This window comes from Peromyscus californicus, unplaced genomic scaffold (assembly GCF_007827085.1).
Source record: "Peromyscus californicus insignis strain IS unplaced genomic scaffold, ASM782708v3 Scaffold_5__1_contigs__length_169319896, whole genome shotgun sequence".
NCBI classification, from domain to species: Eukaryota; Metazoa; Chordata; class Mammalia; order Rodentia; family Cricetidae; genus Peromyscus; species Peromyscus californicus.
In genome coordinates this window covers 162,416,971-162,561,149 of record NW_026294573.1, presented here as the reverse complement: position 1 = coordinate 162,561,149, position 144,179 = coordinate 162,416,971, and the positions used below count along the sequence as shown (strand labels likewise).

At 38.3% G+C, this 144,179-nt stretch overlaps 1 protein-coding gene across 3 annotated transcripts; it reads left to right on the top strand.

Annotated features, from left to right (window-relative positions):
* The first annotated feature begins 63,431 nt into the window (after positions 1–63,431).
* Positions 63,432–138,661, top strand: Pkia (cAMP-dependent protein kinase inhibitor alpha). Of its 3 annotated transcripts, XM_052716726.1 has the most exons (5): positions 63,466–63,581; positions 104,286–104,399; positions 112,574–112,696; positions 132,492–132,669; positions 135,297–138,661. In XM_052716726.1, exons 4-5 carry the CDS (start codon positions 132,519–132,521, stop codon positions 135,374–135,376), a joined length of 231 nt encoding a protein of 76 aa, XP_052572686.1. In that variant the 5' UTR covers positions 63,466–63,581; positions 104,286–104,399; positions 112,574–112,696; positions 132,492–132,518; the 3' UTR covers positions 135,377–138,661. The 3 variants fall into 3 exon arrangements, with proteins under 3 accessions (XP_052572684.1, XP_052572686.1, XP_052572685.1); XM_052716725.1 differs by lacking the exon at positions 112,574–112,696; XM_052716724.1 differs by lacking the exons at positions 104,286–104,399; positions 112,574–112,696 and having other exon boundaries at positions 63,432–63,581.
* The last annotated feature ends 5,518 nt before the right edge of the window (positions 138,662–144,179 follow it).

The following is a 144,179-nucleotide window of genomic DNA, read 5'->3' as shown; positions in this document are numbered from 1 at the left end:
GCCTAAAAACTATATGGAGGGCTTCATCACAGCAATGAAATCACTTCTTGGCACTGATTTCTGTCTTAGTTTCTTGTCCTGTTTCTATAATAAAATGTCACTACTAAACCTACTTAAGAAAGAAGGGTCTGATTTGAATCATAATCCCATGGTACAGACAATCACTGGGGAGAAGCAAGGCAGCAAGGAATGAAGCAGTTGGTCACATTACAGCCACAGTAGGGAGCAAAGTAGATAAATGAGTGAATGCGTGCCTACTAGTGCTCAGCTCGCTCTCTCCAAAAACTGCTCAGGGAATGGCGCTACCCACAATGAAGAGGGGTCCTCCCACACCGGCTCTTATTACCTGTCACATGTGGTTTCACGTCAGCATTTATTCTGAACCTCTCATCTGAACATCACCTTTCCATGAATGACAGTGGGCATTTGAGTAGTCCTATTTCTCAATTCTACATTAACACCTTTAGCTTGAATGTGTGGTCATATCTTAATGTCTCCATGCCTTGAACAAAGTAACAAAATAAATGAAATATAAAAACCTTGATATTTCACATACATCTTTCTTATTGCACATCTTCCACTGTTCTGTGTTATCCCATTTTACATCTTTGATTAAATATTAAGACTATTATTTGTTCATTTGTATCAATTCTTTTAAAATTATACCTTACTGGATTCTTTCTGCCTTACTGGACTGCATATATATATATATATATATATATATATATATATATATATATATATATATATATATATATATATATATATATGTGTGTGTGTGTGTGTGTGTGTGTGTGTGTGTGTGTGTGTGTGTGTGTGTGTGTGTGTGCTTTTTTCTTTTATTCTTTCTCATTAGAATCAGTTGCATTTGTGGAGTTTGATATTCATTTCAAAAGACTCATGGCCCCTTAGCTCATCCTCCCTTTTAGTGGGTCAAGCACTGGAACCAAATCTCTTGTGGTGGAAGCTTTAGAGATGATGCTACTTAAGTCAAATCATTTTATACAACTCTGGCTGGCTGGAAAGAGAAATGAAGCAGTTTCCTGGAATGAACTGTTTAGATAGGATAAGCTCTATGGCGTTCAATCTACTTCCTAATCCTATTAGTCCCAGGAAAAAGAGATAAAAGGACCATTAGAGTAGTGTGGATATGTTCTGGCCTGGTTATTGCAAGCCAGCCTCTGACAGTGGTGACTTCTTTGTGATCTGCAGAAAAGATGCTGGTGATGAGGGGTTACAACAAGGATGAAGTGTACCAGCAGCCACAAAGACAAAGGGAACAGAATTCTACTTCAGTATTTCTTAAACAGGACCAAAGATGGATGCATTGAAACATATTGGAAGGAGTTTAAAGAAATCTCTGCTATCCTAAAAAGGAGATAAGTGGGAACATGGGATTGTTGGAAGTTTTAAAGATCAAAATGAAAAATGAAAAAATACAGAATTATTATCATGTAATCATAATGTTAGTTCTATGTTCATGTCTCTGGGTTTCTGAATCTAGGAACTACTTGTATTCAAAGTGTGTGTGTGTGTTGTGTGTGTAAAAAGGAAAACAAAGGAACAGGCCTTTTATAACTGCAGGCATTAAACTTGGTTTCGAATTTCTTATTTTGCTAACAAGTTGGATTCAAGGCATACAGCTGCTTGTCCCCTTTAGTCTGCCTCTGCCACTTTGTATTACTCTTCCTCTAACAACCTCCATTTCTGTCTTGGCTCTTTCATCTTTCATTTTCTTCAGATGTGGATTAATTTACCTCATCATATATTACATCCCATGGTCATCATTCATGCCCTCCTTGAACTGACAAAAGGAAGCTAAATAAGGGAATATCCCATTTGTTATTCGGATGTATCATCAGAAAATGACAACAAAATTCTGAGATGACACATTTCTGTTATATATCTCACACTTTTCCAATCCTTTTCTATGTATTCCAAACTGAGTGTTAGTATTTCTCAGGCTTTTAACTAAAATAAAGTATATAATGTTAGAAAAGGAGAAAGAAGTTGTCACATGACCGTTCTTGATATGACAGGGCAATGACAAACAAGAGAAAGGATTCCATCCAAGTTCAACTCGAAATTCTAAGTAATTTATTAGAGTTACTTATAAGACTCTCTTGTTGCTGAATCACCAAATGCCCCACCTCCAGCATATATGACTCATGGATGGCCAAAATGTTGAACCAGTTCCCAATTAACCTTCTGTCTTCTGTATAACTTTAGCATCACCCAAGATTATGCGCAGTGAGAACAGGAGTTGTGCTTGGACTCTCAGGGGAAGGTCTAGGGGGCCTTGCTTCACACTCATTCCATAAAGAAATATTAACAGAGTTCCACACCATAGACCTCATCGTCTTTGTACTGTCTTGGCTCTTTTATCTTTCATTTTCTTGAAGAAGACAAGGTCTTCGCGCGAACAAACAGCTCTGTTTCATGATGGAGAGGTGTAATAGCTAGATTTCAATAGAAGTCATAAGCAATCAGTAAGAACTCTCCCACACCCATCCATGGATAACACACACCTACAAATAAGTATATAATCAAGTATGGATGATGTAAATTCATATATTTTCAGAAAACTAGGAATTAAAGATATAGGATAAAAGAAAGTGAGTAAGATATAGATATAGCTAAGCTGAGCTATAAACAGATTTGTTCTTTATAGTATTCTATTTGCAGCTGTAAGGATTCTTAGAACCTTTTTTCTTTTTTAATTACGAATTTTTATTCATTTTTCATACCAATTACAGATTCCCCCTCTTCCCTCCTCCCACCGCTCGAGCCTTCCCCCCACAACCCACCCCACATCCCCTCCTACAAGAAGGTAAGGTCTCCCATGGGGAGTCAGCAAAGCCTGGTACATTCAGTAGAGGCAGGTCCAAGCCCCTCTCCCTGTCTCCATGCTGTGATATGTGTCCCACGATAGGTAGTGTGCTCCAAAAAGCCAGGTCATACACCAGGGATGGATCCTGATCCTACTGCCAAGGGGTCCCTTGAGCAGATCAAGCTACACAACTGTCTCAGTTCCAGAGATTCATCCATGCTAATGAATGGACACAATGTTGAGTTTGGTTTCATCAAGTTCATATTGATTCATGTGGGGTTTGATGATAAACATTGATGGTGCTCAACAGCATCTTTCCAATGCATGGTTCATATTTCTATATTGTATACAAACCCTCTAGATCTGTCTTCATTTCTGATTAACTTGGATCTAGTTTCTTCTAATTTTATTTTCTTTTGGTGTCTACCACCTGCTCATCACTATGAATCCTATGGTGGATTCAAAATTGGTTTCTACAAATGCAGAGATCCTGAGCCAAGCACTTGGGCCAAGCTTTGGGCCTTTGAAGAGAGAGAGGAAGGACTGTATGGACTAGGAGAGTCAAAGTAATCACAAAGTTACCCACAAAAACAACTAATCTGGGCTCACAGGAGCTCACAGACTCTTGACCAATAGCTAGGGAGCCTGCATGGGACTCACCCTCTACACATGTGTGACAGTTGTATAGCTTGGTCTATTTGTGGGACTCTTAGCAGTGGGATCGGGGCCTGTCCCTGGTACTTGAGCTGGATTTTAGGAGCCTATTTGGTAACTGGGTTACTTTGCCTAGCCTTAAAACCAGCAGAGAAGCTTAGTCCTACCTCAACTTGATACACCATGCTTTGTTGACACCCATTGGAGGCCTGACCCTTTCTGAACAGAAACAGAGGAGGAGTAGATGAGGAGGTACCGAGGGGAGGTGGGAGAGGAAACAGGAGGAGAAAAGGGAGAGGAAACCCAGGTTGGGATATAAATAAATTTAATAAATAGATATAAATAAATAATTGGTTTCTAAAGGGGAGAGATTTGAGCTCATGTCTTAAAAAGTTTGTGTTCCCTTGGTCCCACTGCTCTGGGTGTATGGAGAGAGACAACATCATGGTAAGGAGCACATTCAAAGCAAAGTTTCTCACTTCCTCCTGCCCAGAAAGCATAGGAACAAGAGGGGAGACAAAATTTCAAAATCACCTCAGAGATCCTGACTCCAGTGACCTCACTTGCTCCAACTGTCCCTACCCTCTTTGATTTCTATGCCTTCCCAGGGATGCCACCAACTTAAGAAAACCCTTGAATATGTGCACTTTTCAAACAGTTAAGGTTCAAGTCATAAAACTCATACTCAATATCTATGACTGCTCTAAAATATTTTTAAAGATTTAGCCAACTCACTTTTCACAAACTAACTGCTAAGTTTTTAAACCAATGGTGCCCTCATTTCATGAATAATCTCTTAATAAATATAAAAGATTCAGTTCATCCTTGGGAAATGATTCTGTACTGTAGAGTTTTGAGTTATGGCTGAAAGACAAAGGCTATTTCTAGTAGAATATTTGTAGCAAGTAATCTTTCTGGATAGGCTTTGAAGTATAATGTTAGTTATAAATACTATGGGTCAGAATATTACTCTTGCTTGTACCTTCAGGGGAAACCCTTTCAACTTTCACCAATGAGTATGACAGTGACTATATTCTTGTCACATGGCTTTTATAACGCAATTCCTTATGTTGATTAATCATTGCACAAATTCAGTCACATTTTTAAAATTATCCTTGCCTACAGAATATCAATAATTTTACTATGGTGAATAGCATTCTGAATGTGCTTTTGAACTCAGTTTACTCTATTATATTATTAATAACTTCACGTGTCCATTCATCAACATGTCTTTTAGTTTTCTCTATTTTCTTCTGCTCCTCTTCTCTCCCCCCCCTTTCCTCCTCTCTTCTTTCTCTCCCCGTTCACCTTTGCTTTTCCAGGTCCTCTAGTCTGGCCACAGTGACTGAGAAATGTTAGGTTTGTCAAAGGAATTTGAAAATTTCTCCGCCTCTTCAATAATTTTTGGAAAAATTTGGCAGCAATCCCATGAATCTATGGTATAAATCTCCAGTGCATCAGTCAGTTCCTAAACACTCCTTTAAGAGATATCTTGAGTTAGTGGTTCACTCTCCATGTCAGTTAATAATTAATACATTCAGACTTTCTATTCATGATTTGGTGTTGGTACATAGTATGTTTCTAATAATGTATGAATTTCTTCAGATTATCTGATTAATTTTACTTATTTGTTAACTGTGATCTTCTATGATTTTTCTATCTCTGGGATATAAGTCACAGTATCTCCCTTTTATTTCTGATTTTGTCTTCTCTCCTTATGGTAGGCTATGTAAGGGCTTGTCAACTTCGTATTTTCAAAACAGCCACTCTTAGCATCCTTGACTCTTCCTAGAATCTTCCTAGTCTACATTTTACTTATGCTGTGAATTTTTATAATTTTCTTTCTTAATACAAATTTAGACTAGACCTGTTATTTTTTCTGTTTCTGTGTGGTACAAAGCCAGGGGTAAAGATCAATACTTTTGTTTTCTGTTCATGTAGGTGTGCACCACTGCAAACCATCCTATTCTCTCAGCTACAACTACACTTGTGGATATTATGTCCTTATTTAGCCTTAATTTATTTGTAAGTTCCACTTGTTATTTCCTCTTTAGCTCATTTGTGGTAGGTTTTGTGCTATTTATTTTAACATATTTGTGAGTTTTCCTACTTTCTTTCTTTTACTAATTTCTATGTGCATATCATTGTGGTAGTGTGAGATACTTGAATTTCAGTCTTCTTGAATTGTTTTAGTTTTATATGTGTAATGATTTTCCTAGAACAAATGATCTACTTTAGAAGATTCTATGCACACAAACTGGATGTATATTCTGACTCTCTTTCTTAGCTTATGCTCTCTCTCTCTCTCTCTCTCTCTCTCTCTCTATATATATATATATATATATATATATATATATATATATATATTATATATATATATGTTAGTCTACTTGGTCTATAGTGACGTTCAATCTGGTAATTTCTGTAGGTTCTCTGTCTGGATAAACAATCCATTGTAGAAAATGGAATATTGATGTTCCCTACAATTCTTCTATTGCTATTCTCTCCTTGAGTCTATTGTCATTTGCATTGTACATCTAGGTGCTCTGATGTTGGGAACATATACATATTGGTTTGGTAGTATGCTCTTAATAAGTTGCCCCTTTATCATTACATAAGAACCTTTTGTCTCTTATCACAGTTTTCACCTGAAGTCTATTTTAACTGATACAACACCTTTACGTCTACTCACTTTTGATCAGCATTTGTCTTTACCATTCTTTCACCCTAGCCCATGTATATCCTTTAACAAAAGGAGCCTCTTTTAGACAGGACATAGTGGGATCTATTTGGTGACAATGTCTTTTGTGTGAATATTGATCTCATTTACAAAAAAGTAATTATTGATAAATAGGAACTGTCCTTATCATTGTCTTTGTTGTTTTGCCCTCTTTTGCTGTCTTCCTTTGCAACTGATAATTTATAAAATATGATTTTTTTAAATTTTTGTATACAGCCTACTCTTGTGCTTTATTGTGGCCCTTATGTAAATATCTGTATTAAGCTGACAGTAACTGAACTTTAGCTATGTATAAAACTCTACCTTTAAGTATTTCTCACTCTACATTTTTGGCTACTGATGTCACAGTTGACATATTTTATATTATGTTTTCATGAATATATTATTAAGACATAGTTATTTTTACTATCCTTCTCTTAACATTAATATTTGAGTGGAAAGGCTTGACCATAACAGTATATTTAAAATGGAAGAAATTTTAATCTAACCAAGAGAAATATCCTTAATAAAATCTCTAGAATAGCACAGTATTAACAGCACTTTCTATATACACTTTTCCTCATGTCAGTTTCTATGCCTCATTCACTTTTACCTCAAGTCTTCATGAGCAGCAGTGAGCAAGGTGTCTTCCTACAAAATAAACCTTTAAAGATAAATAAATGTTAGATACAGGCAATGGAAAAATACAAACCAAAAGTGTACAATTCCCTATTTTTTCCCTATGAATAGAGAATGGAAAAATAATTTGGAGAACCAATTTATTTTCCTTAAAATAAATACCAGTGTGTTTCGTGTCTTTAATCCTGATGGTTTACATTATTTTAGAGTGAGACACTCAAACAAAACAAAACAAAAACCCTAATGGACACAATATTATTCATAGAGAAATTTGAAAGAAAGAAAATCTGAGGATTAATGTCCTTAATCTTCATTTCTGACAGGCACTGTTCACGTTTGGATTGTCTGGTCAACATTTGGGTCTGATTCGTAGTTTCCAAATCATGGTGTGTAGTGTTCTAAGTCAGTTCCCTGGGAGAGATTTAGGGGTAACTTTTCCACAGGTTTTCTCAATTAGATTTATCCAGCTCTTTGCCCACATCACCCACATCTGCTCATAAGAAATGAGTAATGGAACGCACATGTGCCGACTCACGAGCCATTTCAGCCTTTGCAGGTGCAAATGCAAGTTTTAAGGTGCAAAGTGGAGCCACAAACGTTGCAGGCTTGTCCAGCTGAAGCTCTAGGCTTTAATCACATCTAAATAACTCCTTAACGCCGCAATCACAGGATATTTCTCACGTGTCAGAAATGCTGCAGACTGAACTGGTACATATTAGCAAATGAGACGTTATTTACAGAAAATAAAATGTAACCGATTTTCTCCGTATCAGCTATTTGTTAAAGCATTCTTCTCATACATTAATCCAAAATTTATGTTAGTGGTTTTCAAGGCAAATTTTACTAAGTGAAATAGAAAACAAGATACTTTTATTTGTGTAAATCAATCTAGAGGAGTTACACTAATACTTCTACTATAATCAGGACATATTCTTGCTGCTGTATTTTATTTCTAGGGGAAAAATTAAGTGAACACTTGATTACAAGGAGTAATAGAGCCTCTTACAGTGCAATAATCCTAAGAAGCAGAAAATCTTCAGTTGCTTATTTCCTGTCTGGGTATGCATTTATAAGACCCCTTTTCAGCAGATGTGCATTCCTAATTTCATTTTTTAAATTAAGATTCTTTGAATTATACACCTTAGTAGTGATTAAGTCATTGTATCATTTTTCACTGACTAGGATAACTGTGTACAAGTGTCCTTTGTTTTCTAAGTTGCTACTAGTTCTGGGGTTCCGGGAAACTGGGTTGTGAGCTTTGTTTCCGTGGAGACACGTCTCTACAACCAGACTTCTTCCATGGAGTTGATTAAACATGATAGTCTCTTTGTCTTCTGGTGCCCAACTATGTTTTAATTTTGTTCATTTTTTCTTGCATAAGAAAAACACATTTGTCTCTACTCTGACAAAAGAATGCACAGCCGCCTGGTTGGTGACCTAGGGAAACTAGGTTGTACCAAACAGCACAATTCCCACATTAGAGAAGGACACATGCTTGCTTTCATTTCACACATCAAATAGGAGAGTTTAACAATCATAGGCATACATTATTTCCAAAGTGGTAGAAATGAATATACCTTTGACCTAGGGGTCATAATAAAAAGTAGAATTGTCCAGAGAGTTTTATTTTGGAAATTATTTTGTGATAATGTGGAGGTCCAAAGTCAAGGAACAAGAAAAAGAAGGATATTTCTCTTTATGTTTCAGGTTTGAATGTTTATCTCTGCTCCTCAAGCCCAAGGCAGAAAGAAAGACATGTTAAGCTGCCTTTACACTTCACTCCTGTTACAACACCTCGCGCCCAGCCTTCCTTGTTCTGATTACCCAAATCCTGCCCATTTTTCAAAGTGCAGTTCAAATCCTGCTTTCTTGTAAAACATTCTTTGACCATTTCATCTGGAAGCAATCTTTCTTTCTTTAAACTTCCACAAGCCTTATTTTCCATACCACTCATTTAAGACATATTATTTACTGTCCAGTAAATGTAATGTTTTCAGAAATGTTGAAGCCATAGTAGAGACATTTTATAACTTTGTACACAAAAGAAATTTTTATTTTTAAAATGAAATAGGCCTATGACTTTTTATTGTCCTTTATGGATCCCAAATCTAGTTTGTTAGATTACACACTACATCATTATAGCAAAATGAAACTCTGAGGTAATGCTTACTGTAGGCCAGAAATTGTTTTGAGGGCATTAAATTAAGTAAACGCCTAAATACTTTATAAATGTTATGTTTTTAATAATAGAGATTTCATGTATGTATGTAAATTTGTGCACCTTTCTAAGCATCCATGTATTTATGTATGTAGATATATGTATGCACTGCACATACACACATATATAGAAGTATAAATAAACTTACTTGATGAATTGAATGAAACAATGTTTATTCAAACATTTAATGTGAAGACATCCCTTAATTGGTAAGATTATATATATGTTACTGTATTTATGCTATATTTTTACTCTTGTAACGAGTAAAGGGGCTGGTTTATAAAAGGGAACTCAATAATATTTTAGTATTTTCCATCTTTGAGTAAGAAAGGAAAATTTAGGACACTTAAAATCTATACACTTATTAGAACACACAACTAAACTTTATGTCTCTGAATTTGGGACATTCTTCTTTTTAACCCAATAGGTACATACCAGTTTAATTTATTTTTGAAGAAAATAATTATGTGTGCCAGAAAACAAAACCCAAGACCACATTTGAGAATTACATCTAGATGTAAGTCCACACCAATCACCAGTTGACTCTAAGCAGCAAGCTCCACTAAGATTCAGCTTCTTCATCTGGAGATGAGGACTTCAAGCTTGATGGATGACAGTATTTCATTTGTGATTTTCAAAATTGTTGTTGTGATCTTGGTTATATAGAAGCTAACCCACTTAAATGAACTTAAAGAACCACATCTGTCATTAGCTTCCAAAACAGTGTTACTTGATTTTTAATAAAATGCTGTCAATTTATTCCATTCACTGGTAATTGATAAAGATAAAAAGAATTAAAATAAATTATAGGACCAATAATTACAAATATTTCAGCCTTATGTAGATACAGATTTTTCTTGAATTACTGTCATTGTAAACATACTAGAGTTTAACCGTGGAAACAAAAACCTGAATTCAATACATCCAATTTTTTGTAGCTTTATGACATTCAACATATGGAATTAACCTAAGTACTCAACAATATGACCATAATTGTAGAACACTACTCTAAGGGAAATAAGTCAAATATGGGTAAATATTTCATGTTCTCATTTACTTGTAGATTCTAAGCTAATTGAACTCACAGAGGCAGAAAATAAAATGGTGATTACTGGAATCCAGAGGAAGAAATGGGAAGTAAGGAGATACAAGTACAAATTGCAAAAACCTCAGTTGGGCCTGGCAGTGGTGGCACACAAAGAGGATCTTCAATTTTTTCATTATGATAAAATATTAAATGTATAAAGTGATGAACAGGTTTGTTGGCTTTATTTGGTCATGTCACACTATATTAAAAATCATAACAGCACTTTTCACGCCTTAAGTATATATAGAAATAATTTGTCAATACGTAATTCTAAATTGTAAGCAAATAAGTACAATTTAAATAAATAAGCAGAATAAATCCATGAATCTGTATTCTTAGAAAAATTCACAGCATTCTAAACACTGAGTAGTCTGCCTTCTCTTCATGTGCCTTTCAAATATCTGGTAGGTGTATTTCTTACTGTGTGACTCACTAAAGTCCAATCCTGTTTATGTCATTGTTACCCCATGTTGTTGGGTTGTCACTCCAATATTTCCATTCGCAGCAGAGGGCTTAGATTGACATCTACCTTTAAAAATGCATATTATCAAATGGAGGGGCAAGAACATAGCTGCACTCCTATGTCACTGACTACAAAAAAAGACTCATTTAAACTTCTTATTTTTTTCATGTTGAGGGGACCCAAGTAAAAGAAGATCACTTTTACTTTCATTTTAAAGTTTTCTCTGTTGTCTTATGTTCCCAGCGATCTGCAAGTTCTTATTATGTCTGAATGACCAAAAAATTCACAGCTTGAGTCTAAACAAGATGACTATACCAGAACCAATGTAATGGTGTAACTTATCTATCTATCTATCTGTCTGTCTGTCTATCTATCTACCTACCTACCTAACTATCCATCTATCCAACCATCTGTCATATGGGAATGCTGGCACAGCTAAGGATTGAACTTAATATACCTTTTAATATTTATGTACTTTATATGTTTACAAATGTTTTGCCTGCAAGTGTGTATGTGAACCACATTTATACAATGTCTGAAAAGGCCAGAAGAGGGCATTGGGTCCCCTGTAACTGGAGTTATTGGTTTCTGAGCTATCACATGGGTGCTGGGAACACAACCCAGGTCCTGCTCTTAATCACTGACTTGAATTGAAAGTGCAGGACTTGAAAGTAGAAGAAAATCATGATTCCCAAATTGACCTCCAGCTTCAGAGATAATTGAGGAATCTGAGTACTTAAACCAACAAGCCCAGGATTTCATAGGGGCTAAGAATAGAATCATCCTACAAGTTTCAGTGATGGGTGTTTTCTTTGCTGTGGGGACTACAGGAGCACGGAAAGCAGGAGTGATACACAGTACAATGAAGTAGCAAATAGTATCTTCCAAATTCATACACAGACTGAATTGGTATCACCAAGGATATTGATGGACATCATCTTGCTTAGATAGTAGTTGGGGGGTGGATGGGAGGTAAAAGAGGACAACACTGACTTTAACACATCATAGGGAAGTTGTCAAGAAAGCAATACACTTAGAAAGAAAAGACTGGATGGTGCATTATAAACCTTTTATGATGTTATGTATCAACCCAAAGGATTGAGAAACTGTAAAAACTATACACACAAAAATCTTTATATTTCACAGACTGGAAAACCCAAATGCAGTTTAGGAAGGCCATTTAGCCAAACATATTCTACTCATGGATTTATACTTGTGGGGGATCAGAAACCCTCATACAGCATTTTGTGATTTTTATTCTAGTCCCAAAGCATCTTTTGACATTTTATTTACTAACATTTAAGGATTTTAAAGAGTCATTAGCTTATTACTGTTTCTAGATATTTTTCTAACTATTTCTAAATATTTGTGAAAAATTCATTTTATATTTATTTAAGTCCCTGTAAATTTGCCATAGACACGTAGGCATTTAGTGCTTGGAGATTCCTATATAACAGTGAATCATTGATCTCAAACATTATATTCCATTTACCAATGAGAAATACAGGACTATAGCTGAGATGACTGCCACTGACCTTAAGCAAGATTTATTATGTTGTCAAATTAGATTCTAAAACTTATACTCTATAAAACACTAGAACATTTTTGAGACTTGACATCAAAGGACATTTTTTTAGTATTTCTATGACATTTCCTTTTTATAAAGTTTTCTTATTAACCATCTGCTAAACCCATGTCTTTCGAAGTTATTCAGAAGCAATTTAATTGTTCCAGTTAGATATTTTCCTTGCTGTAAAAAAGGGAGATGAATTAGTAGTTGGGTATTGGGAAGGTGGCACAGTAAATGAATAAGAAGAGACAGAAAGTGTTTCCTATAGAGAAAGCTTAGAGAACTGTTACCAAAGGGACCTTCAAACACAGCATCCACTCTCTCTTGCTTTCTATAAAAGACATACATATTCAACTGCCTTTGCTGGATGCTTTATTGTTTTAAATATAATTCAGGGAGTAAATGAGAATTCGAATAAGAATTATTTCCTACCCTTTAGTGCCATCATGAGGCCAAAACAACAAAGTACTAAGAAAGTCAAATCTGCAGGTTAACCTACAGTTATGGTATTTTCTTTCAGAATATTATTACTCAGATAATGGGAATTTATTTCAGAAACATAATTTCCTGATCTGTTAACTTAAATCTTCCAACCAACAATTTATAATGCATATGTCAACATATAAAACGTACCTTGAAATTTTATGCAACTGTGAAATGAGAGGTTTGTGAATTTGTGATCAATACAAAACTTACGTTTTGAAGTTACCAGGTCATACACCTGAAGCTTTTCAGAAATAAAATGTTTAGAGTATTTTAAACCAACAATGTTTTACCTTTATATATCTACCCATTCATATTTTCACTGTATTGTATCAAATTATAACAAACAACACAGTATGACATAGTGCCTCTGAGGCTTCTAAGAGTAGTAATACCACACTGGAAAATGTGCCAATGGGGAAGGAAATAGAGTACCAGAGGAAGGCTGTCAATCAAAATGACTGATTGTCAGGTAAGAACTTTAGACTTAGGTGAACTCAAAGCATTAGAGTAAACCAAGTGACTACATATTGTTTGGAAATCATCACCACAAACCATATCCAAAAAGTTTACATGTTTTATTTAAAAAATCTCAACCAAATGTCCATGGTTCCATTAGCCCTGCCTTTATCAGTATACAAGCAGGTTCTTCCCACTCCTGGTCCTCCTTTACAAGTATATCAATTAAGTTGAAAATGTTCATTATTTGTCTATTTTTTTCAGTTCACTTAATTTTAAATGAGTTGATAGAATTTGCTCATGTGCAGAAAAATGTAACTCTAAAATGATCTTTTTATTGTTTCCTAAATCTGACTTCTCCTCACGGGCTTTCAAATTCTGTGTACTCACCTCTCACTTTGCCCTCCCAGCACTCAGAAACTAAATATTCTGGCAGTTTTCATCCATAAAATAAGAGCTTTTCTACAAGGCATGAAAAGTTCAACTATGCATACTTCTTGCTTGACTTGGCTTTTCTTGAAAGGCCACAGAGGGTAGACAGAATAAAACTCTTGAACAAATTTTTATCTGCCTTTGTTCTTACTCTTTTCTAGTCTTATTAGTGTCTTAACATTTCCACATATTCTTGTGTTCCAGAGTTATCCATAACAGACACCATCAATTGCAGTTATAACCAAGGCAGCACAAACTGTGTTCTTTTCTCCTCTTATCTCACAGACAGACTTGAAGTAGAGAACTGGTGATAACCTGCTCACAGTTAGTGACATGTGATCTCTTTCTGGGACTTGGCTTCCAGCACTCTCAATAGAATCACAGTACTCTTCAGGGTGCAGCTGTGAACACATATTGCTATATTTGGTCCCTGTAACACTGCTCAAGGAGATGGATCATCTCCTTCAACATCTATCCCAGGGAAGTAAGAGCAGAAGTTATATATTCATTGAGAAGACAAGTATCAAAGCCCCTTTCACCAGTGGGAGTGGGAGTTACAAAAAAAATGAGATTGTTTCTGCCCTGAAAAAAAAAATGCTCTCAGGTTTGAAACAAGCACTACTAATGGAAGCTTATAAGCCTCATAAAGAGAGCCAATTGGTCACCTATAACTTCTTTCTAGCAAGGCAATACTATTCTGATATCATATAGTACTGTTAATTCAAATATTCACATATCATCTCATAATTCTACTCATCTCACATGACAAGATTTCTTTCTGTTGTAGCATGGTGTCTTGCTTCATTGTATTAGTTATGGTTGTACAGAAAAATATAAGCAGTAGGATGGATATATATGTATATATATATGGGTGGAGATATAAATCTAGATATATATATCTAGATATATATCTCCAGTGTGTGTGTGTGTGTGTGTGTGTGTGTGTGTGTGTGTGTGTGCAGCCAATATCTGTGTATGAATGTCATGATTATGCTTTTGGCTATACTTTGTCTACACCTAAATTATAAAATGGCTATAAACCTATTTTCTATAAATTTATAATTCAGCTAGTGGGATTATGGAGGCAAAAGTACCTCATGATCTACAAGACAGAGACTGGGGGAAAGCAGTGGAGGAATTTAGCTTGATTTTGAAGACTTGAGACCCAGAGGCAGAGATGGTGTAAGTCACAGGCTGAGTCTGAAGTCTAAGAACCAGTAACAGTAACGCCAATGGAAAAAGACAGAAAACCCTGGATGATTGATAGCCCAGTTCAGAAATAAACAGCCAATTTGCCTTTCTTCCAGGTTTTAGTTCTACTTTAGCCCTGAGTAGCTTGGATGAGAATAATCTGTATAAGGTCTAAAAACTCCAATGTTAATCTCTTTTAAAAACATCCCCAGAAGCTCCATACTGTATTCCAGCACTATAATTATAGCATTTTGAAGGCTGAACCAAGGAGACTATATGTTTTGGACGTCTACACTATACAGAGAGAGTCTGTCCCCAAACAAACAAAAGTTTCACAAATGAATACAGAAACAGTGTTACATTAGATAATGCCACATCTCTTATCACAGATGAGTTGATACATAAAATTAGCCATGGCTTTTATGAGATAGTTTTGGAAATAGAATGAATCTTAGGAGACAACTAAGTGTGTAGTCATCTGATAGTGTTGCAATCTAAAAAGAAGAGTTTAATTTATAACAGAAAGTAATGCATATAGCATTATACAGATTATGGAAATAAATAATGTAGAATCCTGAAAACTGCCCGAAGGAAACCACCACTAAGGTCTGGACTTTGGAGAACTGGGTGTGTCACCGTAGAAGAAACCCAGGAGCCAGAGTCACACGGTAGAGGGTGGAACCATGACACTCTTGGAGCTGGGACTGCACAGGCTGAAGTCACCGGTAGGATATCTGCAACCTCTCCCGCTTTCCCATTGTCTTCAGTCTCAGGCCAATAGTTCATCTCACGCAGACTCACCTGAGACCCTCAGTAAGGAAACTTGAGCAGAATACAGCTCCCTGGCAGTCAAATCAGGTCAGGTGTAGAGGCAGACATCGGGCTTAGTGCACGGAACCATGGGCTTTGGAAAGAAATGATCCTGAATATCTGGTGTACAGACAAAATCAAAATAGGAAAAGCTGTAAATGCCTAATAAAATGCCTTCTCTAAGTCATAGATTGACCTGTTGTGTTTGAAATTATTGTTTAAAATTGGTGATGCTTTAATTCCAAATCAAAAAGCCTTCGCTCATCATGTGCCTGCATGAGCGTGTGCACACACATGCCCCCCACCCCAAACACAGGTGTGGTGTTTTTTTTTTATTTACTGACAAGCTGCAATCAAGAAATCATAGTTTAAATAATCCTAAATTTGCCTTATAAAAGCTGAAGTATTCTTTCTTTTGGCTCAAAAATGGAGTTTCTGGGGAAATAGCCTTCATTTAAATTAGTTTTTCATTTTATTCTCTGCTGCTAGTAAGGAAAGCTCATCTCCCAGTGGAGACAGAAGTATCATTACTAATGGACATGAGGAAGAGTTCTCACTTTTAGTCAGGTATTGTCCAAAACTAACTGCAGCACTGAGGTCACTTTAGGTAAATACATCTATAAATTATATCATAGGACCTTTTCCTCAATCATTATAATTTTTGAATTTTAATTATGAATTGAAAATTTTTCATATTAAGAAAAATTATTCATGCTTGAAGGACTATTTATATAATCTATTAACTAAATCATAAAATACTATATTATTTCCCTTATCAAAGTAATCATTGACTTTTACTCTTATTATGACAGATTCAAGTAATGTATTATGAAGCTCACATAAAGACATAAATACAGATATTTTCGAAATATGGCCAATTTATTGTAACATGTTGTTTTGTAACTTTTTTGCTTAACATCTGTAAATTTTGAACAATCTAAAGATTCTGTGGGTTTGATGATAAACTCTCTGAAAATATATAAATTAAGAACAAACACCAATCTGACCATATAGACTATCAATTCCCTAAATGAAAACCATAAGCCATACTTATTCTTTGCATATCTAACTTACGTCTAACTACACCTGAGGATAATAAAGGAAGCATGCTAAGTGCTTTTGGAGTGTCAGCCAGTGCAGTCAGCATTTTAGTGGTAATAGGAAATTTATATTTACCTGCTCTGACCTGAGCACATGGAAGTTAGAACCCTTTTTTTTTTTTTTTTTTTTTTTGAGTCAGTATCACTCATTTGTACCCAGGGGTACTTTTAGAAGTTCTTTAATAGTTCTACAGTTGTTCAGCCTTTATGTTCTTTATTGTGAAAACTCAATGATAATGAAAGCTTAAGTAATCTGTTGGAGCATCATGCCCTGAGACAAGTTTAATCTCATTAAAATTGCATACAAAGCTCTTGACGATCTTCCCTGCTCACATTCATCTCTCACTGTTCCTTCTTTCCCAGTTTTACTGATTCATTATCAAATTACACACAGATCTCAAAACATGCCATGTTAATTACTTAGAACATGTTGTTCCTTCTAGCCGGAATGGCCTCATCTGAACTAGTTCTTCTGCATCAGTTCTTCTCACTCTTTGACACCTGTGGGAATTATTGATTCCTTCAGGAAGTCCTCTGTGTATAGATGTCATCCCTCCATAGATCATCGTGCAGTAGGATTACTCATTAATGCATAACACTGTCCAGTGAGTGTCTTAAGGCACATACTGCAGATGCACCACTGTTTGCACATGATAGGTGCTGACAATGTGGAATGGGTATTTCTCACTCCCAAAACAGTGCATTTGAGCTGAAAAATAGATGATACATCATAAATGCCACTTTGATGGTTGGCTACAGGTACAATATTCAAATTTGTAAAATAAGAAAATTATTTGTTGGTGGCTTAGAAAGAAAGTAAGGTTACAAATCCTCAGATTCTGGCATTAACACCTTAGGCAAACAAAAGCTGGTGAGTTTTATCATGTTATTGTGGCCTGTTTTTTTTTTTTTTGATGAAATTTTAAGCAGGTACTGTTTTAACAGATCAGTAACTATATGTGGAGTCACTAACCAACCTGTCTCTGAAATCCGAAAGTAGAGAGGTGAGAATCTGCAACACATGCATTCCTCCGAATCAAGAAATCTTCATTGTTCAATAGACCTTCCTGTATCTTTACTAACACTTCCTAAAGCTAACAGTCAATTCTTTCAGTGGTCACTTTCCACTATTGAAAGCATTTCTTCTTTTCTTATACCTACACTTTAACTGTATAAAATCTCACAGCTGTTTTGTCTCACTCTGAAAGTGTATAGGTCTATAATTCTCTGCTTTCCCTATCTTCAATACTCACTGAGTATTGAAGATAGGGAAAGCAGTATTCTTGTTGCCAGAATAGTACCCTATTTTGTACCCTTTGGCTGCCATGATGACAAGTACTATAATCCCTGGTACACAGATGGCAAAGAGAGAACCATTGATTAAGCCAAGGCAATAAAAGCAACCTGAGTAACACAGTGACATGCCCATGACAGTGAGCAACTTAAGGATACAAAAATAAAATCTAGTCACTGCTCCGTAGGCAAATTTATGTCTGGAATCCAACCAAAGTTTACCAGGGAAACAAACATGTAGAAAAATGCAAAGAGATCCATACTTATCACCCTGCACGGAACTCAACTACAAGTGAGTCAAAGACTTCAACATAAAACCAGATGCACTGAACCTATAGAAGAGAAAGTAAATAATAGCCTTGAACTCATTGGCACAGGAACTAAGATCAACAATTAATAAATGGGACCTCATGAAACTGAAAAGCTTCAGTAAGGCAAAGGACATGTCAATAGGACAATATGTCGGCCTATAGATTGGAAAAAGATTTTCACCAACTCCATAGCCAGTAGCAGGCTACTATCCAAAATATATAAAGAACTCAAGAAACTAAACATCTACAAACCAAATAATCCAATTAAAATTGGGGTACAGGTCTAAACAGAGAATTCTGAACAGAAGAATCTCAAATGGCTGAGAAACACTTAAAGAAATGTTCAACATCCTTAGCCATCAGGAAAATGTCTATGAGATTCCATCTTATACCTGTCAGAATGGCTAAGATCAAAAACACAAATGATAGCTTATGCTGGAGAGGATGTGGAGCAAGGGGAGCACTCCTCTATTGCTAGTAGAAGTGCAAACTCATTTAGCCACTATAGAAATGAATATGGTGGTCCCTCAGAAAATTGGAAAATTTTCTACCTCAAAACCCAGCTATATAACTCTTGGGCATATACCCAAAGGACATGCCATCCTACCACAGAGACACTTGCTCTATCATGTTCATTGCAGCTTTATCCATAACAGCCAGAAACTGGAAACAACATAGATGGCCCTCAATCTAAGAATGGATAAAGAAAATGTGGTATGTTTGCACAAGAGAGTAGAGTGAGCTGTCAAAAAAACAATGATGGAATAGTCCCCAACTGACCAGCTCACCTGCCATGCAGGCCCAGATCCGCTGCTTTGAGTTGGTCTACCCCAACATCTATGATTGACTGGAGTGTGTGGAAGAAGTGGTCCTGCATAACCAGATGTCATTACTGAATAGGGCCAGTCCTAATCCTACCAAAGGGTCCCCAGTAAGCAGCTGCTGTGGCTGTAGCCCACATTGCTAGCCCTGCTGGGACGCTAGGCAGTGGTGGTGCCTGCAGGTTACAAGCACAAAGGTTGAGCTCTGAAAGTCTCAGATGGCAACACTGAGGGCAAGGGAGGTATGCGTCACCCTGGAGCTCACACAGAACCTGCTCCCTCATGCCCTATCTAACCAAAAGATCACCGTTATTCTGGGCAATAGAAGAATATCCAAAACAAGTCACAGCAATGGTCTAGTATTTATAATGTATCAGAATCCAGAAACCCTGAACCAGACTAAGTACTCATTGCAATGAAATGGCATGTAAAGATATATATATATATATATATTTGCTGTGTGACATACAATGCTGCTATGATGAATGAGTCTGCAGGGTGATATGCAGCAGCCTGGAGCTTGCACAGACTCAGCCTCCCAAACATGATGCCCAGCCACACAATCACCCTGGCTCTGAGCAATGGCAGGATGTCCTAAATGAAGAACAGGTCATTTTCTGGATTGGAGTCCCTTGAAAGACCTCTATGGTCCCTTCCACCCCTGGAGGCCATGTTGGTATCCATGATCACTGCCCTAGGCTGTGTTGAAGACCAAGGATCATGTGGGTGTTCATGGTCTGAGCTGCCACTGGTGGCCAGGTGGATGTCCAAGGCCCCTGCTACCCAAGTAGATATCAGTAGTCCATGCTACCACAGGAGGCCATATTAGTGTCCATGGTCCTGGTTGCCAAAGGAAGCCATGTTGATGTGAGTGGGCTGGAATACTGCCCAAGGTCATGTTGATGTCTGTGGTCTATGTTGCCACCAAGGGTCATGCCTGGGTCTGCAGCCAGGTACTGTGTTGATGTTAACGACCTGTGTTACCACCAAAGGCCACTCAGATGTCTGTCATCTGCACTGCCTATCCTTGGGCAGTGCTGTCATCAGAAAACATGTGGAAATCCATGAAAAGTAAATGTCAAGGAAGCTACTTTTGTAATGGTATGGATGACCTCAGACTCACAGTTGAGAAAGAGGAATATAGAAGGCTTTTGTGACAAGCTCTACCCCACACCCCCATCCCCCAGAAAGTAACAACCTAGACAGAAAGTCATGGAAGAGAACTCTTAAATTGTTATAAGAATGCTGAAGTATAGCTATACACAACCAATGGATCCTGGAGGGATGGGGTGGGGGAGGACTCAATTTTCTTTAAGGGGCTGGCCACTGGGAGTTTGGCCATGCTCCAATGAGTATATGCAACACACAAATTGGACAAGTTTTCTCCTTCTCCTTCTCCTTCTCCTTCTCCTTCTCCTTCTCCTTCTCCTTCTCCTTCTCCTTCTCCTTCTTCTTCTTCTCCTTCAGTGGCAAAGTCACAAGGTGGGGGAAGACTTGGAAGGACTGGGAAATGAGTGTGATCAAGGTATATGATGTGAAATTCCCAAATAATCAATGAAAACATTAAGTAGGAAAAAATGACATTATGAAATTTTAGGCAAATGGATGAAACTAAAAAGGATCTTTCTTAATGAGGTAACTTGGACTCAGAAAGACAAACATAGTATGTGCTCGCTTATAAGTGAACATTAGCTGGTAAGTAAAGGATAATCATGCTACAATCCACAGACCCAGAGAGGCTAAGTAAAAAGGAGGTCTCAAGGGTGGATACATGGATCTCACTGGGAAGGGGAAATAGAATAGATTTTGTGGGTAGACTGGGAGAAAGTGGAGATGGGAACAGGAGGGATCAGGTGAGGATGGGAGGTACAGAAGAAGAGAGTACTGGAAGAGACTACTGGAACTGGGGAGCTTTTGAGGGGTGATGTAGAAACCTAGTGCAATGGAAACTTGCTGGAATCTATGAGAGTGACCCTAGTGAATTCTCTCAGTAATGGTGATACGGAGGCCAAACTAGTCATCTTCTATAACTAGGAAAGGCTCCCCTTGTAGTGGACTTAGACATCAACCCAGCCACAAAACCTTCAATCTACAATCTGTTTCAGCCTACAAGATGTTCTGGGGTAATAGTGGCACAGAACTTGTGGGAATGGCCAAGCAATGACTGGTCCAACTTGAGGCATACACCTGGTATTGCCTGGATGGCCAGGAACCAGAGGAAGGACAGCCAAGAAACCCAGAATAGAACCAAACATGACTGGGGAAAAAAAATCAATGAAATGATTCCTAATGATATTCAGTGTCTAGCCCAAGTGTCATCAGAGGGGCTTCATCCAGCAACTGATGGGAGCAGATGCAGAGACCCACAGCGAAACCCTAGGTGGAGCCAGGAGAACCCTGAAGAAGAGGGCGAGGATTGTAGGACCAGAGAGACAGAGAACTCCATAAAAACACAGCTCACAGAATCAACTCAGTAGGGCTCATAGGGGCTCATAGAGACTGAAGCAACAAACACAGACCCTGTATGGGTCTGAGCTAGTTTCTCTACATATACTTTATGGTTGTATAGCTTGGTGTTCTTGTAGGACTCCTAAAGTGGGAGAGGGGAGTGTCTCTGAGTCTTTAGCCTGAGCTTGGGACTTTTTTCTTCTTACTGGGCTGCCTAGTCCAGCCTTGATACGAGGGTTTGTGCCTAGTCTATTGTAACTTGTAAGGCCATGTTTGGTGTATATCAGGGAAACGGAGATAAAGCCTACTTCATTATGCTGGATGATCTTTTTGATGTGTTCTTGGACTCAGTTTGCAAGTGTCTTATTGAGTATTCTGCATCTACATTCCTAAGGGAAATTGGTCTATAATTCTTTCTTTGTTGGGATTTTATGTGGTTTGCATATCAGGATAACTTTGGCCTCATAAAATATTTCTTCTGTTTCCATTTGTAGAATAATTTGAGGAGTATTTGCATTAACTATTCTTTGAAAGAAAAACACTAAATAACACTAAAACCATCTGACTCTTTTGTTTTGTTTTGTTTTTGTGGGTTTTTTTGCAGGGATGGGGGGCTTTTAATGACTGCTTCTATTTCATTACTAGTTGTAGGCCTGTTTATATTGCTTATATGATTTTGATTTAACTTTGGAAAGTGGTATGCATGAAGAAATTATCCATTTCTTTTAGGTTTTCCAATTTGTTGGAGTTGGTTTTTAAAGGATGTCCTTAGGATTCTCTGGTTTTCCTCAGTATCCGTTCTTTTTTCTCCTTTTTCATTTCTACTTTTGTTAATTTGGATATTCTTTCTCCACATTTAAATTAAGTTGGATAAGGGTTTGTCAATCTTATTACTTTTCTCAAAAAAAAAAACAACCAGCTGTTTCATTTATTTTTGCATTGTTTTTGTTGTATATTTCTTTGTTTGTTTCTCTTTTATTTATTTCAGCCCTGAGATTGATTCTTTGTTGCCATCTACTCCTTTCAGATGTCGTTTTCTCTTTTTACTCTAGAGCTTTCAGGTGTGCTGCCAAGTTGCTATTATGAAATCTCGCCAGTTTTTTTTTTTTTTTTTTTTTTTTTTTTTGGTTTTTTGAGAAAGGGTTTCTCTGTGTAGCTTTGTGTCTTTCCTGGATCTCACTCTGTAGACCAGGCTGGCCTCAAACTCACAAAGATCCACCTGTCTCTGCCTCCCGAGTGCTGGGATTAAAGGCGTGCGCCACCACCGCCCGGCCAGTTTTTTTTAATGTAGAAAAAAAAAAGTGCTATGAACTTACCTGTTAGAATAAGCTTCACAGCATCCCATAAATTTGGGTATGTTTTGTGTTCGTTTTCACTCAATTCTAGAAAGTCTTTAATTTCATTTTCAATTCTTTTCTCTAATTTCTGTCTTGACTCATTTGCTGTGGGATGTTCTGTATGGCAAATGTGTTGCTCTGATTGGTCAATAAATAAAACACTGATTGGCCAGTGGCTAGGCAGGAAGTATCGGCGGGACTAACAGAGAGGAGAAAAGAAAGAACAGGAAGGCAGAAGGAGTCACTGCCAGCCGCCACCAGGACAAGCAGCATGTGAAGATGCCGGTAAGCCACAAGCCGCGTGGCAGGGTATAGATTTGTGGAAATGGATTAATTTAAGCTATAAGAACAGTTAGCAAGAAGCCTGCCACGGCCATACAGTTTGTAAGCAATATAAGTCTCTGTGTTTACTTGGTTGGGTCTGATGGCTGTGGGACTGGTGGGTGACAAAGATTTGTCCTGACTGTGGGTCAGGCAGGAAAACTCTAGCTACACTCATTTTTCTTTTTCTTTTATATATTTTATTTAAAAAAATAACTTAATTTCACATATCAGTCACGGATTCCACCATCCTCCCTCCTACCCCCCAGCCCTCCCCCGCAACCCACCCCCCATTCCCACCACCTCCAAGGCAAGGTCTCCCCTGGGGAGTCAAACCAGCCTGGTAGACTCAGCCAAGGCAGGTCCAGTCCCCTCCTCCCTACACCAAGGCTAAGCAAAGTGTCCCAGCATAGGCCCCAGGCTCCAAAAAGCCAGCCCATGCACCAAGAACAGGTCCCGGCTCCACTGCCTGGGGACCTCCCAAACAGTTCAAGCTAATCAATTGTCCCACTTATCCAGAGGGCCCAGTCCAGTTCCATGGGGGCTCCTCAGCTATTGGTTCATAGTTCATGTGTTTCCACTAGTTTGGCTATTTGTCCCTGTGCTTTTTCCAATCATGGTCTTAATATTTGATGCTCATATAATCCCTCCTCTCTCTAGCCCATTGGGCTCCCGGAGCTCCACCTCGGGCTCGGCCATGGATCTCTGCATCTACTTCCATCAGACACTGGATGAGAGTTCTATGATGACAGGCAGGGTGTTTGGCCATCTGATCACCAGAGCAGGTCAGCTCAGGCACTCTCTCGACCATTGCCAGTAGTCTACAGTGGAGGTATCTTTGTGGATTTCTGGAGACCTCTCTAGCACTCTGTTTCTTCCTATTCCCCTGGGGTCTTCATTCATCATGGTATCTCCCTCCCCATTCTCCCACTCTGTTCCTGATTCAGCTGGTACCTCCAGCTCCCCTAAGCTCTCTTTCCCCGACCCTTGCCCTATCCCTCCCACACACACACACACCATTTTTCATTAGGTAGAGAGCTGTTGAGTTTCCACAAGTTTTTAAGATTTCTCTTGTTGATAATATGCAACTTTGATCTGTGGTAGTCAGATAGGGTGCAGGCTGTTATTTCAGTTTTCCTGTACTTTTGAGACTTGCTTTGGGTCTGACTCCGTGGTGGATTTTATAGAAAATTCCAGAGAGTGCTGAGAAGAAGGTATAGTATTTTGTGTTTGGGTGAACTGTTCTGTAAATATCTGTTAAGTCCATTTGGCTTATACCTCCAGCATTTCTCTTTTTAGTTTTTGTCCAGATGACTTGTAATACAGGCCAAGTTAAGGTCACAGCAAAGGAAAGTTCAGGGATAAAGGGTGTTATTTCAATATGAGAAACAGGGCAATCTGCCAGTCAGAAAAATACTATTGTCAAGTATTTATACTCTTAGAAAGAATACAAAATACTGGAGGAAGAACCAAGTAGAATGTGATATAAAATGGAAAATCTGCAATGACAGATTTTCTGTCCTTCTTATGACAATGGAGCAAGAACATGATTCCAGGTGTAGAGAATCTTATCAGGCTTATTGAAAATCATATTCTTTTTAAAATTGGTAGACAACCCTGCCAACAGCAAAAACCATAAAAGTACACACAGAAAATTCATTGAGATTAATTGCATCCTATGCTACAAGCTTTCCTCAACCAAACAACAATATAAATCATGCAAAGTGCATTCTCTAGTCACAGTGGAATACAATCAGGAGTCAGTAATAGAAAGATATAAGCAAAGACATCTGGAACTCAGTTATCACACTTCCAAAAAATCAAAGCTGGAATTTAAGCCTTTTTACATGAGTGAAAATAAAATATAGTACGTTAAAATTTTGTAGAGTTCTGTTAATGTTGTGGTTATAAGGAAGTACAGTCATGAAAACCTTTCAGCCAGAAGTTGTAAACTAAAAGACCTTTTCCCATTCTGTAGGCTGTCACTTTGTCTTGTTGACCATGTCCTTTGCTCTATAAAAGCTTCTCAGTTTCAAGAGGTACCATTTATTAATTGTTTCTCCCAGTGTCTGTGATACTGTTGTTATATTTAGGAAGTGATCTCCTATGCCAATGGGTTCAAGACTACTTACTACTTTCTCTTCTATTAGGTTCAGAGTAACTGGATTTATGTTGAGGTCTTTGATCCACGTGGACTTAAGTTTTGTGCACAGTGATAGATATGGATCTATTTGCAGCCTTCTACATGTTGACATCCAGTTATGCCAGCACCATTTGCTGAAGATGCTTTCTTTTTTCCATTGTGCAATTTTGGCTTCTTTGTCAAAAAATTATATGTTCATAGGTGTGCGGATTAATGTCAGCGTCTTCAATTCGATTCCATTGGTCCACATGTTGGTTTTTATGCCAGTACCAAGCTGTTTTTATTACTGTAGCTCTATAGTAGAGCTTGAGGTCAGGGATCGTGATGCCTCCAGAGGTTGTTTTTATTGTACAGGATTCTTTTAGCTATCCTGTTTTTTTTTTTTCCATATGAAGTTGAGTATTGTTCTTTCCAGGTCTGTGAAGAATTGTGCTGGGGTTTTGATGGGAATTGCATTGAATCTGTAGATAGCTTTTGGTAAGATTGCCATTTTTTACTATGTTAATCCTGCCTATCCATGGGCATAGGAGATCTGTACATTTTCTGACATCTTCTTCAATTTGGCGCTTTCTTAGAAAATTGGGAATCAATTTCCCCCAAGATCCAGCTATACCACTCTTAGGCATATACCCACGGAATGCTCAATCATACCACAAGGGCACATGCTCAGCTATATTCATAGCAGCATTGTTTGTAACTGCCAGAACCTGGAAACAACCTAGATGACCTTCAACTGAAGAATGGATAAATGAAATGTGGTACATATACACAATGGAGTACTACTCAGCAGAGAAAAACAATGACATCATGAGGTTTGCAGGCAAACGGATGGATCTAGAAAAAATCATCCTGAGTGAGGTAACCCAGACTCAGAAAGACAAACATGGTATGTACTCACTCATAGGAGGATACTAGATGTAAAACAAAGATGACTAGACTGCTACTCACAACTCCAGGGAGGCTACCTAGAAAACAGGACCCTAAGAAAGACACAGGGATTGCCCAATGACAGAGAAATGGATGAGATCTACATGAACAACATGGACGTGAGTGGGGGTAATGAAGGGCAAGGGTAGGGGGAAAGAAAGCTTAGGGGAGCGGGAGATCCCAGCTGGATCAACAACAGAGAGGGAGAACAAGGAAAGAGATACCATGATAAATGAAGAGCACATGGGAATAGGAAGAAGCAAAGTGCTAGAGAGGTCCCCAGAAATCCACAAAGATACCTCCACTGTAGACTACTGGCAATGGTCAAGAGAGTGCCTGAACTAACCTACTCTGGTGATAGGCTGGCCGAACACCCTGACTGTCATGATAGAACTCTCATCCAGTATCTGAAGAAAGTGGATGCAGAGATCCATGGCCAAGCCCCAGGTGGAGCTCCAGGAGCCCAATTGGCGAGAGAGAGGTGGGATTATATGAGCAAGAGATATTGAGACCATGATTGGAAAAAGCACAGGGACAAATAGCCAAACTAGTGGAAACACATGAACTTTGAACCAATAGCTGAGGAGCCACCATGGAACTGGATCAGGCCCTCTGGATAAGTGAGACAGTCGATTAGCTTGAACTGTTTTGGAGGCCTCCAGGCAGTGGGACCAGGACCTGTCCTTAGTGCATGACCTGGCTATTTGGAACCTAGGGCCTAAGCTGGGACACTTTGCTCAGTCTGGGTGAAGGGAGGAGAGGACTGGACCTGCCTCAACTGAATCTACCAGGCTGAGCTGAAACCCCAGGGGAGTCCTTGCCTTGGAGGAGGTGGGAATAGGGGGTGGATTGGGGGGAGGGCTGGAGGTGGGTGGGAGGAGGGAGAACAGGGAAATCTGTGGCTGATATGTAAAATTAAATTAATTATAAATTTTTTTTTAAAAAAAGAAAACAAGGTAAGGAATATTAGGAGGCTGCTGGGGCAATCAATTGGCTGTAGGAACACTGCCTGCTCTTCCAGAGGACCCACGTCCTGTAACTCCACTCCTGAGAATCCTGTGCCCTCTTCTGCTCTCCAAGAGCCCTAAACACACTTGGTGCACACATATTTGTAGACAAAACATGTATACACACTCAAACGTTTTTATAGGAATGACTAGAGATGTTGAAGAGGAAAAAAGGTGAAGAAAAAGTGGTAGAAGATGAATATGATTAGAGCACATTGTATGCATGTGTCTAAATGTCATAATAATGTTCATTAATCTGTACAATTAACATTTGCTAGTATATCCTATATTAAATATATATCCTATATATTATATGCATATCCTGTGGATTAGATGTGTATTTCTTATATGTTATATGTATCATATAGATGGATAACTTGTCTGCCTGTGTATACCATGTAAAACCACTAGAGGTCAGCAAGACACTTAGACTAAACAAGAGGGGTTTTTTCCTGTTCAGTCAAACTGCAAAAGTGAAAGAAGCATCTATACACTGTTTACATTTTCAGCCTTCTATTCACATATTGAAAAATCCCTGCCTCTTGCCGAGCCCCAACTCTACCTAGTCTTTTCCCACTGTGGTGCAAACTTATGCTTTGCCTTACCTTGGTTATGACAATACATGCACACTCATTCATGCTGCATTGCTAGAAGCTTGTTTGTTCTCTAAAAGTACAGGAAGGAAGTGGGTATAGATGGGAGGGGAGGTGGGGAGTAGCTTGGAGGAGTAGAGGGAAGGGAAACTGTAATCAGGATATATGTAAGAAAAAAATCTATTTTCAATAAAAAGGAAAAAATACTTTTCACACAAAGACTGAATTGTATAGAGGTCACTAACTATGGAAGAGAAAATTTGCTTATATTTAAGAGGACATTAGTGCCAATATAATTGTTTAAAAGGAGAAATCTAACAACAGCAAAAGAGAATTCCAATATTTAACATTGACAGAGCACACATCGTGTCCTACAGTTTTACAAGAATTTTCATGAATTAGAATCTTTAATACGAAACAAATGAGACGTGAGATGCAAAGGCAAACTCAGTTTTGATGGGAAACTCAGCCACTAAGTGATGTGGGTGATAAAGGGCAAAGCTGGCTTCAATGCCAAAGTCCCGTTCTCTAAAGATCAATGGAGAGCCTGGAGGCCTAACACAGAGAGGAGATAGACACATCTCACCGAGACAGTCCTAGGAGGCAGTAGAAAGGGGAATGAGAAATTCAAAGACATCTGTGATTTATCAAGAGGGCATTGTCACTCATCAAAAACAGAATCTGCCCAGAAAGGCTGAATCAATGCTGAGAATTTCAGCTTAAACAGACAATAAATAGATATATGTGTCATTGACCAAAATAAATCTAAGTGGGAATAACAGTTCAGGAAATTGGGGAATAATGGGATTGTTTTTATTCTAATTATTAAGTGTGTTTCATTTGAAAAATTAAATTGCATTTAAAATCAGAGGAAAGAAGTGGGGAAATAAATTCTACTTTGATTTAAATGTTTCTACAAATGCACACTGATTTTAGGAATTATTTACCTAGTGGCCACTGTTTGCTAGACACTGACTTGCATTCTAGACAGACAGATCGACAATTAAAATCCATCTTAAGGAATAAGCAAACACCTTAGTTGACAGAAGGTGTTAACACTCTTTAAAACCTATAAAAAATAAAGCACAATAGAGAGCCAGGTGCGCACTGTTGGGATGGATAGGTTATAGACTGCTCACATCACTTCACAGCTGTGGTGACTCAGGTCAGCCAACATCTTATGGCAGTACCTTGCAATTCAATGAGCTGCCATGGGGGTCATTTCAAATTTTCTAGACATCACATTAAATACGACAATCAATATGTAAACTGATTGGTGTAATACTTTTTCTCTCAATGTGTTTAATGTATTACCATTGCTACATGAACTCAACATGGAAAAGATAGATTTAAAATTCTGCCACGTCAAGACTTCAAAATTCGATGAGCGTTTTAAAGTTATTTTGCAAATGTTCTCCAGCATTGAGACCACAAATGCTGTCCATCATTACCATTTCCCTGATTTTTTTTTGTCCAGTTCTTCAATACATTTCAAAGAAAATTCTAACATATCAAATGTCATCTCAGCAACAACTGATCTTAAAAGCACCATAGTCTGTGTTATGAGTCTGTGGCTCCAGGCCAATGAGTTCTCCCTAGGCTTACAGACTATCCTCAGTAGCCTCAAAATAGTTCCTATTCTCCACACTCAGGTGCTCCACTGTATGGGTGCCACATGTGTATTTGATGTCCCACAATGAGCCATAGCTTGATGACTTGGTCCATATTTTGTGTTGCTGTTAGGAGATGGGAGATCATTAAGGATGTAGGGCCCAGGACAAGGAAGTGAGTTTACTGGGGAATGACCACAAACGGGAACAGGACCCACAGTCACTTCTCTCTGTTGCTCTCCAGGGGCTCTGAGGTGAGCAGCCGCCTCTGCCACACATCCAAGCTTGGTGCACAGCTTCCTCACAGACCTTGACCCACTGAGGCCAGCAGAATGTCAACTCAAACCTCCAACACTTGGAGCCAAATAAGCATTTCCTCTTTTGGAGCTGATTGTGCTTAAGTGCTTTGTTCTACTAATGGAAAACTAATATGGTTACTTTTTCTTTAAAACAGTCTCTAAGTTGTAACATTCTGAGATTTAATGTAGGCTGGTGGAGGTGGGTTTTGGATAAAACAGCATCATCAAAATAACCATGTCTTCAAGTTCTGGAATGGGAAGTAGTTGCCTCTCCCAAACTGTACAATCTTGTCTCATATATTTGCAGGCATTTCCTACAGGACCTTGAATTTGTAATGGAAGACGTTTTTGAAGCTGCGTTCAATTATCTCCCTAGCTTTCTAGACTCGTGGTAAAACCTGGGAGCGGTTTTCAACACCACGAGCACTCCCGCTAAATGAAATGAGCAGTGCTACCAGTGCTGGCACAGCGCCCTCTGCTCAGGCAGTAGAAACAGGAAACGAACCAAACTGGTCAGTCTGCGGTGTGGGGGAGGGGCCCCAACCTTGCTTCCATTTGGTTCAACCTACTTCACAATCACATCTTTCTTTTTTAACCTTGCTGAAAAAAAAAAAAAAAAAAAGACTTCAATGGTTATATGCTTTTATTTATTGATTGATCTTACATTCCAACTGCGGTGTCTTCTCCCTTCTCTCCTGCCAGAGGAAAGACTGTCATTTTGTCCTATTGACAGTGTCCTTTGTCTTAAAGAAGCTTTTCAGTTTCATGAGGTCCCATTTATTAATTGTCGATCATAGTATCTGTGCTATTGGTGTTCTATTCAGGAAATTGCCTCCTGTGCCAATACTTTCAAGGGTATTCCCCCACTTTCTCTTCTATCAGGTTCACCGTATCTGGATTTATGTTGAGGTTTTTATCCAGACAGACTTGAGTTTTGTGCAGGGTGATAAATATGGATCTATTTGCATTCTTCTACATGCAGACATCCAGTTAAATGAGCACCATTAGTTGAAGATGGTTTATTTTTTCCATTGTATAATTTTGGCTTCTCTGTCAAAGATTGGATGTCCATAGGTGTGTGGATTTACATCTGGGTCTTTGACTTCATTCCATTAATCCACCTGTCTGTTTTTATGCCAATGTCATGCAGTCTTTTATTAGCATAGCTCTGTATTAGAGCTTGAAATCAGGGATGGTGATACCTCTGGAAGTTCTCTAATTGTACAAGATTGTTTTAGCTATCTTAGGATTTTTTTTTGTTTGTTTTTCCATATGAAGTTGAGTATTATTCTTTCAAGGTCTGTGAAGAATTGTGTTGGGATTTTAATGGGGATTGCATTGAATCTGTAGATTGCTTTTGGTAGGATGGCCATTTTTACTGTTACTCCTACTGATTCATAAGCATGGGAGATCTTTCCATCTTCTGATATCTTCTTCAATTTCTGTCTTCAAAAACTTGAAGTTCTTGTCATACAGGTCTTTCACTTGCTTCATTAGAGCTACCCTAAGATATTTTATATTATTTATGGCTATAGTGAAGGATGTGGTTTCCTTGATTTTTTTCTCAGCCATTTATCATTTGTATATAGCAAGGCTACTGATTTTTTTCAGTTAATCTTATATTCAGCCACTTCACTAAAGTTATTTACCAGCTGTAGGAGTTCCCTAGTAGAATTTTGGGAGTTGCTTATGTGTGCTATCATATCATCTATGAATAATGGTACTTTGACTTCTTCCTCTCCAATTTGTATCACCTTGATCTCCTTTAGTTGTCTTATGGTTCTAGCTAGAACTTCAAGTACTATATTGAATAGATATGCAGAGTGGACAGCCTTGTCTTATTCCTGATTTTATTGGAATTGTTTTGACTTTCTCTCTATTAATTTGATGTTGGCTATTGACTTGCTTTAGATTGCTTCCACTATGTTCAGGTATGTTCCTTGTATCCTTGATGTCGCCAAGACGTTTACCATGAAGGGATGTTGGATTTTGTCAAAGGCCTTTTCAACATCTAATGAAATGATAATATGTTTTTTTTTATTTCAGTTTGTTTATATGGTGCATCACACTGACAGATTTTCATATGTTGAACCATCCCTGCATCTCTGAAATGAAGCTAACTTGATCACGGTGGATGATCTTTTTGATGTGTTCTTGGATTTGGTTTGTCAGTATTTTATTGAGTATTTGTGCATCAATGTTCATGAGGAAAATCATTCTGTAGTTGTTGTGGAATAATTCTTTATACTGTTGAAGATATGTCACTGTGATTGGTTTAATAAAAAGCTAAATAGCCAATAGCTAAGAAGGAGGTATAGCAGGGATTTCTGGACAAAGAGAGCTCTGGGAGGAAGAAATGCAGAGTCGCCAGCCTGATGGAGAGGACGGAGGATGGACAATACAGATTAAAGGTCACCAAGCCATGTAAAAGAATGTAGATTAAACGATGTGGGTTAATTTAAGTTATAAGAACTAGTTAGGAACACGCCTAAGCTAAGGCTGAGATTTTGTAGTTAATAATAAGTGTCTGTGTCATTTTTTTTGTAAGCTGATGGCCCAAAGGGGAAAAAAATTGTCTACATGTAGTTCTCTTTCTTTGTTGAGTCTTTATGTGGTTTGTGTATCAGGATAACCTGGCATCATAAAAAGAATCTGGAAATTTTCCTTCTGTTTCTATTTTATGGAATACTTTGAGAAGTATTAGTATTAGTTCTTTTCTGAAGGTCTGGTAGAACTCTGCCTAAAACCATCTGGCTCTGGGCTTTTTTTTGGTTGGGAGATTTTATTGACTGCTTCCATTTCCTTAGAGGTTATAGGTCTATTTAAATTGTTCATCTGATCTTGATTTAATTTTGGAAAATGGTATCTATCAAGAAATTTGTCCGTTTCTTTTTTGTTTTCCAAGTTTGTGGAGTAGAGGTTTTTGAAGTATGACCTAATGATTCTCTGGATTTCCTTGGTGTCTGTTGTTATGTTCCCCTTTTTATTTCTGATTTTGTTAATTTGGATATTATCTCTCTACTTTTCAGTCAGTTTAAAGAAGGGTTTGTCTATCTTGTTGATTTTCTCAAAGAACCAACTCTGTTTCACTGATTTTGTTTTGTTTTGCTCTCTTGTTTCTATTTTATTGAATGCAGCCTTCAGTTTGATAATTACTTGCTGTTTATTGGTGAGAACTGCACCAGATCAATGGAATTCTACCTGAGTTGGGGGCAAGGCCCTGCAATGGTACTGGTGCTGAGATGGGAGGGGGAGAGCCATGGGATGTGCCCTGGGGATCAGGGTCTGGAGAGTTGGGCAGCCAGTCTGGGAGGCAAGTCACTCAACTGTTCTTCTGACCAGTGAGGACTATTCCTGGTCCGATGGAGTCTGCTGGAGTTATGGGGGAGGGCTGGCCACTGGGAGGATGATGGGGTGGGAGCAGCTGGGCAGCAGAGTGGTTTTGGGGGAACAGAATTCAGAGGAAGGGAGCAGTCCGGCTGGCAGGTGGATTTTGTTGACTGGTCTCACAATTTTAGCAATTGTACTTCCCACATATATTGCAGCCAATAGTTGCCATTGTAATAAATTTATCTTTACACCATCACTATTTGAAGTAGATCACTCAATCTATTCTGAGAAAAAAGATAAAGAAATAATAGAATAAATGGGTAGATCACTGAATCTATTCTAAAAAGAAAAAAAGGGAAGATATAAAAATGACAAAAGATAGATTACTGAATCTATTATTAAAAGAAAAATACTTTTAAAAAGGAATTACTTGTTTTTTTTTTATTGAAATTTTTTTTTAATTTATTTTAATTTATTTTGCAATACAATTCAGTTCTACATATCGGTCACGGATTCCCTTGTTCTCCCCCCTCCCGTCCCCCTCACCTTCCCCCCAACGCCCCCCCCCCCATTCCCATCTCCTCCAGGGCAAAGCCTTCCCCACAGACTGAGGTCAACCTGGTAGACTCAGTCCAGGTAGGTCTAGTCCCCTCCTCCCAGGCCGAGCCAAACAATCCTGCATAGGCCCCAGGTTTCAAACAGCCAACTCATGCAATGAGCATAAGATCTGGTCCCACTGCCTGGATGCCTCCCAAACAGATCAAGCCAATCAACTGTCTCACCCATTCGGAGGGCCTGATCCAGTGGGGACCCCTCAGCCATTGGTTCATAGTTCATGTGTTTCCATTCAATTGGCTATTTGTCCCTGATTGTTGTGCTAGAAACCTCATCCAACTACTGAGGGATCTGGATGCAGAGATCCATGACTAGGCCCTGGGTGGATCTCTGGGAGTCCAATTAACGAGAATGAGGAGGGTTTATATGAGCGAGAATTGTTGAGACCAAGGTTGGATAAAGCACAGGGACGAATTACTTGTTTTAAATAATTTTTCATTTTAAGTAATGAAATTTTTTGTCTGAGTTTATCAAATGTTACTGGACTGGACATTGTTATATATTAATGGAATTTTTTATCTGAATCTGTCAAATATTAATGGACTAGACATTGTTAATGTAATTTTTGACTATATATATTGTATATACTTATTGGATAGTTTTTCTTGTATTAGTTATAAGCTTTTTTTAATTTTAGACAAAAAGAGAGGAAATGTGGTGGTATTGTGTTCCCCAAACTATTGTGTACCCTAATAAACTTATCTGGGGTCAGAGAACAGAAAAGCCACTAGATACTTAAGTTAGGCAGTGGTAGCACACGCCTTTAATCCTAGCATTCCAGAGGCAGAAATCCATCTATTCAAGAATACAGCCAAGCATGGTGACTCACACCTTTAATCCCAGGGAGTGATGGCTGAAAGCAGAAAGGTATGTAAGGCGTGAGGACCAGAAACTAGAAGCATTTGGCTGGTTAAGCATTTGACTGGTTAAGCTTTCAGGCTTCTAGCAGCAGTTCAGCTGAGAGCCATTTGGATATGAGGACACAGAGGCTTCCAGTCTGAGGAAACATCAGCTGAGAAGTTGGCCAGGTGAGGTTAGCTGTGGCTTGTTCTGTCTCTCTGATCTTCCAGTGTTCACCCCAATAACTGGCCTCAGGTTTGTTTTTATTAATAAGACTCTTTAAGATTCGTGCTACACCCACCCACACTGACTCAGAATGTCTAAGGGTGAGACCAGATATGGATGCTACATATCTCTCAAGCTACACAATCACTGATTTATAGGAAGACGTTGCCTTAGGACAGTGAAGGGAAGGGGAACTGCAATAGAAAGGGACTGCACATAAATACAAAGCTGCATCATTCTGCAGGTTTCAGGCTCTATAGAAATCTGCCTCTGTTTTCTCATCAAAGTTAACGTATAGTCTCTGGCCTTCCTACACACCTTGTCTGATTGGGTAGCCACTGGGTAAACAGAACCGTTGGCCTACACTGTGTTAACTACATTACATGTAGAAGAGTTAAGTGTGGGTTTTGCCACTTTTCACAATGTGTTCATTTTCCTCATTCAAACATTTTATTTTACATTTGAAGGATTTAAAACATTACCAAATCAAACAACAGGGCATTTTTCAGTAACCAGTTGAGCATAAATCTCTCTGTGCTTAAAACACAGGACCAGGCTCAGTCTCCTGCTGATTCCCATATGCACAGGCCTCAGAGGATTGTAAGAGGATTCCAGCTGTCAGCTCCCACTTTCGTATTTTATCCAGAATCATAAGAAAAGCCATTTTGCTCCTTAAGTCTCAACTTCTCTTACTAAAAGCTCTTTTTAATGTGTGCATGCAAAATTCTTGCAGAGGCTGTGGAAAGAGGACCAGCAAATCCACTCTAATCTTTATATATTTTCATTAGGGAGCATGAAATACTGAGGAACCGAGATGGCAATAGAGTCTCTATTGTCTGTGTCATGGATCATGAATTTTCCATTTCCTCCTTTTCCTTTGAACCAGCCAAGCAGAAATCCCCTGAGCTTCCATATGCTTAGAAATGACTCTCTACTGGGAGTTCCCAGGGAATCTCCCCCCACACCCTGCTCTTTTCTTCCACTTTCTTGCTGGATATACACTTGAAGAAATGCTACATCCTACACTCTAAAATAGGCTTTTTGAACTTCATGTTAACTCATAACATGTGTCTCACTACAAATTCTAAACCCTAGTCAATAAACTAGTTGATGCCTAGGTTTCTTTCAGCCCCAGGTTGTTAATATATCCACAGCATGATTTCAAAGGACAGAAGTAAAAAGGGCATGCTCACTTTATTAAAAAACTAGACTCATAAAAGATGTAGAAAGAAAAACAAAAATTGAAGAAATCTCAATTCCCGAGAGAAAGTTCAGAGCAGAGATAACGGGGACAGTCAGCACTTTGACTTGAGTACAATTGTGTCATTGTCTGCCCTGTCCCTCTTGTGTATGGTGAAGCCTCCATCCCCAGGGTGGCACTGCACATAGGAGCTGTGAGGTTTTAAAGGTAGGCTTCATGAGCTATCTTTGGGCTGTGTAGTTGACAACCACTGTGGAGACTGGCCTGTTCTTTTTTTATTTACTGGCTCATGATGTAGTCACTCTACCACCAACTCCCACTGTTCTGGGTCACTCTTCCCACATCCCAAAGCATACAGACACCTGATCTTGAACTAGAACCTCCAAATGCATAAACTGGACAAATGTCTTTCTCTTTATAAGCTAATTACCTTGGGTATTTAGTTATAGTGTACAAAATTGACTGATATGGTCACCAATTAAGGGACAATCATCTCAAGACTACGTTAGCTAGCACTAGTACCCAGCAGTTGTTTGTGAGCCTGAGGAATGGTATTTACCATTCTGAATCTGCTTGTTTCTGCATCTGTCCTTTGTAAATGAAAAGCAAAATACCAATTGGGTCCATCTGGTATCTGGACAGAATCAACTCAACTACTAGTCAAACTAAAGTCAATTTGAACTGTTAACTCAAATAGGATCACTGTCCAAGTTACAGTTCTAGGATTATAATGAATGTGGGAGTTTTCCTATATTACAAGTAGACAAAATTTACAAAAAAATTACTAATAGTTATATAAATAAAATGTTTTTCTAGTGAACATATGGTTTTATTTACAATTATTCTTTCATTCCTGAGTAATTATATTCAATATTCATTTTGAAGTTGGTATGAAGCCATGACAAAGAGGCCTAAGTACTTGGCAGCACAAAGCCACACAATTTATCAATATTTGGTAAAGCAGAAACAGCACTTATAAAGACCAGATGGTCTTTGTAACATAAAATTTTAAGTAATGGATATAATTTGTGTATGAATTATAGACTGAGAAATTGAAGTATAATCAATTCTTTCAGAATATAGCAGGAAAGAGATGTTTTCCTAAATCCCCCTTTTGGTCCTGAAGTATAAGACTTAAATAATTTTTATTTGCCTTTATGTAAGCATACAAAAAAGTACCATAACAATTACTATAAAATACAGATGACAGAGCATTAATAGATACTAAAACATTTGAGCTCCCACTTTTATAGATTATGAAGTTGAGGTTGAGAAAGTTTACATGATTGGATTGCACACAGGTCTATTGACTCCAAGTCCATGAACTTCCACCTTAAAAAGAATATTAGCTCACATTATCATAGTCTCTGTGAGCTCATATATTTATCAGTCCTGTTGTGTCTGAAAGACACCATTTCCTCGGTGTTATGAATCACCTCTGACTCTTAAAATGTTTCTGCCTCCACTTATGCATAGTTCCCTCAGCCCCAAGGAGAGGACTTTGATGAAGACATCCCATTTAGGACTGAGTGTTCCAATGTTTCTCACTCTCTGCACATTGTCCAGATGTGGGTCTCTGTATTTGTTCCCATCTACTTCAGGAAGAAGATTCTCTGATAATGGCTGAGCAAGAAACTGATCTATGAGTATAGCAGAATGTCCTTAGGAGTCATTTTATTGCTGTGTTCCTTTAGGAGAACAGTAGTGTTCAGTTTCCCCATAGGTCCCTGGCCTATCTAGTCTCAGAATGTCAGCCACTTTAGTAGTGTCAGTTATGGCTGCAATCTCATGGAGTGGGCCTTAAACCCAATCAAAAAGTGTTTTGTTCCTCCCATAACATTTGTGCCACAGTTGCATCAGCAGGTACTTTTTGTAGGCAGGTCACCGTTGTGGCGCCCAATGTGGGGCAAGAGTTTCCACCTAAAAACTGAAAAAAAAGATTCTAAAACGGAGCTAAAAACAGTTCCTAATTGTCTCTCTCAAATGAGTGGCAGCTGCTGGTTTGAGCTACTGGCGGGTTCCTAATGTGCACACTCGACCTGCAGTATGGCGGGAATGAGGCCTCTGCAAGTGGCACATTAAGCTACATGGTGGATTTAGCCTTTGCTAGTACAAAACAAAAAAAGAGGTTTCTGGGCTACACACTGCTTGGCTAAAAGCATAGACCTACTACGATAGCTCCCAGAGCTGGCAGTAAACCACCGCCATGTTGAGAAGCTGAGGTGGGCGGAGCCAGCAGCCACAGCTGCTGCAGCTTAAAACAATAGATTCACAATAAGACAGATTCAGATGTAATAGTTTACAATGTGTATAAAATATACATAGGCTTGAAAGAGACAAAAAAGGTGATATATACAGTTATAGAAACAAATACATAGTTTTAAAAAATAAAGTCTTTAAAGAGACAGTAAAATTAATATAAAAAATAAGCCACGTAAAGATGAATATTACACAGAGAATCTGGATTGTGTTGTCTTTGGGATTTTTAACTGCAGAAAAACATTTGATTGTAAAAGCTGTAGAGTTATGCCAAAATGTTAATTTTAAAGGTACCTTCACTTCAAAATTTGGATATAAGGATATGTTGCTTTGGAAAGGAGATTCTGCTTTTGTTTCCACAGAAAGCCAGAGGCTATGGATTTGTTCCAGATTAAGACACATCAGGTTTGACCAGCCAAGACCCCCTGAAAGGTCTCCGATGACGCCATGGCCCAGATGATCCAACATCCAGAACCGTTTCAAGACAACTGGCTCAGATGATACAGCCTCACGGACTACTCCATGATCCTAAAATTTTGTTTGTTTCCCCAGAAGATACAGCGCCCCCCTCCAGCAGGAAGTAGTAAGAGAAGCTACGCCCAAATTCCCAAATATACCAAGCTGACTTTGGAGATGTGTAAAGGTTAAAACCTTCCTTTTTAAGAAAAGAAAAGGGGAGGTGCTGTGGGATGGTCTGTATGTCAAATGTGTTGCTGATTGGTCAATGAATAAATCACTGATTGGCAGTGGCCAGGCAGGAAGTATAGGCGGTACTAACAGAGAGGAAAATTGAGAGAACAGGAAGCTGGGTGAGGGAGACACTGCCAGCCGCCATCAGGACAAGGAAGATGTAAAGTACCAGTAAGCCACAAGCCACGTGGCAAGGTATAGATTAATAGAAATGGATTAATTCAAGCTGTAAGAACAGTTAGCAAGAAGCCTGCCACGGCCATACAGTTTGTAACCAATATAAGTCTCTGTGTTTACTTGGTCGGGTTTGAGCGGCTTGGGACTGGCGGGTGAGAGAGATTTGCCCTGACTGTGGGCCAGGCAGGAAAACTCTAGCTACACTGTTGTTACTCGCAGTTTGCAGCTGGGTGGTATTGGTGATTATTTTTCTCTTCTGGTAGCACGCAGAGAACCTTCCAGCCTGGTAAACACTACTCAGCCGGGGTGAAGCTTCTAGCTGAGCACCAGCTTGATTTCTTCATGTTCAAAGACGTAAGCACATGCTGGCAAGGATTCTGGCAAAGGGGAACACTTATTCATTGTGAGTAGAGGTGTGAACTGGTACAGCCACTGTGGAAATCAGTGTAGAAGCTCCTCAAAAGGCTGAAAATTGATATAGCTCAAAATTCAACTATACTGCTCTTACACATATACCCAAAGATTCCATACCTTACTACAGAGATACTTGCTCTTGCTCAGCCATGTTCATCGGTGCTCTATTCACAATAGACAAAAACTGGAAAATCCTGGATATCTGTCAACTTATGAATGGACAATGAAATATGTATGTTTATACAATGAAATATTTTTCTGCTATTTAAAAAAATGAAATTATAAGATTTTCAGGCAAATGGATCAGGAGACAATCATCTGAGTGAGGTAACCCTAAAAGATAAATATTACATATTTTTTCTTACATATAGATGTTAGCTTCTAGGCTTTTGATATGTGTGTTTTAATCTTAATAACCGCAGAGGCTCGGTAACTAGTAATGGGATCTTCCAAAAAAAGAGAAATAGAATATAGTGTTATAAAGAGACAAGGGAAACTGGAATAGAAAAACTGCATAGAAAGGGGATGGGAGTGCTGGGTAAAGGAAAAATATGGAAAATTGGAAAATCCATATGGAAACCTGTAGCTAGAGTTTTCCTGCCTGGCCCACAGTCAGGACAAATCTCTCTCACCTGCCAGTCCCACAGCCGCTCAGACCCGACCAAGTAAACACAGAGACTTATATTGGTTACAAACTGTATGGCCGTGGCAGGCTTCTTGCTAACTGTTCTTACAGCTTAAATTAATCCATTTCTATAAATCTATACCTTGCCACATGGCTCGTGGCTTACTGGCGTCTTCACATGCTGTTTGTCCTGGTGGCGGCTGGCAGTGACTCTCTGACTCAGCCTTCCACTTCCCAGCTTTATTCTCCTCCTTGTCCCACCTATCCTTCCTGCCTGGCCACTGGCCAATCAGTGATTTATTTATTGACCAATCAGCAACACACTTGACATACAGACCATCCCACAGCACTTCCCCTTTTCTTTTCTTTTTTTTTTTTTTTCAAAAAGGAAGGTTTTTAACCTTAACAAAGTAAAATTACATATAATTTGGGAATTTGGGCGTAGCTTCTCTTACTACTTCCTGCTGGAGGGGGGCGCTGTATCTTATGGGGACACAAAGAAAATTTTAGGATTATGGAATAGTCCATGAGGGTGTATTGTCTGAGCCAGTTGCCTTCAAACCATTCTGGATGTTGGATTATCTGGGCCATGGTGTCATCGGAGACCTTTCAGGGGGTCTTGGCTGGTCAAACCTGATGTATCTTAATCTGGAACAAATCCATAGCCTCTGGCTTTCTGTGGGAACAAAAGCAGAGACTCTTTTCCAAAGCAACATATCCTTATATCCAAATTTTGAAGTGAAGGTACCTTTAAAATATACATTTTGACATAACTCAACAGCTTTTACAATCAAATGTTTTTCTGCAGTTAAAAATCCCAAAGACAACACAATCCAGATTCTCTGTGTAATATTCATCTTTACATGGCTTAATTTTTATATTAATTTTACTATCTCTTTAAAGACTTTATTTTCTAAAACTATGTATTTGTTTATATAACTGTATATATCATCTTTTTTGTCTCTTTCAAGCCTACATATATTTTACACACATTGTAAACTATTATATCTGAATTTGTCTTATTGTGAATCTATTGCTTTAAACTGCAGCAGCTGTGGCTGCTGGCTCCACCCACCTCAGCTTCGCAACATGGCGGTAGTACGTTTTCCGCCAGCTCTGGGAGCTATCATGGGTCTATGCTTTTATCCAAGCAGCGTATAGCCCAAAAACCTCTTTTTTTGTTTTGTATTAGCAAAGGCTAAATCCACCACGCAGCTTAATGTGCCACTTGCAGAGGCCTCATTCCTGCCATACTGCAGGTCGAGCGCGGACGCTAGGAACCCACCAGTAGCTCAAACCGGCAGCTGCTGCTTATTTAAGAGAGACAATTAGGAACTGTTTTTAGCTCCGTTTTAGAATCTTTTTTCTCAGGTTTTAGTTGGAAACTCTTGCCACCACGTTGGACGCCATTTGTAGCTAGAGTTTTCCTGCCTGGCCCACAGTCAGGACAAATCTCTCTCACCTGCCAGTCCCACAGCCGCTCAGACCCAAACAGGTAAACACAGAGACTTATATTGCTTACAAACTGTATGGCCGTGGCAGACTTCTTGCTAACTGTTCTTACAGCTTAAATTAATCCATTTCTATAAATCTATACTGCTGTGGGATGTTCTATATGGCAAATGTGTTGCTAATTAGTCAATAAATAAAACACTGATTGGCCATTGGCTAGGCAGGAAGTATAGGCGGGACAAGGAGGAGAATAAAGCTGGGAAGTGGAAGGCTGAGTCAGAGAGACACTGCCAGCTGCCACGATGACAAACAGCATGTGAAGATGCCGGTAAGCCACGAGCCATGTGGCAAGGTATAGATTAATGGAAATGGATTAATTTAAGCTGTAAGAACAGTTAGCAAGAAGCCTGCCACGGCCATACAGTTTGTAACCAATATAAGTCTCTGTGTTTACTTGGTCGGGACTGAGTGGCTGTGGGACTGGCAGGTGAGAGAGTTTGTCCTGACTGTGGGCCAGGCAGGAAAACTCCAGTTACACTATACCTTGCCACATGGCTCATGGCTTACCGGCATCTTCACATGCTGTTTGTCATCATGGCGGCTGGCAGTGTCTCTCTGACTCAACCTTCCACTTCCCAGCTTTATTCTCCTCCTTGTCCCGCCTATCCTTCCTGCCTGGCCACTGGCCAATCAGTGATTTATTTATTGACCAATCAGCAACACACTTGACATACAGACCATCCCACAGCAGAAACCTACTGCTATAGAAGATTCCTAAAATATATTCATATATGAAAGTAATTTCATGGAGTCGCCATAAAATGAAGGCGATAATGCCAGGGCTAGGAATCTTGTGCCACCTCTTATGCCAAGAATGGGTTAGATCTTGCTGAGTTATTGACCAAAGGAGTTCAAAGGACACCTGCAAACATCAGCTATTGCCAAGGCAAGGGTTCATATAACCTGATGGCTAAGCCTTATTGCTGAACACATTTAAATTTTATAGTATCTGTAATGTTTTAAATTTTATACCATACTTGTGTATTGATCTGTATGCTGGAACTCGGGGGCAGGGGGGAATTGTTGTTCAGTTTTCTCTGTAAATTAGCATCAAAATAGAAATGCTGACAAGTAGTAATATGGAAACATTCAGGCTGATTACAATGTGTGCATTGTAACAATGAATGTTCTGTCTTACAATACACACATTGTTAGAGAATGAGACAAGACAGTGAGTTTTCAAAACCAATTGTTAACAAGATAAACACAGAGACATATTTTCGCATGATTGCTGAAAATATAATGGAGTGAATCAGAAGAATACTAAAAGCAACAGCTGTGTTTCTAAGCTGTGGAGTTATAAACAGTTATTAATAAAATTAACAAAGCCACCATGTACCTAATAGATATTTAGTTCTCATTTCCAAATAAGAAACAAAGGACACAGCCTGTTTAAAACTGAAACTCAAGTACTGTTTTTATGATAAGCTTCTCTTTGTCAATCAAAATTTAATTCTTGAAAATGTAAAGGGAGTGGAAATGTGTATAAATAATAGCAGAATCTCAGAAGGCTTTAAATAATGCTATTGAGAGACGTGAGATGAGATCAGTTACAGAAGACAAAAAAGCAGAAAGACAGAGATCTTAACACTGACTTGTGGGATTGGTAGGTTGAAGGCAAGGGCTGTTTCCAAGGCCCCTGTGTATTTAGGCTATAGTAAAGTGACTCAGAGTAATAGACATACTTCTTCTTATTGTATCTGTTCACAGGGTGATCTCTAAGAACCAAAAAAAGCATTTTCCAATCATCTTTTGGGTAGAAAACACTTAATCCTCCTTGTAGTCCTTAATCAAGGGTTTACAAGATAAACTAAATTAAAATGATTAATACAGGTGCATGTGTGGGAAGGCCTGATCTACTAGTAAATTTAAAGTACATGGAAAAGCAACATGATTGTCATTAGGTTTAGCTCTTATACATACTTCTAACACTGGGCCAGATCCAAACAGTTCCTTTCCTTGGAATTTTCTCCTTCCATTCATATCAAACAGTCCCTCTATGTGGCTGGTGTTGCTAGCTGAGTAGCTCCAATTGCTAGTCGCTCTTTAAGGAATATATAGCCCTGGAACCTGAAGGTCTCAGGTACAGGTCACCTCTGGCCAGGCCTTGCATGTTAAACACAAGCCACCTACATTCCAAAGGAGATTTGCAGTCATTTCTTCTTCCTCCATTCTCTAAGGGAGAGATTAGAAGGAATCTAATTCAGTTAATAAAATTTCTTAAAGAACTCTAACAAAACACCATTCCATTTTATGAAGGTACACACCACTCTCTAGTTTGACTTTTAGCCCATGAAACCATTTCTCTCTGTTCCATTATTACTTCAGTTTCTCTCTTCCAGGACTCAGCTCAACTATTACCTCCTACATCATCTTTTACCCTAGCATCATTAACTCTGGGGTACACTTTAATTCAATGACTTTTAGAGATCTTGTTTTCCCTGATATTACTCTATATTCACATATTCATTGGAGATAAGGATGACATTCAAATTTTCTGTATTCCCTTATGACATAGGTAATGCAGGCATATCTTTGGAATTAATTCATTAAATCAAGGTAAGTAAAGTATGGTGGTGAAGGCACAAGGTGGAGACCAGCTTGATCTGCATAGCAAGACTTTGTCTCAGAAAAGGGGTGGGTGTGGTAAATACATGTTTATAGAGGGTGTTATAAATTTGTTGCTATTGCTTTTCCCGAAGTATCTAGAAGTCCTTCATGTATCCTGATTATTATTACTCAATATTTCTACACATTTCCTTCATCATTATCACCCTGCCCTGCAACTCCAAATCTCATCTTACGCAGCAATGTTTTCTGTAGGGAAAAGGGGCTGGCTAAAGAAACACACCCTGACCCTGGAGTCCAGAACTAGGGAAAGAAACACACCCTGGGTCTGGGATCTGAGCCAGAGAAAGAAATACTTTATCCCCAAACCCAGAACCAAGGAAACATGCCCTGACTCTGAAACTAGTACTAAAGAAACACTCTTGGCCCCCTAGAGTCAGAGCTATTGTAAGAAATATGCCCTGGCCTTATAATTAGAGTCAAAAAGCTAAGAAAGGCCGGTGAAAAAAAAACACAGTTTGACTCAAATCAGAGCCATCTTTGCCCCTGACCAACTGACCAGTGAAAACAACCAATCACAGAGCAGAAAAGTATCACCAAGACCCTGGAGCCCAAAACCAGGGAAAGAAACACACCCTGGGTTTGGGACCTAACCCAGAGGAAGGAACACTTTATCCCCAAACCCAGAACCAAGGAAACATGCCCTGACTCTGAAACTAGTACTAAAGAAACACTCCTGGCCCCTAGAACCAGAGTCAGTGAAAGAAATATGCCCTGGCCTTAGAATTAGAGTCAAAAAGCTAAGAAAGGTCAGTGAAAGAAACACAGTTTGGCTCTGAAATCAGAGCCATCTCTGTCCCTAACCCACAAAACTAACCAATCCCTGGTTGACTCCACCCCCCAAGAACCCTATATAAGTGACCCTGCCTGGTCAGTTGTGGCCTGTTCTCTCCACCCCGGTAGAGACAGCCACTCCCCTGGACCCCTCCTTCCCAAATAAATCTCTTTCTCAAAAGAGTTTTGGGTGTGAAAGATCTTCATTCACCAGTGCAGAGATTACTAAGATGTCCCATAGTGGACTGAGCTGAGATGTCCCTCGGGGCTGAGCAAGGGGGAGCTGAAAAAGTAACACTTTTTGCTGGAGCCAGAGGAGATTGTTACATTTCTGCAAGGGTTTCTTTTTTGCAGAGTGAAGCAAAAGAAGCAACATCTTAGGCCAGAGAAGAAGCAGAGCTCTGATAGGAAGCCCCCTTAAGTGGGGGTCAAGCAAAGCTCAGCTGTAGCAGCTCTCCAGTAGAGAAGCAGGATTGCTCTATCCTGCAGGGAGTCTGTCCCCTACCACACCACGTACAGCCTGACTCCCAAACAGTCAAGATATCCTTCCCTGATGAGCTGTCCGGGCAGCTCCAGGCCTGACTCTCAGGCCCAAAACAGTCAGGATACCTTGCCTTCCAGGGCTTGAGCTGTCTCATCTCAGCTCCAGCCATCAGAGTTGTCCTAGCAGCTCAAGGTATCACCTGACTCCCCAAATAGTCAGGTTATCTTTCCCCCAGAGTAGCGAAACTCACATTTTGGTACCGAAATCTGAGATGAAACCCACAGAGTTGCAAAACTTACTTACATTTTCTGTGTCCTCTAAGATTTCTTTGATTTGTTTTCAAACAGGTTGCCCCCAAGAACTAAATGACACCACACACTTTGGTTGCAGGATATGGAAAAATTAAGCAGTGTCTAATCTGGGATCTTCTTTTCTGTTGGCTGCTTCCGTGGTCATGGAAGGTGCTATGCAGGCTGCTGGCGAAGACATTGTCTTACCCAACTGTGAACCCCGTGAACTACATCAACCTGCGAGAAGTGATACAACCACTTGTGCATTGAAGGCAGTGATGGGAGGGAAGAAGCCAACCACTCTCTGATTGGATTCGAGACTTGCTCCATACTTCCAAAACTCATGGCATTAGAGGCCCTAGGCCCTGGTGGAAGGAAACTACTAAATACTTCCATTTAACTAAATTGACCTAATGTCAAGCTACCTACTAAATGCTTATGTTTAAACTCATAGACAACATTCTAGGACAATTCATTGTTCTGTAATAATTGTATATACCTATATTGAGTTTCAAATGTTTTTTATATAACAAGGATTTTAAAAGACTTGTTTTAATCAAGTTTGTCATGTTTACATGAAGACTTGTGCACTAAAACTCTATTTTCATATTAATCTTTTCCACTATTTTAGTGCCTCCTAATTTGAGTGGATAATCATCTCTTTACCAGGTTTTCCAAATTGACAAAACAACTAACCAGTAAAATACCCCATCACCAGTCTTCCCAGATACTCTGCAGTCTCTCTGCTCCCAGAGACAGCCCCTGAATGTAAGAGTGTCAGGAAGCATCTGGGCCTGAATCCAGTAAAAATGACTTTTATTGCAACATATCAACACAGGTCCTTCTACTTCCTACATTGTGAATGCGAAGAGCAGCGAGTCAAACAAATTTGTAGAACTAAAAATTTTAACCACTTTAAAGATCATTAAATTCAACCTTTCCATGTCACAAATAACTGAAGAGGTGCCAAAAAATTAAGTGACTTAAGAATCCCAATGTGCCGGGCGGTGGTGGCGCACGCCTTTAATCCCAGCACTCGGGAGGCAGAGCCAGGCGGATCTCTGTGAGTTCGAGGCCAGCCTGGGCTACCAAGTGAGTCCCAGGAAAGGCGCAAAGCTACACAGAGAAACCCTGTCTCGAAAAAAACCAAAAAAAAAAAACAAAAAAAAAGAATCCCAATGCACAGCAACGATATAATTAAAATTAGACTTCAGGCTAGGCACCAGTTCTCAAGTCAATGCACTTTCAACCTTTGGAACCCACCACAAAAAGTTTCCTTTATTATTATATTTATTTGGGTCTATAGGTCAACATTTATAATAAATTCACATGAAATTCATTTTTGGATTACTTTGCAGAATTTTCTTATTAACTTCCTTCTAAATAATTTCTCTCAAAATTATTTTAGAATCATTTCAGTTATTCAAATGTACCTCCAACCATTCTTATCCATAATTTGGTATTATCGAGGGTCTTCTCTACACAATTGGCACTCGATGTTCAAAACTAAATATCCAGATAAAATACGTGTACTGTGTGCTCTGTATAAACCCCCTCCTCGGGATGACAGAGTCAAGGAGAAAGACATCTCCAGATAGGTCTCTGGTTTCAGAGGGAGTAGAGACTTTGTGTTTCACAATTACATGAGCCTTCTGATTGGAGGGTAAGTAAAGAACTGATATAAGATGCTCATTTTGTTTCACTAAGCTGAAGCCAAAAGAAAAGAGTGAACATTGCATAAAGACACCTTTAACAAATGATTATGATTAGAATACTTACAGATTGTCTAACGTGGATCACAGGAAAGTGAGAGTAGTCCAGCTAAAGTTTACCAATTAGTGAAACACACCACATTATTAGAAAGAAGAAAAATGTGGTTATCTCAGCATATGAAAAAATAAAAGGTATTGGGAAAGCTTGAAAGTCTCTCATGTTTAAAAATATAAAGGTAATTCAACACTACACAGAAAAAAGTATCATGTTCAACATGATAAATGACATTTACATAAATTACAGAGTTATTTAAAAGACTGAAAGCAGCTATTCCTAAGATCAAACAGTCAACAAAGATGCCCACATTCACTTCAACATTGCTCTGGACATTCCAATTGAACAACCAACACCACATACCATGAAAATCAATCCCAAATTGATCAGCAACCTAAATATAAGAGCTGAAACTCTTGAAGCATCTATAGGGGAATTTTCTGTGAACATTGCTAGAGGAGCAGATTCTTAGACCACCAAAAACAAAAGCAAGAAAAGAAAAAGCTAAGAGTCAACCTGGAGTTTCAAATTAAAAAATTTTGTTCACCAGAGGATGATACTAAGAATATGAAGGAATAACCTTGGAGGAAAGGAGAAAAATATTTGCATCTAATTATATAACTAATGTGTGAAATTCTCAAGAAATTAAAATTATAAATAAAATAATTAAATTTTATTAAAATTATTTTAATAATTTAGTCCTTAAAAGGAGAGAGGAATATGTAGCTTTCAGGATCCTGATCAAATAACTGTGGAAAGGACCTCTTGCTGATGTAAATGTATCACCATGTATTACCGTTATGAAATCATAGTAATAAAACTCACAACACTGAACATGACCTTTGAATGAGTGTGTGCTAAGCAGCTCAAAGAGCTTCAAGGAACCCACGTGGTCCCTGTTTCTTCTTACTAGTTTTGCTTACTGTTACTTCTGGACTAGTTTTTCCAAGGAAATTTTAAATTTATGAGATATGAGGCAGTCATTATAATTGACTTCATTTAATGCCACAAAAAAAGGATTTGTTCACAGATTGTTTTGCCCTCTCCTTTATTTCTAAGTGACCATCAAGCTTCCCCTTTAAACAGAAGATATACCCTATTTATTTAAATGTAGGGCATGGTTGCTTCCCACCTCTCAGAACGGAAACCTCTTCAGTCTCCCTATGGGGGGGATCTCTGAATCTGGGCCCTTTGGAAGAGGAGTCAGTCCTGCTGTCTCTGTCCTCTCACTGCCCCTCCTCTCATCAACATTGAGCTTCTCCATCCCTTTTGAGTTCAAAGGGTGGTTTGTGTCATTCTAGGGACTCTGACTTTGTACTTCAGGAAGTAAACAGTTAAAAAATAATTTTAACAGTAAAAATAGAGCAACCATAATACAGTGGAAAATGGCAACACCACACTACATCAGAAAGCTCCTAGGACTTAGGTTTCAATAGAAGGCAACAAGTAAATGCCTTTTCACTCTGCTGTCATCCTTACTGAAACTCTTTATTCATAATGGTGAGTAGGAAGCTTAGGTCAGTTTTTAAAACTTCAAATTAAACCTCATTGGAACTATTATATTTGACTTACTTATGTTAAACAAGAAAACAATACATCTATAATATAAAATGGACTTTTATATTAGTTCAATAGAATATCCAAAAGCTATCTCTAAAGTCAGCAACCAGTAAAGTGAATTCTTCAGCCTATTCATGCTGTAGGCTCTGATAAAGAGAAAAGCACCCTGGCTACTTTTCCACAGAAGCAAATGCCTAAAGCTCTCTGATGTCTTAACCTTGTGGAGAGTACATTTCAGAGTGGTTTCTGAGCAGTGGGAAGCATAGCAATGACTGTTTGCTTTGGTGTTCTGTATAACCCCCAGTCTGGTTTCCAACTCCTGACCTCCTGTCTCAGCCTCCCCAGTCTTGTGGTTACAAGCATGGCCCGCAGTGCACAGCAGCACTATAGCACTAAGAGTCTGATGAATCTTGATTAGTTAGTAAGGACCAGCAGGGGCAGCTCTATATGGTGGGCACACCTCTGGATCAACAGTTGGTGGACCTGTCAATCTAATGTGTAAAGTCACTTGTCTATGCCTACTATGCCAACAGGTTGAGACTATAGTTCGAGAGCAACATGTTTGTCTAGTGTGAGCAAAGCTTTGTGTTAGATTCCAGCATGAGAAAAAGATAAAAGGAGCAGTAAAGGAAGGAATCTAGTCAGGGTCCACGCTTTGTCACCCTGAGGTAAATATTGACTAAATGTATTAATACATTAAAGAAAATATCTGGCAACTGATATAGGATAATTTCTACAATGTCTTAAAAGTAACATGCAAAAAAGTATGTATATTTACCTTCACTGTTGATAATAAAGAGGAGACTATAACAAAATGCATGTGTCTGCTCATTTATACAAAGGGCATACAGAAAGGATAAACCAAAGAATTATGTGAATGATTAGCTACAGGAAGAGATGGAAGTGAGTAAAAAACAATGTTTACATAACCTACTAAACAAGTAAAACAGAGCAGGATTCCAACATAGACAAAAACGTATGGCAAACTTTAGCCAAGGAACTCAACTTCACTTCAAATGAATCTCATGATTACTCTGATGGAGCTTGGAAGAAGCCGATGAGTAATCTTGAACAATATCAGCAACCAAGTCATCAATAAATTAAATAGAACCCCCCAAAATTAAGTAACTACCCATGCCTTCACACTGATAGAATTGAATAATACTGATGAAGACAGAGAGGCAGCTCTTCCTTAGAAATAAATGATAATTAATACCTGTGAGAGGTGTGACTGGAATAATAATGGAACATCTGTGATGAATCACAGCAGCTCCTTAAGATAGACATTATTGACAGAGCTAAAACTGGTGTGAGGAAAATGAAGACTGAAATGGATTCCTTGAGTGATTTGAAATTACAAACTCCTAAAGTTTTACTGTATGAGGAGATGAATGCAGTTATTTTGAACTATCAAAGTCAACATCACTAAATAGAAGGACAGATTTCTCCTATTTCCTGACACAGTGCACTAAGAAGTGTAAGAGACCACAATGCTGTTTAATGTAGGACCTTAGCTCACAGCAAAAATTCAAAAGCACAAACCTGAAGGGCATGTTACACACCCACAAGTTCAATGTCATGAACGATGATAAGGGATCCTACATAGGGAAGCATAAAGAAACACAGAAATTCACTACAGTAAGTGATCCTGGACATGTGCCAGGAGACAATTCACAGTGTATGAACATGATCATAAATTAGTCACTAATATACCAATGTGAATCTTTTGGTGCATGCATTAAACACATTAGAGATTCTTCAGTTTCACACATTCCTCACGTTTCTCACATGAGGCACTGAAATGTAGTCAGCTTGAAGGCATTAATAATAAACTTCAAGTCCCCAATAGTGCATTGGTGTCCCATTAAAGAAATAAACCAAAGCACTTCCTCTTGGTGTCATTGAAGCAAGAGCGAGTCCAGATTGGAGTTCTCCATGTTCCTCTGTCTTCTACCCTCTCTCTGTTGTATGAATCCATGCCTGCCTGAAAGCTGTATTGTGAATCTGTCCCTGTATATAAGTGTGTATGAGAGAGTCTGTCCCTGTGTGTCTGTGTGTCTGTCTCTAACAAAGGACTTTGTTCTGTATTTGAAAGCACAGAAAATCTTAGATGCAGGGAGAATTGAGGGAAAGTTTACTGAAATCTTTAACAGAATTTTACAGGGTATTAAGTCCCTGACTCCACCTGACTCCACCTGGCCCAGATGACAAACAATATTACAAACATCATTGTTCATCAAGCAACGTCCAAATGTTGTGTACAACATTTATGGTGAAGACTCATTTTTCAAGATTGCTTTCAACTTCTATTTTTTACTGTTTTTAGAAAAGTACATGCATGCATTACTTTCTGAATAGAAGAATACATAACTTAAGGTTACATTTATATGTCAGTTAGCTTCTGTTGTAAAGGTTGATTTCATAGCAAATCCAAAACAAGCAAAGTTGGTTGTTATCTTGTTCTCTAAAAGTCAGATTAAATCAACAGACTGAGGACACAGTAGGACAGCAGTCCAACGTTTTAAGTGACCTCAAGTTGTATTCTTAAATGGCTGTGAGGTCCAGCAAAGGTTCCAGTCCCTTAGAATGCAAGAATGTTTTATACTGTTTCACTGCCACATTCTGACTTTGATAATTTACCACTGTTACGTAAAATGTTACCACACAGGGAAAGACTGAGTTTTGTGTGGTCATTGTCTAAAGAGTTGGGTAACATTGATAATGAGAATGAAAACAGGCTGGACATTTCAGAGCTGTTTTCATTTCCTTGTGAAGGAAAAAACTTCGCTTAGGAATATTAGGAATTCAAATCGGAGGATAAGATTTAGGAATGATCACTTCTCACACTCACCCCATGTGAATAGGGAAACAATGAAGTCTTGCCATTTATAGAGAACATATAATTTTGAAAGGGAGATGCAAACTTACATGAAGCTAGGAAGCAATGGCACCATAGACGATCCTCACTGTAAAGACCCTAAGAGTTCACCTTTTCAAGTCCATAGACAGCTTCTCCTTAAACGCCCAGACACAGGGAGATCACAACTTCAAGAGGAGGTCTGTCTTATTATTGAAAACTTCTAATAGTTTAAATGCTTTATCATTTTATCACATTAAACCTGACTCATTGATCTCTATACTCCCATCTGAAGCAGCTTCGTCCGTTATCATGGACTCTATCCTTCAATATTTTCAGCTGACTCTGGTTTCCTCCGGTCTTACCTTGTCTCCTCGGATCTGTTCCTAGTTCCTTTATTTATTTTCTGGCATTTTAAATTACAGACAAATAAATTTGATCTATCTCTTCATCATAGGCCATTTGTGAAACGTTTATTGTAAAAGCTAGAAAGCACAGTTTGCTGTTTTTTTATATAGAAAATCTGAACTGTGTTTCCACCACCTGATACTCATCCAGCATGATTCATCATGCAACTGCAGCTTCTTTCTATGCATCGTTAATGTTACCCTGTTAACAATAATTCTGTTCTATGACAGAATTCTCCTTCAGTGCTAGCTGTGATATTGAATAGTGTTATGAACTAAGGGATTAGAATTTTAAAAGATCATTTTAAAGAACTATTTAGACATATTCTTTATTAGGTGGATATTTCTATGTTTCTTCATCTATGATTACTTAGGCACATTCACCAACCTACAAACCACTCCATGGATTACTTTTAAAGAGATTATTATACTTAATCAACATTGAACTCTTGCCAGGAAAATGCAGTAATCATGACCACAACAGTGAAATTTCCAGACAAGTAACAACCTTTCTAAGACTTTGTTTCCATGAAGGTAAAATGAGAGAACAATTCCAACACTGAATTCATAAAATTGATGATGGAAAAATGTAGGTAACTGTAGTAAAAGTTTTTGGCTCACATAACACTAAGTATTTATTATCCACATGGTAATTGCAGCATCAATGATGATTGACAATTACCCCAATAACAATATGCAAGTGTGTCAGGGGATTAGGCCTCTGGGCCAAACTACCTTTGCTGCCTCACCCCAGCTCCCACACCTCTTCTCTGTAAACGTATTTAAAGATGGTGCAGCTGCTCTCTTCTAGGAGAGAACTGAAAATGCACACCATGCATTCATGTCATCAGCAAACTTGCAACTCTACTGCAATGATTGTCTCCACATCAGACCGCAAGTCTTCTGTAAAAGAAAGTGAGTGTCGCCCCTACAACCTAAAATAGTGCTTAATACAGGGAGATGCTCAAGAGCCTTTTTGCAATAAGTTAGTGGATACAGAAAGAAAGATTATTGTGGTGTTCTTTAACATATTATGTCTTTAACATATTATGTCTAGAAATCAAATCATGAAAACTTAAATAAGCACAATGAAGGGTTTTTTCCCCTACACTGATATAGAATATTTATTAATGCCAGGCCAGATGCTGACATGTACACCATCTTGACAATGGGCTTTCCTTAATCTACATGCACCCCTAGCAAGTGAAGATGAATCAGTGGAAAACTTCCCTTTATTTTAGTGTTTCAGTAATGATGAGACAAGCTCTCTTCTGAAATGCTGCCTTCCCATATGTGAAGTAAATGTCAGTGCTAAAGCATTTGCTTGATATGCGTCAAGTTCCAAGTTACAAACACATAGTGAGAAGAGAATATGTTAGATTAGAACAGGGCAGGATGGGACAGGATGGGCCTGGAAGTGATGAGCTGGGACCGAAAAGAACATGGCAGATCAAGATAGTATAATGAAAACTTAATAAAATGAATGAACTTGAGTGTCGTCTTCCACATTCAGCCAAAGTGTAGTCCTTAACATAATCTCAGACTAAGGAGGAGGGGGGAGCGCTAGCGTGCTAAGTCACTATATGTGATGGCTGCAGCATCCCTTACCACCGATTATCACTGGCCACCACGTTGGCACTTCAGAGTCTTGTCTTTCACTTCATCAAAGGGGTGGGAGCAAAAGAAAATCAGGTTGACAGTTCCACAACAAGCCACAAGGGGGAGGAATTGTATCATGCATAGAATGGAGAGTCCCTGAAACAAGAAACCAGAGTCGTGTGAGAGCAAAAATTGAGTCAGCTATCAACATTGAATCTATATTAGAGAGTAATGTTTGCTTAACTTTATTCTATATCTTTATTCCCAGAGCCAGAGAGAATTCACATCAAATTTGTCAACAAGTGTAAAATGTCACGGATGCAATGAGAGAAGAGCCGTGGTGGGTTAGAAAGCTGTGCAAGCTCTCCAAGGCTTATTTCTGTGCTGACAATGACAATTTCAAAAGCTGGTTTCAATTGTGTATATTTGTGGATATACCGAAGTAGTGTGATATTTTGATGTATGTGTATAATTATCATCAAGTTGGGGTATTGGCATATCTTCCATTAAAAGTTTCATAAAACCTGTCTCAGAAAGATTTTATTAAAAATTCATCCTTCACCTAATACAATAACATTGGCATAAGATTCAAGAAATCATCATGGGGATTTCCTAGATAGCAGGGTGCTCTGGTTTCCTCTTGGTTGCTGTGATAGATAGCACTAAGACAAAGTTTGCAACTTACTGAGAAAAGAACTCTCTTTACGGGTTACATTCCATCACTGAGGGAAATAAGGGCAAAAAATTGCAAAAACCTGGAGCAAAAGACACTCACTTGAAAGCACATGCTTAACTTTCTTATGCTTTCAGAACCACCTGCCCGGGGAAGGGCACCACCCACTGAGAGCAGGGACCCTCCTGCAGTAAGTACCAATGATACAGTCTGCTACAGATAGACCCACAGGCCAATCTGACTCCCTATTTAGATAGCTCCAGACTGTGTCACATGGACAGTTAAAGCCGGCTAGAACACGGGGTGAACTCTGTACTTGATATGTCATTAGGTGCCAAAATTTCAGCTTCTGTGAGCCTACATAAAGTTAAAATCAAAGAAAAGACTAGTGGAAGACTTTGGAATGACCTAAGTCTCAATTCCCTATTTACTAAAATGAGAGTTCGTTGGAAGGAACTTGTTATACTGACCGCAAATACAATGGCCACCACCCTTAGCTGGACTAGCCAGGCAAAAACCCAAGACCCCTAAGCCAACTCAGCACCTGTGCCAAACAGACAAGTGGGGCTGGAGAAACCCTGGTACCTTTGCCAATTGGTCATGTTTAAACTCATAATCATCAACCCCGAACAAACTCAGAGATCAGTGGGGACCTGAATGCAAACCAATTCCTTCTCCTGGCCCTACAGAACCACTGCAGACCTTCACTTTTCTCACAGATTCCAACATTTCTCCCTCTAAAGTTTCAACTGCTTCTTTTTATCCCTGGGAACATAGGCAAGACCTGCACAGTTTCCAAATTTTACAAACATCAAGTCCACTGATGTGTCTGGGTCCAGCAGATGCTGCATGCTCTGTGGTCCTGCTGTAGGGAAAAAAGTGCTTGTCCTCTGATCCAAAGCCAAACCCTGTTGTCTTCACTGGACGGACACACACACACACACACACACACACACACACACACACACACACACACACACACACGGCTTTCTCCTAGAGCAGGTCCTCTTCCTTGACATGTCTGCTTTCCTCCACCCTAGATGATCTCATTAACATACAAAAACCACTGTCTCCAAACAAACAGATAAAACCTCTTTTCTCTTTCCACATCTGATTTTAATCATGACTCCATTGCTCTGGTCCTTCTTACAGTGAAATTAGGGGAGAGGTGCTAAGATTCTGGAGAAAATTTTGTGAGGTATCTGATGTCTTTGAAGCAGCCAAAGTCACTGAAGAATTACATGGATGGGTCACTCCAGTCTAGACAAATGCTGTTCTCAGCTTTAATCAGAGAAGCTTCTCTTCCCAATGAATGGTAGTAGAAGCAGAGACCTGCAGCTGCTCTGGATACTGAGAATAAGAGATGGTGGCGTGCTCAGCACTAACGAGTCATTTACAACTCTCCATCTAAGGCTCAGGGAACATCATGGAGGGGAGAGTGGAAAGACTCCAAGAGCATGAAGATACAGCGAGCTAGGAAATGCTCTCTTCTGTACTTGACACAGCCACTGTGGTTGTTATGCCACAGCATCTGAGATTACCTCCACTGGGCCTGGCATAAAGAACTGTGAACGGGGAGGGGCTCACAGGGCGTCAGCCCTCTCAACTAAACTGCTGGTTACTCGTAGATTTGGGGGGGGCAGCAATCATCGCCTTCTGCTCTGCACCAGGAGGTAAGCCTACAGTGGCCAATGGGCAGTTCCAAACCCGTGTTCTCAGACAGCTCTGGTTGAACCCAATGGGTCACAAAGCAAAACAAAAATATGAATATGAGAAAAGGACTTGTAAGGAAGAAAGGTGTTGAGAGGGGTGGGAGGGAGGCCAGGGGCTTGTGAGCATAACCAGAATGCATTGCATGCAGATATAAAATAAAATACATTAAAAATAAAATTTTTAGACATATTTCTTAATAGTTTGTTCATTATGAAAGGAAAGTTTTCATTAAAATGTGCTTTTCCTTAAAACGACTTGTCTAAAAAAAGCAAAGAGTGCTTTAACTCAGGGCTTCATGATTTTTAAAACTTATTTAAGAATTGTTTTCTACTATGCCAATTTCTAAGCATGTGTGAGAAGGAACAGTAAAGAAACTGCTGATATGGTTATCATGACCACTCCAAGATATGGTCATGGTTTTTACTGTAGACATGAGAGGGAGAACAGCCAGAGGCATCTGGAGGAGTCCAGAGCAGAGAGAAAGAACGACAGATTGGAGATGGCCAGGGCTAAGGAAGCTGACGGGAGGGAGAGAATGGTAGAGACAGCAGCAAGATGCTAACAGAGGACAGAGCATAACAAGAGCGAGCAAGAGAGCAAGAGGTCGGTCAGAAGAGCGGGCCATGAGCAGGGCGAGTAGCTGCGGACAGGGAAGCCTGTGAATTTGAGAGAGTTTGGAGTAGAGGTGAGAAGGAATAGGAATCTTGTGTGACATGAATCTTGTGATGCTGAGGAAGTCTGGAGTCCAGCATGGGTTTTAATAATGCTGCTACACACCACAGGTAGCCATATGTGTCTTCTGCCAGAGGCAAGGAAGTAATTCCTTTTGGCAGATGGGAACCCTTTCACAAGGTCCCAAGGAATACTGATGTTTATTGAACTGCTACAAATAATTCTCCTTTAGTCCAGGCTGAGCTCATTCCTGGATATCTGGGCAGCTAAACGCTTCACTTAAAGAACTGTTCATCTCATAATCAAGCGCAGATTCCAGTTTCAGCCCCATGCTATATTATATAGGTACTACATGGCAACTTCTTGCCAGGAAAAAGAAAACAATAAGAAGACAGGAGGTGGGAGCTAAGGAAACATCATTCCTTCTGCTCATTACCCTCATTATCCTTCCAATGGTGGATTTCTGTTGTATCTGCTCAAATCCGTTGATGCTCTAGTACCTAGTATCAATCAATCTTCACATAAGTTATAGTATTCTTATAACTTGTATCAGGGTCCTCACATAGGGAATTTCTGTCTCCCTTGGTGTATACCATTGAATATAACTACACTATAAATGCACAGTATTAAAATATCCTAGATTACATTATTTGTTGGGTATAACTATAATAGTGTATGTCCTTTAGTCTTACTGTACTTAAACTATCCTGCATAGTTCTTATATAAAACCTTATTTTTAAAAAGGCAGAATTCTTATCATAAAATTAGAAGATGTCTGTAGAGTGAATCACAACCCAAGCCTAGCCACACTCACAAAGAGGAAGAGTGGATAAATCTAAGCACTCTTGTGAGCTCAGCCCCCTTCTGTAAGTCTTAGTCACAGACAACAATGTTGGGACTACCTTGCACGGAGCACACAAGCCCTTTCTAGTAGATGGAGTCCTAGCTATCCAAAGACCCCTATGGAGTGTAGAGGGTAGGAGATCTGGCTGTCAATGGGGTGACAGATGCTGGAAGCAAGTCCCTCTCAATTATAAATCTGAGACGCTAATCTCTGCTAAATTGTTAATGGCGGCTAATGAAATACTCAGTTACCCTTTTGATGAAACATTTGCATGTAAATGAATCCTTCTGGAGGGACTCCTGTAACCCAAAGAGATGTTCTGAGTGCTGGCAGGGCTTTAGCTCTGCTTTTGCATTGTCCCTTGCTGATATCAATAGGCTGTTTGATCTCTAATTTGAGGATATCAGAAAGGAAGTAAAAGCCCTTGACCACTAAATCAAGAGCTGGAGTTGAGTTTCTAGTAGATAGTATTCACTGAAAACTCTGTGAGTAAAAACAATGAACGAACTCTTTCACTTCACTCCTCAAAGGAAACTACCTGGCGTGCTGGAGTGAACAGAAGTTTCCAGTGTGCCTTCTGCTCAACTTCTACACGGCTGATTAACGGACCAAAACTTCAGTGATGTGAGTGCTACAAGTCCAGAACCAAATTATCCTGGACATCTTTAGCCTTCTTAACAGCCACGGATTGCCCCTCCCCCATAGCTCACCTAATGTCTTTGTGACAATTAGGCAAATCCTTTGAAATGTGTAAGCACACATCTACCTTCTACCAACCAAAAGAGGAAAAACACTATCAGATAGCCTCTGAGACCCACAGCAGAGGTTTCCCTCCTGTGCCTATACCAGTAGGTCCTAATTACTTTGCTGTTGCTGTGATAAATGCCATGGCCAAATTCAGCTTGGGGAGAAAAGGATGATGTCTGTTTGCCCTGCCAGTTGACAGCCCATCTCTGAGAACAGAAAGGGCAGGAGCTCAAGGTAGGAGGAACCTGGGACACCATGGAGGACCCTGATGACAGACTTGCTCAGTTTGCTTTCTTTTCTTTTTCTTTTTCTTTTCTTTTTTTTTTTTTTTCCCTCTTTTGGGTTCTTGGAGGGAGGGTTTCTGTAGTGGGTAGCTGTTCCAGCTTTGACCTTGAAACACTGCCCCTAGAGTGACAACAGGTACCTGCCTATGGCCGGCCCCCGGGGCTGACCTGCCCTTTGGGCGTGGCTGAGAGAGACACCTTAGGACTAGAGGTACATACATGCTTGCCCTTCTGGATACCTCAGGATCCTGGAAGCTGGATGGGACACCAAGCCAGAGTCCTCCGCTGGATGGTACCTCATCTCTCCAGGATCCTGTAACCAACCTCTATTGGCTGTAAGTTACCCCAGAAATAAACCTCTCTTGATTACCATATAAATTACATGGAATTGCTAGTTAATTGCGGTATTAGGTTTCTCTGTGTGTAGCCCTGGCTGTCCTGCAACTCGCTCTGTAGACCAGGCTGGCCTCACACTTGAGATTCGCCTGCCTCTGCCTCCCCAGTGCTTGGCTTAAAGACGTGTGTGTCACCACCACCCCGCTCAGCTTGCTTTCTTCTACAGTCTGGGGCCCACCTGTTCAGAGAGGGCACCACCTGCAGTGAGAGGCCCTCCAACACCAATCTGCAATCCAGAAAATGCCCGCAGACTGTTCTGACAAAAGCCACCATCATACCCATCTCCTTAATGTTTCCGAATGTGAGAAGTGCCTTGATTTATGACTTTCTTTGTTTTGTCACAGGAAGAACTTCATCAGATCATCACCATGTTTAAATGGAGTTTGGGGTCCCCTAATTCTGAGTTCCCAGTCACTTGTATTTGGCCCAAAAGCAAATTCCTCTTGCTCCTTTGAGGTGGGGGCTATTTGTTGTCTGTTTGTCTGTCTGTCTGTTTGCATGGGCTCTAGTCAGTGTCTACTTCTAAGAGCCCAGACGTTAACATCGTGTGTTGAGATAAAATATTCGTATTTATTATTCCCCCTTTTTTATCCATTTCCCTATGCCTCTCACCATGCTGTTGTCCACTTAATGCCGACTTTTGTCTTCTCCCTAGCAGCGTCCACACACTGATTCTATTTCATGAATTAAATAAATAAATACACAAACAAACAAATAAATGAATAGCAATACCTGGGACTATGGAGACAGTTTGTACTTGCCTTTCAAAGGTAAGGACCAGAGTACAGATCCCCAGCAGCAAGTAAAGAGGGGCCTGATAGTAGATCTGACCCTGGCTCTTCTAAGTAAGATGGGAAGCAGAGATGGGAGGAGCCCTGAAGCTCCATTGCAGGCTAACTAGCCTGGCAGCCAACAAAGAATAACAAGACCCCTGCCTCGGAAAAAAGTGGAGGGTAAAAACTAATACCAGAAATTGCTCTCTAGACTTCCACATGTACACCACAGAGGGCACCTACACTCACATGAAGGAACACACACACACACACACACACAGTCTGGATAGAGGGGGCTCCTAGATAGTCAGGACTACATAGAAAGACTCTGTCTAAACACAAATCCCATATATAGTCATAGCTCTATTTAGTTATACACTTGAAAATATGATTATTAGAGAGATGGATTAATAATTCTAAGGCTGCTGTGCCTGTATAAGGCACTGGAGTTCAACAATTGAGTAAATAATAGTAGATAGTAGAGTCATATCTCTCACTATTGGAATTATCATTCACAGATAAGCAAGGGAGGTAGGCTAGAAGGATCTTTGTGATAATAGAGCAAACTGAGGCCCTTATAGGTCTCAACTGGCTTACAGATATTTAGGTATGCACATGGTACATACAGAAACATTTATTGGTGTGTGTAAACACATAGTTAATACATATATACAGACCTTCACTCTCTTGTATTGAAAGCCTAATCAACATCTCATTACTCAGAAACAAACTTGGAGTCCATGTCTTAGTTTCTCTTGTCATTCTTCAGTAAATGGAAATAGGTCTCTTTGAGGAAATGACTGATTGCAGTTACAGGCGGTTCTGAGCCTGGAACATTCTCAAAACCCAGGGAATTGTTATACACATATAGTGTGATTAATACTAAAGAATTAAATAGCTACCAACTGACAGAGCTTTCAGTGACTAAACCTGGAATATTTTGAACAATAAAATAAAACATTGGATTGTTACCAAGTGTATAAAACCATATCTATATTAACCAATTGAACTAAATTATACATGGGGGAGTGTAGACAAAGCTAATATGTGGAAGGATTTCACTTATTCACATTACTATGCACACAATGCATCCTCACGGGTTGAACACAGCCCCCCATGGGTTTTGGCTTCACATGGTGACTAGTTTCCAACAGTGCCATAGTGATAGGCTTTACAGCCTTACAACAGAAAACCCTGTCTGTTTGTCAGCCGGTCAAAGTCAACCTCAACAGTCGTATCATTGTGTTGTGTGTAATCTTAGACGCTGTGCTGAAAAGGGCACTTCACCTCTGTGGTCATCGTTTCCATAACCTATAACTCCAGTCTCATCACAAGAAAGATATCAGCCACCCTGCAGTACTGTAGAATTCTACAAAATGCTTGACGGCTACCCTTCAGCTGTCAAGGTCATCAAAGCTAATGTGAAACTGTCACAGCCTGGACTCATCTTGGGGGATACAACAATTAAATATAAGGTGGTGTCTTGGAGAGGGGTATAGAAAAGAGTTGAAGAGACTAGGAAGTCTAGAGAAATCTGTATTAACCTTTAGTTAGTGCACGAGTGTTGGCTATGGATTGTAAGGAAGCTGCTGTGTTCCGGTGTGACGCTCATGGTAGAGAATATAGGGAGTGGGCCATATGGGAATCTACTAATTCCTCAGTTCACCTAAACATTAACACTGTGCTAAAATGACATCTATTAAACACTGAAAAGTACTAATGTAGCAATCTAGCAATAAAAACTGCGTTGAGGAGTCATCTGTCATTTCTGCTAGTGACAACATTCCAGTATGCTCACTGTTATTGAGGTCTCTACCACATTTACATTTAAAGTACATATTCAAGGCTAATTTAAGCTAGATATAAGTGAAATTAAGATGTTAGTTCTCAACCTTATTCTGCAATTATGAACTATATGCCTATACCTCTATGAGGCAAGTTAAAAATTCAGCATTCTGCGATAGGAAAGAGGGCTTAATCTTAGGAAAATAAGTCACAGAGATGGTCTAAGATGTCCCAAATTTCAAGTGTGCACACTCCACATGCCAAATTCTGACTTATTAATTTTGTTTTATTTTGTTTGTTATCTCTGTTGGCTACCCTACCTCCTCTGTTCTGGAACTGATAAGAGGAGAAGGAAGTTTTCATTGAGTATCTTCTGTGACCTTGTGCAATTTCAGTGTAAGACGCTGGCCAGACTCCCAGGGTAATACCCACATGATGTAATGATCATGGGGAAGGCCAACATAAGTCGAATGAGGAACCTCCACCCTGCAGAATGCTGGTGATAAGGAAAATCCCTGCTTGGAATTGACTTGGTGGGGAAAGAAACCCTGGCCAAGCAGCAAAGACTAAAAATCCTCAGCGGCCACCAAGACCCTTAGCCGCTGATTTGGTCAGTAACTTGGAAGGAAAAAAAGCAGGAACATGGAGGGAGAAACATAACAACCTTAACAGTTGCTGCTAATTGGAAGAGACAAGGACAAGAGGATTGTGTGCACCCCAACGTTTATTTTTCCCCCTAAGGGAAATTCTGAGAAATCCTTTGGGAGTTACAGCCATCTGTAGATGTGAATTCTGCCTCTTGATTTTCAAATATTATAGCTTTCACCCAGACAGTTTCCCCCAAATGGGGGGACTGGTGGGTAAGAAGAGCAGAGGGAGAGAGTAGGGTGTTGGGCGGGAACAGCCCTAAAATCCTGGGATGACCCTTCTCTGTGTCCTTGGGTGATTTCTGTGTTCTGCCCCTCTTCACTGAGTTGGGGGAACCCCATTCTATCACAATAGCAAGAAGATGAAGAGTTCCAAAGCGTTCAGCTTTCATACCTGCTATAACTGGTGTGTGTGTGTGTGTGTGTGTGTGTGTGTGTGTGTGTGTGTGTGTGTGTGTGAGTGAAAAGCAAATGAATCGTGCTGTGCTGTATTTAAAAAGACCGATTGCCCACTTAGAATTTTTTTTTCCGGAGTATTTGACTGTTTATCTCAATAGACAATCAGCCCTCACATTCAGCGAAATGAACAGTACTGATAAGGAAGATGGAGAGGCTGGGAAACCCACACAGTTAGATGGAGCTGTCCAAACAGCCACAGTGACAGGGGAGGACGGGAAGCAAAGACAGAGAAAGTCTGCCTGTCCCTTCTCTTTTCTTGCACAATCCGGCAATGCCGGGTGTGCAAAATCGTTCACAGAAGATCAGCCTTCACGCCGGGGAGCAGCGCGTGTCGGGTGCAGCTGGCAGATGCGGTGGTCTGCCCCCGAGAGGGGAGCGCCTACCCCGCGGCTCGCACCTAGTGCGCTGCTCCGGCGGGGGATGACTTCATGCGGCCCGCCTGGAGTAGCCAGCGGCGGCTGCAGCTGCAGGTGGGGCGGGGGCCGCGCGAGCCCAGAGATCCCAGCACACGCGGCCAGACGGCGGGACAGCAGCCCGGGGCAGCCAGGACGCGCCTTTCCATCCTGAAGGTAAGCCACTAGCCCGCGCTAGCCGCCCGGAGCCGGGCTTTCCGCCTGGGTGATGACTGGCTTTGTAAGACCCGGAAAAGGAGAGAGAACCCTGCTGCATTCTGCAGTGGGAAAAGGCGTAAGGGAGTGAAAGGTTGATAGCCTTGCTTTGGAGATGGGAGGAGAGGATGTTCCCGAGCAAACAAAGGGGCTTTCAGCCTCCAGCTCTTAAAGGTGATCAACCATTTCCGTAGCATGATGGTTTAGACACCAAGGAGGATTCGAAATGTGAAACAGTCTGAACAGTCTGAGTGCCCGTTTTACCTTTGTGTCTTCCACCTTCATTCGGTCATTCCCTGGCTTGGGAGCATCATGTCCTTGGAAGCAGTTGGGGAAGTCGTCAGTAATCTTGCCCCTCTGTGTCTTCTTTGGTTCTCTGCCATCCCTGGTGTCAGGGTGTTTCTTCACTCACCTCAATGTCATAACACCTGCTCGCTTCAATGCTGCGCCTTTGGGAGTCCGGGTGGAGGGAAAACTTCGCTCTCCTCCGAGTTCTGCTTGCTGTGGGCTGCACTTGGCGGTTTCTCCCTTCATTTTCATCCTCCCTGTCAATCAGTTCATTGATTGACAGAGAGGCTGTATCTACTCACGGGTCAACTCATCGTCTCTTGTGCTCCTTCAGTTCCGTGGCTGACTTCATCAAGGACCCAAAAAGGGCATTGCCTCTCACAGGGTTCCTTATTGGGTATTCCCTTAACATACTACGACCGGTGTACTTTCCCCAGACGAAAGAATAAAATGCCCTGCTTTCCGCTCAGGACCAAGGTGGTTTTCTCTAACTGCCTTTCTTGCAGTCACTCTGGTCGGATAGTCACAATGGCTTGGGCGGGAAAACAGACTATACTGGGCTCTGCAGGCAGTTTTCTCTGTACAGCCATGGGTAGAGGAACACTGGAAATAGCGGTCTATCTAGTTCACTTTAAAAAAAAAATTCTAGCTTTCCGGGATGTAAGCAAATTAGCTATCAGAGTTTGGGGCAACCATTCCAAAAAATAAGTAGCGTGCTTGTGCTAGGATTCCTCAATAACCTCCAAATGGGGCTTTCCCATTGGCAGACAGAAAGCCTGGCGGTCTGCCCAATCCCAGGCTTGGATTATTTGATCATCCCAGGTTTGTCTCCTCGTATATAGGTTCCTCACACTCTGAGCCTCCGCTGCCGGTCGCCCCCACCCCCCGCCCCCAGCCCAAGTCCTTATTCCTGTTGTCACCTAGTTGCATACATCGGAATATGATGTGAAGCGTTAAGATGGCTGTGGTGGGTGCTGCGGATGTGTGCCTCACCATCAGAGCCGTTACAGTAAACCAGATTGTGGGGAGTCCATGAGCCAAAATTCCATTTAATTTTAAAGATCTGTCATCCCGACACTTGCAATTGGAAAAGCGGTTTGACTCAACAGCCATGCCGTTTCCTTCAGTAGAAAAGGTGATAAGGCAATGAAGAAGAGGACAAAATCTACCCTAAAATGTCACGGTTGCTTGTCTCTCCTTCCCAGGGTGCGAATTCTCTGAAGTCAGGCTAATTCTAGTGTGCATTGGTGCTACTTTTCTAATTACAAATTCCTTGTGAGAAATCCACTCTAGGAAGATGTAGATTTGTTCCTTTGTCTCCACTCTCAGTACCCGAGCAGAGGGAGGGGGTGCCCACCACAAAATGGTCCATTCCACCAACTGTCTCGGGGATTTTCAGGAACTGAGGGCCGTTTCTGTTTGTTGATTGTTGTGATTGTGTTTTGAACGTGGTTTGTATTTCAGGTATTTAACACTTGAGATTCTAGAGTTTTGACTCAGTAACATCTTCTAGTAAAGGAAACAGAGAATAAGATTTGGGTGTGGGGAAAGTCCTTACTACCATGACCTTTCCTGATTTAAAAATACTGAATGCATCAATCATTTTCTTCTGAAAAATAACTAATTTTATAATAAATATAAATAATCCCTTTTAAAAACTTAGCTCAATGCTTTCTAAATCCAAGTCCGATTATATAATGATCACTCGATCCTACAGGAATAAAAACAATTTCTATAATGCTAAGAGCTATATGTTTTGGTTAAGAGAGAGCTATCTGAGAACATCCCAATAGTGGTTAAGAATTCTAAGACTGTTATTTGGTTTCTGAGGAAAGAAATCAGTTCAGGATCAAGGGGCTGGTGCTTGGTGAGCTGGTAGGATGCCTGCCAATGTTGTCACTGGAAACAAATCTGCTAAGTGAAGGGCTGGAGTCAAAGGCACCTTGTAGGGAAGAAGACAACTTTAAGATGTCATTTTCATTCTGGTACAAATAAGGAGGACGGGACACATACGGAACTCCAGATATGGACCTTGTTATGTTTAAACAGTTTTGAGAAATATTTATAAACTTAGAGCTCTAAGTAGGAACTCACCCACTCTCATACACACACACACACACACACACACACACACACACACACACAGTTACACACGCACATACACTCACGCTCACAAATAAATGGTGCTTCGACTAGAATTGATTTATCACTGTATTTCCTTTACTTTACAAGTTTTTCGGGTAAAAAAGAGAATGAATTAGCTGGTTGGTGTTCAGAAATGAAGAAGGAATAGAGAACAGAATGCTTCACAGAATTAGGTGCTAAATGAGCTGCGAGCATTCCTGTATGTTTGACAAGATAGAATTGAAGTCAATCAGTTGCTTTCACACCACATGGACACCGTTGATGTCTAGCAGGCAGTAATATCAGATCCTTAGGAGGGGCAAATTGAGAGGTCGGAGTTGACTTCTCATGACAAAAGAGTGTGTCGTGGTTTGTACTGCTGCCATTTGCTGTACTTAAAATAGCCTGGAGTTGAAATAATGAAAAAATGGAAAAGAAAGACAAAGGAATAAATGCCATTTTTGTTTATCCAGTTCCTCTACTGAGAATGAGTGGGGAAAATGGTGTTATATTGGAGTTCTGAGCTCAAGTATGGAACCCTATCTCAAACAAACACAAAAAGCTACTTTGACTATTACTAGTGGTGCCTTAATGGACAGAGGTCTGCAATACTCTATTTTTTTCAGTATTTATGATAAATAATACCTACCATGCAGAGTGAGAGCTCTTCATCCAGCTCATTAACCCTGTCAAAGCAACCAATGCCCAGCCATACATGAATTCATTCCCATACACGCCTCCTGATAGCAGGCATGGTTAGCCATCCTTCCAGGTCTTGTTCACAGCTGCCCCTGGCTCTTCCATGATGCCTTCTCTACTGAGATAAGCTTTCTTCTGCTTTGTCTAAATCCCTGTTGTTTTTTATGTCTTACACTAGCCTTTCATGTGAAGATGCACTGTCTCTTTATCAAACGCAGACATACAAAACAAAGTCCGGGACTAAAATCAGCATATTACCAGCAACAAATTTTACAGTGCCCAGCTATGTGTATCCAGGGAAAATGTTATGGATCTTTCATGACTAAGGGACCCAAACTTAGATTACTGTGTTGACAAATGTGTAGAGGAACACTGCCAGAAGTTGACTGCTGTAGTCTGCTTTGAGACACACTCATTTATCATTAGAAAAACTTATATCTCCTTCACTTGTAATTTACTCTTAATATTGCTCGCTGCAGAAATGTATTTGTCTTTGTCAAGTGAAGGAAATAATGATAAATTATGTTCATCCACCAAACAATTTCCAGTGTAAGGAGACACATGTAGCCTTGAATAAAGAGAAATGCATTAAAATTCTCAGCTGGAATGTGTGAGGCTGGAACCAGCCAGCATAGCCGCTGTGAATTCAAACAGGTGTCACGGGAGCAAAACATCAAGAAGGAGAGATTGAAAACTCAAGAGGACACCCTCAGCTGTCACTTTCTCTACATTCCCCCTAAATCTTTTGGTTTCTAGCCAAAATATGACATTGTATAAGCACAACAACTTAGTGTAATTTTTTTAAAAAAAACCTTTGACTATCCCCACTCATGAAATAAATTGAAATTTTATAGTGTATTTTGTAATTTTTAAAAATGTGACAGTGTACACACTTATGGGAAACTGGAACATATATATTGTATATAAGTTTTATGTATCTTAAAATTAGTATATTAATTTAACTATGTAAGATTTGAAATTACATAACACATCAATTTACCATTTTAACTCATTTAATTGCATACATTTGAAGTGTTCTACAAACACTATGCTATCCATTTTCAGAACTTTTTTATCATCCTAAACAGACTCTGTGCGTCAAATAGTAATCCATCAGTCTTTGTACCCTTCAGGCCCTAGTACTCACTCTATCTGTGCCTATAAAATTGTCTATTTTGTCATAAAAAATAGAAATATTGCACTAGTTGTCTTATTATGTCTGGCTTTTTACACTTAACACAATGCATTCAGAGTTCATCCATACCACTCTGTGTCAGGATTTCATTCTAATGTAAAGCTATTTTATTCTATGCATATACTGGATTTTGTAATTTTTAGTTGCAGAACACTTTCAGTACATTATGTTTCTAACATGCATAATGCTATTTAGAAAATTAATAGTATTTACCAGTTTTCTATGTGTATTGTATGTCATAATTTATTCAGTCAAAAACAGTTTGTAAGTATGTATTAAGTTCATAGTTGTCTTGTGATTTCAAGCCATGGTTATATTGTTATGGACATAGCAGTTATATGTATATAACATAAAGTTATATATCCTGTTTATATATAACATAAAAGTTACTGCATTTTACATTTGGTGGAAGTATGCGTAAACATTTAGGTTTGAATATGTAAGCTAATTATGAAAATTGTGATCTTCTTCAGCAGATAGTATTTATGTTTATGGCTGAACCAGTTCCAACAATCTTGCAAATGAACCCAAGTAATAAAAGGGAATCCATCTAGCATAATCTGAGTAAGGAGAGAGTCTCACATTTTTTCATTTGTAGTTTGCGAAGGAAAACACTCTGCATAAATATTGGAAGATTTCAAGTCTCACATATTCTGTCATTTCAGGATAGTGCCAGTGCATCACAGATGTCAAGTCTTCTAACAACGATGAATTAATGTAAAATGATCTGTAGCAATTTTTCTTTGTCTCAAGTTCCAGAAATGGATTGTTGTATCTAGCCTAATCTAAAGCATGATCTGTTTTTAAAATTCAAATTTATGGACTAGCTTTATGGTAAATCTACTTTGTCTTTCTGGTATATCCTTTTACTTTTTCTTTTTGTTTGTTTTTCTCATATATTACATCCAGATTGCAGTTTCCCCTCCCTCCTTCCCCCAGTCTCTCCCCGCTACCTCCACTCTCCCCCAAATCCACCTCCCCTCAGAAAAGAGCAGGTCTCCCAGGGACACCAACCTAACAAGCATAACAGGCTACAATAAGACCAGGGCCATACCATCACTTCAAGACTGGATGAGGCAGCACAAAAGGGAAAAAGATCCCTCAAGCAGACAGATGAGGCAGAGACAGCCCCCACTCCCACTGTTATGAATCTCACAGAAACACCAAACTATCCAGCCATAACACACATGCAGAGGACCTAAGACAGACCCCTACAGGCCCCTTGGCCTCTGCAAACCCCCAGGAGTCCCAGTCAATTGACTCTGTGGGTCCTCTGGTCCCTCAGATCCTTCCTCCCCCTCTTCCTCGGGACTCCCAAGCTCTGCCTAATGTTTCGCTGTGGGACTCTGCATCTTCTCCCATTAGTTGCTGGATGAAGTCTCTCTGGTCTCTTTGATGAAGATTCTGCTAGGCTCCGGTCCCAGAACACTCTGAAGACAGGAAAAACTGTAGGTCAAAGTTTTTGTGGCTTGGTGGGCGTCCCAGTCCCTCCACTTGAGGCCTTTCCAGTTATAGAAGATGGTTGGTTCAGGCTCTGTGTCCCCATTCCTTTCTTAGCTAAGGTTATTCTCGTAGATTCTGTGGGGTTTCCCTTGCACCAGGTTCCCATTGCACCTCGCCTCAAATTCACCCCAATTCCAGTCGTTTCTCCCAGTGTTTTCGACCCCTGCCACAACCTGATCCCTCCTATTCCCAACCCCAACCATCCACCCATGTGATCTATTCTATTTCCTCTTCCCAGGGAGATCCTTGTATCCCCACTTAAGCCCTCCTTGTTATGTAGCCTCTCTGGGTCTGCGGACTGTCCCACGATTATCCTTTACTTTAGAGCTAATATCCACTTATAAGTGAGTACATACCATGTTTGTCTTTCTGGGTGTGGGTTACCTTACTCAGGATGAATTTTTTCTACTTCCATCCATTTGCCTGCAGATTTCAAGATGTTATTTTTGTTTGTTTGTTTTTGTTTTTCGAGACAGGGTTCCTCTGTGTAGGCCTGGCTGTCCTGGAACTCACTTTTTAGAACAGGCTGGCCTCAAACTCAAGAGATTCACCTGTCTCTGCCTCATGAATGCTGGTATTAAAGGCGTGTGCCACCACAAACCAGCTGTTTGTTTTTGTTTTTAACAGCTGAGTAATACTCCATTGTGTAAATATACCACGTTTTCTTATCCATTCTTAGGTTGAGGGATATCTAGGTTGTTTCCAGTTTCTGGCTATTATGAATAAAGCTGCTGTGAACATAGTTGAGCAAGTCCTTGTGGTAGGATGGAGCATCCTTTGGTATATGCCCAGGAGTGGTATAGCTGGGTCTTGAGGTAGATCTCTTCCCAATTTTCTCAGGAATCTCCACATTTATTTCCAAAGTGGCTGCAGAGTTTGCATTCCCACCAGTGGTGGAGGAGTGTTCCCCTGGCTCCACATTCTCTCCAGCATGAGCTGTCACTTGTGTTTTTGATCTTAGCCATTCTGACAGGTGTAAGATGGAATCTCAGAGTTGTTTTGATTTGCATTTTCCTGATGACTACTGATGCTGAACATTTCTTTAAGTGTTTCTCAGCCATTTGAGATTTCTCTATTGAGAATTCTGTTTATATCTGTATCAATTTTTTTGTTTGGATTATTTAGTCTGTTGATGTCTATTTTCTTGAGTTCTTAATATATTGGATATTAGCCCTCTGTCAGATGTGAAGATGGTGAAGATCTTTTCTCATTCTGTATACTGCCATTTTGTCTTATTGACAGTGTCCTTTGTCCTTTTAGTTTCATGTCCCATTTATTAATCATTGATCTTAGTGCCTGCATTATTGGTGTTCTGTTCAGGAAGTTATATCCTATGCCAATTTGATAAAAAGTTGTTCCCCACTTTCTTTTCTTGAAACACAATTAAAAAAATCCACCAGCTAGTACTTAAGCTGAATTATCCAGTGTTTGGAATATCGAAAGCATCAGTGGAACTATGGGATGTAACTACTCACTGCATAAGTGTGCCTTAGTTACCTTGTGCAGGGGAAGAGAAACACTATAATATAAAGATGAAAGAATGAATGTTGTGACATATATTTAAGGGACATTTAAAACTAATTGGTTGCAAGAATTTATATTTAATGAACAAAATCATTCCACAAAGTAGGCCCTAGACAGATAACAGGGATATTTTATGGATGTTTTTCCTTTGTTGCTAGAGGTGGAGAGACTTATTGATGGACAGTTCTCTTCTTACTTGCTGTTGTCCTTATTTCTCAGAAAAGCAGTCTTAAAATACCCATTCTGACCTTTGCCTATATGAACAATGTGGACACTTCTTAAACAATACATGGCAGCTTCTATGAGAAAAAAAGGTACACGCTTTAAGCTTTCCATTGAGATCTTAGCTGTAGTGCATGCAATCTACTGAATCCTTCTGTTTTGTAACTTTGAATTTAACTGAATAAATAGAAAAGTCAGTAATATCTTTATTGCCTTTTCTTATACTTTCATCCCTGTTCAGCTTCTCTTGATAACTGTAATATAGGAAGGGGACAGCCAGATCTCAAAATTTTCATGCAATTACAAACTTAATCCTGATAGAATATGCCAAAGTGTCTTAAGAGCTGGTGGATGTCAAAAACAATCACTGGTAATAATCTTTCCTAGTCCTCAAACTTGAGCTTAGCTTTAAAGATTAGCGGATTTTCACTACTGACTGATAGTATGTCAGTAATATCAGATTTTTGGGAAAAAAAATCACACGTTTTTGTTTCTAATTATAAAGTATACTTGCTGGTTTTTGAGAAGGATTTATTCTGAAAAGGCTATGTTAGCATTCTCCTCAAGTGAAGTTTTGACAGGGCCGTGTAACCAAGTGTCATCTCGTTTGCTGGTTCTCAATAGTTAAAAACTGGGGCTGGGGCTCAGCCATTAAGAGGAGCACTGACTGCTCTTCCAGGCTTCCAGGGGATCTGGGTAAATTCCCAGCACCCACACATGGCTCACAACTGTCTATAACTTCAGTCCCAGGGGATCCGACACTCTCTTCTAACCTATGCCTTCTCTCTCTCTCTCTCTCTCTCTCTCTCTCTCTCTCTCTCTCTCTCTCTCTCTCTCTCTCTCTCTCTCTCTCTTCTCTCTCTCAAACCAAAACCTACTCATTTGAATTCAATTCCACTTAAATGACGATTTGAGCCAATAGACCTGTAATGCCATCATGTGACATTGTGAAGTCACTATTCACCCCCAAATTAAATCTTATGCAAAATGATCTGACGGAAGACAAGCTCACTGAACAGGGGATGGTGCTTGATGTCTCGATTATCTTAGAGAGAAAAGACAGTAACCTGTTACACAAAATATTTGCAGTGTTTAAATTCTCCTTCCTAGCAAGCAGCATGGGAAATGAGACGAGAAGGCAGTGAAATGTCATAAAAGGAAGAAGTTGAGTTGATTTCAGGTTGCTTGAGTATATGGCTAGTGTGGGTTTCTTTGGTTTATGTTTTTTTTTTTTCAAAAAATTGACAGTAATTTTATACAGCATCCTAATGCAGCTCTTCAGTCGTTTCTGAGATCAGTTAAAACATGTACACTGACCACTGGGATCTCCAGTTCCCTTTCCATTTTTTTTTTTTTTTTATTTTGAGTAGTTTGGGCAACCACTTAGGTTCTCAATGTGTCGAATGAAATTGGATTTGTAATTCATTTGCTAGCAAGGTGAGTTATTTGACCATGCCTGAGCCTCCCGGGGTGCTATTTCAAAGCAATGGGCTCTGATCCTGCAGTCCTGTGGGAATTAGACTCAGCTGCTATTTTTGACTTTCAGGCAACTGATTGGATAATCTGATTCAAGTGACTGGCGTCTTCTTTCCTCTCTGAATTATGTCGAATGTCTACTCGCACTTGTCATTGACTATCAGATGGCAGTGAGGATGTTATGTGGGGGTGTTGATTTCAGAAGCCAAGTGCCATGAAGAAATGGAGCTGCCTCTTCCCTGGAGAAACACAGTTGCTGTTTTCTTTTTCCAGTGACAGTGTTGAATCCCTAAGGAAAGGATAGCTTTAATCCATAAACACTATTAATGTCTGCATCTGCCTCAGACAGGAGCTTAAGCGACTGCTGCTCATCATCTGGGGAAATGATAAATATTTTTAAGACAATTTTGTATTTAATTTTTTGAGAATTTATGACAATGCATTTTGAACATACCTTTTTAATGTGTAAAAATGGGTGAAATTTTATATAGCTAATCAAAATAGTTAAATTATCAAAAAGGAAAACTGATCTGTAACTATATGGTACATGAAATAGAGCTGGGTTTGGTCTGTTACATGTATTTATATTTGAAGCTCACAAAATTTAATATTCACAGAATGGTTCATTACTAGGTACAGCTAATTAGATTTAATTAACAACAACTTTAAACTAGTATTTTAAAAATGCAATGCCTGAAACACAAATTCTCTGATACAATGACAATTAATTCTTGAAAAGCAGATTTCAGTTTTTTGTTGTTGTTGAATGGCTTTATCTTATTTACATGGATCATTTATTTGTGCTTAATGAAACTGGTACAAAAACCATCAAAGGCCTTATGTATTCTATAGTATGCAAATCATAGTTCAAAATTAGTATGTCACAGCTCGAGAGAAGGCTCAACTCTTAAGAGTGCATATTGCCCATTCAGAGGACCCAAGTTTGTTTCCCAGCATCCACATCCAGAAACTTAACAACTACCTGTAACTCCAGCTTCTGGGTATCCAATGCTCCCTTCTGGCCTTTACAGGCACCTGTACTCACATGCACATACCTACATACAAATCCATGCACATATACTTTATTAAAAATAATTTTTAAGTGAGATGTTTGTGGTGATTGACAGCTCTGGCTGCACTTGTATTGATTCACTGGGATTGGTGATCTCTTTATGTTTATCTGGGCATAGAATACCATCATTACCTCGGATGAAAGCATACGTCATTAGTGAATATCTCCTCAATTTGAAGCCAATACATGGGCACAGGAAATTCATCAGACATTCATCAAAGGCTGGACATGGGACCTAGTCTCATTCTAAAATGTTGCCTTGAGAACAAGGAAAATACCTCTGTGAAAGATGCACATTTCTGTATTTGTACATTTATCACAGATGAATAGAAGTGTTTTATGTATGTTATAAGCTAATTTTCTTTAGTTAGTTATATGTGAATAAATATGTATAGATTATGTGTGTGTCTATATTCATGACCTTTCTATTTCAAATACTTGATCACTACAAAGTTGAATTTTATTAAAATTTGAATAATACATGTTTTCTGAATCAATTTTTACAAAGAAAACATAGTTGCATTTTAATATCTGCACATGTACTATATAAAACCTGAACTATAGATATTTATTTAAATGTTTAATAAATGTGTATTACTGACTTATTACTACTACTCATTTAGGGGAAAGCAAAGGCCTGAACACTGCGGTCTTTTAGCTTGAACAGCATACTAGCTTAGATTGTTTTTTTCAGCAGCTAACTGTTTCTGCCCTTCTCATCGGATTTTCTCCGATACCTCGTCCAATGCAAAGGAATTTTTCTCGTCTGTCTGTTTTTCAGGCCGTGTGCCACAGTGCCTCTCTAGTCCTAATTGAACAGAGTGTTTTAGAACTCAGACATTGCCATGGCTACTGAACATGATCGGGTATATTTGTTATGGATCCATGTAGAGAGAAAGTGCCCTGCGATGCTCACACTTTCCTGTTCTTGGCAGAGTGCCCTCTCATCCTTGAATCTAAGAAGGAAGTTACTGAGCTCAAACTAGAACATGGACCAAAGGAGCTGTGATTTTTTTTTTTTTTGAGTCGGAAAACCAAATCTGATCTGACATTTATTCATCTGTCTTCACCATCATGACTCCAGGAGAATATTAGCCAGGTTTTTAAAAATAGCTAATTGCTGATTTCAATTATATTTATGTCAAGCTTCATCATAAATTTAGTCTCATAACACTTTCATGTAAAGAATTCATTTAACAAATAACCCGAGTTACACAGTTACACTGGCTTTTTCTTCTGCGTTACCTTGGAGTAAAATTATAGTAAAAAAAATGCCTAAAGGCCAGACCTATCCATCAGAATTGAAAGGAAAAAAACCTCTTTTCTAAAATTGCTCTCCATAATAAATTTCTCTTAGGACTAATGATATATAAACTGATAGATGTGTGTACATTTGGACAATTTATTAAGTAAATAGTCATGCATCACATATTTTGCTCAATAGCTGACTGTATATTCACTCATAGTGCTGTAGGACTATGTCAGCTACTGATGCAGATATCTTCATTACAATACACTTGATGGTATTCCCACAATGATAGAATTACTTGATGATACATTTCTCAAAACGTACTATGGTGAAATGACATGGTTATAGTATATTTAATTCATGTACTAAATTGTACAAACAGAAATTCTTTTTAGAGAAAAATATTTGTGATATCATTCAATATTTACATTTTATTAATTTGTGAAACATTATATGTGTGTGTCTGTGTGTGTATTGCCCCAAATTTAAGACTGTTCAACTTAGATTTTTCAACTTTACAGGACTTTAATAACAACTGTGATTTACATTAATACCAAAAATACCTAGAACCATTCTATTTCTAACATTAAATACAGTGCTTATTAATCATACTGTAATTCAGCAGTTTGATATAAAGTAGATGTATTTTTAGCACAACTGTAGGCTAGTGTACATATTCTGAGTATATATAGAGGTGGGATTAGGATAGATTGATTCCTGGATTAGCTATACAGAAAGTATCTTCAACTTTGGATGTCGTCTATTCACAGCAGGTTGGTTACATCATGACTCTGTATCTGTGATTTGTATTTCTTGTATATGTAAACTCTTCATTAATAGCAATGGTAGTTTAGGAATTTTAGTTCAACTATAAAATATTAACAGGTTAAAAGTACTACAACTGTAGGGTCAATCAAATTTGAAAGTTACTGATGTCATTGTTATGATTTCTCAAAATTGCTATGTGAAATTTCATATTATATGAAAAAAATCCCTCATTTAGAGTTTCTGCCCCACTTAGACAGGCGGTGGTGGCACACACCTTTAATCCCAGCACTTGGGAGTCACATGCTCTTAATCCCAGCACTTGGGAGGTGGAGATAGATGAATCTCTGAGTTCAAGGACAGGCTGGTCTATGGAGAGAGTTCCAGGACAGCCAGAGTTACACAGAGAAACCCTGTGTCAAAAAAATTAATAATAAATACTAGAGTTTCTGCCCCATTAATCACATAGTATTATAAAGATAATAATGAAATGATGTAGGGTTTGGGAATATAGCTTATACAATTGTTTTATAAATTACAGGTACCTATTGATGACACATATTGATGATAAAATATATTTGATATTAAGTGTTTTCAAATTATTGTACTATATAACTATGACCTTAATAAAATTAACAAATAACTTGCAGTGCTTATTCTGTCTTACCTTATGACTTTCACTAATTATTAGTAGAATAGATGTTAAGTAACAATTCTATAAAGTCCATTTAGAATTTTTAAATCTCTAGTTCTGTTGCTTTTAAAATCTGATACATAAATTCATTAAAAGAAAAGATTCTGGAGTTTTACATAAGCTTTCCAATGCGTCAGTCACTTTAACATTATATATGAAATACATTTAAAAATCTGTATATGGTCTTTAATTAAATACAAATATTGGGGTAGTCCTTGAGACATTTGGTAACATTAAGTGTGCAAGAATGTGATATCCTTTAAGATGTATGGATTTCTAATGTAGATCCTTGAGTTATTTGCACTAAATTATTTTATTCATTAAAATAATAGCTTATAGATACTTGTTTAATTGCAAGATGCTTGGAGAAGGAAATAACATAGATATAAACAACCAAAATTTCATTTTGATAAAGTGCCAAGCAACAACATTACAATGCTAAGCATCTAAAGATCTTTATTCACAAAACGTTTATATATATACATATATATATGTATATATATAAAGGTCCAATGAAAATTGAAAAATCAGTTGTTAGTGCTTAAGCCAAGAGAGAGTCATTGTGTGCTCATCTGCTGTATCAAGTACATTTAACATCTATACACTGCTTCCAGAACTCGGGGGATTTACTTGTGCAGATGCATTTACTAGCTGACCATTGTTAAAAGCGAGGCAAAGATGCTAAAAGGTGAATGTTTCATAGCTTTCTTGAACAACTAAGCTGAAAAGGCAAATATAGTAGGGGAAGACGAATTATTCCTCACCCCTGCCTAAATACAATCAATTATGTTTTAGAGGCATTATATAATCCTCAAAGCATCCCAGTGTTCTTTCTTCTGGTAGACCATACCTACTCTGAAGCTGGAAGAACAAGAGACATGCTCATGTTTCAGACAGAGAACTGGAAGTTCATGGTGGTAATGTGCCAATTTAAGGAGCATCCATAAGAAACAGCAGCGCCAAATCAAACTCATTTCAAGGCAAGGCCAAAGCCGTGCTTTCCTCTCTGCTATGGTATGTAAGATATGATCTCACAAATGAGAACTGGGCTCCAGTCTGCTCCTGAGTACCTATCCCTCAGCAATCCCCACTGCAAACTACACCAGGAAGACCTTTGGGCAGGCTATTTGCATCAAGCCAGATGGACCCGGTTAGCATACTCTCAAGTGTGGTTCACTCTTCTACTTCACCCCTACCCGTATCCTAGTTCGTGTTCCTTTTGATTATCAACTACTTCTGAATATAGTTCGTGTTCCTTTTGATTATCAACTACTTCTGAATATATCCTACACACTACTTGAAGACTGCTATGTGAGTAAGCAAACACAGACTGTACTGATGGGGAACCTGACTTGAATAATTCCAATCTAGTTTGTACTTGTGTAATTCCTCCATTACTGAAATCTTATTACTTGATTTAAGGATACACACATTCACTAGGTCCAATTTAAGACTCATTTCCCATACTATAACATTATTTCTGTAAATTGGATCTAATTGCAACACATAACTTTATAATCTCCCATTTTAAAAGTTATACAAAGTGCACAGAAAATTCTCTCCTATAACTACATTATACAAATTTAATTCATTTTGATTAAGCATCTTTCAAATATGCAATAGTTAAATAACTCGTTCATGAGATTTGCATTATTTAATGCTTCTGAAACATCATCAGTATAGCTCGTTTTTTTTTCAAATAGTTTAACACCTGCCAAGTATTCTTTCAGCTCCTACAAGAAAGCAAGAAAAGAAATATATTTATATTTTTAGCTTTAGTTTTTATTTAAGAATTAGTCACTTGCTGTTATTGAAACACCAAATGTGCTCTTAGTACTAGAGATTTTTTTTCTGTATGAATTTTTCGAAGTGTTTTTGTATGTGGCGTCATTAACTGGTGAAGTGAAGCTTGATTGTCCATTATTTCTTTAATGTCTGATGGTGAGAGCCCTCCTTCAAAGACTTACATTTTCAGTGTGCACATTGGCTGCTAAAATGTCAGAGACTGGTGATTTCGGTTTTTCAGTTGTGAAAAGCAAGATGCTTGAAGAATGGGGCTGAAGAAATGGCTCAGCCCTGAAGAATAGGTGCTGCTTTTACAAAGGATCTGAGTTCTGTTCCCAGCACACCTCTTTTGGGCTACTTTCAAATGCCTATTACACACACACACACACACACACACACACACACACACACACACACACACATCTTTAAAGAAGAAACTAGGGGAATAATTACAATTACATTTTTCTCCATTTAGCCAATCAGCTGCTCACATCAAGCGCCATGTTTCCACATCTAAACATGTCATACAGCCAGTGAAGTGAGAAATATCAGTGCACTAACTCTGTGCTGAAGCTGTTTTAAAGCCAAATGAATTTTTGCTCACAGCAATCCTAGAAGTACATGTTATTATTCTGCTTTCACAGAAGGGCTACCGAGGCATAGAATAATTGAGCACATTATCCATGACTGCGCAGGAAATAGAGGATTAAAACCAGGTGATCTGTTGGGAGAGTCCACTTTCTCAAGCCCTATCATGAACACAAAAGTTTTTACCTCTTCCCTTTGTTCTACAAACATTTACCAAACTGGAGTAGAAAAGAAGAGATACCAAAACCCTGCTCATTTTGTTATGCTCTATACTAGGGTGAAGTTCAATTTAAAGGCTTACAGAGACTTTACTAGAATAAATACTTCTGCATTTATTAGGATTATATCTCTATTAATATTATCAGATGGAGATAACACATGAATTTTGAATTATCACAAGTAAAACCCTGTGGCAGCCTCATATTGTAATATGAATAATTACAGTAATTTTTACAGCAATAATTCTACCTTTCATAAAATTATTATCAGATATATTTCCACCTTTGGCTCTCAACTTAGTTCTGGTTGTACATACTTATGTGTAAAAAGGCATAGAATTCAGTAAGCTTTTTCTTTTTTGTTTCTGAGGTGGGTCTTTCTATCATAGCCTGTCTTAAAGTTTAGGTTGCTGTGATGAAACACCACAAAGGTGACATAGAAAGGAAAGGGTTTATTTGGCTTACATAACGTGAATCACAGTCCACAAGACAGGAACTCAAGCCGGGTGAGAGCATGGAGGCAGGAGTTGATCAGAGGCCATGGAGGGGTGCTTCTTACTGGCTTACTCCTCAGGGCTTGCTCAGCCTGCTTTCTTATTCAACCCAGGACCAGCAGCTAAGGAGTGGTACCACCCACAGCAGGCTGTGCCCTCCCACATCAATTACTGATTAAGACAATGTCATACTTGATAGTGGTGGCCCATGCCTTTAATCCCAGCACTGGGGAAACAGAGGCAGAGGCAAGTGGATCTCTGAGTTCTAGGCCAGTCTGGTCTACAGAGCAAGTTCCAGGACCACCAGGGCTACACAAAGAAACCCTGTCTCAAAAAAGAAAAAGCAAGGAAGGAAAGAAGGAAGGGAGGGAGGGAGGGAGGGAGGGAGGGAGGGAGCAGTGGTATGGTGGGGGAAGAAAATGTCCTACAGGTTGGCCTATAGTCCAATCTTATTCAGCCAATTTCTCAGTTGAGGCTACCTGCTCTCCGATGACATTAGCTTGAGTCATGTTGACATAAAGTTGGCCAACACATAGCCCAAGGCTGGTCTTGAACTTGTTGTGTATCACAACTAGGTCTTGAACTTTCTGTAAAGTCTAAGCTGATGTCAACTTCTTTGTCTTCCTACCTCAACCTTTCAAGTATTTGGATTGTAGACTTGCATCACCATGGTAAGTTCCCCAGTAAGGTTTTAAATTAGGTTTTCATCATCGGGGAGATTGAAGAAAATATATAACTTTTTATCAGGAGGGAGGCAACTTGGTCCAATGGTAAAAACTAATTCTTTCTACCTTGTCTCATAGCTACACCTCCAGTTATGAGACAAGGATGCAATAGACCAAATTAAAGCATTCACTAATACACAGGGTCTCTGTGTGTAAAGGTCCTCAACACTGATTTCCCTGTTCTTTCTTATCCACTGCCTTAGCTTCTAAAGCAAGTGCAGCAAATATCTTGGATATCAGACATTTGTTCTATTTCTTCTCCATGCAGCGGAGTGGGCTTCATACAGTAGACCAACAGATGTTTATCTTTTCACTGCTGATTCCGTGAAAATGAGTCAAGCTCCATTTGAAGCACAGCAAAACTTGCATGCTCTCAACTCCACATCTAACTTTAAACACATACTCAGAAAATGATAGCATGTCTATAATAAACCACTTACCGTCCCTCTAAATTCAGAGCTGTCAGATCCTGTCTGTGTCTTTGTTAGCAAGTAATTGCAGTTATGTTAACGTTTACTCTGGGTTAGTCACATGTTATTTGCTGTTTGTACCCGTTTTTGTTTTCCTGTACTGCAGCCTAAAACAGTTATGGGTTTTATTCAAGATAACGTAAGACTTTTGTTATGTTAGGTATCAGGCACTCAGTGTACTAGGAACTCACCATAAAGTGTTAGTAGGAGCATGTACATGCTGCACTTCAGTTTTCAAGGAAGGCTTTTCTGAAAGTATTCTTAAATCAAGAATCAAACAGGAAAAAGGTACAGAAATGTGTACAAAGGAAATCTCAGTTGAATGTGTATGTTTGGATTTTAAATTTTGCATTGTTTTACATATATGAGTGGTTTTTCTATGTGTGTGTGTACCACATGCATTCTTGGTGCCTGTGGAGTTATTTAATGTTGTTTTGCTCATATGTTTATATTTTGGGGGAACCAATCACATAGAAGGCTCATCTTTCAGGGTGATTGACTTCCCCCTCATAGTAGCTATTAATTGCCTATAGCTTTTCACCTGTAGAGTCCTATGAGATTTCTCCTATTCAAGTTGGCATGTCAACTGGTGTTGCCATCATTTGGGTCTTGCTTAGGCTACCATTTTGAGAGTGCAGCTTTCCTGTCCAATACAGAAGTTACAAATTGACAGCCAAGTCCTGAGCCTCTGGCTTTTACAATATCTCTACCTCCTCTTCTTGATGTGTAGAAGTTGGCATGTAGTGCCAACCAAAATTCAAAACCAGAGAACTTCTTTATCATGACATTCCTTTACCTTCAATCAGGAAATAGTTTTCTGCTGTGTAAATCGATATGAATTGTGTCTTAATTGAAAGAGTTGATGTTGTGTTTCACTATGTCTTTGTTTCTACTAAAATTACTGTTATTTTATTGTCTATTAAATTAACCTAGAAAAAACACCAAGTCCTGGTAGTTCAGGCATTTTTACTGTTCCAAATTTGCCATGGCTCCATCACCTTCTCTCTTCTAATTGTCCAATACTAATCAAGGCACAAGCCTCCTGGAGAGCTGGTAAGTGTTCTGATTTCTATGATACTTTTCAGGCCATCTACTCTGCCAGGCAATTGATTTCCCCAAGCAGAATGCACATGAAACCCATTTTATTATACTTTTACAGCTAATAAACAAACTAACATTATTAAATGACCCTAATCAAACCTGTGGTGTTAAAAAGAAGGGGCATAGATGCTTCTCTCATAGAGTGAACTCAGTGCCCTCATAGAGTGAACTCAGTGCCCTCGTGGTACTTAAGATTTCTTGAATGAACTTAGCTCTGAATTTTCAAGATCATTGCATGCAAGTGATCTCTTAGTTTTGAATTATCTCCTCCTAGTCTTCATATTGTCTCCACTCCTCCCCCAGATAAAGCCTCACATTGGAGAAGTCAATAATTTTCATCTTACATGGTTTTACTGTGATTAATAGAACAATACCCTGAGCTGTAACTCCCTTGTCATTGTCTAGCATCCAACATGTACAAACTACTCAAATGGATGAATGTTGCTGACATTTAAATACAAAGCAAATTGACCTTGAAAAATTGCATGGGGTTAGTTATTAAAATTTTATTCGTATATTTGTATTTTAACATACCAATCCAGAAATCAAACCCTCCAATGTACTCAGGGGTTGGGCAGGCAAAGTAAATATGTATTGTGGTAGTCGGGGAAGACATCAGTTAGTACACACTATGACCTTCACTCACACACATTTTGGTTTTACTCATTAACTCCATCTAAGCCAAACAACCCATAATTACTCTTATTAAACCTTGTGACAAAACTACTTAGAAGTATAAGAAAAGAGATTTTCATGAACATGACTTGTACATTCATCTACAATAAGAAAAAATAAATTAAGTAGTTTATTATCTACTGCACATCACATATTCCTTAATGTTAAACTCTGAATCGTAGTGTGTGAAAAATGCCTTCCCAATTGGATACAGCAAAGAAACAGGAGGACAATGGTATTCCACAACTGCCACTGTGTGGAAGCATGCATCATGGGAAAGAGAAAGAAAGACAGGAGTGAGGAAGGGAAGGACAGAAGCAGAAGAAAGAGAGAGGGGTAGGGGAGTAAAGAATGCCTTCATGTTTCAGTGAAATGAAAACTGTCAGATCTCTCCTCTCATATGATTTTGTTTTCTACTTCAACACTGAGAAATCCTATTGTTTTCCCCATCTCTGTAGAAAATTTTGGAAAACTCTTTGATGTCCTTAGAAGACAACACCTAACAAGCAAAACCGGGTTACTTTGGATAATTGCTGTAGAATATTAATTGTGGGCTGTGATAGAAATACCATTGTCATAGCAACCACCAATGACGTTATAGAGAAGAAATGACTTGTTTTTTTTTCTTTTTCTTTCTTTTATTTTTTTCTTTTTTAATGGAGCTGACTAACAAGATCCTCTTTGAAATAGCTCTGGCACAGTGTAAGCTGATACACAAAGTTTAATAAATGCTAACTCACAAGTTGATAAACCTTTTTATTTAGTCAGCTCCATTATTTTCGTTTGTTCAGCTGAATTGTCATCCTACATGACAATTGTTTTCATGTCCAAACTTCCCACAAGGGCTTCTGTGTTCAGTCCCACTCTGTTAGGACGAAGGACAAGACTATTTGGGGAGCCCAGATTTGCTATGGTTTATAAAATTAGTACCAGTAACTAGCCTCAGGATGCTTCTTGTGATACAGTGAGGGTTTCTTCAATGATGGAAACCTACTTCGTCATCTGCCTTAGTAACCAATCAACTAAAACTGCTAATTTTAAGATTATGCTAACGCCACAATTGGTTTCCTTGGAAACCACTTGCAAAAGCTGCATTGTCTTGGAAAATGTACTCCTTTGCCAGTACATTCAAAGGGTGACACTTTGTCATCGTGTAAAAATTAGCCTCCTAGACATTGTGCCCTATAATCACAGAGGCAGAGGTTGTCACTAATTACGTTTAAGGGGAAAGTTCTACTTAGAATTGTTTTTAGCATGAGGTCAACTTTTATAGAAGTGGATTTTTTATAAATAGCTATATATCTAAAACAGTGTGTTTGTGTGTGTGTGTGTGTGTGTATGTGTGTACAAATTTGAATGAAAAACAAAGAAATGAAACAACAAAATCTTAGTACCCTAAAATAAGGAGCTGTATACTACTATCTGGATTGTGGAGATAATTCTTCTCTTGTTTCCTTAACTCACAGGGTTATGTGTTTTATTATTTTATAATAAGACACATCTGACATGAATTGGGAATTTTTTTTCTTGAAGAGAAAAAGCCAATAGCAACTGTGCACAATAGAAGTCAAAATCTGGCCGTGTTATAATGAAAAAAAAATTTGCAGAAAAACTTTTATTTAAGATTCAAGATTATTCTTTAGCTTCACTTCATAGGAAGGTTTCACAATGCTGTCTTTCTTTGAGATGGTTTAATTTTTAAGAACTGACTTAGTAACTGCTATCATTTTACAACTTAAAGGTTTGGATGAATGCATCAATTTATAAAACATCCCCTCTGTCTAGACCACCATGAAGCCTGGTGCTTGAGTCGATCCTGATGTCTTCACAAAGATTTCAGCCATGAGGGACCATATTAAGTAACATATACAAGATGAACATGATGCATTACTCCCTAATTTGTTCATAGTTGCGAATGATTGAAATCACAGAACTACGGGAGAAAGGGCCGAACAACTAGAGCGAGCACGCCCTGTGGCTTCTTCACGGTCACCTTGGGGACAGGCACAGTGAGGAAAGATAAAGAAATGCAATTTTCAAAATAATTCTGGTTAAAAAAGAATATGATGGACTTTGAGGGTTCATTTATTGCTAATAAAAGAGTAGTTGATAGCTGGAGATAGAGAGCAGTTGGCAGAGGGCTTACCTACAAAAGAAATCCTACTTTGATCCCCAGCTGTACATAAAAAGGACATGGTGACACATGTCTGTGATGAAAGCCAGGCTGGGATATATGATATCCTCTTTCTAAAGAAAGAAACAAAGAAAAACTAAATGAAGGAGTCATTTGGGCCACTGTAAGTATTTACTCTCAATCCTCACTAGCAAAGGCTGATTTTAACTAGCAGTTACAAAGGTTGACAAGACAGTACTTAGCATGAAAGTGGACAATTTGGTAAAAACCAGTTTTTTTCTGAACTAAACCTGGATGTAATCTACCTAAGGCAAAAAATAGAAGACAGCTGATTTAATGGAGGCTGTTTCCACAGGGGAGACTGTTTGGACTAAGAATGCTGCTGACTGAAAAGTCTGACAGGTGACCTGGTGGAGAAGTGCTGGAAGACCCAGGCGGGGAGAAAAAGGCTCTATATAACCAGGCCGTCTTTGTTAACTGATACCATCTAAATTGGGATTCTTCTGTCCCATAAAGATTGGAAAATTGGACACCATGTCCATCTTTTATAAGTTAGTTGATATAGATGCTCCTGGATGATATCTCTTTGAAGTTCTCAGGATCAACTCAAGTAATACACATTTAAGGCCCTCAAAAGAAATCGCCATTTAAAGTTTTTTAATGTAAGTGCTGTACAAAGGAGAAATCAGTGCCAATACTCTGGGAAGGAAGACATTTGACTAGTTAATCTTCAAGTCACTTTTGGTCAATCAAATCTAGTCCACTTCCTATTTTGATTTGGACATTTCACTTATTACTTACTATGGTGGCACAAGATTAAACTACTGTGCTAGATGATTTTATGTCAACTTGACACAAACTAAAGTCATCTGAGTGAAGGGAGCCTCAATTAAGAAAGTATCTCCATAAGATCCTTCTGTAGGCAAACTTGTAGGACATTTTCTTAATTGGTTATTGATGAGGGATGGACCAGACCATTGTGGCTGGTGACATCCCTCCACTGGAGGTCTCTGGTTCTATAAGAAAGCAGGCTGAGCAAATCATAGGGATCAAGCCAGTAAGCAGCACTCCTCCATGGCCTCAACATCAGCTCCTGCTTCCAAGTTCCTGCCCTGTGTGAGTTCCTCTCATGGCTTCCTTCAATGAAGCAATGTTGAAGTGTAAGCCAAATAAGGCATTTCCTCCCCAATCTGCTTTTTGGTCATGGTGTTTCGCCTTCACTGCAGCAGTAGAAACCCTAACTAAGACAACTACCATGAGATTTACCAGGTTGAATCACATATTTTTAAATATTTACTTATTTATCTACTTACTTATTGATATAAACCTTACTATAGAGCTCCAGCTTTCCTGGAATTGAGCACCACCTGTCTCAGACTTCCTACTGCCAGCATAACTGATGTGAACCACCACACTCAGATGGTTCATTATTCTTGACTTGAACCACGAATTTCATTAGAGGAGTGATCCAGTTCAAACTTGTAACCTCAGGATTGACAGTAATGACCCTTACCGTTTAGTAAATTAGCTATTATTATTATTGCTGAAATAGAACTGTAGGAAAGCAGAGAATATGGTAGGGACTGACTGTTAATATAGGAATAGCAGTAAAGAAAATAGAAAATAACTTAAAACTGTTTGGAACAATGGATCTTTGAAGGAATATGATCAGAGGCTGTACATTCTTGGAAGATGAATTTTCCCAGCAAATCCTAGAAAACTGAAGGTAGACCACACTCAGAAATAGAAGGTTCATATTTAATTTATGCTGTGTGATACAAGCCATGTTAGAATAATTTGTGAGGAAAATACAGAAAATTCTATTTTTTAAATGAGAAAACTGACATTTGGGGTACCCACAGGGCAAAACACTCTGTCACCTTTATGAGGTCAATAAATAAATCCACTTAATGTGGCTATCTTAAACCTAAATTGCAATGAAATTTTTAGAAAATGGGAGAGAAAATAATCAGAACTTTTAACTTTAAATACTAAGTGATGCCCTAAAGAAAGGACCATCCTCAATATGTAAGTAGAATCACAGGTTACCACACATACCTTTAAAGGATGGGGAAAGGAGAAAGTAAAGAATTATTCCAAAGTTTTGAAAGTGATGCGAAGATGAGGAGAAGCTGTCTCTTGGCGGATCATTGTCGGGGGAGTCTGGTTGGGTGGACATTGAAGGAAGTTCTTGTATTCACCCCATCCTCTGTTACTGTTCAGTACCAAAATGTACCTGAGATTCTGAATTTGTTCTCAGTGGGTAGGATTACGTTTTCCCAGAAGTCTGTTGACTCCTGTAGTGCTAGAGAAGATTTGTATATACAGGACGGGGAATTTTAAGGCTGCAGGTAATAGTCCCATTCAGTTAAATACACATTTAAAGGACACTATTCATGAATGAAGAGGGACAATCAGGAAATAGGCAAGCAGACAGAATTCTGTGTACGCTTTAGTTTTGTGATCTGAAATCTCATAAGTGTCATACACCAATTTACGACTTCTGTGAACTTCTTCTAAAATAATATGGATTGAAATTTTCTCTCAAGAATTTGGCTAGGAAAAAGAATAGAGTGTTCAATAAGAAATGTCTGTTTTTCTCAAACTCATTCAGATTCTAGACTTTCCATATGACAGCTTTGACCTTTTTCTAGAAACAAATATATGAATAAAGAACCACCAAGATGATAAATGATGTGGTGCTTTTCCAAGATGCCGTTGGCATTCTTCCTGCTGTTCTGAACACTGTTCAGTCATTTATGTGTATGCACAACTTGATTTGAAACAAAAAAACTCTGTACTGACTTCAGACAAAAGTTTCAGGACATTCTAAATGGAACTATATCTGATCAGGCTTAGTTAAAATAATTACTAATTCATATTATGCCCTAAAAGGCCATACTGTTGCCTAGCAACAGAATCAGGCACCCATAACAGAAGCATGCTTGGGAACAATGATGAAAAATCCCTAAAATCCTAAGAAGAGAAAAGAAGGTATGCCATGAAGTGGTGGCATGTTTTGACTTAAGAACTGTCCTCTAAGCATTGTTGCATAGCCAAACTTGAAGAACCTACTACAGTATAGCTAGAACATGATCTTTCAGTATTTACATAATTTAGCACATTTAAGAAAGAGCGTTTAACAAAGTTTGGTAAAAGGTACATAATATCTTCACTGTGCCCCACTGATTATCTTGAAAGATATCTTGAGATAAAGAAACAATGGGTTTAAAAACAAAATTGAGAATGGGGAAATAGTCTTCCCCAGGGAAGAGCACACCAATTGGTTATCAAAAACCAAGTGGTTAGCTCTTAAAACATACATACAAGTAACATTATACAGACTGAGTAGGTTACATTTAGGAATATATATATATATATATATATATATATATATATGTGTGTGTGTGTGTGTGTGTGTGTGTGTGTGTGTGTGTGTGTGCATGTAACAATAATTAATGAAAATAATTAATGAAAGAGAGCAAGGTTGGGTATATAGGAGGGTTTGGAGGAAAGAAAGAAAAGGGAGAAATGATGTAATTATATTATAATCTCAAAATTAAAAGAAAAATATAAAAAATAGTTGATACTCCAAAAGTTTTGATTAGCTGTCAGATGTCTGTTTTCACATCATCACATATATCTAGACTGTCAGAAACCTCTCACATTGGATTCGTTTTCAGTTAATATATCATGTTCATATCCATACACAAATATAGATGCATAAGCACATATCTCTTGAGCTCATTTTAAAATATGAAAAAAGAAAAGGAAACAAAAGCTAGGCACGTTTGCATGTTTTCTATTTGAGAGCTTTAGATGGACTTTTTTGTTATTTTGGCAGAATGAGCTAACTTTGTATGGGCATTCTCTTAAAAGAATGTCTCTTTTAATAAAAATGGAGCAAGTCTTAAGCATTTGGGCTGTCTTTCATTTCTGTTTTTTCATTATATAAAAGAAGAAAACTTGGAAATAAATAAAAACATCAAACACCAAAATTAACCAGATCCCAAAACTTCCAATTTAACAAACATACATACAAAATTGACATTCAAAATTGTAGCTGTGAGGTTTCACAATCATTTTTACACTTTTAGTATATTATATATTTTATACATTTACCCACCACTATAACCAAATAATTTCACTTTGGGACTGTCTTGATGTTACGTTTAAACATTTAAAAAGTTCAAGAAAGAATAAATTTAGCGTCCTGGATAGAGTACAGAGATCCTTTGCAAATCTGGTATCTCTAAATCAATATCCATTAACTCTTGGTGGTATCAATCTTTCCTAAAAAGTATTCTCTGTTCCACTGGATATTGACTGCTGGTTTTATGAATTTATTAAACAGAGTAGTTCTGTTCACCAATGCTATTTAAGCATCTGACAGGGGGTGGGGGAAATACATTATTACTGGCTTCTTGACTCTTACTGTGTGTCTGATTATATGATGGATGTAGAGCTGAATTTTAGCATCTGAAAGCTGGAAACATGAATGAAAACATTAATATGCTACAGCCGTTCACACAAAGTCATTCGGTTTCAACACCACTGAATCTTGCACAATCAAAAGAGGAGGCTTAGATAAGCACATCTGTTTTTCTTTTCTAAAGAAGTTCTATGAAGTCAGCAAAAGGTCATCCTTAACCATGCAGACAACAGCAGGATCTTGGACACCAGCAATGCCACAGCCAAATAAATCCAAAGACTGCTTATAAATGTTTAGATTGGCATCAGAACCCAGGGCGGGAAAGAAAGGGGAATGCCTTTTAGACACTGAGAAGGAATATCATTAGGAGACCCCAGGACATTGAACTATTTCATGAACATCCCTGACACCCAACATCCAGCAAACCTTATGTGCATAAAGATGCTGGAGTCAAAGATTATGAGTTAGAAAAGCGAACCTATAGGCCACCCTCTCACATTGCAGTCTACATCTTATGTATTCAATTGTTTATTTATTTAGCCTACAGAACTTGAGATTAAAGTCTGGAGCTTGGACATGCTATACATGTGTTCTGTCGCTTAGAAATATCTCCAGTCTTTTTTAAAGCCTTCATTTAACTTTGAGATAAGGACTCACCAAGTTGCCCAGACTTGCCCTGAGCTTACTCTGCAGCGCAGACAGGTCTTAAATTTGTGAACTTTCTGCTTCAGCCTCTCAAGGAACTGAAATTATAGGCCTTGTACTACCAGGCCAGCTATGGCTTAGTAAGTCTGTCTCTATCCGTCTCTGTCTCTCTCTGTCTGTGTATGTGTGTGTCTCTGTCTGCCTGTCTGTTTCTCTCTGTGTCTCTCTCTGTTTCTCTGTCTCTGTCTCTGCCTCTCTCTCTCTGTCTCTGAAAAACCCTTCTATATAGACCAGGCAGACTTAGAACTTGTAGAGATGCACCTGCCTCTGCCTCATGTGTGCTGGGATTAAGGACATGGTGCCACCACAACCAGTCTTTAAATTCTATTTTTAATACATGTACAAAAAATGTAAAAATATTTTAATTGTGTAAGAGTGATAGCCATTTATTAGTTAGTGTTGGTCCAAGTTGACTATGTGACCCCAGATATAGCCCTAAAATTCTGACAACTAGATTTGAAGAATATATTCTTCCTTCCCCAAATGCCACTTCTACTAAAGATTCTAAAAGTAAGTAAATGTTTTTACAATAATACATGTTACAGGTATTGAAATTCAGGGATATGGATCATTGATAAACACTTTGTGCTTCTGGTTGAAACTTTCAAAGTAATGAACAAAAATAGAGAATTTTCTGCCATTTGTGGTTAGCCATGATTCAAGAAAATGGCCTATTAGTTTACCAGGATGAAAAGCATCCTGCCTGGCGAGGGGTATAGTGCTATCCAAGAGAGAAATGACAATATTAAGAAGACTGATTTTGTGGTGACTGCTTCCATATTTCCAAGAGGCTTTTATGAATGGCAGCAAAGTCAGATTGGAGTTAGACCTAATGTAAATCTTAAATTATATAACATGCAATGTTATGTTTAGGATATGCTGTCAATAAGCTGTATATAATGATTGCAGTAGTAAATACTACATCTTGTTTATTTATTGAGAGAAGATCTCCTATGGCCCTGGCTCCATTTGAACTCCTGATCCCTCTGGCTCAGCCTCCCTAACTGCTGGGATTCAAAGCATACACCACCGCACGCAGCCTGAATATTTTTAACGAATAGTTTCTGTTACCTGTTTCCACTGTAGACACTGCCCTGATTTCTCTCTCTCTCTCTCTCTCTCTCTCTCTCTCTCTCTCTCTCTCTCTCTCTCTCTCTCTCTCCTCCACATCATCAAAACTTGCTTTTGAATAATTCAGGCTGAGATAAAAATGACTAATATCTGAAAGTACAGACATTATGAAAAAGAAAATCCTAGCTAAAGAACTCATTCTCAGGTAAGGGAGCGTCTACCTAACATTCACTAAGTAGGATAGGAGACATGTTTAGGTACCAAAATTCTCTGCTTACGCAGTTATCACTCCAGTCCTATGAAGTCATATAGTTGGGAAGGGAAATTAACTGCATAAAAGCCTCCAGATTATCAGGAAACAAAACAAAATCATCTTTAGGTCATAATAAGAAACTAGGTTTACCAAAGAGAGCAATGTAGCTGTCCATTTTCAAAACCTTGGCAGGGAAATGAAATTGGAGAAAGTAGCCTCCATGATAGTGTGCAGAAAGGAAGACTAGTATGAGGTTACAAAAGTAATATGAATATCAGAACAGCATATGTAAGTCCATACTTATCCAGAAATCACTTCTGTCTACCCAAGATGGCACATAAGCTTATTAATATTATTAATACATTGAGAAGAACCAGTGATTTCCATAAGATTCAATTGCCAAATGGGTCATATTTGAGTCAATAGGAATGACTCCATTAAACCGTTGTCCAGGTTTACCATGTCATCTTATGGCCCTGGTGTGGAAGGAATCTGTGCCACAAACAACATATAGGTAATAATACCTGTCAAGAACATTGGCAATGCTTGAGCAAAAAATTAAATACTTTAGAGACCACTTTGTTTCAAATATAAAGTTAAGATAAAAAATGAGATATCAATTTTAACTTTTTATTTTATAAATTAAAACAAACAGATTGATACTCATTAATCCAGTTACCAAAGGAATATGGAAAAGGAATCTGAATGCAGATGGCTTTTCCTTCAGTACAACCACACAGTGAATTGTTTTCTGTTAGTTACACGGACCCTAATTTAGTAGTTTTTGATCATTTTACATGGAAAATAAAAGTGATTTTTCAACATTTACTCTCTTATAAGAGTATAGTAATAAAAGCAATGGGTTTTTTTTTTTTTTCACCTCATTGGGTATTATGTAATTTGTTTGAAGGAAAAATGGCATTTCCTGGTACACAACAGCTTCTTGACTCTTCTGATGGCTATGAATATGAACCTTTTCTACAGAAGTATCTCTTGACCACAAATGGGATGATGCTGGAAATTTTGCAAGGAGAGAAAACCAATGAGACATAGCTTTCAGCCCTTTCTGGCCATTCGAAATTCAAATGTGCTTCACACAGACTTTATACTCCTTCCAAGTGACTTCAAGGTGGAATGTATTATTCTGTACGTCTATTTATGGCATTAATATAATAGGCTTCACATATTTCTATATCTGGTGTTGATAACATTTAAATGTGAGCGCTGAATTTTTATTGTTCCATGAACTAGAAGGCAGTCACTTTAACAAAAAGACCCTGGTGGGAACAAAGGATTTGCCACCAGCTGCTCTTTATCAGCTGTGATAATCATTACTCTGGCTGGCCCATCAATGACAATACATTACAAAATTTTCCCAACTAATGATTGACTCCGATTCACTGGTTCTGTTGCTGCCAATTTGACTACTCCTCTCAGATGTGGATACCATAACCTACATATCTTTTTCCCTTTGAATTTATCTCATATGCAGCACACTCTAATCACTCACTTTAGAATCAGATACTACTTGCTATAATAAGGGGAGAGCAGAGAAGAGGGAGGGACTATAACGGTGATTAGTGTTGCAGCTAATTAGAAGCCATGCTGCGGGGATAATAAGCCAGAGGAAGGATTGAAATGATGATGTTTCAGCTTTAGAATGCTATACATTAATCAACCCAATAGGACCCCACGCCTAGCTTTCTAGGTACTTCATTTAACATGTGATACACAGCCAGCTTGTGAACATTAGTACGTGGCTAATAACAAAGAGGATTCAAAGAGTTACACATCTGCGCAGGTCAGGTTGTCCATATAAAAATATCCATTTATTGGCTGTTCTTTTCTTCATTCACTGTGCTAGAACTTATATGATTGTCTAAGTTAAACAAAAACATTGCTCTAACTATAAGTCTGTGTGACATTAAATGAGAACTCAAGATAGAAGAAAATAAAGGGGATGAGGGAGAGGAAAGGGTTTAAAGACTACTTAGTTGTAAGGTGGGGTAAGGTAATTATTGTTACACTGTCACGACAGAAGGATATTAACATTCCCATCTTGTAGAGAATTCAGTCTCTTCAAATGCTAGTCCATCTGCCAGACCCTCATAGCTTGACATCAGAAATTTCAGTTTTAGTGAGGGTAAAACTGGTAGAGTCCCCACTGTTGAAGTAAATAGGAGTTTTACTAGTTGTGTTTATATTTACTAATTTGTATTTGTAATTGTATTTTTGACCGTATCATGCAAGTCTATAGTGCATTGCAATTCCACTCAGCTGACTCTCAGTTCTCTCCCATTCTCACTGCCTCTCCTCCTTCAGATACCTTTCCCACCTTTGCACCTTTTCAAACACATTTTTGGCCACACTAACTAGTCACTTAACCTTTCCAGGATAATGGTCCACATTTCAGGAGGAATTATCATTCTTTTACCCATAGAATTTTTATTGAGTTATTTATGCCAAGTATAGGTTTTGGCTGGTTTTATGTCAGCAGAGAAAGATGCAGCCTTACAGGCAAAGTGGGGTGCACAGTTTGTGGCAAAGTGAGGATTACAGAGCTCTGTCGGGTACTCGGAGCAAGATCGATTTTGAAGTATTTTACATTAAATCAGGAAACAAATGCATTTTTCCACACAAATATTATTTTAACTGTTTAAAATTCCTACAGCTGTCTTCAATCAGCATCAAGGAGACCGGGGGATAGGGAGGTCTAAGTAATAGATGAGAGAGAAGCACACAAACCAAGGTCAGTGTCAACATCGGAGTGGAGCCCCTAGTTCCATTCCCTGCACTGCCTCCCAGTGTGAATAGTCAAGAGTTCATTGATTCCCCTTTCTGCATATAATCTATGTGACTGATTCTCACACACCATGATATCACTTTCCGTTTCACCGTCCCTTGCTGTGTGTGCAAACCTTTCACCAAAATAACTGGCACATGAATTATTTTCCCATTGCTGAATCTGGAATATTAGCCATCTTTGCACTTCAGGATTATTAGCCCTTGAACTTGTAATAGAGTTCAGGTACCTGATAAAGAAACAATCTTCCTATTATTACTTTTATAAAAATAAATGTAAGTCTACAATATTCTTTAAGAAAAACTGACGTATTATCATAAATGTATGTGATACTTCCTTTCAAAGCAATCATTAAATATAAATTTTCCAAATATAAACTGTCATGTTAACACAGCTAGTGACAATAACATTGTCTTGAATCACTGTTTTCCTTTTCCTTGAAATATACTTAGGATATGTTTTATCTCCTTGAATCTCTGACAAAGCCACCTCAGCTGTTCTTTTGAATGATGGAGCTCACAATAAAAGATCTGAAACATGTGAACCTTAATAGCTGAAGTGATGGATTATTTACTAACATGGAACTCAGTCCATCTAAGACAAGACACTGACTGGAAAGGCAGGTCAACAGTGAAAGAATGAGAATAATTTTAAAGTAACAATGAACTTGATATGTAGAACAACCTCTAAGGAAAAAACATGAAGTGAAAAACAAGCTTCATCCTTATCAAGAAAGCAGAGAATTTGCAGATGATGTAATGTTTATAAATTGTGTTCTAATAATCTGGAAGTACATTTAGGATTTTATGTGTTTTTAATCACATTGCTTTGTCATAGTACTGTCCCTATTGTAGGTAGCAAACAGACTTGGTGAAAGTATGAATGTTACCTAATTAGAATCAGCAGCAAGACTTAAGCCAACTTACTTCCAGTGGAAGCATGTTTCTGCCTTATGAGTGTGTCTTTATCTCATTGAGAACTGATGGGTTATCTGAGCCAGAAAACTGAAGCCCACTGGAAAGCTCTCTAAATGTGTTAATTGTTGGACTGGTTTCTGCTGGAGAATCTTCTGAAAAACTGCTTTCCTCTTAGAGAGCGGGGTTTAAATACTTTCTCTGATGATGTTTCTAAATTGTACACATCAAAACTATTTTGCTTTAAGACAAAAATAAATAAAATTATAGTTTAGTGTATCATAGTGCCAGTGTGCCAGTGTGCCAGTGTCTGTTCTACACAGGTCAAAGCAAGTTAAGACATGCCACAGTCTCTCCGGTATAATAAGAACATTTTTTAGTAATTGAAGTAGAAAGCTTAATAATCACATGGCAAAAAAAAAAAAAAAGAGGAAAAGAGACACTGAGTCCCACTTCAGAACCTCATGCTGATTCCTTAGCCTATCCCACAGCCCTAGGCCACAGATCTTGAACAGTGGGATACCCGATGGAGGGGACACATAACCAAATGCGGGGGTGGGGGTGTTAAAATGAACAGCACATAAAATGTAATTCCAAATCAAAGGCCTGATGAATCCCAAATGTTTCTGGTGGCACTTTTCCATGTGTCGCCACAGGGCACCACTGCAGACTGGACTCTGAACACATATGTGCACAATCTGTGCACTATGCATGATGTCGCACTGCACAATATTAACAAACACTGAGCACCTTAGATTGAAGACCGCTGTATGCTATGGGCTGTAGATGTCACACTGCACAATATTAACAAACACTGAGCACCTTAGATTGAAGACCGCTGTATGCTATGGGTTGTAGAGTCTTTACTGTACATAGGAACTTCTCTGATCTGTTACAAACATAATGGTTTAATTGCAAAAAAAATAGACTATGCATAATTTTCTACATTTTTCTACATGAAAGCCCCACATTAGCGGTGTGTCTTGAATTATATTGTGTTAAAATGCTGAATTTTGTGAATTGTTTGAATTAATGTTTAGACGCTCAAAAAACAAATCTTCAAGTGAACTTCATCTTGGGATTAAGTTAGAATTTCCAACAATTTTTCATAAAGTCCTAAACATGCCTCTTCTGTCTTGTATCACATATTTATAGGAAATAGAATTCTCAGGACTAATGTTATATAAAACAAAAATATCATAAACTCTGAAAAACATTGAATATGCTCTAAGTCTCTCCGTATATAGTATTTTGCTAAGACTTAATTCTCAATATAAGAATAAGCAAGTAACAAATTGGGTTCTTAGTCAGGATTTCCTTTGCTGTGATAAAGCACCATGACCAAAATCATCTTGGAGAGAAAAGGCTTTATATCATCTTACAAGTAGTAATTCGTGATATAGTCAAGTTAGGACAGGGACTGGAGGCAGGAACTGATGAGGCGGTGGAGGAATGCCGACTACTAGATTGCTCCTAATGGTTCGCTGAGCCCACTTTCTTTTAGCACCCAGGACCACCATCCCATGGGTAACATTACATTCAATGAACCATACTCTCCTGTATCAACAGAACTAATATGGTTCCTTCCATTGGTGTGGGTCCTTCTAGAGGAGGAGTACATCATATAAGCTCAGCCCTTATCATACAGTCAGCATGTGCTGGGCAACCTTGTCCCTTGAACCCATTTACGTATAATTTTCAGCTCCACAAATTGGCTTCTTGAGATTCATAAAACCTAACCATTAAAAGACCTGTCACTGTTAGCTGACCCTGTGAATCAGAACATTTCCTACAGTCCTGATCTGCTGGCTGACCCAAGAAAAATCACTTAAACCCTTTGAAGTGTCAGATTTCTTTCTCTGTAAAATGGGATAACAAGTATTCCTTCCTCATAGATTACTGAATAGTTAACATAAAGAAAGATAATGCATGATTACCTTTAGCACAATTCCTGGTTCTTCTGAGAACAGTTGCTCTTATTATTGTTTTTTTTTGTGGCCCGTTCTCAGCTCTGGCAAACACACGGTGCTTTTTCAGAAAATCTTTACTGCACTGAGTTAATTGTACACAATGTATCATAGTAGGGCAGACCCCTTGCCCATTACTTCTCCCACCAAAAGGAGAAGCCACACACCAGGCCCTCTTCTTTTGCTCAGAACATCTTGTCCATCCCTTAGTTACCAAAAGATATCACTGAGTTCCCCAAGTTTTAAATAATACTCAACTGAAGTTGGTTTGTTTACCCTATGATAATGTGTCCCAGGAAGTTGGAGTCACCTGTTCAATTAAGACTAGTAATAATAATTAATGCTTGCTGTTATTTTGAGCCTTACAGAGATTTTTGTTTTCATTCAAACTCTATACGCAGGGCCTCAGCCCCTCTCCCCCTGTCAGCTGTTGTCCAGTGTTATTGTCCTCAGTGAGTGGCATTTATTTACCAGTTAGCTTTGTGCCTCTTTTCACTTGGGATGTCTGCTTCTGAGGAAAGGCACTGTCCTTCCTCGTTAATGACTGCACGCTCCAAGACAACAAAGCCACACAGGTCCAAGGCACTCAGGAAACATGCATTGGACAAGTGAGTAAATATGGAAAGGTATACACAAAGACATAGATGCATGCTACAACTGTGTCTCTTTTCAAGGAACAGAATCATCATAAAACATGTTGACTCAGTAAGACTCAACCATGCGGTTGCCTGTGTGACTTGACATACAAAGTATTGCTTTGCTTTTGAAGTATTCTGATGCTTTGGAAATAATTCACTCATTTTACTCACTTAAAAACATACTTTACTTTTTTACCAATTCAAAACTTCCAGTATTAACTCCATCAAGAGGTAGCAACAATTACTGGTCATGTGACCTTTGATAAATTTTAGATATAGCCTTTTAAAGCCTCGGTTTCCTCATCTGTGATGTGGAAAAAACAATAAGACACAGAATTGTGAGGAGAATAACCGTTATGTTGAACATAAAACTCTCCCATTAGTGTCTGACACTTGACAAATATTACAAAATTACTGACTCTACCATCACTGTAATAGAGTTAAATATTAAGAATAATCTTTCAGAGTCACATATTCGTTGAAGGTGAATGAAGCTAGGAGAATATTTAGAAGTCAGATTAAGGGAGATCAAGCAAAACATGCTGAGGCAGTGGTCAAGAAGGTATGAAAGCATAACAGCACAATAACATTTCGGGATTTTGCCTGCTTTCCTTTTTTTAAGAAACAACAAGCCCAGCGTGTGAGCATAGAACTTTTTATTGTTTGCGGTCACACAGGTTCCCTGGTGACCTTCACAAATGAAGTTTCAGAGCGCTGTACAAATGCCTGGGGTGGGGAAGCCAGATGGAATCATGCTATAGAGTAAATGGAATGTGAGGATGGGGAGGCAATGCATGCAGATCATTTTAAGAAGCGCAGCTGTGAAATGGAAAAGGCTGCTGGAGGCGGAGGAAGAGAAAGCTTCATGCTGCTCGCACCATTTTTAATACATAGAGAGGCGTTATTCATTTAGAAAAACTGAGTTTTGATTAGACTAATTTATAAGGCATATAGGTAAGATGCAGAAAGAACTGTGCAGTCATTGGTAAGGAGAAGGAAATGGAAAGTACATTGCGTACATTGTAGATAGCTTTTTAACTCCGACAGTGGAAGGGAATTCAAAGACCAGTGCATATGTTGATAAGGTTTGACAGTGGGTCATTTACTGGCATCTGTTTTCTTTTTCTCCCTTTTCTTTCTTTGATGAGAGCTGAGGTAACTCATTATCTGAGAGCAGAAAGTATCCAGGACAAGGGGAAATGTGAGGACAGTCTGAAAGGTTTTTTATTTATTTATTTATTTTTTAACAATCTTTAAAGGCAATGAGAGGAAGCTAAGCAGTGAGTCAGAACGGCAGTCCCAGGCTTGAAAGCCTATCCGAGGCTGGAAATTGTTCATTTATTGAACTATCAATTTGCCCTGTTAGCTGGGCAGGACTCACAAAGAGATGAAGTAAAAAATGAGAAAAGACAATTTTAAACAAGGAAATACAGTTAGTATTTTGAATAAGTGTTTATTTGATGTTTAATCTCTGTAATTATCAAAAATGTAGAATATGAAGTTGCAGCTTATGAACTTATGAAAATCAAAAAAATCATAATATCTTATGTTGGCCAAGGTCTTTTTTGTTCCTTTTTTATTATTAAGAAATTTTTTCTATTCACTTTACATACCAACCACAGATCCCCTCCTTCACTCTTCCCACCCCACAACCTTCCCCCACAACCCACCCCTATCCCCACATTTCCCAAGTTAAGGTTTCCCATCAATCCATTCGGGCACCACACAGCATTAATCCTCCCATCTCTTAAGGTTCCTATCAGTTGTCACATTTTCTTAGACTTTCCATATTTAAAGAATGAAAATTTTGGACAATGCTGATTGAATATTTCAGGACAGAAGTTATATGCTAGCCTACTCCCAGAACTTGTCTGATACTTTCCTTATGATAAGACGAGATTCTATGTGAAGGATTGCCATGTCCTCCGGAAGTCTTGGGCATTGAATACTTGGTCCCCATTTGGTGTCTGTTTGGATAGGATTAAAAAGCATGGCCTTGCTGGAGGAAGTATATCACTGGGCAGACTTTGGAGTTTGCAAAGACTAGCCATTTCTAGTTAGCTGTCTTAGCTTCCTGTTTGTGAATGAGATATGACCTCTCAACTGCTATTCCATGACATGCGTGCATGCCTGTTGCCGTGCTCCCTACCATAATGGTCATTGGCTCTTATCCCTTTGGAACAATAAGCCCAAAATAAACTCCTCATTCTATGACTTGCCTTGGTCGTTGTGTTTTATTAAAGTGATAGAAGAGTCACAAGTAAACTATGTTTTTAAGGAGGAAGACTGTTGAGGTGAAGATTTGTCACATGAAGCTAAGGATACATATTATCATCATGGTGTAACCACTCATGTTGCATGACTTTGATCACTGAGCTGAAGCTATATTTCTAGGTTCTTCCATAATGGTTGTATTGTTTCTTTCTTTTCTATAAAACACACACTAGGAAAAAAAATCATGAATTGAGCAGAAAAATAACCACACAGACTATTCTACTTTATCTTTATGTTTGAACTTCAACAGTGCATTTAATCATGTCAAGCAGAGTAATTCCTAGAGTACACACAGTATATCATTGAACTTCATCTTATGATCTGAAAGTAGAACTTTTTTACATCAGTAGAACTCCATATTCCGGTTGGGACAAAACAAAGGAACCACGTTATTCCCAGGTATTTCCCACTAAATCCTGAAGTTACCAAATAACACAGGAGGCACTGCACAATGTGGATTACTCAGGACCTCGGGACTTGAGGAGCGATGTGGCATTGAACTGTTCATATTTTCTTATTGCCTCCTCTATATTCCAGAAAGGGTTGTACAGGCTTTCTGATTTATTGACTGCAAACAAAAGAAAAGATTAAGACAAATGTGTTCCTGACAGCCAAAGTATTTAAGAAGGAGTTGTTAACAACAGTAACCGTTTGGCAATGCTTTTACCATTGCAACAAAATTCTAAGGCAAAACTGTCCCCCATTTCCCATGCTTCTACTTCATCAACTTCTACATCAACTAAGTAGTTGATTTTGTCCCCCAGGCCACTTGTCTCTGACCTTACACGTCAAACTCCCCAGCAGGGCTATTTCAGTGAGGTCCACTGCCTAGCGAACCTTCTGCCCTCCAGCATCCCAAAGGACATTTAAAGAAATGAAACCAGATGTGGCCACTTAACTCTGGACACACCACGCACAGTCACCACGAGAAGCTTAGCATCATTCTGCTTCACCTCCAAAGCAAGATGTTCCAAGTTAGAAAGAGTAGGTCCTACACCTTTACCCCATCCCTGCCGTGAGTGGGATCCAATGTGAAACTGAACCTCTACTCAGAAGTAGACTCCAAATGTAACAAAACAGCATAGCTAATACTTCATGTCTCCCTTCTCTGTCAGGAGTCCTACTGAGGATCTTAACTTTTACTTCCACAAACACAAAACAAGTTTACATGTGGCTCCACCACATTTAAAGAGGTGACATCAAGGCCGAAGGGGAAGCTGAACTTCTCTTCATTGTAGACATTGATATGATTCGTTGCTCAACTTTCTTTGGATTGATGTCAATGGAACCCATTGACTTTCTGTATATTCTTTCCCTCATACAATTACTCAAAGTAGAGTAAATTATGGCTAAAAAAAAAATATGAAGAAGATAAAGCAGAATTCGGGGTTATGCAATACTCACAATTTGTTCAAAGTACAAATGAAAATCATTTGTCATACCCCAAACCAGAAAATCATGAAAACCTGAACAGTGTAATGATTGCCAAGTAAACTAGGGTTGGAAATATAGTCAGTATGCTACATAAATTACTGATAAATCTTTGACATATGTATTTCTTAAAATACATGAAAAAAATGTAAACAAAAATTGAAGCTATTAAGAATAAAGCCCAGTGAAAATGGTAAACATAAATTGCACATGATCATTTAGTCATACTTGAGAAAAATAAAATTGACCACAACTGAAAACCAAAGAGAAAAATAGACCAGGGGTCTCATAATCTCAGAGACAATTCGGACAGTATGAAAAGTGCTATTACTTGTATCATCAGATTCTTAGTTTAAAAACGGAGCAAGGGAGACATAAAAAACTTGAAGAAATAGTGAACAAAGCGTGCAAATTGCCAGAAGAAATAAACCTAGAGACTCAAGAACCCAAGTGAACCCCAAATAGCCCAAATACAGTAATAGCTATTCAAGCAGATATAATTATTAAAATTCTAGGTAGAAAAGATAAAGGAAAAAATTTAGAAAGCAGACAGAAATTAAACATTTTATCCATTCAAATGATAATAGATCTCAAATTTGAAACTCTGTAGGCCAGAAGTGTTTGCATAATGGATTTGAAGTGTTGAAATGAAGATAATGGCTGGGGCAGCAGCTTAGATAGAGCACTTAGCATAAATCACATAAAACCAGATGTGGTAGCTCATGCCTGTGATCCCAGCACGTGAGAGGTAGAAATGCATACAGTCATCCCTGGCTACCTAAAATGTTTGAACCAGCCTGGGCTACATGAGGCCCTGCCCAAAAAGCAAACGGAGAAAGAAAGGAAAGAGGAAAGGAAGGGATGCTTAGAGGGAGGGGGGAGAAGCAGGAAAGAAAGGGAAGGGGGAAGGGGGGAATGAATGAAGGGAACTGCTAATTGTAATTTTATTTCTAGTTTGACCTTGTTTGACTTTTAGTAATGAGCTATTAGGTACTTTTCTTATATACAAGATTGCAATCACATTTGAAAACAATTCTACTACAAAACTAATTTTCAAAGTAACAGTAACTTTTCTAAATTGCACACAGATCTGTAATGCACAGTGATCATAATACACAAACCAGTTTTTATCTAGTATAACTTCATGATTTCGATTAAAAATCCATCAATGGGTGGCCATAATCTTGAGAGCTAAATCTCAACATCCTTGCCACATAGGCATAAATCATTCAGTATCCTGTGTTATCTTTGCATCATCCTCTTTTTTTTCACTCCCTTCTGAACACTCATTATGCATCTTACATACAACATTCCTTTCTGTACTATACAGAGTATTTGTATTTCTCTTGCCATCATATATTTTTCTTCCCTTTGTTTTTAGAAACTCATTCTTCCTTCCTAATTCACGCACTATCCAAGACTGCCTTGTACCAGAAGATCTGTAAACATTCCTTACATTCTATAGCTTTATAGCAAATTCACAAATTAAAATTCTACCTGTCCCCTATTCAATGCACTCCATAATAATTTGTGTTCTAATTATGGATTTACATTGGGTCTTCAGTCGATGAAATTAAAATACTGACTATAATAACACCATGTAGCTAAATACCTGGCATACTTAGTGGGGGCATGGTTATCCAATGTATATTGAATATGAGTGGTCAAATTAAAATTTTGTTTCAATTTTTTCACAATAAGTCTGTTAAAGATACTGATAACTTTCCAAAACATCAGGGTATTGGGATTCTACACTTGATTCAATAGAGGAAATTTTCACTGGTATCAATATCTGAATACCTCAAAGGAAGAGCATTTACTTGGGGTGTAAGGTTATCCATTTGGCTTAAGAGCCAAACGAAAGACAGTTTGATGCTATTGACATAGCACCCACATCTCCTAGCATTTGCCCTTTCAGTACATACTCACTGCATCATACTGTTACCCGGAATTGCCTTTTGAAGTAAGTCTGGAAAGCTTGGCAGTTAATGTTTCCTAATGTGATTTTAAACCAATTACAGTGGTGACTTGGGATATATGCATATCAGCTTTCTCACCCATTTATTGGGATAACCATGAGTCATATTCTTCAGAGTCTCAGAACTCCTCTGAAGAACTAACAGGCACCTACAGGAGTAACTCATTCACAACCATGGCTCTAGTTGCTTTCTTCCAGTCCCTATCTCCCATTTCCTACTCTACTCTTTAAATTAGTTGGATGACCTCCTCCATAGTCAGTTTGCATTTGATGTCTCATCTCAGATTCAGCTGCTAGATGGATTCACACTAAGAAATCCCAAGCTCTTTTTTACCTAAAAGCCCAATGCCTCTTACAGGACCATAAATGGGAGTGTTGCAAAGGGATGGCATAAGATATGTCATTCTTTGTCAATCGTACTGACTTCAAATCAAAACCACCATGAATTTACAAAGAAACAGTTGTTATGGGAATGGCATGGGGGTAGAACAAAGTGGAAATAATGTCACTTGTTTTCTACTCATGGAGGTTTGAAATTTATGGGCAGATGGTGTCTAACAGGTGTGGCTGCAATTTAAGAAGCCTGCTCCATTAGTCATCAGGAAATTGCTGTTAGTATTTTTGTAATGTTGACCTCAAAACATTAACGTTCCACTTGTTTCCACTTACCCTAATATCCACTGGCTTTGATTACTAATAGTTGATGGATTTATCCGGTCTTTACCATCCTGCTACAAAAATCTACACACATGTGCACACATACTTTTGTGTGTGACAACTTGAAAAAGCATTAAAGGTGTCTGTGAAATACCCTTCAAATGAGTTCTTATGTTTACTTTATGAATAATTAAATTTAATAAAACTAAATTCTGAAAATCTAAATGAAGATTGCTGAGAGGAAATCCAGTGGAGAAGGGAAGTGAATAAAATAAAATTTAAAAATAATTAGAAAACTTGAATCTTTTGTCCTCATTTTGTTTGATAACTCACAAAGGATACTGAGCCTACTGGGAACACTTTGCTTAACTTGAAGTCTCAAACTGTAACCTGTGGTCTTATTACAGTGTATTTACTTCAAACTTATAAATTATAACCTATCTTAAAAATTAGAAGATATGGAGGACATTTACTTAAACTAGTAAGACAATGAAAACTATAGGTACAGATGATTAATATTTCACTAAACATTTATTTTCAGCTTCTGGAATATCAAAGCCTGGTGACCCCAAGAAGCAATTTCTGGTAGAAATCTGAAGATTCTCTTTTCGGGGAAAAAAGTCAATGAATTAAGGACAAGAAGGTTTCCAATCAGGTAGGAACACTAAAGAAAGTCACAGATTCAATCATGTCAAATGTACAGGTTTCTCAGTAGCTGTTTGAAACACATGAGTCTCTAACTGAGAGGAGTTTGCTTTCAATTAATTCCTTGGAGGTGGAAGTGTTTACCAGAGAGTTCCTTGGAGGGAAGCAAATACAATAGCAGCATGATTTTTTTTTTCCGTTTTTAGCTCATGGTTACTATGTGCACTTAGTAAGCTCATGGCTTTAATCTCAGGAGGCTGCACATGCAGAATACTAGATTAACCCATTCCATCTTGTCTCCTAACACAAATCATTTTCATATGTTGTCTCCATGGCCCTTTAGTTGTTTATCAAAATCAAGGACCCTGATAACATGAAGTGAGGAATACTTCCAGCTGACTGTATAAAGAAACTGACTTCGTTCTTCGGGGGCCCATCTAGACTTAGTTTTGATGCTCAGTGGAGTCGGAAGGGAGGAGAACAGTGCACGGCGAAAAGAAACTGTGTTTTCATGTGCTTATGTACATCAGAGGTCCATTCGCCATCTTCTTTTTCACTTACAATTTGAGATGGAAATTTACGGCAGAGAGCCTTCATATATTATGAGACAAGAAACAGTGTCATCAAAATCAAGGACTATTTTTCTCATGTGCAGTTAAGTACTCAGCATTTAGTCTCATATATGACCTCCAGCCAGCATTCCAAACAAAAACGCATGATGAATGATGATAGCTTAATGAGCGAATGAAACAAGTTAATAAGGCTAAATAAATAAATAAATAAAATAAAATAAAATAAAAAAGGTGTCTGCCCTGATGTTGCATGATGTGTTGACTTCTGGAGTCCTAGGACCCATCACTGTAACTGAAACATGGGATATAAGCCGTGAAAATCTATTGAAGGAATGGATTAATCCTCATGATTCTCAGTCAAATTGGACAACAAGCCCAGACGCCGCGTTTGCCAAGGACTAGTTTAGAATTAGCCCTGACATAAAAGCTCAGATCTGACAGTTTATCTTGGTTTCAGATTAATTTTATAATAAGGTCACATAACATCCCTTATATGTAGACATACAGCACCTGCATTAAGCTTACTACCAGATGGTTGAAATGTGAGTAGAACATCCCTGCAATAATCATCAATTTTAAGAAACATGTTTTTAAAAGAATTTTATAATGGCACTCTTAAAGATTTGATTAGCTTGATCTGTTTGGGAGGCATCCAGGCAGTGGGACCGGGTCGTGTGCTCAGTACATGAGTTGGCTGTTTGAAACCTGGGGCTTATACAGGGACACTTGGCTCAGCCTGGGAGGAGGGGACCGGATCTGCCTGGACTGAGTCTACCAGGTTGAACTCAATCCCCAGGGGAGTCTTTGCCCTGAAGGAGATGGGAATGGGGGGTGGGCTGGGGGAAGGGGGGGCGGGAGGGGGGAGAACAAGGGAATCCATGGCTGATATGTAGAATTAAATTAAATTATAAAATAAATAAAAAAAATAAAAAAAAGAAAAGAAAAAAATTAAAGATAATTTTAAAATAACTATCAACTGAATTCTACTTTGCATTCTTTTTGATGTATGGAGCAGCCATAGTGCCAAAGCAGTGATATTTCTGAGGGCTGTTGTTATCTCCTGTGGTCCCAAGAAAGGAAAAAAAAGCTGCTTTATAATTAATGAAAGAAATGTAAATTTTATAGATTGCAATTACCAAAAAACTAAAACAACAAATGTTCAAAAGTAGCATACTGGAACTCATTTCAAAATATGTAGAAATATATTCCCCTGGAGTTTTATTCCTTTACCCGTTGGGTGGTACACAGACGTACCTACTAACAGTATGTCTGAGTTGCTAGGGTAGGCATCAATTGCTTTGCAGTTTTGCAAACTCTGTATGCATTTGTCAACAATCTCAAGTTTATTTCCCACACTTCTTTTCTTTCTTATATTCTCTTAGTAACAGAAGCTGTACTTATCTGATGTTCTTAAAGTTTCTGGACAGCCAAAAGGACAGTGCCACTTTAAGTAAGGATGATGCATGTTCATAAGTAGAATGCTTCATTATGAAACTAAGATCCTTCTATGAAAGAATATCATAGCAGAAAGAAATTTACATACAAACCTATAAACTTAGGTTTGTAAGTGGATGTGGATGGTCTTTAGAAGCAGAGATAGTTATCTTCAGAATTAAGGCCTGAAGGTAACACTTGTTATCTAGAGATTTTTAAAAACAATCTTATATAATGTTTAATTCTGGAAACATATAATTTATGAAATATAAGAACAAAATAAAAGTCTCCAAAGTTAAGAACTAGGATGAACATCACAAGCTTTTCCTCCCATGTACAACATTGCTTTAAGCTTCTTCTATCAAAGAAATAATGCTGTTCTTGGTTTCATATAAACATCCATGAATTATTTTTATTGTATTGGGTGATCTTTTTTAATTTTGTGGAATTACCATTATATTTTAAATAATTAGTACTTTTAAGTCAATATGATATTTCTAAGGTTCATACATTTTGTTTGAACTTCTGTTTTCCCACCACTATTATGGTATTTTCTTGTGTAGAGATGAGCACATGTTTATGATCATGTTGATGATGTTGACATTGTCTTGGACTTATTTTAATAGGACTTAATGATTATTTATTTCAATATACCCCTGTACACATGTGAGGTGTGTGTGTGTGTGTGTGTGTGTGTGTGTGTGTGTGGAGCCTTCTTCTCTATAGCTTCAGGCTTTGCCAAACTAGGTGATGGACAGTTTCAATTGCAATAACTGGCTAGCATTGCTTCAACAAATGTGACAAACCTTTTAGCTTAAATAACAAAGTTTTGTTTTCATAGTTCTAGAAACAAAACAAAAACTCTGAGAGTTGTTTCTGTGCCTCTTGGTTGACTGTTGCCGTGGCGCTCATCCTTTGATTTTAAGGGAATATCCTGCCTTGGAATCCACTCAGAGTAGATTAAGGCCTCACCGTTACAACCTCATTTAACCTGAAGTATCTCTTCAAAGACAGAGCTCTAAATGTTATCATATTAGAGTAGCAGCTTCAGTGTGTGAATTTGTAGTAAATAATTCAAGTCTATAGCAATCTAATGTAACTTTATTTCTAGTCAGTAGAAAAATTCCTCATTGGTTTAATTGTTAGCAAGTTTTCCAGTATGTGAAAATTCAGGAATATCTTCTACTAATATTTAGATTTTTATTTTATTTACTTACTTCTTACTGTTTTCAAGTATAGACAAATTAATAAACAATATACAAATAACTTCACCTAGGATAGTCTTTACTGGAAAAAGGGTGTCTGGAGATAAATAGCCACTCTTAACATTAATGAAACCAAATTTATCTTTTAGGATAGTAGCTTTTTATATTAAAATGTTCTTTTCTGGTATTATGGTGTATAGATACCTGTTTGGGGGTACAGTCTTCAAGTTCTAGTGTATTTTCTTTTCAAGACAGTAATCTATGCAATATGATTCGTGTTTGATCCATTTTTATGAATCATCAAACTTTTCAGGACTAATCCAGCCACATTCTACTAATTTTTTAGAGTTTATTTTAATTGTTTGTGTGTGTGCAAGTGGGTTTGCATATGAGTGACGTGCCCAGTGAGGCCGGTAGAGAGTGTGGGATATCCTGAAACTGAAGCTGTAGGTGGTGGTGGTGGTGAGCTCTCTGACATGGGTGCTAGGACTCAAAATCTGTCCATCTGCAAGAGCAGCACATGCTTCTTATCACTTATCGCTCCAGAGCTCTACATCCTTGTAATTGTAAAGAATTCCCTATGACTAATCTGATTTCCATATAAGCTGTAGTCAGTTTCCGGACTCTTTATTCTGTTCCATTTGTCTGTTTCACTGCCCTCAAGGGCCACATCACAAAATACTTAATATAGCTCTATCTTTGTGTATGTGGTGAACTAAAATACCCCCACATTAGGAAGATCTAGGCTATTCTTAGCCACTTGATCTTTCGTGTAAATCTCATAATTAGCAACTCCACAAAAGATCTGTCAAGTATTTGTATTGAAATTGTACCAAATGTGATAAAAAGTTGAGAAACCCTCTACTCTTGCAAATAACCTTTCTATTAGAGACTGGATCTATCTTTATACACAGTTTTTAATAAAGTTTTTTTCTAAATAATCTCTTGTATATCTTGTGTAAACTTATTCCAAAATAAGTTTTTTTTCTAACAATTGGAAATGATTTCCAGGGTTTTTCCTTGTAATTTCTTTGAAGAAACACCATATTTTATATCTTGATCTTATTTTCAAACATTTTGATAATATCAATTCTCATTTTATAGTAACAGTTTGACTTCTCCAATAACTGTAGACTTTCTCATAAAATGGAATAAATATGAAAATATTGTTTAAAGGTTAAGGTGATCTCTGCTCAGAACTTTCTGTAATGAAAATGTTCTCCGTGATGTCTAACACTGTAGCTCTTGTGTGTGTGTGTATATGTATATATGGTTACATTTTTAATGTACAGATATAGTTTATGTATATATATAAATGCAAATTCAGCAAAATTTAAAGTTCAATACCTGAGTAAACCTACCCCATACTTAAAATATTTAGTCTACTGCCATGCATTGTTAAGCTATTGGGCCAAGATATTGCAGGATTTTGCACTTGACATAGAGATATTTTTGGTAAAAATTATCCTTTTATTTAAAAGAAATTCACAAACAGATCATTCTTAAGTTTAATAAATAATCCAACATCTGTTTTACCATTAATGATTTTCTTATTAACATCTGCACTCCTACTGAATGACTTAAGACACCAATCTTTGTAATAAGGCTGCTGTGTAAACACTCTATAGCCATTGGTAAGTCTTGTGTTGTTGTCCCCATTTTCAGAGATTAAGAAACATAGGATACTTAGCTAATTCACCTCCTCACATGAATGGCTTTCAGGTCTACAGCTGGAAGGGTCTAATTTTCAACACTGTAAGATAACTGATACAGCTATATCAGAGATTTAGAATGTAAGATTTATAATGACATAACTAAAAACCAAAATTGAGAAGATCGAAAACAAATAATCAATAAAGCATTTGGGTGCAGAAAAGGGGAATGATCTGTATCCAGAACATTCAAGTTTTACTCTTTTGTCATAAAATATGAGCTATATGAATTCATGTAAGCAATTATATAAATAAGCTTAAGTTTTTCTAAAATTGCTATGATGTCTTAAAAATTCTGATTGAAATGCTATGGTTCAAGCCTGTGAATATTTGAAATCTATGAAAAAAATCTATAAAAACCAGGTATTTTTTCTTTTACTTGATTTTACTGTTTAACTTTTGTCTTTATCTTCACCTACAACAGGCATGCTGCAATTGCACTGGACATACAAAATGTTATGTCAAAGCATGGTCATCTATTTTTTAAATGGACATTTTATTTAAAATGGTGTTTCATACCAGATGAAATGCTACCATGGATGAGTAAATTCTCACAAGACCCCATTCATAAACAAAGAACCACAGGAAATCAAGCCTTATTGAGATAGGGAGAAATAGTTTTCCCCAGAGCTGAACTTCCTATTTGGTTATCTAATATCAAGTAGTCAGCCCTGAAATTATATACATACAAGTAACATATACAAACCAAGCAGTTTGTTTCAATATTTTGATTAGACAGAAATGGGGAAATGATGTGGGATGTCCTTCTGTACGCTGTGAATATGTGTTGCTTTCATTGCTTAATAAATAAAGCTGCTTTGGCCTATGGCAAAGCAGGATAGAGCCAGGAGGGAAAATCCAAGCAGAGATACAGGAGAAGAAGGATGGAGTCTGGGAGATGCCATCCAGGCTCCCAAGAAGCAACATGCCAGCAGACAAGTAATGCCATGGACACATGGCAAAATATAGATTAATAGAAATAGGTTAATTTAAATGTAAGAGCTAGCTGGTAATAAGCCTGAGCCATCAGCCAAACATTTAAAATTAATGTTAAGCCTCTGAGTGGTTATTTGGGAATTGGCGGGTGAGAAACCTCTGACTACAAGTGTGTGTGTGTGTGTGTGTGTGTGTGTGTAACAATATCAATTAAAGAGGGCATGATTTCAGGAGAAGGAAGGATCAGAGGAAGGAGATGAATGGAGGAAAAGGAAGGGGTAAAATGATATAGTTATATATTAGTTTTAAAGGTAATTTTAGAAAAAACTAAACGAAAATAGAATTATGTTTCTATCCTAAATTTTAATTTTCTTTTTACAATGTTAACATTCCCATTGCCTCTGCACTCAGTTACCTTTTTTGGTCACTAAATGTCTTAGAATGAAAATTTAGAAAATCACCTTCTGTGATTCCGGTATCAATGCTATTGTTTCACTGACTTTCAAGACATCACACTACTCATGGGAGAGTACTTCCTGTTCTCCTTTGGTGATTCCCCCAATTGCTATCGGAAGTCACAATTTCCTTTTTTGGGTTCTTAGCCTACTTTAATAAAAGAATTTTAATGCAGACTCAGAAAGAAACTTGAGTACAATACTTTAGAGTTTGAAATCAAAGCAACAGGACAGATAAACTGCAAATGTCAGCAACTGACCAAAAGAGAGAGAAGAAGAAGAGAGAAAGCTACAACATTGAGTTAGGAGTCAAGAAAGTAGGCAGACTCATTGGTTGTGACCTGACGGCAACCAAAGTATGGACAATCAGCCACACTGTAGGTGAAAAGACCTTCAGAGAATGAAAGAGAAAGGCCAGAGTGCTTACCTATGCTTTGACGAGTATCTGAAAGAAAAAAGAAAGGAGAAGAGGAGAGAGAGAGAGAGAAAGGACTTACACCTTTCTGAATAACAGAAAAAAGTGGACAGGGTCCAAAGTGCTTTGTGACAAAGCTCTGAAAGCCTCCGCCCTGAGGGAGGGGCTTTTTAAAGGATGAGTACAGATTTCATTAAGGAGCTAATTAGTTCTTAGCTTGTCTTCTGGTTAGTATTCCTTGGGGGTTAACTCTTGGCTAACTGATCAACAGGCTCTGAAGGCCTGACTCTAAAAAAAGATAATGATAAGTACTATTTTTAGAAATTTAGATTGTGAACTCTTCACCCAAGGCCAGAGATAAAACTTACATCCTATTCTTTTGATCAGGAGGAATTATCTTTGACTTATGGACCTCAATGAAGTCCAGATATCACCAACTTCTCATATAGGAACTTAAACCTGAAGGAGGGGCTTCTTTTTCTGTCTTATCAGGGAAACAGGAGGTAAGGGTCCATCCTCAATTGTCTAGAAGGCTTCTAATACCAGCAACGTTAAGAGCTGAGACCATAAACTCATTGAGGAAAAAGATTAGGGACCAAACCCTTAAATACTTATGGTGTTTCTGATATCTAGCTAGGATGGGTTCAAGGAAATGTCTGGTTTGTGGCCAAGGACACTGATCAAGACCTCTGGTCCCTAAACTGCCTGCTGGCTTTCTATCTGATGTCATCAGCAGTCATCCTCTGAAGATGTAACCTTGACTGCTGTTAGGGAATTTGGATGAGGACTGATCTGGCTTATTCCTGCTCATCTGGGTCAGAGGGTGTGGTGGTTGCTACAATTCTCTATTAGGCTTATCAAAAAACTTTGAAAGTGCATAGATATGTGGTTTCATTTATGTAACAAACAAGTGTAGCTAAGAAAGCAGCAATCAAGGGAACCCACATAGATGGGATTAGATTACCATAATACTGTCTGGCTACGGACTGGCTGTAAACAGAAAGATGAGAAATTAAAACAGCAGGCAAGTACATAAAGTGCAATGCTTAATAGATTGTAACTAGGGGTTATAATTGATATAAACCATTTCCACCATAAAATGCAAAGACCCTATTCCAAAGATAATTACCAATAGAATGATGTGTTTGGCATGGTCTCAGTCTAATTTTGAAAATACAATCACAGGAGATATTAGTAGAATTATCCAGAATATGTCCACAATATTTTATTGACTGTTAGGAAGGGCTAGTTAAAGGTCTGGTCCTCAAGGGTCAGTTGGGCTTAGAATGAGTCTCTGGATCCTTTAAACTTTTATTTATGTATGTATTTTACCAGCTGTGCCGTCTGTTGGGATAATTCCGAGTGTTGCTGGCCATACCATTTCTCATGTAGGGGAGTTTATACTTCAGATGGAGGGACAAGGCAGCATTCAGTCTGGTTTTTTTGTCATTTCAGGTATCCCCACCGTGGTATCTCACTCTTTCACCATTGGGGTCATTGGAACAGGACCCCAGACCTCAAACCTTTGTCTCCCATCAGGGATTGTCCCTGTAAAGAACATTATCCCTCAGTCTAGAGGTAAACTTCCCTAATGCCCATTTCTGGACCACAGTTTTCTATCTACACTCACTGTTCATGAGTCTTTTGTTTTTTTGTTTGTTTGTTTGTTTTTACTGTGATCTCATTACATTAAAATGAAGATGCTATGGATCTTGAATTCATCCTTCCACATTTGACTGCTCATCCACATCTCAGATCTTCATAACTACAATTTCCCACTGTATCTGCTCTGTGAATCTCTTATACCAATGTTAATAAATACATTATGCATTTTACATTTTCTTTTTTTCTTCTAGTGCAACAGTTCCCAACTTGTCAGTCACAACCCCTTCACAGAGGTCACCTCAGACCATCGGAAAACACAGATATTTACATTATGATTCATAACAGTAGCAGAATTACAGTTATGAAGTAACAACCCAAATAATTTTATGGCTGAGGGTCATCACAACATAAGTGTATTTTGGGTTGCCACATTAGGAAGGTTGAGAATCAGTGACTTAGTGTTTTGAAATGGGGTCCCATTGGTTGTCTAAGTTGTTCTCTAACTTATAATCTTCCTGCCTCAGAGTTATGCCCAGATCATGGGGACCCCCAGAAGACCACCAAGGAAACTGAATCCCATATGTAAAAGCAAAGGGCCTTTATTTCAAGCTCAGAGCTTGGTCTCTCTGCCTGTCTGATACAGCGATTAGAGCAGAAAGCCCTGAGTCCAGGCAAGATAGGGTTTTTATCATAGCAGAGATTGGGGTGAGGGGATTTCCAGGGTTCAGGACCCTGATTGGCTGACATTTGTCTAGGAGGTATCTTGGTAAAAGGGGGAAATAGGTCTGTGCTAGACTCAGGGACATCTGGCAATCTTATCTAATCTTAACGGTTGGAATGTTTGGGATGTCAGGCACTTCCCTTTAGATGCTGACCTATCCCTGGCTGGAGTCAGCTTATGGCTTTTCCTGGATCTGGGTGTTGCCTGCCAGTAAGCCAGTCACAGAAGCTATGTCTGGGCCCCTAAGCCTGTCATGGCAGCTGTGTGGTCAAGCTGTTTCCACCCCTGCCCCCACTCAGCATCCTGAATTGCTGGGAATAAAGGCATATACCACCGCATCTGCCTGCTATTTTACATTTATCTATCGATTTCACTCTAGTTTTTTCTCTTTGCCACTAATTTATTTGCTGAGATCAAAAACCTTGGCTTTATCCTTAACAGGTCATTATTCCAAGTTCCTACGTCTGGTTCATCAACAATTTGTAAAGACTAAATTCAACATCTAACATGAACCCATCTATGAGCACACAAAGTTCATGATTTCAAACACGTGGATTTTACCATTTGTAACTCTTGTTTGAGATCTAAGTTCACATTTCTTATTTAACCAAGTGGTGAATTGCTAAAAGTGTGAATAATGTACAAATATATCTTTAGTTTTCCAAAATGTCTTATCCCAAATGTCTCCACAAAAATAAAATGCAAATGCTTTTTGAAATCTAGTTTGTTGGAATCTTACAGATCGTTTAGGCTTCAGCCAAAACAAGTGCAAATATCAGAGTGTTGAAAAAATCACATGGCTGGTACAGTTGACCCGTGAGATGCACTAAAGTTCAGCAGATGGTTTATAGTCCATGTGGCAAAAAAGGGGCGGAGGATAAGGTGAAGCTGGGTCCAGATGCTATCTCAAGCACCTTGACTAGTAATTATGCAGATCAATTCACAGAGTAGATAACAGTCAAATGGCATTATTATTTTTCAACCTATTAGGTATTAAATATTTAGGTGATTATCTGGGGGAAATGGTAAGGACGTTTTAGAAAGATAAAAGCATCTGATGGGGAAGGCACCACAGCCAGCAGCACTTAATAGCTATTCATAGCCTTTGGCTGCATGAGGAAAAGTTTGTATAAAAGGAAGGGCGACAGCAGTAAGAATTTGATAAAATATTTATCGATTCATTAAGGAAGGATATCTGGGATTGTGGTGACCAGTGTTTCTCACTGCCTGAGGGGTAAAGTAGGAAAAGAAAAAATAACCTACAATGAACCATATGGTGCTGAATGAAAATGAATCATATTGAAGTGAATTGCATTTTTCAATGTAAACTGATAAACAGACATAAGGTATATAAGAATAAGCATATATGTTTCCATAGATAAATGTCCCTAATCTCAAAGATCTGTCATTTGAAGAGTCTTACAGCTTCTTTCCTGCAGCAATGTCCACACATAATGTACCAATCTTAGTTTCTAGATCCAGCTTTCCATTTAGAAGAACCAGAGATCTTTAAGGAAATGGCTGATTCAGAGGCAGATAAGGGAAAATATAAAATGGTCCTAGACTATTCTGCTGTTCCAAGAGCTATAGAAGATATTAGAGTGACTGGGGAATATCAAAGCATACTGGCCACGCTGAAGCATTTCCACAGGATAAGTTACAAACAATACAGTCCTCAAAATAAGTAATGGCAAATTTTAATCACCTTCCATGGAAAGTTTAAGTCTACACTGAAATAAGTAATGGAGTTAAGTATAACGTTGATACTTATATAAAACAAAAATTATTAATGATGACAAAACAATTTTATAGAGAGAAAGGCAAGTAGGATTATTAGTGAATTTAATTAATGTTAATATGCAAATAAGGTAAAACTCAAAGGTTTGTCAGTATCGTGTGCTAAGATGTCATGGTATAAATGCAGTTTCACAATATGACATTTTCTGAATCCACTCATTGGTAAATTCAAACTGCTTTCTACAAACATAACTGACCTGTGATCTTGAAAGGTGTCAAGATCAGGCTACCCAAAAAGAAGCCCAAAAAGGTTTCCATGTTAAAGACAGTTGGCAGAAAGCTGTATTAAATGCTGCATCTACATCCTGAGGTGACCCTTGTGGTGTGAATGGTGTTACTGGATTAAGTGATGACCCTTGCAAGGGTGTGAGGGCCACATCATGGCACTGTATGGAGGCCTGTGGGCATTCTGAATTCCATGATTTTGTTTTCTTGTATATTCATAGGAAATGCTGAAGTATTTAGAATAGACAGGGCCTGGTGTTGGTAACTTACGCTGTTTGGGAAACAAATTACTTTTTACTTTTAATTCATTTTTTTTTATTCATTTGATGTTTTTTGAAAAATTGTCAGCAACAACAAATCCCCAATATCAGCTAAACCTCCTCTGGACTCTAGGAATGTTAAAAACTATTGACAGTGGCTTCAGGCTCTAGTGTCGGCCTGCTCACATCTTATTAACACTTTATAATCCTGGCATTATTTCTTTTAGGCCTTTCTATGTTTTTTTTTCCCTAATAGTATTTTTATTTTGCTTTGCTTTTGTTTCGTCAATTATCTATGAAATGATGTGGTTATCTCTACTACAATAAAACCAACAAAATTCATAAGAATAATAGTGAATACTCGTGGAACTTGTAAATATTTATTGACATTCAAATTAGAGTTAGTTGCGATAAAACTGAGAAAGAAAACAATCATAAGGAATCCACTCAGAAACTCAGAATAGTCAAACATGTCTGTCAAGTGACAGATTCCTATGTCCCAACAGAAGTATGAGTTTTGGAATTATGTTTGGCATCAGACCATGAAACTACTGAAAAATTAGCAAGCATTTAATGTGTGTGTGTGCACATGCATGTATATATACACACATATATACATATACTACATACATGCATATATATGTACAATACTGAGAAACAAGAGAGTATTTAATGTGTGTATTCATACATGCATGTATATACACATATACATGTATTATATACACACAAACATGCATATATATGTATAATATTAAGAAATCAGCAAGTATTTAATGCATGTGTGCATACATGCATATATACACATATATATACATATACTACATACACACACATATATACATCTAGCTTTCAATTCATTCTAAAATCAAGACTTAAATTAGGTGCCAAACAATTTTTTCATTCTCTGAAGTCTGGACAGTTATTAGTTAAAACAAATCTGCTGTCCTACTGGCCTACACCTGGTTATAAATAGCAGCAAGACATGAGAACACCCAGCATGCCAAATGGGCCTTCTAAATATAACTTACCCTTCCTCCAAAGGCTTTGAAAAGAATGCTATCTTTTGTGAAAACATGGCCTTTACAAAGGGCACATGGAGGCTAAGGTCAGAGACTGTGAGACCTAGAAAATATTTGAACTATTTACTTAGTCTGGGAACCCATATTTTGGAGGCATAAGTACTAAAGCCAGATTAAATTAATTTTGTTACTCAGTATCAAATGCTACATAGCAGTAATGACACTTCAGCCCATGTCTTGTAATCCATGGCCCACGGCATAAAACGGACAGGAAGAACTTCTTATTTCCAGTGTGTTCAGCAGCAAGCAGGCCCCACCCTCTGGGCCTTGTTCTTCTTGCCCCTTTTAGAGGAAGGATTGAATCTGACAACCTTAGCCGTGACCAGTTTTCTAATTGTTCTTTCTTGTACAATTCATTTCTGGAGTTCTGTTTCCATCTTTAAAATATACGAGACCTTTTCCTTTCCGTAAACAATTCTGTCTGGTGTTTGACTGTTGAGCGACCAGGCAACGCCAAGTACAGGAACACATTATAGCAAAGGAGCCAAGAGTGCAGGGCAGTAAGCCGGGCAGCAGAGATGCCCTGCCTTAGGAGAGCAGAGAAAGAGGAGAAAACAGAAAATGTGTTTAACAAGTAAATATCCAGTTGATGTTTATCAGTACAATACAACACATCTTAAGCTAATTGTGAAGAAATTCCTGTTGTTGGTATTGACACAGACTAGAGAGGAAACAAAACACCAAGATTTGTGTGTGTTCCAATTTCATGTGACTGTTCTAAAAGTTTCTACAGGGCCACTTTTCATAAATAAAAAAAGGCCCTTTTTTAACTGTTCTCATCTGTCTGTACATTAATAAATGGATAAATAAGAAGATACACTAAAAGTCGTGGTTAAACCTGCCACAGATTTGAAAGCACAGAAGACTGTGGATGTGCATGTATGTGTTTGAGCTAGTGCACACATGCGTGCATGTGTGTGTGTTTGTGTATCTGCCCTGTCATAAAATTTTGAGGACTAGTATGCTGCCTTTGCAGTAGTGAAATACAGCTCTCATTTTAAAATTGTTCTAATTCTGCAGGCAAGGCCAGATTTGCTGGTGAGGTCAGCCACTGGTAAATTGGTAAGCATCCTGGGTGGTTTCTATGTGTCATCCATATGAACACTTTCCTTTGCACACTTAGATGGAAGCATAACAAAGCATGCATGATTCTAACTTTAACTTGAAGGGTGTTTTATTTCAAGTCACTCTGTAGGTGTTTACTCTATGTGCTCATGGAGTCTGTGTGGTGAAAAATATTAAAGTTGATATGAATTAAGAAAGCTGTGAGACTCCCTACGCAGCAGTGTAAGTGTAGAAGAAATGACAAGCACCAGGCCTTCTGATGCTCATTTAAAAGCATTTTGACAAAACATTATGGAAATCAGATAAGGCATTCTTAAGTTACAATGCTGAAGTAAAAATCTTCACTTAGACTATGTGTCAAAGAAGTTTGTACTATACTACAATATAATGGATTTGAGAATTGTTAGCTGTTAGTATTTATTTTGTATCTAGCCTTGTATCTCTGTTTTGAGAGTCTTTTTTAACTTGAAAATTCATTGTAACTCTATCAGATGAGTTAAATTTTAATTGATAAAGACAGAGTTTAGCATTTAAATTTTCATGATAATGAAAGAGTGTCACAAGGCCCCAAGTTCCAGTACTCAGAATCAATAAGATGTTCAATATGCACAATCAAGCCACACTTGTTTTGCTGGCCTGTAATAGCAACTATAAGAGAGGCTGAGGTTTTCCCAGATAGCTCAGTGCATTAGAGGCTTGTTTCCAAGCCTCACAATATGAGTTCAATCCCCAGAACCCAAAATTCCTGCAAGTTGTCATCTGACCTCCTCATGAGCATGGTGGTATAGATATGTTCTTTCCACACCCCTCAAATAAATCAATAAGTGTAAACAAACAAACAAATATATAAATAAAAGAGACTAAGGAGGAGAATTGCAAATTCAAGGGCTGCAGGCTTTAAAAATGTTAAGTCAAGCCTTGACAGTTCATTGAGTCCCTGACTCAAAATAAACATTAAAAAGAAATCCTGCGGATATAGCTCAGTAACAGAGTTCTTGCCCAAAGCCATATGTTCAGTCACTGGTGTGGCAAAAAAATATGTAGATACAGAGTCAAGTGTTTGTGATAATCTATGACACATCATTGTCTAGGCAAGTCAGTTTAACAAAATAAATATTATTATTTGTCTTCTCAATATAAATCTTTTTATATTACTAATACAATGACTTTATTCTTACATTTTAAGTATTTTGTTTAGTGAAGTATCTCATTTGAAAGTATCCATTGAACTGGACACACATCTGTAATCCCAGTACTTGGGAGGTAGAGGTAGAAACCCTAGTTCAGTGTCACCTTCGGCCATGTTGTGAGTCACAGAACAGCTGAGCTGAACTGCAAGTGATCCTGGAAGTAGAAGGAAGGGAAGGAGGAAGACAGAGTGACAGAGCATCTGTCGATTTACATATCAGTATCTGTTCTAATGGACACATTTCTCAATGTCCACATTAATACTTTTTAGAATGTTTATTTATTTTTAATGTTTTCTTAATTTTAAATTAATTTAGTTAATTCTGCTGTTCTTCAGCAAACCCTCCTCTCTCTGTTCCTTTCACACAAACTTAGACAGTGTATTAGCATTCAAAAAGTCTAATGTATAGAAAAAGCCTTGAAATAACATATAGCAGTGGTAAGGAGTATCAACATTGTGTTAGTAAGTCATTAATAACAGGATTTTCCAAACATAGTAATATTCAAATATATCATGAATTGAACCAATTCATCTTACTCTTGAGTAATGAATGGAGTTCATAACACTGCATGGAAAGTAACATCTGCGAAGCAGATAATTGGCAGGAATTATACACATATTTAAAATATGCTAAGTGCAGACATAGCATGTGTTATTTTTGGCTGAAAAGAGGCATATTGGGATGTATAAGCACAATTTCAATTGGAATTTCCAGATATCACACAAACAGAACTTGTGCTTGCCGAAGAAGAGCTCATATTGGTGTGTGTGTGAAATGTGTGTGGTTTTTAGTTAATGCATTTCCACTCATTCAGCAAAGAAAAGACGAAGCATTGTGATATCATGAAGTGCCATTCTTAGACTTTTCAAACGGCTGTTCCTTTTCCATTTACCAAATAACGCCGTCTGCTTATTTATCCTAGTTAAAACTCTAGACACACTCCAGGATTCTCATCCCAGACCCCTCGGATTTCAACCACCCTACTCTTGCATTCATCCCTTCTGTGGAGATAGAAGCCTCTTCCAGGTGCCCCAGCTCCTTCATCCTCAGTGCCTAGCAGCTCTGCCTCGGGCAGGCTGATAGAGAGGTCTAGTGCAGAGCAGGGATCTGTTGAAGCATTTTCCCCAAGAATGGACTAAAATTCATCATCATCATCATCATCATCATCATCATCATCATCCTTATTTTAAACACAAACAGTACATATTTAGTTGTTATGATCATTCAAAACAGATAAATGTCACCAGCATCATATTTGCATAAATTGACTGGCATAACCAGGTCCCTTCTGTCTTTAGTTCTCTTTCAGTTATATTACCTACAAACTAATCTTTATTGCCTGACTCTAATCATCCTTTATTTTCTCTTTTTCTTTTTCTTTTTTTAAGCCTTTCTTAGTCACAGACAATTTATGTTATTAACATTTACCAAATTAAAAGCCAATATCATTTATAAGTAACCGAGCTCGCTGGTTTTATGTCAACTTGATACAAACTAGAATCATTGGAGAGGGGGAAGCCTCAACTGAGCAAATGCCTCCACATGACTGAGCTGTAGGCAAGCCTGTAGGGCATTTTCTCAATTTGTGACTGATGGAAGAGGGCCCAGCCCATTGCGGGTGAGACCAGTCCTGGGCTGGAGGTCCCTGGCTCTATAAGAAAGCAGGACGAACAAGTCATGTGGGGCAAGCCAGTAAGTAGCATACCTCCATGGCTTCTGCATCAGCTCCTGCCTCCACGTTCCTGCCCTGTTTGAGTTCCTGTCCTGGATTTCTTCAAAGATGGACTACCCTGTGGAAGTATAAACCAAATAAATCCTTTCCTCTCTGACTTGATTTTCGGTCATGGTGTTTCATCACAGCAATAGTAATCTAAGAGAGTAACCAATTCTATCTAAAAACCAACTGGCATCCAATTTGATGAACTACATTAATACCAGTATTGAAGTTATTAAACATTTTCTCACTTTTGAAGGTTTTGTTTGTATTTTGGAATCATTTTCTCAGAAGTTACTTACATTTTTTGTAGATCCTTATCAAAATCCTAGTCACTGTTAATTGTGTTTTATTCTCTTAAAGCTAACCCACCTTCACAGTGAGGAATCTTGAATATAAAGAGCATCTTCAAAGTATTAGACCAGATATATGGGGTTTGGAGTAAGAAGGTTTTAAAGACCAAACATAGAAATCAAGAAGGACTTACTGGCTCTAATTAACATGTGTGATCAAATGATATGATTGAAAAATCATGTTCTATAGCAATTTAAATAGACAACTAGTTTGTGAAGTAATGTCTGTCTCAATATAGTATGGAAATGGCTACATAGTTATAAAGAAATATTAAGGTAAACTCTAAATAGAAAATTAAATAAGCTTAGCTTCTCATGTCCCAAAAGCATTACTGGAGAATGATTAATACTGATTGTGTGACTTAAAAATTCTAATCTGTTATTTCAGCATTAGAGAGCCATATTGATAACATTATTAAGACATTTAAATTATCATTGTACACTTTCCAGTGTACCTGGCATTCTTTTTGAAGTTTTCAATATTCCTGAAGTACTCATGTTCATAAATTTCGCAGTTATTTTGTTATTTTTATGCTTATTATTATACATTAGACCAAACAAATAAACTTGATCTTCATTTGACTCCTCTTGTGAGCTTAAAAATGGAAAAGTAATTAAAAATTTAAAAATGTGTCAGTGTCATAACCTATTTTTTTATTTTTTAAAACCACATTTTATCACTCACTTATTTATTATGTGTGTGTGTATACATGTGGATATCAAAGGACAGCTTGTGGAATAGTTTCTCTCCCACCCAGCATGGATCCCAGGAGTGGAGCTCAGCTAGGACTTAGGCTTGGTGGCAAGCGCCTTGCCACCATGAACCAACTTGCTAGCCCTTGTTTTTCAAAAGCTAAATATTTATCTGAAATGCATAGGGGGAAGTACCTTACTTTAATGAGAAACTATCTATATTAAAAAGTATTTTTACTCCTAAAACTAATTCAGAGCCGGTGAAGGAAATAAGACAAGGCATTTGGAGAGATTTACTTAAGGCAGACCATTACTAGCCTCAGGCTCTGAAAGCCTTTAGGATTTTGAAATTGGTAAATCCTGGTTTTCATTTTTATGTCGGTATTTCCACTTATTATGTAAGATATTAGAGAAATCAGTTAAGCTGTCTGATTTAGTTTCTTCATTAGTAATGTACAGTGAATATTACTCATAGATAAATTAGCACTATTTCTGCCACTAATTCACTGTCTCAACAGTGATATCACAGGAATTATATGACAGTCTTCAGAATATTCAATAAATGATGTAAAAATCCCCAAATACGGGCAAAATAAACCATAGGAAGTCGTCAACTCTATTTTACAAAAGACACTGTAAATTAGCCGTTAGCGAGATGACTTCTTCCATGGATGCAACTGAGACAATAGCTGTGTATCTTGCTGAAGGATTCTTATTTATAATGTGTTCTTGCTCTTTGCACTCCCCCTTTACCTAACTGAGGTATCTTCAGATGTGTTGAACCTGTAAACCGTGCATATTCATTCGCAACATTAGTTAAAAAATATTTGATAAAAAAAATCTTAAAAACGTAACTATTAATAAAAATGAACTAAGTTCAGTGTGCTAGGGATTGGTCAATGTCCTCTGCTGCTGAGGTTATTGCTTAAATCCTCTGTTATAAGTGAGAGCATACAAAGAGAGCTGGATAGCTGCTCATGTGTTACTAGAGAAAAGGGAATTGAAGAAATTAATGTAGGAGGACCTGATCCTCCCCCTTAAAGCGATCTGGCTGAAGAAACATTAAAAGTACAGAAATTGTCACTAGTAATGTTGGCTAAAGGGAAGTATTAACTGAGCAAAAGTATTTACGAGTACCCTTGAAGTCACTGGATCCCTAAATAGAGTGAAAGTAGTTCCCAAAATAGATAGGGCCCCGGTTTTATTAACGGTTGTGAGTGACACTCTTTTGTTTTCGAGTTCTGACTGGCAAACCATCATGAGAGGGTGATGAAGTTTAAGTTTTGTATTTTAGTAAAGAATTTAATTTTTGATTAAAAAAGTTGTGGAGAAGTGATTAGAGATAAAATCAACCAACTTAAGAATTTATAAAAACACTATAAAATACATTCACCAAAGCAAATATTAGGCTGGTGTCTATACTAATGTTGACAAGGTAAAATGGGAAAACTGCCAGTGGTTTTGAACTAATCAAACTAAGGACACAAACTTGCCGAAGAACCTTTGTGTTTCACCACAACATACATGCAGTTTGTATTTTCTAAATGATGGACTTACTTTGAATGTACTTGACAAATCAATAACAAAGTATCAGTTTTATTGAGTCTCGGTCTTAGAGTGCACTTCTTTTCAGTCTTTCATGTGCTAAAACGAGGAGGCTCATAAAGCCCCGTTGTCCTGTATCAAAAGACTCGGTTGTCTCTAGTAAATTTGTGACTTCCCAGGAAAAATCTAAACTGGCCTATTTTTTAACTGATCACCATTCCTGAGAGCATCTATATGAAGCAAACTATTTGAGCTTGGGGATTTCGCAAAGGTTTTCTTGAAAATGAATAAATGAAACTTTGTGAAAGTAATATCTAAGCTTTCACATGAAAATGATAATTTTTGGAAAATGTAGTCTCTGGTCCCATGAAGCTCTAAGTTTTAATTCCTAAAGACTTTATGATGATGAAGGTGGCATTAATAACCATTTTATATTATATAATTAAAAACATTGTCATTTGGAAAATTTGCCCGACTCAATGCTCAGTGAACCAATACATGCCAAAGGAGTGATTCTTGTTTGTGTGTGTGCACTGTGCGTGTGCACGGTGTGTGTGCATGCACACATGTGCTTGCAAGGACAAAAGAGAGCCATTCACGATGCAAGGCAGATGATAGACACATTAGTCAGACAGGGTGGAAAGCATTTTGTTATGGTTTTATAGTCCACAGTATAAAAAAATTCTACAGTTATCTGAAAAGACTATTCAAAGTCATTTCACTTTCCAACCTAAGAGAAATTGATGTGGGCCAGATTTTCTTCCCATAATTCAATGGGAGCAGCATATTGCAGCAAATCTAGAGCAGAAGCGCACTGGTGAACCAGCTGTCCCTTGTTAGGCAGACCTGTAGAAAAGCCAGCGTTACAAATGGGAAACTGTGCAGAGTTCCTGCCATCAGTTTCTTTTGCTTTCAAAAACATTATTTCCTTTCCAATGCAAATGTCTATGTAAATATATAATAGGGTTATTGGTATCTTTCAGTGAATTAATAAATACTTAAATCTGACCACCTCTTCATTTTGTACACGGCAAATGTTGGTAGCTTTGTTCCATGTACATGAAAGCTCATTGGAGTTCTTGATCATTTTTCAGAATGTATGGAAATCTTAGACAACAAACGCCGATGTCTATCAAGCACTAAACACACTGCTAACTGCTCAGGGGCTTTTACAACAGCACAGGATTTCATTATTTTTAATACAAGCATTCTGTCAATGCATTTAAAGAGTGGAGCCCGAAGAGTTGTTTTCTGTTTCTTACATTTAAACTTCTTTTTAAAAGAAAAGATCATATTGTTCACATTAGAGAGACGTCTTCAGTATTTGCTGGAGGCAGTCCCTCCACTCTTTCTTCCAAGTCTGTGAGTCTCATTTCATGTGTCCCATTTACAGAAGTAAAATTAGCATGTTCTCCAGTCACCGTTTGGCTCATGACTCAATGTCACTATAAAAACCATCTTCACAGCTTCGTAGGCTCCGCTTCTTCTCCTTCAGACAGGAGGCGTAAGTACGTGCCTCTGTGAGGCTCTCGAGCTTGACCTAAGTCTGTAGGTTCTGCTGGAGTAAAGCCTGGCTTATGTCCATGAGTAATTGCATTATGATATTGGAATAATCTCTCCATATCCTAAAGAGAATGGGGCTGGCTCGAGGTGTGGGGAGCATGCTTAGTTTTTATTTGTAAATTCTGATTGAATTGCATTAAATGTCATTTTTTTATTTAAATTTTAAAATTCAATTTAACATTGGATAACTCAATATTTAAAGAATAAAATATCTTCCCCCGACTACAGACTTAATACAATTTTATGTTTGTATAACTGGGTACAGAAACCCACCATATTCCTTGTCTATATCCAATAAATTATCATTAGTTAATGTTTAGAAAATTCTAAACAGAGCAGCACACATAGGAACTAAAGTTCATTATTACTATATTTTTCAAGGGTTTTCTCTTTATTTTAGATAATCAGAATATATGCAAATTGCTCCTCTGTTATACTGCTGTCAGGTTCTGGCATTTTTTTGATGATGTTGTCTTCCTTCCTTCCTTCCTTCCTTCCTTCCTTCCTTCCTTCCTTCCTTCCTGTTTCTTGGTATCTGTTATAACTTTTTGGTGATAATTCTCCAGAATTTCATAGCAAAAGTTCATTTTCCATGAGGTAATATGTTTGTCGTATCTCTGAATGTTTGGTTGCTGAATTAGTAGACCTGTACCTAAATAGTTGCTTCAGAGGAAAAGCCATTGCGTATATGTAAGCAAGCACTTTTGAGAACTAAGAGTAATAATAAAAATTATTATCATGGAAAGACATACATAGAATTCAAAGCAATGATGTCTTTTGTTCAAAAATGCTATCCCATTCCTTCTGCCTTGCATACGTTTAGATGTGCTGCTTGTTAGTTACTGTTCTTTTATCATAAAATAAATCCATTGTTCATCAAAAAATTATAAAAACATTAATTTCCTATTAATAGCTAATACAATTATTAAGAAGGCAATGGTAACTGAATCCCTAATACTTAGTTTACAACTTACTTTAGATGTGTAGAGTGTGTGTATATAAATATATACCAAAAACATTTAAGAGGTGGGCTTTTATTCAGCTGCTCTCACTGTCACTGACTCAGTCAAATGCAAGCTGCATGTGGCCATTTGAGGACAATTACAATAAATACACCTTTATAACTTCCATACTCCTGTTTGTCCCAGCATATGCCTATTAGCTAAGAGTGCACTGAATGAAAGTTCAAAGTTGTCAATTCTGCTCACATGGGTACCTTCTCGTGGGGAAACGTAACCACTCTTCTCTACTTCGTTTTTGATACTTCAAATCTCCGTAAAATCAGCAGCAGTAGAGCAAGTTAGACAAACCCCACATACGTCACTATGCAGAGAAAACAAGTTAGGGGGAAAAGCAAGGACTGCTTTAATAAAATAAGGCCTGGCTTTTAAGCCATGGTTCTGTATATGATTTCAGGGTCACTTAAAATACTTAAAAATGCTGCCGGGCGGTGGTGGCGCACTCCTTTAATCCCAGCACTTGGGAGGCAGAGGCAGGCGGATCTCTGTGAGTTGAAGGACAACCTGGTCTACAGAGCGAGATCCAGGAAAGGCACAAAGCTACACAGAGAAACCCTGTCTTGAAAAACCAAAGAAAAAACCACTTAAAAATGAGCTATTGATTTTTACCTCCTTTTATTTTATTTTGCCAGATGATAAATAATAGCAAGTGTGTTCTTTCTTTTAAGTCCATATTTTGAAACAGCTATTTTAAAAGACAGTCACTAAGAATAGAAATTACTGTGGAAAAGCTTATTTCTCTAGCTCCACTTCTCCTTTAGTTCTTACAAGTATGTTCACCAGGCTGATATGTTTGTTCAGCTCTAAACCTCCAGGTTCCTGTAGAAATTATACATCATGTTGCTAATGTTGTTCTAGCTATTGATAATATATTTGTAACTATAAGATTGAATTACTGCAAAGTCAAAACATTATTACTGACCCAGAAACAGCCTCATAAAGTAAAAGGAGTGTGCCGGGACTTTATGAACCTAAGTTCCAAAAAACTTAAGTAACAAGATAAAGATAGGCAAAAGATTGACTTATATGGGTTCTGTTTAGAATCTTACAGGTTGGAGTGGGTAAATTTTTAGGATTTGTTAATTTGACATCATCAGGAAGCAGGGGCATTCTCTGTGACTGCTGATGAAAGATAATTCATCATTTCTATTCATACTTTTATTTAGCTCTAACTGTATGCAAGTGACTGTGTTAGAAACTGCATATTATAAAAGTAATAACAAAATGCGGGTCCTTTTAAAAATAGTGTTATTGTTAGTTGGTAAATAAAATAATGGGATTCATATTGACATCTTTGTGTGCACGGCACTTTGTTTTTCTCATGTCTACACTCTACTCCCCTCCCCCTTCTTCCCATCCTCTTCCTTTCCGCCCCCTTTCTCTCCAAAGGATCCCACGTCTGCTATCTCTCATATTCATTCTACAATTGAGAGTATACACAATATTACTCCCATCCCGTTAATAAGTTCTTGATTTGTCGTAGCTTGCCATCTGTCTAGAAAGAGAGGTCCCCATAATGCTGCCACTGCCTGTACAGAGAAAATCCAGGTTCATGAAGTGCTGTCTGAAGACAGGGAGGGTGGCAAAAGGAAGACAAGTTTGGGCTGAATTCTGAGGGCTCAGTCTGTTTCACCAAGCAAATTTATTTGGGAACTGCATTCCAGGTGGAACAACAGATTTGAGCAAATGCACCATCACAGATCTCTGAAAAACACTGTGCTATATTCTGTAAAGTACCAAGCATGAACGTGAGTGGTGAAGTAAAATCTGCAAAAGTAAGAGCCATTCAGATCCTGGAGAGCCTTAAATGGAATTCTCACTTTCAGAATTTGTAGACTATGGGTGAGGCTTTGGAGGGTATTGAGGATGGCCTGAGATCACCCTGGAAGCAGCATTCTAAACAGAGTGAAAATGTAAGTGATATTTAAAAAAATCAATATTTATTGAGAAATGGTTAGATATTGATTTCAAGAGTGAGAGCTAAACAAAAATGTGCTAAACAAGGTGTATGATGTTACAGCAACTGATGATGGTATTGAAGATGAAATAAAATAAAACCAATAGCATGTCTCAAAAAAGAAAGAAGGAAGGAAGGAAAGGAAGAAAGGAAACAATTCACCAGTAAAACACAATACAGAGAGATATTTAGGAGATGAACTTTGAGAAAACTTACCGCCAGAGTCCTATATCCTTTTAGGAAACAATGATGGAGCCATCACTGAAAACAGACAGTGTCTGATGTTTAGACTGGAAAGGGCTGGGAATAGTTCCCATGGATCAGAGCACAAGGAAATGTCACCTAGAGGTGAACAAGAGAATCAGCGCAACTCTGCCTACAGACTAATAATAGTCAGAAATGTCTAGTTGAGCCAATTGGCACATTTTGTAACTTTTCCTGGTAACAGCCACCTGGTAGTGAGATCAAAGAAAGTGTACTGGGCTGTTTTCTCAGCATGAAACATAGGTAGGAAGGCATTGATCACAGTAGACCAAAGGGACTTCCTAACGCTTAGATGAAGAGACGTGAGCTGGTGGGTAACTGATTCCCACGGCACTCCACCTAGCAAGACTGAAGTTAAAGGTTCTGAAGGAATTAAAGAGCAGCTCCACGTGAAGAACTGATTCGCAAAATATGAGAGGAAAGGGAAGAAAGAGGTGACAATGGCCTGAGTAGGGAATCTCCAAATACAGGACTTTAGAAATGAGGAGGTTTTAAGTACCATTGTTATCACCCTTTCACTTCAGCACATTAATTATCACATTACCTACTACCCTTCTTTAACAATTAGTAATTACGAACAAGATGGTTAAAGGTTTCTCAGTAATTCACTCTATGACTGGATGGCAGAGCAGCAACCACAGCCCAAATTCTAGTTACTTTGATGAGAGAAAATATGTGGTGTAGACAGCTAATAAAGTTGGCCCATGGTTTCATTGTTTTCTGATGATAGGTTCTGATGCCTTGAAGCTGTAGCAAAGCACCATGGTAGTTCCATGTGACATAAGAGCATACACACCTTGTATTATCCAGAAAGCTAAAAAAGAGGAAGAGGAGGTCCCAGCCTCCTTCAAGGTTATGCTTTCTATGATCTCTCTTCTCTTAGACCTTACCTTCTAAAGGTTCCACCACCTCCAATAGTAACATGAACTGGGACCTAAGTGTCTGTGATAGATGTTATACTGGTAAAATGTAATGTGCTCTTTAAGCTTACTGAGACAGCTCTCCAAGAAAGAGAACAGCCCCCTTGTCCCAGACACAAAGTGTCTAGACTGCCCTATCATAGAGCAGGCTGGTCCCCTTGCTCTTTGATATGGAGAAAGGAAGACAGCAAACGGCTAATTATAATTAAATATGTTACATGTATATATTTTTAGGGATGATCACTTGATGTTAGAAAATCAGGGGTCCATCCCTAGGGAAGACTAATTGTCCTTCTCTCAGAGGTCATTAACTGCCTGTAATTCTTCATCTAGGAGATGAGCCCATGAGATTTCTGCCTTCCATGTTGGCATGTCAACTGGTTTTGTCATTGTCAGGTCATGTTTAGGCGTCCATATTGTTGAGATTTCATGGGTGAAGCCTCCCTGTCATATAAAGAAGACATCTCCCAGCAAAGCGGGTGCTCTGGTACTCTGACCCTTATAACCTTTGTGTCCTCCCTTCTGCCATGTTCCTGAGTGCTTGATGTGGGCGTTGTGCTGTGGATCTATCAGTGAGAGCTGGCCACCGCACAGTCGGTTGTTCTCTGCACTTGACCAGTTGTGGCTTTCTACAATGATCTCCATATTCTGTAAAAGGAAATTTCTTTGATGAGGAGTGAGAATTACACATATCAAGGAACAGTAAACAGACTCAGAGATTGTACTTACACACTTATTCATTTACCTACATGTATGCGTGCACAACAATAATAATTTAAAAAGATCATGAAGTTGAGAAAGGACAATTGGGACATGAGAGGAGTTAGAGAGGTGAGGGGGGAGGGAAATTATATGAATATGGCACATTTCTATAAAATAAAAATGAATTTAATTTAATAAAAATGTACCCTTAGTGACAGCTAGAAGATAAACCATTTCCAACAGAGGTTACTATTATCTAATAGTATACAAACTTCCATGTGGGACCTGGTGGCAGAAACTCATCCAAGAAGACCTGCTCTGCTCTTCTCTGTTCTGCTCTTCTCTGCTCTGCTGTCAGTCTCCCAATCTGCAACTCCAGCATGGCTGTTTCAGTACGGTTTCCCCACTCATTCTTGTCTAAGAAGCTTACTTGATGTTACTAACTGAACTACGCCAACAGTTTTCATTAGGTATTGAAAGAGCCCAATTTATGATATTCTGCTATCTATATGTTTCTTCTATCTTCTATTTGCTATTTCTTCTTTTTCTTTTGCTTGCTACATACTTAATAAGCTCATTCATTTGAAACCCAAAGTACACCTATCTTAGATAATTCTCCATATGGACTAGCATCCAGCACATGGGACTTTAGGGGGCATTCAGTATCTTGACTGTTTCAATATTCAAGTTTATGTATCGTGGATTTTGTTTGGGAAGTTCACTTTAATTCACTCTGCTAATTCAAAATTATATTTCAAGGAGTATGTTACTCATCTCAAGTCATTGCTTGTCTCTAGGACAGAAGAGTCATCTTCCTGGATGTATTTGATCATTGACAATGTTTCATCATTGGCAGCAGTACTTGATCATTGGCAATGTTTAGAATTCCTGATGTAGGGTGGTGATAGAATGAAAACTGTATTTGAATCTGTTTCTCAAATATTCTTAGCCCTGTAGATAGTATACTTGCTGAATGCTCACCTCTGGACTGGACCACTTCATCAACCCTACCTTATTTCCAATTCAGCTCTAGAATATTATGAGAAAAGAGAATTTTAGGATATAAACCATGTAGAAACAAGCTATGGCCTGTGGGCTAAAGCTGGTCTTATATCATTTTCACAAAGCTCTTACTACATTTGTTAAATTTATTATCTATGACTATTTTAGACTATAAGTCAACATTGAGCAGTTGGAATAGAAGTCAAAGTATTGCTATTGAATCCTGAGCACAAGAAGGGTCCTAGATTCCTATGCCTTTGTTCTTTCTTTTATTTTTGATGGCCTTGGGGTTGAAAGCAGGACATTGTGCACATAACATATATGTTCTACCACAGAACTATAACGCTATCCCTTCAGAATTTTGGTTTTTTAAATAATTTTAAAAAAAATTTTTGCTCTTATAATTACATCATTTTCCCTCTTCAACTTCCTCCCTCCAACTCCTCCCATACATCCTGTAGATCTCTCAAATTCATGGCCTATTAATTGTTACATATATACAAAAATACATAAATACAACTTGCTCAGCCTGTGTAATGTTACCTGTATGTATATTATCTTAGGACTGACCACTTGGTATTGGATAACCAGTTGAGAGTCTCTTCCCTGGGAAAGACCATTTCTCCAATGACACTCCCCAACTACCTATATTTCCTTGTCTAGGGTTGAGGTCCCATGAGCTTTCCCCCTTCTATGTTATCACATCCATTGGTCTCATTAGTTCAGGTCTTAGTTAGGCAATGCAGTAGTTTGATTAAGAATGGTGCCCACAGTCTCATGTATTTCAAAGTCTAACCACCAGGGAGTGGAGCCAATTTAAAGTATTAGAAAGATTAGAAGGTATGGCCATAATGTTGGAGGAAATGTGTTCCTAGGAGCAGGCTTTGAGTTTTCAAAAGCCCACACCAGGCCCAGTGTCCCTTCTGACTATGAATCGGGATGTAGAACTCTCAGCTACTTCTCCAGCACCATGTATGCCTGCATGCTGCCATGCTCCACACCGTAATGATAATGGAATAACCTCTGAAACTGTAAGTTAGTCTTCAATTAAGTGCTTTCTTTTATAAGAGTTACTTTGGACATGCTGTCTCTTCACAGCAATAGAACAGTAACTTAGACAGAAAGCCGTGTTGATGAGACTTCATCAAAGTGTAGCTTTTCTGACATTTCTAGTAGTCAAGTCTTACACCAAACTTGCTGTTCCTTTGGCTCTTATAACCCAACTCCCAATCTCTTCAATAATGGTCCTTGAGCCATACGTTCAGGAACTGGGTTGTGTATGTATCCATTGGGACCGGGCACCAGAGGATCATTTGTTCTTCACTTTTTCGTTGGTTTTGGTGTTCTGTAATGGTATCCATTTCTTGCAAAAGGAAGTTTTTCTGATAAAACGTGAAAACTACATGTATCTGTGAGTGTAAGTGTAAACATTGGAAGTCAGGGAGGTGTTGGTTACAGCCAAGATATGTGTGCCACTACTGCACCCTTAGGGTGTTTCTGCCATGCTGGTCATTTTTGTGGTTTGATATAAACACTTCAGACAAGAATCCAAACCCTACTTCTAAGCACTTGTTTCTCATTCATTTTATAAGCCATTCATTTCATAAGCCACTCATTTAATACTAATGTTTCTCTGTCAAATGTTCACCATTGATTAGAATTACATTCACCAATTAACTTCCTTTTCTTTCTTTTGCAGTCCCTGCTATGTGGATATTTGTTAGCAATGACTGATGTGGAAACTACATATGCAGATTTTATTGCTTCAGGAAGAACAGGTAGAAGAAATGCAATACATGATATCCTGGTTTCCTCTGCAAGTGGCAACAGCAATGAATTAGCCTTGAAATTAGCAGGTCTTGATATCAACAAGACAGGTGAGTCACTCTATGCAGACCTTTCTAGGAACAAGACATGAAGTGATCTGACATTTCCCTACATGAATTTAGGACACACATACACACAAACACCCATACACACACACACACACACACACACACACACACACACACACACACACACACACACACATCAGATGACATAATTAAAAACAGTTCAGACAAGATGAAAGTCTTGGATTAGTTCCTCAATCCCACCTTTTATTTCAGTGACTGTTCTTGAAAGGGTTCCCTACACACATTGAAAAATTAAAACACATGATCAAAAAAATTCAGTATCTACAAAAGCTTTGAAATTACTTATGGAGAAGCTTTAATAGAGTTAGGACTCCTGTCATGAATAATAATACTGGCTATCTCCTACATTTCATACATATTTAAAAAGATTCACAACTGAGTCAGGCAGATCTTAATTCAAAGCATCATTCCAAAAGAGGTACTCTAACCCATTTTTATTGAGAATGGAAATAAAAATGTTTGTTATGTAAGTACTACTTAGATAAAATGGTTTTTAAATTTTCATAATTGAATGGTTTTGTGGGGAAAAAAAATGTGTCTTAGTACTTATCCAAGTCACTTGACTTTACTGGTGAAAAAGAAAAAAAATAATGCATTAAAATATTTGATAGCCTTAATTCTGAGTATTAAAATAAGTTCTTTAATAGTTCCCCTATGCATAGCTTCTTCCAATTTATTAAAAAGACTTGCACAAAATAATCATTAAATATGAAAAGAATTCACAATCAAGGAACCACAGTGTTGTGTACACAAAAGCAACCTACAATTTCTGACTCTGTAACACTCAATATGGCTTCACTATAAGAATAAATGTATGAAAGCCTTCGGATTGTTGGACAATGTGTAAGGTTATATACATGATTTTAAAAAGGCAGAATGTTGCCGGGCGGTGGTGGCACACGCCTTTAATCCCAGCACTCAGGAGGCAGAGGCAGGCGGATCTCTGTGAGTTCGAGGCCAGCCTGGTCTACAAAGTGAGTTCCAGGAAAGGCGCAAAGCTACACAGAGAAACCCTGTCTCAAAAAAACAAAAAACAAAAAAAGGCAGAATGTTATTCAGTTACTAAAGGTCAATATATCATAGGTACCCTTTCAGTTTTAGATTAATGATAAATGTTGGCATCATGGCTGTGGACTGCATGGACCTGCATGTTTTAGGGCTCATCACTTCCTTGCCATTATTGTATATACTTAACTCTCGAAGCAATTTGGAGAAAGACTATAGGGCATTATTTCATTTTATGGTCTTGAAATGAGTAAATATATTTTTTCTGTGGTCTAGAAATTATTCCAATTTCTTTTCATAGATTTATATTTTAATTTTTACATGAATATTCAATTTTAAATGACTGCACGAATTTCAGAAAGCCTTAATATCAGACTTTTGACCCATGGATTCATTTCTTCTGTTTTGCCTGTCACTCAGAATTGTTAGACTCAAGACTTTAATGCAAGAGAACATACTAAATTACTACAAGTAATTTTAATAGTAGTAAGATTTATGTTCATAAAACAAAGAGTAAAATATACATCTGCACTAAATAAATTATAATTATATAATTGAAAAAATATTCAAATATATTGCTGGTCATAACATATCTTCTTTTCTAAACAACTCTGCCTTTGAATTCTAAGTATCTAAGTCCTTGCACATTTTTTAGTTTCTCTTCAAATCATTAAGTTTCAAACTAGGCAAGCTGTTAACAACCTGACTTTACCATTCTCCATGCAAAAAAGGAATACTAAAGAAAGTCTAAACTATAAAACATGATACACATAGAAACAAATATAATACTTCTGAAGATTTGGAGGGACTTCCTTCATCACTTCTGTCTCTGTTTTCTTATAATATGTATTTAACAATACCACTGTTTCATAATTAGTTAACAAACATTTAACAATGTCTATTTGCAGTGTATTGCTAAATCCTGAACAGTATCTTTAAACACCAGGATGCCCCATCCATTCTTATGGGAGTCAAGGTCCTCATTCTGTATTTATACAGTTACTTTCATCCTTCATTATTCTACTGTCTGGCATCTGCCTAAATCTGACTCCCTACCTGTGGTTAGGACAGATCAGAGATCAGCAAACTGTTGGACAAGAGACTGACCAACTATCAAAAATCCTTTCCATCTTCCCCTGTTACTCTAAGTTTTGAATTAATAAAATATTTGAGAAATCAGGTGGATAATCCTAAAGTTATATAAATGATAGGAAAGGTAAATTTTAACTATTTCTTCCAATTAGAGGGTCAGGACACAGTCCCTCCTTTGGTTTCTGGAGATTGTAAAAGCACATTTAAGAGTAATGACCTTGGCTATGAGTTTTCCTTTATCAAAAGCACAGCCGGTCACGGATAACCGAACATTTCATAAGTTATTTGTTTCTGACTTTTGTTCCGATGTCACAGAACGTGCCAGGCTCTGAATGCTTACACTGTTTTCTTGATCGTGCACTACCAAAACACACACTTGTCTCTCTAACATGTTCAGACTTTGTGGACATGTCTGAAGTCTCCAACATCCTACAGTAAGAGTCAGTAAGCCTGAGTTTTTCTTTCCCCTCTGTTTCTGTTGTCTTTTTCAGAAGGTGAAGATGATGGACAGAGAAGCTCCACAGAACAAAGTGGGGAAGCCCAAGGAGAAGCCGCCAAATCTGAAAGCTAACACTCCGTTCTGACCCTCACCGACTCCTGACAATGTGGCCAATCTCCTGGCGCTGCTCGGATGTATTTGCTGCCATGGGTGAAAAGGAGGGGAAGAAAATGGCTGTGCTGCATGGCGAGAAGCTGCTCGTTGCCATGTTAAAAGTGGGGGCCGAGCCTGTGTCTGCAGACAGCCTTTTCCCTACCTCTGTCATTAGCAATGGTTGAAATCACCTGGCCTGTGCTTGGATAGCGTTTTTTGTCTGGGTCCTTTCACTTGACCGTAAAATGAAATGCTTGTAGAGAGTAGCACCGACCTCGCTGATGATTCCTGTAGCATCTGGCCCCTCATGATGTCAGAGGATTTAATTGTGTCTAATTGAAAAGGGTTGGTTGAACCCCAGAGTTTAACTATCTCTGGCTGGAGTAGTCACCCAGTAAAAGAACCATCCAGAGAGCACTGTTAGCATTCTGTCCCTGTGTGTTAGTGCTGTGTTATTTACACTGTTTCGTATCGTACAGTAGACCTGCTCAGCACTGCCCTTTGATTGCTTGTGTAAAACAAAGTGATATACATTACTGTGAATTTTTATACCACTCATTTTTTAAAGGGCTGCCTTTTTAATTTTCCATAGTGTTGTGGCGTGCACAGGGAAGAACATACTTTTGTAAAACACTACTTTCCTCTTGATAACTGTGCTGACAATGAAGTCCACCAGAGTCCCCGAGAGCCCTTTGCTTTATTACACAGGCATTTGGAGATATCCATTAATGTGAATATTGCCTGAGTTCAGTCTTCTCAGTATCTGCACAGCCAAGAATTCTGTCTATCAATATTGATTTTATGTCTAAATGAGAAGGTATCTCAATGAATTTTAATTTTTCATACTAAGAATTTTTAAAAATTGAGAAAGTGGAAAAAAGAAAGCCAGATAATTCTAATAACTGGAAATACTGTGCTCTGTGGATCAGTTTTGTCACACTGATGTGTGCCATTGTTTAAATCTGGAGGATGGCTCATGAAGAAAGTACTCTCCTCCCCACCCTGTGGGGGACAGTCCAAAACATGAAGCCCTGTCTTGTGTTCTACCATGTCCTTTTTCAGCCCTTTCATATCCAGATGTTATTATGCACTTTTTAATGTTTGTAAACTTTTACTAATAATTAGTGTGACTTGCATTCTGATACAATAATTATCACCTACCCACAATTTTACTGATGCTGTTGATGGCCTATGGTGTGTTTTTGACATCGTGATTCTTGTATGGAAAATTGTTGTGGCCTGTGTAACCCTTCTGGTCAGTATTATGAAACCAACTGTCTGTGGTAATAAATAAGGATTCAGTAAGATGCCCAAGGTTCATAAATTGTGGGACAAATAACAGATGACAACAAAAGATCCCCTAAGTATCCTGGAGGACATAGCTACAGTTCCAGGGTAAGTAGAGAGCAGTGTTTCAACATGCCATCTGTGAGGCTGACAGGAACTCGCCCTGTCTCTGTAGATGCTCACAAGGTGGAAGGTATGTCCGATCATGTCTTCCTTTACAGTGCATTTTTTACTGACTGGGAGGACATGAGTCTAATTTAGTCCCCAAATGGATGTTTTCCAGAAAAACAAGGAATGTTAAGTATGACTTTCTGGATATAGAACAACAAACAGATTAAGTATGGAGGCCTTGCTTTGATCTAACTCATTGGAGGCTAGTTAGGAGTGAAACAAAGCTATCTATTGATAGACTCAAACATGTAAGCAGAAGCTTCTGGGCCAGGTTAGACAATCTTTGACAATCTATTTAAAACATTTAACAGTTTTCAATGTCCTTGTTTAATTATCCTTCTAGCCTCCTTGTGAATATAAAGTTCATTCTTAAAGTTGTGGAATTCCAAACTGATTTCACATGTGCTTTGTAAAGTTTAAAACCAGTGCTGAGTCTATGTGGAAGGTTTATATCCCTGTGTGATATACTATTACTAATGCATGTGGTGCCATGCTTGTCTTCAGATATATAAGTAGTGCTAAATGGAGAAGTCATATGGAGCTTTTGATTTTGTTTGGCCTCTTACTCTTTGTGTACTGTATTCAAACCCAGTGGTATTCTCAAGCTGGAAAGGAAAAAAAATCAACATTCTCAATCTCCCACATTGTATCAATTTTGTTTGGCAAAAGTGCATAGAACCTCCTAATTTTCATTTAATATCTGTTGTTTGCAAGTAAATACTAATGCATAGGGAATGAATCTGTAACGACAGACAGAAGAGTAGGCAACCCAAACAAGTGCTTGTTAACCACTCCAGCTGAGTCACTTCGGAACCCTTTCTTCCAACTCTTCAAAGGCACCATGTAGAGTTCAGCCTTTCTCCCCTTCCACACATTGGGAAGTGAACATGAATAAGGACTGATTTTTGCAAGATTAGAAAGCTAATTTGAGCCCATGTTTCTCTATCAACAGAATTTATTCCACATGTCATAAAATTAAAGCTAATTACACAGCGTATTTCTCTGTATGGAAAATGTTAGTGATGCATTCGCTCAGCTTGTGTTTTACAAAGAAGGACCGTGAGTTTCAAAAGGGACTTGCCTTTCTTGTGATTTGCAAATGAATCAATAACACATGTGGCTAAGCCCACTTTTATTTTTGTTTTATGTTTTTCTTTTTAAAATATTCAATTATAGCTTATTTTGAGAGTTTACTTTTGGCATGTAAACTGAAAATTTACATAGGTTTATGTTATAAATGTGTATCAATATTCTATGCTTTTTTATTTAATTACCGAGAAACGCAAAGATTTCGGTTTTTGATACATTAATGATAAGTGAGAAGTTGTTGAATTTACCTTTTTTCAACCGAGAGCACTTTTATGTCAATGCATGTTCATCTCGAGTTCACAGAAATGCTCTCGACTCTGTACAAGAAATCACAAAATTCATTTTTCAGGGAATCCTAATATAGCAGCCCACTGTTGATGCCCTATCACTGAATCTTCCTCAGACATGGCATCAAGGTACCATTTTAGAAAATGAATGGCATTTCTATTTCTTCTCAGAGAAATAATAAAAGAAAAAAGATGTAACTGTTGGGCAGCAAGCTTCTGAGTTAATCCTGCAGTAGTAAGGAGAAAATGTGTAGTCATTAAATGAAAAGAAGAAAGGATCCATAATTGATGATGTCTTAGAAGCCCTGCATTGTTCTTTGACTGAAGAATGACAGCCTTGGAAGTCATTTGTGAGCTTCTATGACTTTTGTATTTAGCAATGTTGCATGCTCACACAATTGATATTAAAAACAGCACTTGTTTTCTGAAATGCAGTCTATCAAGAGTATTTCTTTACTGTATACTAACACATGGTGCGAGAGAAAGGGCTGTAAAAGAGAAACTCGAAGCTTGAGGCATGTTGTAGTGTATGTCCCCAAGTCTCCTGATGTCACATCCCTGTCCTTTACCCTAGAAAGTTCTGATTCATTCTACTGTAGTAGCCCAGCACCCTCAATTTTGTCTCTGCCATAGCTGTCCCTCTCTCAAATCTGAAATGCCATCACACTTATGCTTCTTACTTGGTTATCTGAAAGAGAGATTTTAAACATGCTGAAAGTTTTTAAAACATTCTCCAGCACACCCCCAACACACACACACACACAGAGAGAGAGAGAGAGAGAGAGAGAGAGAGAGAGAGAGAGAGAGAGAGAGAGAATCCATTACACTCCTTTTCCCTAAATTAACTTCTTACATGATTTTTGGTAACTTTCTTCCCTCCTACCCACACTCTGATCATGTGAGAACTAGTTCAAGGCCTGAGGCTCCACATTGCCCCCTCTACTATAAGGATTTCAGATGAATCAGCAATGGCATACATTGTTACAGACAGACCTCTTCACTGTGTTGAGGATAGCATTTGGTGTCAGGAGCTATTTGACTAGACCTTCCTTTATCTTTGTGGTATTCTCTTTTAGTTACAATACTTTTATCACATGCAGGTAGAAAAGACCAAGAAGAAAGCCATGTGAGATTCAGGTGAAATTAGCCACCCATCAGGCAGGATCCAAAGTCTCCAGGCCAAATGGGCCTTGTAAATAATCAAATCTGTCTTACTCAAGCTACTAAAACAAAACACACCTGTGAAACACTCCCCCTGTGTAATTCTCATGTCTGTCTAATTTAGGATGTTGAGAGTGGGGATCCTGGCTCTTGCCAGGTATAAAACCACACCAACACAATGATCTCAGTGTGACTCACTATCTGTTTGCATTGTGTCTGGTCTCCTTCCACAAGAAGATGAACATTTCCTCAGCATCTTCCTTCTGGGCAGGACTGCACCGTCACTTTTTCTCTTCGGTGCCTGCAGGTTCTATACTGTCTTTCTTGCACGCCTGCCCAACTTAAGATCAACCAAATGTCTTTATTCACCTTGTAGACTGTGTAAAATATGTCTAGCAATGTTTACTCATTGTTTGCAGTGGCCGCCTTGGCACGGGTACTTTGTAGGTCTCTGATTCCTGAAGGAAAGGGGAAGCTTCCTGCTTCCTAACTAAGATTTATTCCTTCGTCTGAGACCATTAATTTTCTCACAACCTTTAGAGAAGGCAAGTTAATTGTCTTTTTTTTCTAATTTTACCTTTCCATAAGGGTGCTCAGGTTTTCATGTCACCCCCTTTAGATTCACTCCTTATGTTTCTCAAAACTATGATCTCTGTTTCCTGTTTTCTTGCATTTCCTCCTCATCTCCTATCTTTCTGCCATATGACTTACAGCATCTCTCACCATTAATAGCTCCTAGATACACAGTTGTCACTGATGTCTGAAATTTCTGAAATATAGAAATTAAACAAGTAATATTGAATCAGAGGACTAACATCAAAAATGTGTATATAATTTTAATTGATCTCTACATGACAGAATATAGCAGAACATTGTGTCTTCTCCAAGGCAGAATCTACATATTCCACAAAATGCGTCCCCTCCCCAGAACACATTCTGAGATGTACACATGTCGCTACTCGATGACCATGGTCTCCCCATTATGATTGTTGGCTGCATCCTCAGACCCCACAGCACCCATTTCTTCATACGGGGTGTTTTCCACATATAGGGAGCATCAACCTCAAACTTAGCCATCTAGAGATGGCCCAAGTCATCCTGTAAGTGCTGCTACAGTTTTCCTCTGGGATGAGTGATAACGGCACCATCAGCTCTTTTCAAGAGCACTCATTTTGGTAAAATTGGATCCTCCTTGTTCTTGGAGTTAGGCCTAACAACAGGCGTCATTTGCGTTCATAGCTTTGTTTGGGTTTTCTTGTTTCTTGTTTTTTGTTTTTTTAAGTGTGCTTACTTATTGAGTGTTGCTTTCTCATAACTCATCCTTTCTGACGACTTCTTCATTCTCTACTTCCCTACTAGATATTGTTCTTCCATGGTAGTCAATCTATTCCAAGTGTGTGTGTGTGTGTATGGAAGGGGGAGGTGGCAGCTAAAATGAACCGGTGGGATTGAAATCAGGCGGCTAGACTTCTACCAGCTCCTGCCTGTTCTATGCTGATTTCCTCTCCAACACCATCAGCATCACATTCACCATAGTAGGTCTCAGTTTCTCCTCTCTGGTAGGCAAGTCATTCCCATTCATCTGACCTATTGGATAGTTGGACATGGGCTTTCCAAAATATGCAAGCCAAGAAAAACCATTTATTTATTAAATATCACATTCTATATGCCTCCTTGATCTGGGAAAGCATTTTCCTGCTCTTAAAATCGTTTTCTTGCTTATTGACACGTTCTCATTAATTTTTTCAGATGATGCATCCTTAAATCTTTTCTCAAAAACTTTAAAGTTTAAAATCTTCTTGACGGGTTTCCCCTATCCAATACCCCACTTGTAAGGAATTAGATATTGCCTGTTCCTTATTCTCTAACATTTCGCCTTCTAATAGATCTATTCTTTGAATAAAGTATGAAAAAAAGATGTTAGCAACTGTATTATCTCTTCATTTCTCTTTGTATCATCATTATCTGTTAGACACTTAGTATTTGTAAATAAAGCCTGAGCTCACAGTATCACTAAGAGAAAAAATGTTATTTCCAGATCAATTAGGAACAAATACAATTCAGGCATAAAGTTCAGAGTTGAAACTGCTGACATCTGTAGCATATCTCACTGAAGAAAATTCAAACCTTTTTTTTAATTTTATAGTAAAGTAAATACTTTTAAATGCCCTCTCAAATTCTATGTTGCATGTATATCTACATATTTGATACCCTTTGCCGAGATGGGATATCAAAGACCAGTATGAAACAAACGAAGAAGTTAGAATAAAGGCACCTTGATATATATAATGACCCTATTAAAGCCCCTCATGGGAGTCCTAGAGCCTATACTCTCCCAAGTTTGCTGAATTAAACCTAGCCAAAGACAGATGTAGCTTACTCCCCTGGCCCAAACACACTTCAATCAGAGAGAGCTCCAGGAAGGATGTTGAAAACCTTAAACAAAGATATTCTGGACTTTCTAAGGACATGATTTACTGAGAAGTTTCCTGATAGACTAAAGAAATAGTATTTCTGATGAGAATAAATTTCGATGGTAAGAAAAAGAAAAGAAAAGAATTAAAAGGACCAAGGTGCATATGTTTATGTGCTCAAGAAACAAAATATGATGTATACTAAAATACACATTATATAACCTTGAAGTCTATTTTCTTAAAGATTGGATCTCTCATACAATACTGACAATTGAATTCTCACTTGAATTCTAATAGAACAAAAGAAGTATCTTGTATGTAAGGATTCTCACATGTTTGACAGTGGCTTTAGCTACATCATACTGACTGTTAGGCCAGCCAGAGCTATTACATGTAACAAGACAACTTGTATCATGTTCTATTTTACTCAAAAGAGGGATGAGAATAAGGCTTGCAGTGAAGAGGGAAGTTCCTAATGAACACGTGTGTGCGCTTTGGCTGCTTTGGTAGTACCAGAGGCAGGTAATGTGGCGACTATGACTGTCCTCTTGCATTTAACTTCCTCCTATCCCACACTACAGAGATCTAAAGGCCAAAAGCAATGTAGAAATAACTATAGCTAGGAGCTGAGAAGGCAACAAATCCTGCATTCTCAGATCCTAAACGAGACCTAGTGTAACCTCAAGCTGGGTAAGAAATAAGACTTCAACAGCTATTGGGATGTAAGTCTCCCCAACAGGTGAAGTTAGGAAAGAAAACCCTCAGAATTGAATAGACAACATAATTTGGAATTATACAATAGAAACAGATAATTATGGACATTGAAATTAGACAAGTCAGAAGACATGAGGATCATCATTTTCCCCACTGGAGCGCCATTCTTCCCTCATGACCTCTCTATCCCTATTTAGAAAGGTTTTTCTCACTTCAGTTCTGTCTTTTTATTTGGTTTTGTTTTATTTTTGGAACTTCTATGTGTAAATTATTCCCATTTTTAAATACACAACTTTAGAGAATTATTATGTGGAGCAGAGTAAAGGGGGGAAATACAAGCCTTGTGTTAGAAGGACCATGGCAGATTTGTTCTCCGTTGGGTAGGAACAGAGTTCCTGACACTGACAACACTATGGCTTATCCAAGCTACTTAAGTCAACAGGCATAACTGAGAGCTTATAAATAAAGGAGATCACACGAGGACTAAATGGCTTTCTAAAGGAGACTGACAAAAGGCTTCAGTAAATAGATGCTTTAAAAGACTAGAAAAGAAGGAAAAGGATCATTTTTATATGTTCTAATCTACTTTTTTAAATGCTACTAAATGTACATAAGTAAATACCAGCAGTAATTTTCAATGATCCCTGGGTTTTAGATGAAGTCCTTTAGTTAGTATATATACAGTCAACATCCCATGGAATCCTAAGGTTTATTGAAATGAATTCAGTTACAACAAATGAGAACTAAAGTTCATTACATTAATTTATAAATGTCTGACTATTGTAAGCAATAATAGAAGAATATGAAACATGCCAAGTAGATTCCTGGGGAGAAATATCACTCAAAAGAAAACAAAACAAGGTCCACATGCTAGGATTATTTCCTAAGACAATGATTTCATTGAAATATGATTAGTTGTTTCTATTTCAAGATGACAGAAGATCTACACTAGTTTCACAGGTGGGAGAGTGAGAGTCCTATATTTTCTAAATTGATGAATGAGGCTAAGTACAGCACAGTATGTAATTGTTAAGTATGGGGAAAGTAACTGGGCTAAATGGAGGAGTAGGAACCTAAGACCCTTGCAGGAAAACCTAGAAGCTGCAAAAAGCAGTTGAGCGTGGCAGACTTTGAGAATGTGTCTGATGTGGTCCAGCCCTGGATGCCAGGTCAGCTCCAAGAGAGGAGTCAGAGAGCACAGAAGCCAGGGCACGTGGAGACACAGCAACTCTGGGCCACGAGGAGCCTACGCCAAGCCTGCAGCAGCAAGGAAAGAATTCTGGGTGTGGGTGTTTAATTTCTGAAGGTATGCTCAGTGCTAGAAATGAAATTTGTCTTAGGACTGATTTCAAGGTTAAGAATTCAGCGGCTGAAAAGGCCAAAGAAATTTCAGGAGGAAAATGAGCAGCAGGAAAATGAGCTGAGTGCCTTTACTTTCTATTCATGCCCTGAGCCACACTTCCATTTTTAAAGGGACCATGCTCCGCTGCTGACAACATGAATTTCACAACAATTACTCCCACCATAGGAATGAAGCAGAAGAATTTTACCTTTCCTTTGGGTAATAGTAATATATTCTGATCCTGAATCAGAGGCTCTATTCTATTACTTATTTCTCAAATTATTCTAAAATAAGAGAATAAATGTATCTAAGACCAC

Excerpts from the sequence above, each read along its gene's own strand:
- Pkia (XM_052716724.1), top strand. The coding sequence starts at position 63,441 with ATGCGGCCCGCCTGGAGTAGCCAGCGGCGGCTGCAGCTGCAGGTGGGG. Across the intron at positions 63,582-132,491 it reads CGCGCCTTTCCATCCTGAAG|TCCCTGCTATGTGGATATTT; the intron begins GTAAGCCACTAG and ends TTTCTTTTGCAG. Across the intron at positions 132,670-135,296 it reads TCTTGATATCAACAAGACAG|AAGGTGAAGATGATGGACAG; the intron begins GTGAGTCACTCT and ends TGTCTTTTTCAG.